The 144,179-nt window shown below is 45.2% G+C and overlaps 2 long non-coding RNA genes across 2 annotated transcripts; both read right to left on the reverse strand.

Annotated features, from left to right (window-relative positions):
- Positions 1–67,727: 67,727 nt before the first annotated feature.
- Positions 67,728–119,062, reverse strand: LOC142923795 (uncharacterized). Its single transcript, XR_012940838.1, has 3 exons — positions 118,701–119,062; positions 117,733–117,811; positions 67,728–67,829 (listed from the first exon to the last, which is right to left on the reverse strand). It is a non-coding gene; the product is annotated as an uncharacterized LOC142923795 (long non-coding RNA).
- LOC142923767 (uncharacterized) lies at positions 96,482–99,293 on the reverse strand. The gene is made up of 2 exons (XR_012940828.1): positions 99,212–99,293; positions 96,482–97,241 (listed from the first exon to the last, which is right to left on the reverse strand). It is a non-coding gene; the product is annotated as an uncharacterized LOC142923767 (long non-coding RNA).
- Positions 119,063–144,179: the final 25,117 nt, after the last annotated feature.

The raw sequence follows: 144,179 nt of genomic DNA on the forward strand, positions 1-144,179 counted from the left end.
CGGTTGAAATTGTCTCTGTGTTTGTATATGTGGATAGCCTCATGAACGAATCTCTCATGGAAGCCAGATGGCTTACAAAGAACCTCCGTCTTGGAAAAGTCAATGGCATGTGAGCCTAGCAATCATTGGAAAGATTTGATAAATCAAATCTTTCTGAAACCGGATTCCCACCACCATCCATCACAGAAGAATTCTCTCATCAAGACTCTGTATCATAGAGCCCAATGCATATCCGACCAGGAACACATAAGCAGTGAACTCAAGCACGTACACCAAGCTCTTAGGGCTAATGGTTACTCCGACTATACAATCCGCAAAGCTATCACTCAAACCATGAAGAAGAACCCTCTTGAGGAGCCTTTCAAAACCATCACTTTACCCTACATTGCTGGGATCACAAAAAAGATCTCCAAAATCTTGAATAAACACAAGATCCAGGTCCGTTTCAACACATTACATAAAATCCGTGATCTGGTTCCGTCTGTAAAAGATGTGATTCCGGACATACAATACCCTGGTGTCTACAAACTAAGTTGCCTCTGTGGTAGTAGTTACATTGGAGAAACCAAACGCCATATCTCGGACCGCATTCGTGAACATAAAGCAGACCTTAAACACGGTAGGACCAACACCTCGGCCGTAGCAGATCATTGTTCTAATTCAGTAGGCTCACATGCCATTGACTTTTCCAAGACGGAGGTTCTTTGTAAGCCATCTGGCTTCCATGAGAGATTCGTTCATGAGGCTATCCACATATACAAACACAGAGACAATTTCAACCGAGAAGATGGATTCTATCTTAGCAATCATTGGAAAGATTTGATAAATCATTTCAGTTCTTGATTGATTGTTCACGCTTACAGTGCCTTTCAGACAGCATACATAAAAACAAATTTCGTCTCCCCCCTCCTCTTTTCAAAAAATAGATGGACTAGTCCTGGCAAACTGCCATCGTTGCGCGTGACGCAAACGTTATTTTTATATAAATAAATAAATATGCCGTTTTCAAAATACATTTATGCAAACCGACACACCTGATGATGACCGTTTGAGTTATGGTCGAAACGTCGTGAGAATTTTTTATTGTTTTATATATATATTTTGTTATTTTGTTGTTTCTCTTCAACGTGACTTTACCGAAAAAACTAAGAATATAACAATAAGTCGTTAAACATTACAATGCCATATGGCGAAAAAAATGGGTGGCGGTTTTTTCCTTCTTTCCAACGTTAGCACCACGGAGAGCGACGAGCCTCGTTCAGACTGACGAGTCCATCCATGCTCGGAACGGAGGAGGGGGGAGAAACAGCCACGATGTGCTGCTCTGTCCTGTGTTGCATTACAACCATGCCATAAACTAGACTACTATACATTGTAACGTTATAGCTTCCAATCTAAACTACATTGTATAATATCGTATACACAGCCCAATGTAAGCTCTAACATTATGCATTATATTGATATGTCTCCAAATAAACTTTTTCCTACATTACACAACTATACACCGTAATATACACTACCACAGACAAACCCACCCTTGAATTATACAATGAGTTACTTTAGACTACCCTATACTTTAGACTGTAAAATATTAGACTTGTAATATTACACTATGTATTATTCTACCAACCCTACTGTATACCACACATATATTCACTATAAAATTACAATACTATATATTGCCTTATGAATTATGTTAAACATTACAATGTTATACTATTTATTATTATATAACATGCTATAAACCAGGGGTGTCCAAACGACGGCCCGCGGGCCAACTGCGGCCCGCCATCCATTTTTAATTGGCCCGTATCAAAGTTTAAAAATATAATGGACTATGGCCCACTGTATTGCATTTCTTAATTTAAACACTAGATGGCGCTATTGTCTTGAACAAGGCAGCGTCTCCACAAAGCAAGCAATCGAAGAAAACATTTGCTCAGGGTCACCAGAAATGCCGGAACCGAAGAGACGCAAGATTGCAAGCGAGTGCAGAAAATTTCAGACTCGGTGGAAAAATGATTTTTTTTTCATTGAAACCAAGGGGAAGTGTGTTTGTTTGATTTGTAATGAGAGTGTTGCCGTGATGAAAGAGTACAATGTACGACGGCATTATGAAAGGAAACATCAGACCTTCACGTCCTACACTGGCGCCGAGCGGAGAAAGAAGGTAAAGCAAATGGCAAGCTAGCCTGCTAACGCAGCAGCAGGGTTTTTTTCCGTGCTAACAAAGCTCAAGAAAATGCAACAATAGCCAGCAATGAAGTAGCTCAACTCATTGCCCTACACGGGAAACCTTTCTCAGACGGTGACTTCATCAAACAGTGCCTCACTAAAGTCGTGGGAATGTGCCTGGAGAAAATGCAGGATTTTAACGATGTTAGTATGTCCAGAAATAAGGTTGTGCGGCGAATTGAAGACTTCTCGGCTAGCTTAAAACAGCAAGTGTCAGATAAAGCTTGTGCTTTCGATTTTTACTCGATTGCATGTGATGAGAGCACAGATGCCACGGACACTGCACGGCTGTTAATTTTTTTGCGGGGAGTTGATGAGAATTTTTGCATTACGGAGGAAGTGCTTGATCTTCGGAGTCTAAAGGGGACAACAACTGGGAAGGACATGTTTGAAGCTGTGTCAGATTCAATTAACCAGGCTGGACTTAAATGGGACAAGCTGTGTGGAATTACAACGGATGGGGCTCCAGCAATGACAGGCGAGCGCAAAGGAATGGCTTCTATGGTGAGTGCCAAGGTGCAGGAAAGCGGAGGTGAGACTGTTAAAATGCACTGTATCATCTACCAAGAAGCCCTCTGTGCCAAGATAATCCAGCTTGGCGATGTGATGAACACAGTTGTGAAAAATGTCAAAAAAAAATTATGGCCCGAGGGCTTTACCACAGAGAATTGCAAGCGTTCCTCTCTGATGTCGATGCTGAATACGGGGACCTACTCTACCATTCTCAAGTGCGCTGGCTCAGTCGCGGCTCCGTGCTGCAGTGGTTTTATTCCCTGAGATCATATATCGACAAGTTTTTGAAAGAAAAGGGCAGACCTCTCCATGAGATCATTGACCCTTTATGGTTGGCAGGCCTGGCTTTTTTAGTTGATCTCACTGATCATCTCAACACCCCGAACAAGAGACTACAAGGCAAAGAGCAGCTGGTACCACAGCTGTATGTGCACATGAAAGCATTCCGTGCGAAGCTCCGTCTCTTCGAGTCACAACTGCGCAACTTCAATGTAGCGCACTTCCCCACGCTGACCGAAATCAATGCGCATTTCCAAATGCCAAGCTCTCTGCAAAAATGGGAGAATATGTGTCTGTGACCACATCTCTCATGACAGAATTCAGTCAGCGCTTCCAAGATTTTTCTGTCATTGAGAAGGAAATCACACTGTTTGCGGCTCCGTTTTCAATGGATGCAAAAGAAGTGGAGGAGAGTCTGCAATTAGAACTGATCGAAATTCAGTGTGATGATTCTCTGAAGAATCAGCATCAGCTTCTCTCCCTACCTGACTTCTACCGGAGGTTGGAAAAGGCCAAGTTTCCTCTGACGAGACGCCATGCAAAACGAATGATGAGTCTGTTCGGCTCAACATACATATGTGAGCATGAGTCTGTTCGGCTCAACATACATATGTGAGCAGACATTCTCTCTGTTAACGCTGAACAAAAGCAGGCTGAGAACCAGAACGACCGACAGCCATCTCCGTGACGTCCTTCGCATCTCAACCACCAAACTTACTCCTGACCTGCCAGCTATCCTTCAGACCAAAGCGCAGCATCACTGCTCCCACTGAGCGTAACATTATTCCCATTACAGGTGAGTTAAAAATATACACACCGTTTTCATTTGTTAATAAGCCCAATTACTTCATAAATTCAGTCAATTAAAGTTGATGACAATTTTTTTAACAAACGTTAGTTGATGTGTTAACAAGCCCAATAATGTATTTGTGTAATAAGCTTGAAATATCCACATCCCCTATTTGTCTTCTTGGCTCTCCCTTCATGTGGACAATGAAGGGGGATCAGCACCCTAAGAACGAATCTGAGGCTGTCACTGAGAGAATTACCTGCCAACCTTTTTGTAAAAAATAAAATTTAAATCTACTAATGAAGAGCTATGATGGAGGCTTTTTTTCTTCAAACATGTTCAATAATCAAACGTAATTTACCTGCATTTGATTGATTTTGACAATATTAGTGCATGAGAAGTGAGGCAGTATACCTCACGTCTAATGAGTGGCCCAATCCTTCGTATATTTTTCTGTATGTGGCCCTCGGGAAAAAAGTTTGGACACCCCTGCTATAAACCATACCATTGACTGTCGTGTGAAAGGTATTAAGAGGCAGTGGCAGCGAATGGACTGCGATCTGAAAGTCACCATAAAATACAATCAATTAAGTACCAAAATGGTTTATAACGTCTTTCCAATGGTTACTAAGCCAGAATCAATCTTCTCGGTTGAAATTGTTTCTGTGTTTGTATATGTGGATGGCCTCATGAACGAATCTCTCATGGTAGCCGGATGGCTTGCAGAGAATGTCCGTCTTGGAGAAGTCAATGTCATGTGAGCCCACTGAATTATAACAGTGATCTGCCACGGCTGAGGTGCTCGTCCTACCGTGTTTCAAGTCTGCTTCATGTTCACGGATGTGGTCCCAGATATGTCGTTTGGTTTCTCCAATGTAACTGCTACCACAGAGGCAACTTAGTTTGTAGACGCCTGGGTACTGTATGTCTGGAGCCACATCTTTTACAGACGGAACCAGATCACGGATTTTATGTACTGTGTTGAATCGGACTTGGATCTTGTGTTTATTCAGGATTTTGGAGATCTTTTTTGTGACCCCCGCAATGTAGGGTAAGGTGATGGTTTTGAATGGCTCCTCAAGAGGATCCTTCTTCATGGCTGGAGTGATGGCTTTGCGGATTGTGTAGTCGGAGTAACCATTAGCCTTGAGAGCTTGGTGTACGTGCTTAAGTTCACTGGCAATGTGTTCCTGGTCGGAAATGCATTGGGCTCTATGGTATAGAGTCTTGATGAGGGAGTTCTTCTGGCATGGATGGTGGTGGGAATCCGGTTTTAAGTAAGCATTCGTATGCGTAGCTTTCCTGTCGACAGAGTGGCTCATTGAACCATCAGGTCTCCTTTTAATTAGGACATCCAAAAAGGGTAGCTTGCCATCTTTTTCGACCTCCATGGTGAATCTGATGGCTGGGTGTATGGAATTGATGTGGTCGAGGAATTGGTTTGTGTTATGGTCGAAACGTCGTGAGAATTTTTATTGTTTTATATATATATTTTGTTATTTTGTTGTTTCCCTTCAACGTGACTTTACCGAAAGAACTAAGAATATGAATTACTGCAGTCACGAAAGCTTTAAAAGAAAATTTCATTGGAAAGACGTTATAAACAATTTCAGTTCTTAATTGATTGTATTTTATGGTGACATTCAGACTGCAGTCCATTCGCTGGCACTGCCTCTTCACACGACGGTCAATGGTATGGTTTATAGCATGTTATAATAATAAATAGTATAACATTGTAATGTTTAACATAATTCAAAAGGCAATATATTGTATCGTAATTGTATTGTGAATATACAGCAGTGTGGTATACAGTAGGGTTGGTAGAATAATACATAGTGTAATATTACAAGTCTAACATTTTACAGTCTAAAGTATAGGGTAGTGTAAAGTAACGCATTGTGTAATTCAAGGGTGGGTTTGTCTATGGTAGTGTATATTACGGTGTATAGTCGTGTAATGTATGAAAAAGTTTAGTTGAAGACATATAAATATACTGCATAATGTTCGATCTTACATTGGGCTGTGTATACGATATTATACAATGCAGTTTAGATTGGAAGGTATAACGTTACAATGTATAGTAGTCTAGTTTATGGCATGGTGGTAACGCAACACAGGACAGAGCAGCACATCGTGGCTGTTTCTCCCCCCTCCTCCGTTCCGAGCATGGATGGACTCGTCCGTCTGAACGAGGCTCGTCGCTCTCCGTGGTGCTAACGTTGGAAAGAAGGAAAAAACCGCCACCGATTTTTTCGCCATATGGCATTGTAATGTATAATGAGTTATTGTTAGTAGCTCAGCTGATTGGAGAGTATATAGAGTTTATTAATAACATTGATGTAGTTTATATTTTAGTTTTATTAATTCGTTTACTATATGGTATTCATTATATAGTGTAGTGTATACACAGTTACTTTATGTTTATAGCTCAACATATTGAAGAACATATTGAGTACATTTATTATATTGATGTAGTTTATACTTCGTTTTTTTCACATCGGTTAATTGTATAATAGTTGGGTAGTTGCAGTCCTTTAGCGTCCATATACTAAATGCCTCTGTTGAGATGGAAACTTTAACATAGCTATTTCCGTGACCAGTCGCATGCTAATCCCTCACATTAACATCATGCTAATCTCCCAGTTACATACTAATTTCTGACTTTAACACCCTGCTGATCCAACACTTTAACACAGCTATTTCAATGCTAAATTATCCTGTTTGATATGTAAACTCCTTTGTCAAGGCGCTTTACCTCTCCCACCTAGCCTAAAAGACGCTGCGAATCTTAGCAGCGTTCATTGAAGCGCTCTGCTGATTGGAGAGCATATAGAGTTTATTGATAACATTGATGTAGTTTATACTTAGTTTTTTTCACATCGGTTTATTGTATGATAGTTGGGTAGTTGCAGTCCTTTAGCGTCCATATACTAAACGCCTCTGTTGAGATGTAAACTTTGACTTTAACATAGCTATTTCCGTGACCAGTCACATGCTAATCCCTCACATTAACATCATGCTAATCTCCCAGTTACATGCTTATTTCTGACTTTAACACCCTGCTGATCCAACACTTTAACACAGCGATTTCAATGCTAAATTCTCCTGTTTGATATGTAAACTCCTTTGTCAAGGCACTTTACCTCTCCCACCTAGCTTAAAAGACGCTGCGAATCTTAGCAGCAGTTATTGAAGCGCTGTCGTCCCGGCAGTTCTGTTCCTTCACCTGAAGAAGGCTACTTGTGTTTTGGCAGAATTGTCGTGAGAATTTTATTTTTTATTATGTTTTATTATTTTATTTCCATTCTACGTGACTTTACCAAAATAACCAAGAAGTTGCATGAAGTTGTTGCATGCTTGGGCTCCAGATGCCGAAATTACCTTTTAAAAAACGGCCAGTCTCATCAGATCTCAGAAGCTAAGCTTGCAGCGCCCAGCCCTGATGGTAACCCGGGGATACAAATTAATGTGGAGAAACAAATGTTCCGATTTAAAGCTTTCGTGACTGCAATGATTCATCTTCTTTGGTTATTTCGGTAAAGTCACGTAGAATGGGAATAAAATAATAAATTGATAAAATAAAATAACACAATAATATTCTCACGACGTTTCAGCCACAACACAAGCGGCCTTCATCAGGTGAAGGGAGCGAGACTGTCTGGTAGGACAGCGCTGGAGTGAGAAAGCCACGTTCAGATCACAGCTTTTAAGCTGTGTGGGAGGAACAAAGAGCCTTGACGAAGGAATTAGCATAAAATTTAGCATTGAAAAGGCTGAATGATTAGCTTGTGACTGGTCACAGAAATAGCTATGTTAAAAGTTAAAGCATACACATCCGCAGAGGCACCCATTGTTAAAAGGAATTAGCATAGAATTTAGCATTGAAATAGCTAAATTAAGGCATTCGCTTGTAACTGCTACAGAAATAGTTACGTTGAAGTCAGAGCATACACATTCACCGAGGCACTTAGTACAAATCAAAACAGGAGAATTTAGCATTGAAATAACTAGGCGAATTTAGCATTGAAATAACTGGGTGATTTGCTGGTGACTGGTCACAGAATACTATATACTATATAGTGAACCAATAAAAACTAAAATATAAATTACCTTCATGTTATCTATAAATTCTATATTCTCCAATCAGCTAAGCTACCAACCATAAGTCGTTATATATCACAATGCTATATGGCGAAAAAATGGGTGGATTCTTACCCTCAAATTTCCGTACCACGGATAGCTACGGGCCCCGTTCAGACGGACGAGTTCGTCCATGGTCGGAACAGAGGAGGGGGAGAGAGACAGCTGCGAAGCCCTAGTATACTCCATGTTGTAAACCATACCATTAACCGTGGTGTGAGAGGTATTAAGAGGCAATGCTGGCGAAAGAGCTGCGGTCTGAAGGTCATCGTAAAATTACAATTAATTAAGAACAGAAATGATTTAACACATCTTTCCAGTGGTTACTAAGCCTGAATCCATCTTCTCGGTTGAAATTGTCTCTGTGCTTGTATATGTGAATGGCCTCATGAACGAATCTCTCATGGTAGCCAGTTGGTTTGCAAAGAACCTCCGTCTTGGAGAAGTCAATGTCATGTGAGCCCACTGAATTGTAACAGTGATCTGCCACGGCAGAGGAGTTCGTCTTACCGTGTTTCAAGTCTGCTTTATGTTCGCGGATGCGGTCCGAGATATGTCTTTTGGAAGAGCATCTTTTACAGATGGAACTAAATCACGGATTTTGTGTACTGTGTTGAATCGGACCTGGATCTTGTGTTTATTCAGGATTTTGGAGATCTTTTTTAGTGACCCCTGCAATGTAGGGTAAGGTGATGGTTTTGAGTGGCTCCACAAGAGGATCCTTCTTCATGACTGGAGTGATGGCTTTGCGGATTGTGTAGTCGGAGTAGCAATTAGCCCTGAGAGCCTGGTGTACGTGCTTGAGTTCACTGGTAATGTGTTCCTGGTCGGAAATGCATTGGGCTCTATGGTATAGAGTCTTGATGAGGCAGTTCTTCTGGGATGGATGGTGGTGGGAATCCGGTTTCAAGTAAGCATCTGTATGGGTAGCTTTCCTGTAGACAGAGTGGCTCATTGAACCATCATGTCTCCTTTTAATTAAGACATCCAGAAAGGGTAGTTTGCCATCTTTCTCCAAGACGGAGGTTCTTTGCAAACCAACTGGCTACCATGAGAGATTCGTTCATGAGGCCATTCACATATACAAGCACAGAGACAATTTCAACCGAGAAGATGGATTCAGGCTTAGTAACCACTGGAAAGATGTGTTAAATCATTTCTGTTCTTAATTAATTGTAATTTTACGATGACCTTCAGACCGCAGCTCTTTCGCCAGCATTGCCTCTTAATACCTCTCACACCACGGTTAATGGTATGGTTTACAACATGGAGTATACTAGGGCTTCGCAGCTGTCTCTCTCCCCCTCCTCTGTTCCGACCATGGACGAACTCGTCCGTCTGAACGGGGCCCGTAGCTATCCGTGGTACGGAAATTTGAGGGTAAGAATCCACCCATTTTTTCGCCATATAGCATTGTGATATATAACGACTTATGGTTGGTAGCTTAGCTGATTGGAGAATATAGAGTTTATTGATAACATGAAGGTAATTTATATTTTAGTTTTTATTGGTTCACTATATAGTATATAGTATTCTGTGACCAGTCACCAGCAAATCACCCAGTTATTTCAATGCTAAATTCGCCTAGTTATTTCAATGCTAAATTCTCCTGTTTTGATTTGTACTAAGTGCCTCGGTGAATGTGTATGCTCTGACTTCAACGTAACTATTTCTGTAGCAGTTACAAGCGAATGCCTTAATTTAGCTATTTCAATGCTAAATTCTATGCTAATTCCTTTTAACAATGGGTGCCTCTGCGGATGTGTATGCTTTAACTTTTAACATAGCTATTTCTGTGACCAGTCACAAGCTAATCATTCAGCCTTTTCAATGCTAAATTTTATGCTAATTCCTTCGTCAAGGCTCTTTGTTCCTCCCACACAGCTTAAAAGCCGTGATCTGAACGTGGCTCTCTCACTCCAGCGCTGTCCTACCAGTCTCGCTCCCTTCACCTGATGAAGGCCGCTTGTGTTGTGGCCGAAACGTCGTGAGAATATTATTGTGTTATTTTATTTTATCAATTTATTATTTTATTCCCATTCTACGTGACTTTACCGAAAGAACCAAAGAAGATGAAACAAATGTTCGCTTGTGACGACCAAGACTACGCCTGTCCTCCCAAGGACAGGCCTCACTGATTCCGAAGACTTTCATTTTCAGGAGGGTCCTGCCGAGTATTTTGGCAGTAGGGAGGCGATGTTGTGCTGTGCAGTGCCGGAGAGTAAGCTCATGCAGCCCGTCCACCCTGTCCCCTCTCCTCCCGTCGGGACGGGTCGGTCACAATAGCATTCAGAAACACCCTCCACGTCACAAAACAGTTCAATTTCTCAATCCGCAGGTCAGCTCAAATCTGTATTGTGGGCGTTCCCTTGTACTCTACTGTGTACGAGGGGCTCTGGATCCAATCCCCTGATCTCCATTGCATTCACTTAAATAATAATAAATTCTCCTGGCCACCCATAGAAAATTAGAGTGCACAATTATACGTGTGATTCATCACAGGCGCGCTCACACCGGCCACGCTTCCAGCTTAGGGCCTCGCATTAAGAGAGGGGGGGGATCTCTAAATACGAAACAAGAAATGGACATGAGGTTTCGAGTTTTAACATAATTGCTTAATAAATAAAGATCGGTGAGAAAAAAAGACACTCCAAAGCAGTTATTTTCATTCTGCTGACAAAAATATACAGGCATTCATAGAAGGGGCCTCTTAAGCTTGACAATGGCATAGGGCGCCAGCAATGCCATCATCCGGCTCTGCTGCCGAGTGTCATCCCAATGAAGTAATTTGCAGGTAACGTTAGCATTGGGATGCTTGGCCAATACCCAGTTACATTGTGATTGTGTGTTTTCTAGCTATGTGAGCAAACTGGATAATTAATTAACCAAGGCCCTTCTTGTTGCGAGGGTCAAAGATCACCGGTGCACCACCCTGCCATCTGAAACGATAATAGTTCGCTTATAATTTTTTGGTTATTTAGTGTGCACATTTACACGCGATAATCACATCTCATCTCAAGCATTTGAAAAGGGCACCCTCAGTGGCAACTGTTCTCTGTGTGACACACGGTTATTCAGCACCTAACCTGTAAGGAGGTCAAGTGCTGTTTGCTGCGAGCAATCCCAATTGAGTGATTCGCAGTGAAGTTTTTTTTTTACATGACAATTGTCGCCTGTGATGCTGACACACGATGGCCATACTTTATTTTAAATAATGTCTTGGGCTCGTTTTTATTTTTTTACGTTGAATTTTATTGAGTAAATCACGAGCCCGTTACAGTGCGCCACGGGACTGCACGTCATTCGAGTGGTGCATTCACAATGCAACCGGACCATTTATTAGGGGGGGCTGACGGGAAGGGGGGAGTGAGGCCTGCGCCCCCCCATAAACTGGGGGGGTGGGGGGAGAGGGGGGCATTGTGACAGGCGTATTGTAGTAGGTGTAATCTGCTCCACGTTTGTCTTGATAAAGGAGCCCTGTGCAACCTGCTCGGTGTGTGACGTGCGTGCTCATCGGTGTGTGACGTGCGTGCTGCTCGGTGTGTGATGTGCGTGCTCCTTGGTGTGATGTGCGTGCTCCTTGGTGTGACGTGTGTACCGCTCGGTGTGTGATGTGTGTGGGTGTAGGAGAGGCCCCTTACCCTGGCCCATGGCAGTCGATGACAAGTTCTACCGCTTGATCTGCGATGGCTACTGCATGCAGCCACCCCCCTGCTGTCCACCGCAAGTGTAAGCCGCCCCCCCATACCTCCCACACCAGGTTTTATCCACTGCTGGACTGATGCGTTTCTATTGTGGATGCAGGTGGCTGACGGAGGAAAGTGCGAAGTGTTTGTTCTGGGATATTCTTTGATTTTAATTGTAGTGATTCAATTAATTGATTGAACAATTGCTTAAGGGTGAATTACGTGATGTGTTATTGGCAGTGAGTTGTGCTGGCTGGTTCAGTCTCGTTGACACGGCCATTATGAACCCTCTTAGTCTGGAATGTCCTACTTCCAGCCGTACGTGCTGTTGCGACCCACCGTCTCCTCACATACAATGAGGGAAAAAAAGTATTCGATCCCCTGCTGATTTTGTACGTTTGCCCACTGACAAAGAAATGATCAGTCTATAATTTTAATGGTATGTTTATTTGAACAGTGAGAAACAGAATAACAACAAAAAAATCCAGAAAAATGCATGTCAAAAATGTTATGAATTGATTTGCATTATAATGAGGGAAATAAGTATTTGACCCCTCTGCACTTGGTGGCAAAACCCTTGTTGGCAATCACAGAGGTCAGATGTTTCTTGTAGTTGGCCACCAGGTTTGCACACATCTCAGGAGGGATTTTGTCCCACTCCTCTTTGCAGATCTTCTCCAGTCATTAAGGTTTCGAGGCTGACGTTTGGCAACTCGAACCTTCAGCTCCCTCCACAGATTTTTTATGGGATTAAGGTCTGGAGACTGGCTAGGCTACTCCAGGACCTTAATGTGCTTCTTCTTGAGCCACTCCTTTGTTGCCTTGGCCGTGTGTTTTTGGTTATTGTCATGCTGGAATACCCATCCACGACCCATTTTCAATGCCCTGGCTAAGGGAAGGAGGTTCTCACCCAAGATTTGACGGTACATGGCCCCGTCCATCGTCCCTTTGATGCGGTGAAGTTGTCCTGTCCCCTTAGCAGAAAAACACCCCCAAAGCATAATGTTTCCACCTCCATGCTTGACGGTGGGGATGGTGTTCTTGGGGTCATAGGCAGCATTCCTCCTCCTCCAAACACGGCGAGTTGAGTTGATGCCAAAGAGCTCCATTTTGGTCTCATCTGACCACAACACTTCACCCAGTTGTCCTCTGAACCATTCAGATGTTTATTGGCAAACTTCAGACCGGCATGTATATGTTCTTTCTTGAGCAGGGGAACCTTTCAGTCCTTCACGGCGTAGTGTATTCCAATTGTTTTCTTGGTGACTATGGTTCCAGCTGCCTTGAGATCATTAACAAGATCCTCCCGTGTAGTTCTGGGCTGATTCCTCACCGTTCTCATGATCATTGCAACTCTACGAGGTGAGATCTTGCATGGAGCCCCATGCCAAGGGAGATTAACAGTTCGTTTGTGTTTCTTCCATTCGCGAATAATCGCACTAACTGTTGTCACCTTCTCACCAAGCTGCTTGGCAATGGTCTTGTAGCCCATTCCAGCCTTGTGTAGGTCTACAATCTTGTCCCTGACATCCTTGGAGAGCTCTTTGGTCTTGGCCATGGTGGAGAGTTTGGAATCTGATTGATTGCTTCTGTGGACAGGTGTCTTTTATACAGGTAACAAGCTGAGATTAGGAGCACTCCCTTTAAGAGTGTGCTCCTAACCTCGGCTCGTTACCTGTATAAAAGACACCTGGGAGCCAGAAATCTTTCTGATTGAGAGGGGGTCAAATACTTATTTCCCTCATTAAAATGCAAATCAATTTATAACATTTTTGACATGCATTTTTCGGTATTTTTTTGTTGTTATTCTGTCTCTCACTGTTCAAATAAACCTACCATTAAAAATATAGACTGATCATTTCTTTGTCAGTGGGCAAACGTACAAAATCAGCAGGGGATCAAATACTTTTTTCCCTGCCAATGAACATCTGAATGATTCAGAGGACAACTGGGTGAAAGTGTTGTGGTCAGATGAGACCAAAATGGAGCTCTTTGGCATCAATTCAACTCGCCGTGTTTGGAGGAGGAGGAATGCTGCCTATGACCCCAAAAACACCATCCCCACCGTCAAGCATGGAGGTGGAAACATTAAGCTTTGGGGGTGTTTTTCTGCTAAGGGGACAGGACAACTTCACCGCATCAAAGGGACGATGGACGGGGCCATGTACCGTCAAATCTTGGGTGAGAACCTCCTTCCCTCAGCCAGGGCATTGCAAATGGGTCGTGGATGGGTATTCCAGCATGACAATAACCAAAAACACACGGCCAAGGCAACAAAGGAGTGGCTTAAGCAGAAGCACATTAAGGTCCTGGAGTGGCCTAGCCAGTCTCCAGACCTTAATCCCATAGAAAATCTGTGGAGGGAGCTGAAGGTTCGAGTTGCCAAACGTCAGCCTCGAAACCTTAATGACTTGGAGAAGATCTGCAAAGAGGAGTGGGACAAAATCCCTCCTGAGATGTGTGCAAACCTGGTGGCTAACTACAAGAAACGTCTGACCTCTGTGATTGCCAACAAGGGTTTTGCCACCAAGTGCAGAGGGGTCAAATACTTATTTCCCTCATTAAATGCAAATAAATTTACAACATTTTTGACATGCGTTTTTCTGAATTTTTTTGTTGTTATTCTGTCTCTCACTGTTCAAATAAACCTACCACTAAAATTATAGACTGATCATTTCTTTGTCAGTGGGCAAACGTCCAAAATCAGCAGGGGATCAAATACTTTTTTCCCTCACTGTAGAGACCCACATACTTCTTCTCTCTCTACAAGATAAACATGACCAGTGTTTCTGCACTACGTATGGAGATGCAGTGGCATTTAGACGCCGCTGTGTGAATCCATACTGTAGATATTTCATGCCTTCATGACCCTCTACCTACTCACACCCCCCCCTCACCCCCCTCGCCACCTGACCCCCTTCATCCCCCTCCGTGACGTCATTAACATCATCGGCACTCATTCAACCATTCTGAGAACGAACGCGCACTGGAAGAGGTGAAAGCGCAGTCCGAGCTTGTGCACGATTCGCCTTCCTCGCACCCTTACCGCACCTTCCCCTCACCCCACAGCCGCAAGGTGATGCACCACTGCTGGAGCCACGCGCCGTTAGAGCGCCCCACGTTTGAGGCGATCCTCGCAGAGCTGAGACCGGCCTCCAACGATGACAAGATCTACAAAGGCGAAGAGGTCGGCTGGGAGCCGTCGTCCGTTCCGTCCGAGTACAGCTCCCTCGCTTGCTAGGATCGCCCTCGTTACCCTGTCCACTCTAGGGGTGAATAGTTTATTTTATTATTTCAAAGATTACCGTGCTACACTTGTTTATTCAGGGAAGTCTCACTCTTTTGCAGGAGGGTCCTGTCCAGCTTTCACAGAAGGGGGCGATGTTGCCACGGTGTGTAATCCCTGTTTAAGTAATTTGCAAGTAAAATCTCACTGTTAGTATTGGTTGTTCTTTTTTGAAAGCTGAGAACCCTGAGAAAACGCGTGCACAACAGGGGAAGAACATGCAAAGTCCACAAACTCTCACTTACACGCCAAGACTAAGATCCCCCCATGTAACAGACTGTTGGGTAAGTGCCGTTATGAGCACTTATGCAGGCCAGCACAGCATATGGGGTTTGTCTCTGCCAGTGCTGATGTTTTCACAATGCACCAAGTACTCATTTGAGGCCAAGGGTAGGTCCAGGAATGGTTCAGATAATTGCCACTGGTGTTGGCCATGAGCAGGAATTATACCAGGATTAATGGATTCATAGTACAGCTCGCTAACCCGCTGCACTAACGCTCCCCATAAACATCAGTAACATAAACAAACAACAGCTCGTACAAATACAAGAACAAATACAAGAACCCCCCCCCCCCCATAAGGTACATCGTGTTGTTTTGATTTCACGACTCGGCGCGACTCGCGAATACTCAAAGCGAGATGCTCGTGGTTAGTAAACAGGTGTCCAGTAGTCAATCCGTGTTTACTAAAATCTCGTGGTTGGTAAATTAGCGGTTGGCAATGGATTCCTGTACATGTATGCCTCTACTTACGAAAGGGATGCGTTCTTCGAAAAACGCACGTAAAACAAAATATCGTAAATCGGAATGGCTTTTCCCATTAATTGAATACGAAAAACTTGCGATGTGTTTCAGACAGTCATTTCTACTATAAACCCAAAATAAACACCAACATTTCACAATGCAAAAAATAATAAAGAACAAATATTACAACGGTTGAATAATAATCAATTTAAAACAAAAATAATTAACATCTTCAAGGAACTCACCAAAAGATCTGCATGTTGGAATGACTGGAGAGGTGACGAGGCGTTACTTTTGCACTATGGGGATACCGTGACACTGTCGTGGATGGATGACAGCTTTTTGCTTGATGATCTCATGGTGCGTGCCATGTGATATATTGTTTCCGCTGAAATCCTATTTCGTAAGTCGAAAAGTATCCTTAATTTGTCAATTTCGTTTTCACTAAATTTCGTGAATGGAACATTCATGAATCAAAACACAAAGATTTCCTGTACAACCAATATAGACTGTTGGGCCAAGTGCTGTCGTCAAGCACCTAATACAGAAAATAAAAAACACGTGCATTCATGCACAACCACGTACAAATACACGTCACAATTATAAGCACATGCTTTCAACAGAAATTACAAATGTTATATATTGTGCTTTAATGATTACATTTTATATTAGTGTGTCTTAATATTACACAGTAAATATCTTCAAGGACGACTCTTACAGTCCCATCATCACCACCATCATCACCAAATGTATCATTATCATCATCCTAACCATCTGTATAATAAATCACCATCTGTATCATCACCACCAAAGCAAAGACTCCCTGTATAGCCCGAATAGACTGTTGGGGCAAGTGCTGTTAGCGAGTACCTGTGAAGGTCAGCATGGCACACGAGGGGTGGGTGGCCAACACCACGCCCGGCCGCCTTTGTCTCCCCAGTAGTGATGTTTACACCACACCAGGTACTCATTTGAGGCTGAGTCGACCTAGGGGAGGTCCATGACCGGTTCAGAGAGTCGTTACCAGCGTTGGGCATGAGTGAGAATTTAACTCGGGTCGCCGGGTTCGTAGTGCAGCGTGCTAAACGCTACACTACCGCTACCCACCACCTGTATCACCATCATCTTCCAGAGTTAATACATTTCATGTCAATAGCTGGAAATGCTTGTAGTTGTAATAAAAAAAATGCATAAGTAGTTGTCACTCACTCACCCACACTCAAACGGTCAGAAAGGACTGAAAGATGAAATATCTTCAGAACCCTACATCCTGAAACTAAACTAATTATTTCAATTTTACCAAGAAAGGCCCACTGAGCTATATCGCACACTCAGGAGTCCTGATTCCACTTCTGGGAGTCTCAAGTCCAACGCCATGGAATTGTATATGTTTAAACATGTGCGTGCATGTGTGATTGTGTGCACGTATGTGTGCATGCATGCCTTCATAAGCGCATGCGTGTATGCACGTGCGTGTGTATGCACGTGCGTGTGTAAAATAACTTTAGCCATGACATTTGGGATATGTTAGGTTTAGGGTTAAGAGCTTTGCGCACGTAAACAGGTGGGTGTGTTAACTCACCAGTGTGTAGCTCACCTCACCGGTGAGCTGGTGTGTACGCTATCTAATCTGTAAGCTTACGACTGTGTGTGTGCACACTAGTGTGTAAGCTCACTGATGTCTAAACCTGCTGGTGTGTGGCCTCACTAATGTGCAGCACATTTTGTGGAAGCTCACTAGTGTGCTTGCACACGAGTGTGCCGGTGAGTGTGATTGTGTGTGAGTGTGCGGTGAGTGTGTGTAAATTTGTGTGAGTGCGTGTGTGAGTGTGTGTGAGTGAATGAGTGCGGTGTGAGTGTGTGTGAGTGTGTGTGAATGCGGTGTGAGTGCGGTGTGTGTGAGTGTGCAGTCAGAGTGTTGGTAAGTGAGTGTGCGGTGAGTGTGTGTGAATGTGCAGTAAGTGTGCCGGTGAGTGCGTGGTGAGTGTGCAGTGAGGGTCCAGTGAGTGTGTGAATGTGCAGTCAGTGTGCCGGTAAGTGAGTGTGCGGTGAATGTGGTGTGTGTGAGTGTGCCGGTGAGTGTGTGGTGAGTGTGTGGCTTGACGTGTCTCCGTATCAGTCTTACTCAGCCACCCCCTTACTTGCCCACGCGTAGATCCGTCCTGCCCACCAGACAGCTACATGCGATTCAAATGTCCACGTACACATGACATCACGTTGCGATGCGCATGTGTGACATACATGTGCCACGTGTTGCACACACTACGCACGTCCCATGCACAAAGGGCATGCCTTACAAGTGATGACCACGCGATGCAGGTGCTTGCCTTGTAGATGTCACGTACCCGTGACGCACGTGGCCCGTGCGCGTGACGCGCGTGCTCCGCGCTGCCGTGTGCTTTGACCAGGGCCGTCCATAGGGGGTGCGTGGGCCCCCCCCCGATGCCTTCAAACTAAACCGGAAGCATTACATGTGACACTGATGTCTACACGTGGGGCCTCCCCCGAAGCGCGGGGCCCGGGATAGTCGGTCCAATTTGCCGGACACTCGGGGACGACTCTTGATTTGGCATACGCGACGCGCACGTTGTGTGCGCTGTGCGTGGGGTGACTGGCCCGATGTGCGTGCCAGGCAGGGCAAGGGGGACTGCCATTGATTGTGTCGAGACCTTTTGTATGGGTGACGAGATGAACGCCAAAATTCAACGCAGGCCGCCACACAAGGGCTGCACATTTCAATGTTGAGCAGGCCCCTGTGTGTCCGTGCGTGTGGGTCCCTGTGTGTTGTTTCTGTGTGCGTTATGTGAGGGTAGCAGTGACGCAGTGGATAGTACGCTACGCTCCGAACCCCGCAAACATGCGAGTTGGAGTCCCGCTCATGGCCAACACCAATAACGATTATTTATCTGAACTGGTCCTGGGTCGATTCAACCTCAAATGAATACCTGGAGCGGTGTGTGTAATACGTCACCACTTGGGAGACAAAGGTGGCCGGGTTTGGTGTTGGCCACCTACCCCCTGGTATACCATGCCGACCTTCATTGGTGCTTGCGAACAGCACTTGCCACAACAGTCTGTTAAGGCTATATGGGGGATCTTCGTCTCTGTAGTGGGAAACTCGTAGGTGTGTGCATGTGTGGAGGGAAACCTGTACTGCTGTCGTACGTTGTGACCGGGCGAGGCCAATTTCCGTCCTCATGGTCGGCCACGGCGTCCTGGTCTTCGTACTGCTGCTTGTTTTTGCCTGTAATGACACCCAACATGGACAACCCCATCACCTGCGTTCAAACAAGTGTTACACAGTATGAACAACATGCGCAATAAAGCAACCACAAAGCACATACACTTTTAAATATAAAAGCACTGGGGGTCTAGTACTGTAGTCACCAATCCGTGTGTATTATTTATTTATTTGTTGGTCATTCTGATGGCAGGACAAACAGAAGCTGCATCCATAACTTCTCAATCCGCACAGTCCCAGGCCAAGGTCCATTCGTGGAATTAATAAAAATATTTACTTATTAGAGGGTATTTTTGTTTGTTTGGGTTAGATCGCGTAAATCTTAGTCAAGTTTGTCACGTAAACAAAACATGCCAATTAGTGACTGTTTCAGCACATCGGTGTGTTGGAGAGTAAACCCACAACATTTACAATTCAAGTACCGTGACGTTTCGCCTGTAACTACAACAACAACCCGCCTCGTCAGGTGACAGCCAGAGTTGTGGTGAAATCCTTCCCCTGTTTCGGTCTTTAATAGACGTAGACGGGGGATAAATGTGACGTCGTCGCTTGTAAGCAGATCCGATACGAAGACCGGGGGAGGGGGGGGGTAATGTATTGATGTAAATTACAATGGATATCTGTTATTGATTGGGTTATTCGCAGTTAATCAACATACATAATTGTTACTCCTGCTATTATGGATTGACTCAAACAGCTAGCGAAGGATGCTAGGTTTAGTAATATATGTTATATATGTCGCTATTGTTAACTTTCAATCACATGTCTTATGATCACTGTTGCATTGTTTTTATAGCATTATTTTATTAACTTCTAGAAAGGTTTAGTTTAGCCTGATTTTTAGATAGTGGACACTGTGTGTGTGTGTGCTGCGAGCTGAGTGGTGGAGGTACCTGGCAACAGTTGAACCGAGCCCGCTCGGCCTCTTCATCCGTGGCGACCAGGGTACAATCGTTACTATATTCTTGGTTCTTTCAGGTAAAGTCACGTAGATAGAAAATAACAACAATAAAATAAAAATCAATTAAAATAAAAGCAAAAAACCCACGACGTTTCGATCGCAACACGTGATGAAGACCGCTTGTGTTGCCACCGAAACCTCGTGGGTTTTTTGCCTTAACTTAAAATGTTATTTTCTATCTACGTGACTTTACCGAAAGAACCAAAAATTATGAATTCCTGCAAGTTACGAAAGTTTAAAGTAAAAATTTGACAGTCGTGTAACTAATCAGGCCTGGAGGATACAGTGGACCACGTGGTTTCCGGGGTTCGTTACCTTAACAAGTGACGTCACTTCCCTAGCAACGGTCGATCATTACAGACGGAGGTGGACGCGCGCTCTGTGTGCTTAAAGATCGCATTCGGGAGCACACTTCGACAACGTCGTCAGTGAACATCGATAACGCGGTTAAATTACTTGGTAAACCTCATTGACAAACATCCGTGAGGTTGAACTCTTCATTAACACAGTTAACGAAATCTATTGACAAAACGTGACCATCCGTGACTTCTCGTTCTGCCTTCAAGGCGATGTCTTCCGTGAGTACATCCACACGCGCGCTGTATCAGGATAACATTAATCTGAGAGAACATCTATATGTGAATGTGTGTCTGTTCGAAATGTTTAATGATGAGGACGGTAATGATGATGGTGGTGGTGGTTGTAAGCTGTGATATGATTAGAGTCTCACGTGCGCTGCTGTGATTTTGTTGCAGGGTGGAGAGATGAGTAAGCCGACGGGAAGTGAGTACTGTAATTCCACACACAGACATACACACAGACACATGCACCTGTATACAAAGACAGATCCCCGTATAGCCTTAGCAGACTATTGAGTCAAGTGCTGTTAGCGAGTTAGCACCTATGATGGGGTGGGTGGTCAGCACCGCATCCGGATGCCTTTGTCTCCCCAGTGTTGATGTTTATACGTTGCACGAGGTACTATTTTAAGTTTGAGTAGATGTAGGGGAGGCACACAACCGGTTTTATTTATTAGTCACTGATGGTTGTGAATGGGAATCGAACTCAGGTCGATCCCCACAGACACAACTGCTCCCAACCACTCATACAGACACTGCACATAGACACAAACAAAGACAGAAATCTTGTGTATAGCCTTGAAACACTGTAGGAGCAAGTGCTGTTAGTGAGCACCTATGACGGCCGGCACCGCACACGAGGGGTGGGTTGCCAGCACCACACTTGTCCGTATTTGTCTCCCAAGTGGCGATGTTTACACACCGTATCAGATACTTATTTGAGGCTGAGTGGACCTAGGGGAGGCCCCTAACCGACTCAGATAACAACAACAGCCCTCATTCGCCACTAAGTGACGGAGACGTCACCATGGCGCTTGTGCCAGGCCTGGTGCACTCCGAGGCCACTTGAAGTGTCGAAGGCTTGCCGACAGGAGATCAGGGGACAGACCCCAGTGCGATGGGTTGACTGACTGAGATGACTGGCAGACGCACCACCTTTGCATCCTACTGTGCCAACTTGCTGCGTTTTAGTCATCCAGTGCACCGTCTGTTGTTGTGAGCGTCGCTCCTCTCACCCTCCATTTTTGCTTGACGGCAACTGCCACCAACTTCCCATAAGCATCCTTCACGAGCTTCCTCCATAGAGGCAGATCTTGACACCAGTGGTACCAGTCTTTGGCAAGTCCACTTAGTTCCGTATCCTCCTGTACTGCATCAGTCCATCTCTTCTCCAGGCCATGCCACGCCCATTTAGCCCCCTCTATCTGGAAAAACAGAGGCTGCTTGGGCATGCGGTGGCTGAGCAAGCAGGCTACATGACCCAGGCAATGCAGCCCTGCCCACCAGTGGAGCTCACTGTGAGCTCTTCACACATTCCAGCCTAGTTAAACCCAGGGTGGATCGTAGGCAGGCCAGTCTGAAAGTGTAAAGCTGGTTCAGATTTTTTATTTATTCTATCATTGGCCAAGAAGACCCAGCGTTTTGTGTCGAGTGACAGACCAGGTAGATACCCCAAAGTGTTACGAAGCTGATGAAAATATGCCACTTGACCGATTCGGAGTGAGACCTCTGCTGCCAAACCAGAATTTTTGCATAAGCACACTATCCAGGTACGTAAACTTCTCTCTACAATTACCCCATCACTCAAGAGTAGTTGAGGGGGCGGAGTATTAAATTACACAAAATACTCAGGCGGGTGCTTAGTTTTGGTGGGGCTGATGGTAAGGCACCACCTCTTTGTCACACGCTCCAGGCTTAGCAGCAGAACCTCCAACTATTTTTCAGTGTGAGCATCAACTTCCAAATGATCAGTGTACATAACATGGTTGACCAGTAGGGAGCCATCCCTTGACCTCACCCAGGCATCAATCAGCCTCCCATTGTATCTGTAGCAAATATTAAAAAATCCACCGGTACAGCCATAAAAAAAACTTCTCGAACTATGTGGTCGAAGATGATGCTAAATAATGTGTCAGCCAGAGTAGATCCCTGTCGCACCCCACTGTAAACAGGAAATTGCTCTGACTCCCGGGCACGCAACTTTATCCGGGCCTGCCCACCATCGTGAAGGTCCTTAATGATTGTGAGCAGAGGGTTAGGGACTCCGGAAATACGAGTAACAATCCAGAGCCCTGGCCTACTGATTGTATCATAGGCCTTGACCAGGTCGGCGCTGCAACACTACACATGTAACGCATGGATTTGTTACACCGTTCAACCACACACACAGACACATTTTAATTAAAACAAGTCCCTGATTTGTAAAAAAAAGAATCAGAGTACCAGTCATCAAATAGGCAATTGACACTTGGTCCAAAGAATATGTGATACTGTAATAGAAATACATGAATAGCTAAATTCAGAATTTAGGTTAATAAGGCATAACCCAGTGCACAATATGACATTCATGAAAAGACAAACAGTGCAACAAAGGAAATAAGCTTTCAGTCTGTATCAGACGGTCTCAGACGCTAGTGTTGAGAAGGTGACATGGCAGGCGTTTAGAAACCCGCAGTGCCGGCGGATGTAAAGTCGTTACACACAGTGTCTTTCGAACAATACAACAGTCAGGTGCTTGATGCAGCTGGTGACTCTCCAGATGTGGTGGGGTATTGACGATGTGTAGAACGATGCAATTGTACTTCTTTCTCGAATGTCAGGTGTTGTCGGGCTTTGACGATGTGTAGCACGATGGATTTCCTTCAGTATCCAACGTATAGAGGTGTCTTCACCATGATAATTATTCACAGGCTTGTTGGTTTACAGTCACGTTTTTTCTAAACTCATGTGATTCATGGCACGTGACCTTGCAGCACAGTTTTGAGCAATGCCTTTCCTTCTCCAAGAGACACACATGTATCCTCTCTTTCTGCAAAACTCACTTTAAGTCTTCTTAATTTCACTTGCCATATGTATCGGCTCAATATAAATTGACAAATGCAAATCTTAAACTTTGCTTTTAAAATCTCCACTGTTTTACCACTATGCCGTCTCCACTGCTTAACCACTATACCTCTGAGTGGTTACTCAGCGTTTCAGCCATTCTCGTGCAAGGAATGACTTCTGTTGAGAGCAACCTCACATGCACGGGAGCACATGCTATCCAGCCAACAGAAACATCAGGGTTGCCCCTGGCTCTCTGGCCCCTCTGGGCACTCTCTGGGCTCCGGGCACCCCGGCCCTCCTCTTCTCCTCTCCTCCCTTTATCTTCTCTAACGTAGCCCACTAATATACTAATTGTATGAATGGACCAGTGTATAAGAATTAATAGTGTATTTCTTATCCAATTCATGTTCTCTCTTGTGAAACAATGGACATCTTATAAATTTAGCCAGACCTCCACAGCTTGCCCATCAATCCATCTTACTTTTTCTGAGATAACGGAAGTTTATCTATGTTTGGCCTGGAGTTTCCAGACCTCGCAAACTTAATATGGCCTCCCCAACCAGCCCATAATCCTAATGAAGTTATTTGGAGGAGGAGGTGTCTCCGGCACATGAGTCAACCTCCAGACCTCCCTACAGTGTTATCATTGTTACATCGGTCTCAAGTCAAGTTAGATTCCTGTCAATGGTGCCAAGTTTCTTTACCAAAATAACATACATGAAATACGCCTTTTGGCGTCCTCTGGTCTAACACCGTTTGAGACGAGGCTCAAAAGAAAGCTGTCCCTGGTGTGGACCAATCAGTTTCAAGGACAATGCATATATTATCAGAGTATGTTTTTTGTTTGCATTCTGACCACAAGCATCATGGTTAATGCAGACATGATTCCTTGTAAAAGGTTTCAGTTTGGTGTTTTAACATCTTAACACCTGTTTTGTTGCCAGTAAAAACGGGAAAAACCTATTATCATACAGGAAATACTCAAATACCCATTAACGAATCAATTGTGGTGCTGCTCTCTCCTCCCCATGTGACTCCCCAGACCGTCGCTCGAAGGGGCAGCGAAAGAGGTTCCTCGTTGACACAAGACTAGAAGCTAAGCGCCAGATTCTGGAGCTTGAGATGATCCTGCTGGATCATTGTGCACAGCAGCAGGCCAAATATCAGCGGGAGCTGCTGCAATTCCAGAACAGCACCGAGCTGAAGAGCTTCATCATCCACCACCAGCAGCAGCAGCAGCAGCAAAAGGCAGAAGAGCAGCAGCAGGCAGGAGTCAGCACCAATAATGAGGATGTGAAGCAGACATGTCAGAATAGCAACAAGGTTGAGAACGAGATTGAAGAGATGGAGAAAGTGGGGGAGAGAAATGGTATGAAGAGAAAACGTGGGAATAGGAAGAAACATAAGAACAAGAAGAAAGTTCTGGAGGAGACAGTGAAAGAAGAGGTGGCTAAGAGAGAGGGGAGTGAGGGAAAGCCCATGCAGGAAGTGGTGGAGGTTGGGACGATTGAGGTAGAGATGATTGAGGCAGTGGCTTTGGAGGATGTGATGAATGAGGTAGAGTTGAATAAGGTAGAGGTGTTAGAAGGAGATGGCAAGCGGGAATTAGCGAATGAGGCAGAAGTAGCGGTGATTGAGGTAGAAGCAGTGGCCAAGCAGGAAGTGGTGAAAGATATAGTGGCCAATGTCATAGAGGGGATTGAGAGAGATGCAAAACAGGTATTAGCAGAAGAGGTAGAGCCAAATGAGGTCGATGGGAATGAGGGAATGGCCAAACAGGAAGTGGCTAAGAAAGTTGATAATGTTGTGGAGACAAAGAAAGAGGGAGAGGATGGTGTTCAGAGGAAACGTAGGAATAGGAAGAAACACAAGAACAAGAAGAAAGTTCTGGAGACAGTGAAAGAAGAGGTGGCTGAGAGAGAGGGGAGTGAGGGAGAGCCCATGCAGGAAGTGGTGGAGGTTGAGATGATTGAGGTAGAGATGATTGAGGCAGTGGCTTTGGAGGATGTGATGAATGAGGTAGAGTTGAATAAGGTAGAGGTATTAGAAGGAGATGGCAAGCGGGAATTAGCGAATGAGGCAGAGGTAGCGGGGATTGAGGTAGAAGCAGTGGCCAAGCAGGAAGTGGTAAAAGATATAGCAGACAATGTCATAGAGGGGATTGAGAGAGATGCAAAACAGGTATTAGCAGAAGAGGTAGAGCCAAATGAGGTCGATCGGAATGACGGAATGGCCAAACAGGAAGTGGCGGAGAAAGTTGAGAATATTGTGGAGACAAAGAAAGAGGGAGAGGATTGTGTTCAGAGGAAACGTAGGAATAGGAAGCTACGAAGGATTGAGATGAAAGTTCGGGAAGTAGAAGAGATGAAGGAAAACGAGATTGAGAGAGAGGGGAATGATGGAGAACCCAAGAAGGAAGTGGCGAGTGAGGTAGAGGCAAATGAGGTAGAGGTAGCGGTGATTGAGGTAGATGCAGTGGCCACACAGGAATTTGTGAAAGAGGTAGTGGCCAATGTCATAGAAGGGATTGAGAGAGATGCCAAGGAGGACTTAGGGAAAGAGGTAGAGGCAAGTGAGGTAGATGGGAATGAGGGAATAGCCAAACAGGAAGTGGCTAAGAAAGTTGATAATGTTGTGGAGACAAAGAAAGAGGGAGAGGATGGTGTTCAGAGGAAACGTAGGAATAGGAAGCTACGAAAGACTGAGATGAAAGTGCGGGAAGTAGAAGAGATGAAGGAAAACGAGATTGAGGGAGAGGGGAATGATGGAGAGCCCAAGAAGGAAGTGGCGAGTGAGGTAGAGGTAGCGGTGATTGAGGTAGATGCAGTGGCCACACGGGAATTTGTGAAAGAGGTAGTGTCCAATGTCGTAGAAGTGATTGAGAGAGATGCCAAGGAGAACTTAGGGAAAGAGGTAGAGGCAAGTGAGGTAAATGGGAATGAGGGAATAGCCAAACAGGAAGTGGCTAAGAAAGTTGATAATGTTGTGGAGACAAAGAAAGAGGGAGAGGATGGTGTTCAGAGGAAACGTAGGAATAGGAATAAACACAAGAACAAGAAGAAAGTTCTGGAGACAGTGAAAGAAGAGGTGGCTGAGAGAGAGGGGAGTGAGGGAGTGCCCATGCAGGAAGTGGTGGAGGTTGGGACGATTGAGGTAGAGATGATTGAGGCAGTGGCTTTGGAGGATGTGATGAATGAGGTAGAGTTGAATAAGGTAGAGGTATTAGAAGGAGATGACAAGCGGGAATTAGCGAATGAGGCAGAGGTAGTGATGATTGAGGTAGAAGCAGTGGCCAAGCAGGAAGTGGTGAAAGATATAGCAGCCAATGTCATAGAGGGGATTGAGAGAGATGCAAAACAGGTATTAGCAGAAGAGGGAGAGCCAAATGAGGTCGATCAGAATGAGGGAATGGCCAAACAGGAAGTGGCGGAGAAAGTTGAGAATATTGTGGAGACAAAGAAAGAGGGAGAGGATTGTGTTCAGAGGAAACGTAGGAATAGGAAGCTACGAAGGATTGAGATGAAAGTTCGGGAAGTAGAAGAGATGAAGGAAAACGAGATTGAGAGAGAGGGGAATGATGGAGAACCCAAGAAGGAAGTGGCGAGTGAGGTAGAGGCAAATGAGGTAGAGGTAGCGGTGATTGAGGTAGATGCAGTGGCCACACAGGAATTTGTGAAAGAGGTAGTGGCCAATGTCATAGAAGGGATTGAGAGAGATGCCAAGGAGGACTTAGGGAAAGAGGTAGAGGCAAGTGAGGTAGATGGGAATGAGGGAATAGCCAAACAGGAAGTGGCTAAGAAAGTTGATAATGTTGTGGAGACAAAGAAAGAGGGAGAGGATGGTGTTCAGAGGAAACGTAGGAATAGGAAGAAACACAAGAACAAGAAGAAAGTCCTGGAGACAGTGAAAGAAGAGGTGGCTGAGAGAGAGGGGAGTGACGGAGAGCCCATGCAGGAAGTGGTGGAGGTTGGGACGATTGAGGTAGAGATGATTGAGGCAGTGGCTTTGGAGGATGTGATGAATGAGGTAGAGTTGAATAAGGTAGAGGTATTAGAAGGAGATGACAAGCGGGAATTAGCGAATGAGGCAGAGGTAGCGGTGATTGAGGTAGAAGCAGTGGCCAAGCTGGAAGTGGTGAAAGATATAGCAGCCAATGTCATAGAGGGGATTGAGAGAGATGCAAAACAGGTATTAGCAGAAGAGGTAGAGCCAAATGAGGTCGATCAGAATGAGGGAATGGCCAAACAGGAAGTGGCGGAGAAAGTTGAGAATATTGTGGAGACAAAGAAGGAGGGAGAGGATTGTGTTCAGAGGAAACGTAGGAATAGGAAGCTACGAAGAATTGAGATGAAAGTTCGGGAAGTAGAAGAGATGAAGGAAAACGAGAGTGAGAGAGAGGGGAATGATGGAGAACCCAAGAAGGAAGTGGCGAGTGAGGTAGAGGCAAATGAGGTAGAGGTAGCGGTGATTGAGGTAGATGCAGTGGCCACACAGGAATTTGTGAAAGAGGTAGTGGCCATTGTCGTAGAAGGGATTGAGAGAGATGCCAAGGAGGACTTAGGGAAAGAGGTAGAGGCAAGTGAGGTAGATGGGAATGAGGGAATAGCCAAACAGGAAGTGGCTAAGAAAGTTGATAATGTTGTGGAGACAGAGAAAGAAGGAGAGGATGGTGTTCAGAGGAAACGTAGGAATAGGAAGCTACGAAGGACTGAGATGAAATTTCGGGAAGTAGAAGAGATGAAGGAAAACGAGATTGAGGGAGAGGGGAATGATGTAGAGCCCAAGAAGGAAGTGGCGAGTGAGGTAGAGGTAGCGGTGATTGAGGTAGATGCAGTGGCCAAGCAGGAAGTGGTGAAAGAGGTTGTTGCCAATGTCGTAGAAGGGATTGAGAGAGATACAAAGCGGGAATTGGTGAAACAGGTCGAGGCAATTCAGGTCGACACGATCGAAGAAAAGGCCATGCAGGTCTTGATCAATGAGGTAGACACGAATGAGCTAAAGGCCAAACAGGAAATGGCAAAAAAAGTTGAGAACGTGGTGGAGGAAATGAAGCAGGAAGGGGCAAATGAGGTCGAGGCATATGAAGTAGATGCCATCCTGGAAGTGGCAAAAGAGGTAGAGGAGATTGAGGGAGAGGCCAAGCAGGAGGTGGTTATGGAGGTAGAGCCGAATGAGTTAGAGGCGAATGACATAGAGGTGATTGAGGTAGAAGTGGAGGTAGGGGATTTTGAGGTGGAGGAGAGTGAGGCGATTTTGGTAGAGGCGAATGATGTAGAGGCAATAGAGGTAGACACAAAAGAAGTAGGAGCTATTGAGTTAGAGGCAAATGAGGTAGAGCTGAAGGAGGTCGACACGATTGAAGACGATACAAAGCAGGAAGTGGTGAATGAGGAAGGAAGATGTGAGCAATCTTGGAGGGCAGAGAGTGTTCAGGAAGAGAAGAAAGAGATTAAGCACATCCCATCTACTAAGGGAGAGAGAAAGAACAGTTTCTGGCGTTGGGCAATTTGGAGCTTCATGTGCTGCACACGGCAGCTGGAGAAAGATGAAGAGGAGAATGAACGAGGAGGAGACAGAGGGAAGGAGCACCAAGACGAGGAGCTGGGAAACAAGAAGAAAGAGAAGTGGTGGAGACTCCACAGAGGGAGAAACTAGCATGTTCTCCCAGACATAGACATTGAGACGTGGTTGTATGGACATGTATATTTATATATGTATATATACATTTCAGTTGAAATAAAAACGTACTTATGTTTCTTGAACTCGACTTCTGGTATAAAATATGTATTACCTAAGCTATCAACAGAAGGTTTGTACAGGATTAACTGCACTTGTGGCAAATGTTATGTTGGGCAAACAGGACGAATGATCAGCACGAGACTAAAAGAACATCAGAGAAATATTAAATACACACGTTTCAACAAGAACACTCAATCCACTGCTGGATGAAGCCCTCTCCATGCTGCGATTCCTCACATCCCTGTGATGTGGCAATCCATTCAACTCCTGTAAGCAACCTATTTTTATTTGACCAGGTAAGGCCCACTGAGATATATAGCTCTTTTCCAGAAGCAGCCTGGCCACATATGATTGCTCAACGAGGTGGCTTATGTGAAAATTCATAGTCATTATCTCAACGTGACCATGGGGAGAACATGCAAATTCCAAATACGGGAGACCCTTGAATATCACGAGTTCATAGTTCGTGGTTTAGACCTATCGCCGGCAAGCTCTATGTATATCAATTTACCTATCATGGGGATTAGATTTGGTCTTTATTGGGTATACTGTACAAGGAAGTACTATATCATTGTGTGATATCGTGGTGGGGAGCGGGCGAGGGGATTATTTGTTTACTAGCCTTTTGCCCGTCCAAGCATGGGTGTATTGCAGTAAATCTGAAACTTGCAAGCGCAAAGCAGACCGCAAAGTGATATTCATTGCATCCATTTGTGTGCAATTTGTAAGGCCGCGGTGACAGACCTATTTCCTTTAAAGGTTATAATCCCTTGTTCATCATGACGTTCTTTTTACTTAGATGTCTCAATAGCGTTATGGAGATCGCGTTACGTGAGGGTTCTGCCTTTGTAGTGAGTTGATAAGTTGACGCTTAGGAGGGGAGAGGAGGCACCTCGCCCCCCCCCCCCCCCCATGTGGAGTGATGTCACCCGCTAATTATTATCAATGGAGGGGGGTGTCCATTTGGAGGACGTCACCTGCTCATGATTAATAATGAGGGGGGGGGGGGTCCATGTAGAGGACGTAACCTGTTTATGATTATATTCTATGGGTCCTTTGGTAAAGCCACGTAGATAAAAAATAATAAAAATATCACGACGTTTCGATCGCAACACAAGCAATCGTCTTCAGGTCAGGTGAGAGAGAAAGTTGCTGAGACAAGGTCTTATATAGGCCTGAGATAGGTGCATCAAGGTAGGTGGGTGGAGCTAGAGATGGTCCAACCACAGAGGCTGGGACAGTGGCCTTTGTATTGTGAGTTTAGCAAACTCCTCCGCCATCTCAGTTGAGTACTCTCTATTAACTTATTAAATATTTAAACTTGTTATATACAATAGAACCCCTCTTAACGACCACCCCATGTTCACGGGTAATCCCTTAACGATAGGCCTCCATAGAGCCCAATGTATACTGTATAGTAGTGGTGTATAATAGTGGAGTGCCTCTGTAGAGACCAATGTGTTCCCTTACCGATCATTCCCATTGCTAACGACGGGCTGCTGGTTTATTCTCCTCGACACGAGATCAGCAAGGTATCATGGTTCATGTGTGGCAGTTTCACCACCTGTACGCGATCACGACAGTCGATGCGGCTGACCGGGCCCCACGTTTGTGGTGAGGCACCACGGGGGCCAACGTTTTCATGTAGAAATTTGAAACTGATGCCATCCAGACTGCCACTCTACGCCCAACGTTATGGAAGAGGTACGTGGATGACACTTTTATCATCTGGCCACATGGCCGGCCTGCTCTAGACCAATTCCTCGACCACATCAATTCCATACACCCAGCCATCAGATTTACCATGGAAGTCGAAAAAGATGGCAAGCTATCCTTTGTGTATGTCCTTATTAAAAGGAGACCTGATGGTTCAATGAGCCACTCTGTCTACAGGAAAGCTACCCATACGGATGCTTACTTAAAACCGGATTCCCACCACCATCCATCCCAGAAGAACTCCCTCATCAAGACTCTATACCATTGTGCCCAATGCATTTCCGACCAGGAACACATTGCCAGTGAACTCAAGCACGTACACCAAGCTCTCAAGGCTAATGGTTACTCCGACTACACAATCCGCAAAGCCATCACTCCAGCCATGAAGAAGAATCCTCTTGAGGAGCCATTCAAAACCATCACCTTACCCTACATTGCGGGGGTCACAAAAAAGATCTCCAAAATCCTGAATAAACACTAGATCCAGGTCCGATTCAACACAGTACATAAAATCCGTGATCTGGTTCCGTCTGTAAAAGATGTGGTTCCAGACATACAGTACCCGGGCGTCTACAAACTAAGTTGCCTCTGTGGTAGCAGTTACATTGGAGAAAACAAACGACATATCTCGGACCGCATCCGTGAACATAAAGCAGACTTGAAACATGGTAGGACGAACACCTCAGCCGTGGCAGATCACTGTTATAATTCAGTGGGCTCACATGACATTGACTTCTCTAAGACGGACGTTCTCTGCAAGCCATCCGGCTACCATGAGAGATTCGTTCATGAGGCCATCCACATATACAAACACAGAGACAATTTCAACCGAGAAGATGGATTCTGGCTTAGTAACCATTGGAAAGATGTTATAAACCATTTCGGTTCTTAATTGATTGTATTTTATGGTGACTTTCAGACCGCAGTCCATTCACTGGCACTGCCTCTTAATACCTTTCACACGACGGTCAATGGTATGGTTTATAGCATGTTATATAATAATAAATAGTATAACATTGTAATGTTTAACATAATTCATAAGGCAATATATAGTATCGTAATTGTATAGTGAATATACAGCAGTGTGGTATACAGTAGGGTTGGTAGAATAATACATAGTGTAATATTACAAGTCTAACATTTTACAGTCTAAAGTATAGGGTAGTGTAAAGTAACGCATTTTATAATTCAAGGGTGGGTTTGTCTATGGTAGTGTATATTATGGTGAATAGTCGTGTAATGTTGGAAAATTTTAGTTGGAGACATATCAATATACTGCATAATGTTAGAGCTTACATTGGGCTGTGTATACGATATAATACAATGTAGTTTAGATTGGAAGGTATAACATTACAATGTATAGTAGTCTAGTTTATGGCATGGTTGTAACGCAACACAGGACAGAGCAGCGCATCGTGGCTGTTTCTCCCCCCTCCTCCGTTCCGAGCATGGATGGACTCGTCCGTCTGAACGAGGCTCGTCGCTCTCCGTGGTGCTAACGTTGGAAAGAAGGAAAAAACCGCCACCCATTTTTTCGCCATAGGGCATTGTAATGTATAATGACTTATTGTTAGTAGCTCAGCTGATTGGAGAGTATATGGAGTTTATTGATAACATTGATGTAGTTTAAATTTTAGTTTTGTTAATTCGTTTACTATATGGTATTCATTATATAGTGTAGTGTATACCCAGTTACTTTATGTTTATAGCTCAACTTATTGAAGAATATATTGAGTACATTTATTATATTGATGTAGTTTATACTTAGTTTTTTTTCACATCGGTTTCATTGTATAATAGTTGGGTTGTTGCAGTCCTTTAGCGTCCATATACTAAATGCCTCTGTTGATATGTAAACTTTGACTTTAACATAGCTATTTCCGTGACCAGTCGCATGCTAATCCCTCACATTAACATCATGCTAATCTCCCAGTTACATGCTAATTTCTGACTTTAACACCCTGCTGATCCAACACTTTAACACAGCTATTTCAATGCTAAATTATCCTGTTTGATATGTAAACTCCTTTGTCAAGGCGCTTTACCTCTCCCACCTAACTTAAAAGACCCTGCGAATTTTAGCAGCAGTTATTGAAGCGCTGTCGTCCCGACAGTTCTGTTCCTTCACCTGAAGAAGGCTACTTGTGTTGTGGCCGAAACGTCGTGAGAATTTTATTTTTTATTATGTTTTATTTTTATTATTTTATTTCCATTCTACGTGACTTTACCGAAAGAACCAAGAAGTTGCATAAGGTTGTTGCATGCTTGGGCTCCAGATGCCGAAATTACCTTTTAAAAAACGGCTACCAGTCTCATCAGATCTCAGAAGCTAAGCTTGCAGCGCCCAGCCCTGATGGTAACCCGGGGATACAAATTAATGTGGAGAAACAAATGTTCGCTTGTGACGACCAAGACTACGCCTGTCCTCCGAAGGACAGGCCTCACTGATTCCGAAGACTTTTATTTTCAGGAAGGTCCTGCCGAGTTTTTTGCAGTAGGCAGGCGATGTTGTGCTGTGCAGTGCCAAAGAGTAAGCTCATGCAGCCGGTCCACCCTGTCCCCTCTCCTCCCTTCGGGACGGGTCGGTAACAATCGCGTTCAGAAACACCCTCCAAGTCATAACACAGTTCAATTTCTCAATCTGGAGGTCAGCTCAAATCTGTACTGTGGGCGTTCCCTTGTACTCTACTGTGTACGTGGGGCTCTGGGTCCAATCCCCTGATCACCATTGCATTCACTTGAATAATAATAAATTCTCCTGGCCACCCATAGAAAATACGAGTGCACAATTATACGTGTGATTCATCACAGGCGAGCTCACACCGGCTACACTTACAGCTTAGGGCCTTGCATTAAGAGAGGGGGGGGGGCTCTAAATACGAAACAAGAAATGGACTCAAGGTTTCGAGTTTTAACATAATTGTTTAAAAAAATTAAGATCGGTGAGAAAAAAAGACTCTCCAAAGCAGTGATTTTCATTCTGCTTACAAAAATATACAGGCATTCATAGAAGGGGCCTCTTAAGCTTGACAATGGCATAGGGCCCCAGCAAGCCATCATCCGGCTCTGCTGCCGAGTGTCATCCCAGTGAAGTAATTTGCAGGTAACTTTAGCATTGGGATGCTTGGCCAATACCCAGTTACATTGTGATTGTGTGTTTTCTAGCTACGTGAGCAAAGTGGATAACCCATACATCCGCAAAGTGCCAGTCGGATGATTAACCAAGGCCCTTCTTGTTGCGAGGGTCAAAGATCACCGCTGCAACACCCTGCCACCTGAAACGATAATAGTTCGCTTATAATTTTTTAAGTGTGCACAGTTACACCCGATAATCACATATCATCTCAAGCATTTGAAAAGGGCACCCTCAGTGGCAACTGTTCTCTGTGTGACACACGGTTATTCAGCACCTAACCTGCAAGCAGGTCAAGTGCTGTTTGCTGCGAGCAATCCCAATTGAGTGATTCCCATTGAAGTTTTTTTACATGCCAATTTTCGCCTGTGATGCTGACACACGATGGCCATCCTTTATTTTAAATAGTGTCTTGGGATCGTTTTTATTTTTTTACATTGAATTTTAGTGAGTAAATCACGAGCCCGTTACAGTGCGCCACGGGACTGCACGTCATTCGAGTGGTGCATTCACAATGCAACCGGACCATTTATTAGTAGGGGCTGACGCGAAGGGGGGAGTGAGGCCCGCGCCACCCCATAAACTGGGGAGGGGGGGAAAGGGGGGCATTGTGACAGGCGTAGAAGAGTTGTAGTTGTAATCTGCTCCACGTGAGTCTTGATAAAGGAGACCTGTGCAACCTGCGCGGTGTGTGACGTGCGTGCTCCTCGGTGTGACGTGCGTGCCGCTGGATGTGTGATGTGTGTGGGTGTAGGAGAGGCCCATTACCCTGGCGCATGGCAGTCGATGACAAGTACTACCGCTTGATCTGCGATGGCTACTGCATCCAGACACCCCCCTGCTGTCCACCGCAAGTGTAAGCCGCCCCCCCCCATACCTCCCACGCCAGGTTTTATCCACTGCTGGACTGATGCGTTTTTATTGTCGATGCAGGTGGCTGACGGAGGAGAGTGCGAAGTGTTTGTTCTGGGAGATTCTTTGGTTTTAATTGTAGTGATTAAATTAATTGATTGAACAATTGCTTAAGAGTGAATTATGTGATATGTGTTATTGGCAGTGAGTTGTGCTGGCTGGTTCAGTGTCGTTGACATTGCCATCATGAACCCTCTTAGTCTGGAATGTCCTACTTCCAGCCGTACGTGATGTTGCGACCCACAGACTCCTCACATACAGTGAGGGAAAAAAGTGTTTGATCCCCTGCTGATTTTGTACGTTTGCCCACTGACGAAGAAATGATCAGTCTATAATTTGAATGGTAGGTTTATTTGAACAGTGAGAGACAGAATAACAAAAAAATCCAGAAAAACGCATGTTAAAAATGTTATAAATTGAGTTGCATTTTAATCAGGGAAATAAGTATTTGACCCCTCTGCAAAACATGACTTAGTACTTGGTGGCAAAAGCCTTGTTGGCAATCACAGAGGTCAGACGTTTTTTGTAGTTGGACCACCAGGTTTGCACACATCTCAGGAGGGATTTTGTCCCACTCTTCTTTGCAGATCTTCTCCAAGTCATTAAGGTTTCGAGGCTGACGTTTGGCAACTCGAACCTTCAGCTCCCTCCACAGATTTTCTATGGGATTAAGGTCTGGAGACTGGCTAGGCCACTCCAGGACCTTAATGTGCTTCTTCTTGAGCCACTCCCTTGTTGCCTTGGCCGTGTGTTTTGGGTCATTGTCATGCTGGAATAACCATCCACGACCCATTTTCAATGCCCTGGCTGAGGGAAGGAGGTTCTCACCCAAGATTTGATGGTACATGGCCCCGTCCATCGTCCTTTTGATGCGGTGAAGTTGTCCTGTCCCCTTGGCAGAAAAACACCCCCAAAGCATAATGTTTCCACCTCCATGTTTGACGGTGGGGATGCTGTTCTTGGGGTCATAGGCAGCATTCCTCCTCCTCCAAACACGGTGAGTTGAGTTGATGTCAAAGAGCTCCATTTTGGTCTCATCTGACCACAACACTTTCACCCAGTTGTCCTCTGAATCATTCAGATGTTCATTGGCAAACTTCACGCGGGCATGTATATGACCTTTCTTGAGCAGGGGGACCTTGCAGGCGCTGCAGGATTTCAGTCCTTCACGGCGTAGTGTGTTGCCAATTGTTTTCTTGGAGACTATGGTCCCAGCTGCCTTGAGATCATTGACAAGATCCTCCCGTGTAGTTCTGGGCTGATTCCTCACCGTTCGCATGACAATACGAAGCCGTAATTTTCACAGCCCCGATGTGTTATATGTAATTTTTGTTGTGACTGAAATTATGTACATTATATAAGCGATATAGTTTGAAGAGTTGCGATGATTAGAAGGCTCGTGTAGGGGCTAATGTTGACCAAACTGTCGATGATTTCCCTGCACTCAAGTATACAAACGGGAGAATGTGGAGCGCCATCTGCAGTTGGAAATGATGCGTCGATAGCTCAAGGAGCTGGAGAAAGCCACGGCCACGGTCTCCACCAACACCACCACTGCCTCCAACGCCATCCTGGCAGCCACATGCAGTTCCGCCGCCACCACCAGTGATGCTGTTGGGAGATGCATCGCCACCCCCACCCCGACTGCTTCTGGCATATTATTCACCCCCACCGCCATGGCGCTTGATGTTGGCAGATTCAGCGCTGCCACCCCAGCTGCTGCTGGCATCTCCAACACCGCCACCACCACCCCGGCTGCTGCCGGGAGATCCAACGCTGTCATCCCAACCCAGCTCATGCTGGCAGATGCACCACTGCCTCCCCAGCTTTTGCTGGGAGATCCACCACCACCACCGCCTGTGCCAAAGGCACCAGGTTCGGCAAATTGCGTAAATTTATTCGAGAACTTCACTGGTCGGCTACTGCTGGAAGATCCACCGCCGCTACCCCTACATCTGCAGGCCGATCCACCACCGACACCCCTTCGTCTGCAGGCCGATCTACCGCCGCCACCCCAGCGTCTGCATGCCAATCCACCACCACCCCAACGTCTGCAGGCCAATCCACCACCACCCTAACGTCTGCAAGCCAATCCACCGCTGCCACCTGTGGGTCTGCAGGCTGATGCACCTTCACCACTCCTGGGACTTCATATTCAATACCCGTTGAGAAATACAATTGAGATTCTTGCATTATGTGTAGTCATTACACTTTCGGTGTTTTGCTTTCACTGGTGTTTGTCACGCCAAAACAAAGGTCACATGTTGCTTTCGGGAGGTTATAGCTGGGAGGGAGAGGACAAGTTTGGCAGAAAAGAACCAGAGCTTTGTATGAAGTGATAGGCCATGTAACTTTTATACGGCGCTAAAAAGCTGAGAAAAAGGATATGCCACTGAACTAATTCAGAGTAAGACCTCCGCTCTGAAATCGGAGCTGGTCATAAACAACTGCCCAGATATGGGAATACCTCCACTCTTTCCACAACTACCTATCATGCGGAGTTGAGGGGGTGGAGTCCTTGAAGACATACAAAATATCAAGACAGGTACTGCTTTGATTTATTTGGTAGGGCAAATGGTAAGGCCCTACCTCTTATTGGCACGATCCAGGTTCACCATCAGACTCTCCCACTCCTCGAAGTGAACAGCCATTACGAGATCATCACCAACATCATCAGCATACAGATCATCCGTTGTTCTCTCCTTCCAGATTAAGAAAAACCGTGGGGCATGTTACACGTTAACATTATTGATACATTACGATTTGTAGATCAAAGTAGATTTTAATACAATCAGTCCTCGCTTAGAATGCCCCCGTAGAACACTGATTCGTTACAGTGATAGGTGTGGGGCCAAATGTTCTGGACTGACTTCTACCACCAAGCCAGCTTCACAACATTTGCGCGTTTCTCCGGTTTCCTCCTACGTGCCGAACCCTGATGCTTGAAATTGTCCAAACATCTCAATGCAGCACGGAGCTAATAATGAGTCTCGAGACTCAATGTGGCTCTCCTGGGTACAGAAAGGATATTTCTAGATTTGATTATATTTATTCATATGATTCAGCGTAGCAGCTGCACTGCGATGTGCCAGCCTTGCCACTGTGTCATGGTGGTAGTGGTGGTAAAACCGATTCGGAATAATATGTTCAGTACGCGTCGTGATTTTTTATTTTAAAAGTGTTAATCAAACGAGTTGCAGTGACGTCATGGCCGAGTAAGCAGCAATGACCGCTCCAACCCCTACATTATTAGAACATTACCTTTTTCGACCCAACATAACCACTCGCTTTCCTATTTGATAGTTTTCCTATTTTTCTACCTGGACTCAGGCACTTTATAGGGGGCCTTGGAAAGCTGGTTTTCTACTTTGGAGCTTCCTAGGACGATCCACAGCCTCCTTAAGTGTAGGGTCCTCAGTAAGCAACTCGAGCCTGACCTCATGGCTAGGCCAACGGGACCTTCCGCCTCTATCTTTGTGCTCCATGGAAGACAGATCCCCTGGGAAAAAAGCCATAGCTTTGTCTCCCCTCCCCCCCCCCGTTCAAGTTGACACCACAGATCGCGGTGGGAGGAACGAGAGCTCTTACAAGCCCTTTTGTAAAAAACAAAACAAAGAGAATACTGCCCTTCTTCGGGTCCTCAACGAGATGTCGAGTAAGGTTTGCAGGACGGTGAAGATTCAGGAGGCAGCCACATATGACCCTTCAGACTATGCTAGACGAGCAGAGCGGTGCAATGAAGACCTACGAAGCCAGGCTGCTGGAACCTGAGGAGGCCTACATCAGACTGGACTCTAAGGGACGGGAGTGCCAAGTAAACCATACGGCCTCCCGGAGGGGGTCGAGGGCAACGCTCCTCAAGATGCTCTATCCTACATTCGGCTACATCTGCTCCAAGTTCCGGCATTCCTCTCTACAACTGGGCCATCACCACCTACACGAGTCGGCGCTGCGCTGTGACCACGGCGTGCCTCCACGCGTGCCTGTCGACAGTCGTCCTCAAGACTGCCCGCATCAAACGCGAGCTCATCTCATTCGTATGGCAATGCTTGCTTCCCGCAGAGCAGACTCTTGTCCACAAACTCTCTCGCATATATGTAGCGTCATAAATGCACATCCTATACCGTCGGTATACTTACCTGCATTTGCGGGCACAAGCCCATAGGGGGTGCCACCTTCAGCCAGGCCCCAGGTGAGGGGTTGGGGGGTTCTTCCAGAGCCCCCTGGAAGGTTCTAGAGAGGGGGCGGTACCGGGGGCGGAGAGCCCCCGAGAGGTGTATTAAAGGGGCACCTCTGGGACAGCTCGGGGCAGTGCTCCGAAGACGAAGAACAGAAGACCAGCCTAGCTAGGACACTGGGACCCGACATCCTTATAAGGGTCGGGGCCGAGCGGGGACCAGTGGTCAGGACCCGCACCTTGGCTGGGTCGGGTCAGAGTAGCCTCCCTAGCTAGGACCCTGGGACCTCGAGTCCGACGTCCTTGTAAGGGCTGGGCCGAGCTCGGACCAGTGGTCAGGACCCGTACCTTGGCTGGGTCGGGTCAGTTAGCCTCCCCTAGGGCATAGATAGCCAGAGGGCTGAGAGCCAGGTTTGATCAGTGCGAGGGCACGCTAGCCCGGAGGCTGTACCTCCCTAGATAGTGGGAGTTAAGGGGAGTTCTGTTCAAAGTTACAAATAAACCGTGTTGCCTCTAAAGACGTCTCCAGTGTCCGTGGAACCCACTACATATATATGCATTTTTATATTTTGACCACTGTGTAATAAACACGTTGCCTGCGTGCGGCGACACTGGATGCTTTTCCCTCTTCCTTTTCCTCATCCCTTCACCACAGAATGAACACGGTAACGCAGTCATGCACCTCGGGGGGGGGGGGGGGGGGTTCAGACATTTGTGACGAGGGGGAGGGGGGGGTTTGAGAAATGTGACGTCACATCAAAATGCGCAACTTTAAGTATAGAATTGTTATAACACTAATTGTTATAACACTCCTACAACATTAGTACAGCGCCACGCACTACAATGACAATAGTTGAAGCATGTTTTATTTTCAAAATGGAAATATGGTTTTGGGGGGGGGGGGCAGAGCTTTGTGACGTCATATTTGAGGGGGGGGGTCTGACTTTTTGTGACGCCGAGTGACGAGAGGTCAAAAATTGCGTGACGTCATTTATGGACGGCCCCTCAAGTGAATGGCAAAATTGGTTTCGATTTACGTTGTTTCACTTACCGTCGTGTTTTTCAATGTACTAAATCGAGAACTTCAGTGCTTGGGGGATTTTGGAGCTGGCTCACCGCCTGGGCTGCTGCTGCCTTCCCACTCGGCTGTGGTTGCTCGAACCTCCGAGTCGTTCATAGCTCGTGGCTTCTAATATCGGAAGGAAGCGGTGATCGTCTTTGTTCGAAGGCCAAGAGCTGCTGCTGCGAGGATGACCGGAGTTTGCGTGATGATCGTTTATGCTCCTGGACACGAGATCAGCAAGGTGTGATGTTTCATTTGTGGGAGTTGCACCGCCTGTACGCGATCAACCGTCGACGCGCCCACCCGGGCCCCACGTTTGCCGTGAGGCACCATGAGGGCCTCCCCGACGGCCAGGGCCTGCGCACGGTCGGAGTGGGCAGAGGCCGGCGTTCGACTGGTGGTTTGAAAAGAACACGGACAAACATTCGAGCTCACGCTTTTGCTTTGGCAACAATTTTCGTTAATTGGGCTCCGAGCGGCTCAACAAGCCTGGAAGCCGGCGCATTTAATCACCTCCGAGATCGAAATGTGGCAAATCGCATGCTAATCAGGAGCAAGTTGGCCCAGGGATTGAGAATCAAATTTGCATGTGAAACGGCGGTGCAGGACTCGATTCGAAGGCGAGTGAATACTGCGCGGTGGTGCATTGCAAGTGGACATTATTATCATCCAACAGTGACCAGCATGGTGAAGTATGGTCAAACTAAACCTGACATCCAACATCACGTGGCGAGATGTTCATCCAGCAGTGGAAAACGTAACTTAAAGTAACCAAAATAACAGAAGATGCATGGAAAAGAAATCGGTTTAATTTTGTATATAAACGCGTATAACTCATGTGTACATGCTTGTGAATATACGATTCAGCTAAAAAATGTAAAACACATTTACACAAAGTCGCAAAGACATCAACTCCCTTAAATCTTTACCACTACTCCAGGAGCTCAGAATTATTGCCCAAGTACTGTATATACGTGAGCAAAGTTATAACCATTTACGAAACAATTTGAAAACGTGTCAATATTTTGTCAGAAATTATCTTTGCACGTCTAAAGGACAAGAGAAGCTGTAACGAAATGCGCATTTGTAAACGATTAAACCTTAAAATTTTCTGACACCGACATTTTTTCCAAAAACATTCCTTGTGTGATTGCACAGAGTCCGATGAGGGGTGGGGTAGCTGTGTAAAAAATACCTGAGGTGAAATTCTTCATTAAACCGACGATTTAAACAGCAACAGCTCGGGGAATTTTATACTCTGTTCTATGCAGCTGACCGCTGCCCCTTCATACAGTAAATGGCATCCTCACAAGAATAAGTAACCTAACATCCCTTGCAGGGAATCCTCTCGCGATAAAAAAATATCTTCCATTTGCCATCCATCACGAGACCCCTGCGGGTGTCACCGTGCACAATCATACTTCGAAGCTCTTGCTCGGATTCCCCAGAGCTTTGCCCTCCGAGTGGCCACCCTAATGGCCCACTCCGACAGGCCAAACTTGGCACAATTGTAGGTTTTCAACTATAATACACGTTTTATGGGTTAGATCGTTTAAATATATAAATGTGTTGTTGAACCCACCACCACCCGACAGCCAATTAGTAACGTTTGTCACATAAACAGAACATGTCAATTCGTTACTAGTACAGTCCACCAGTGTGTTGGAGAGCAAAGCCACACCATTTACAATCTAAGTACAACATTTCCCCAGCACTAACTAGCTTCATCATGCGACAGCCATCACTTGTGAGCACTTCTTTCGCGAATTGGGAGGGGAATCAATGAATGCATATGACTACGGGTATCCATTGCCGATTGGGTTATTTATATGTTAATCAACACACATTATGCATGCGCATTAAGGAACGAGGATTCTCCACGAATCTGGCTGTCGCCTGATGAAGCTGGTTGTAATTACTGGTGAAACATTGTACTCAGATTGTAAATGTTGGGGCTTTGCTCTCCAAGACACTGGTGTGATGTTACTAGTAACGAATTGGCACGTTCTGTTAATGTGACAAACCTTTCGAATTGGCTGTGTCGGGTGGTGGTGGGTTTACCGACACATTTAAATATTTATTACGCGATCTAACCCAAAAAACCTGTGTTATGGATATTGGTCGCGAAAGCCTACGTGTTAAACTGGTTTTCAACTGTTAGATCAGTGGTAGCCGATATGTGAATCGCGATCCATGGGTGGATGATCGCAAAATATTTGATTGTGGATCTCTGGACAAATAGGAATTAACACCTCTAATATAAAGCAATTCTTGTTATAGCAGATGGCAAAACAAAATCCCCGACTAAGAATTAATGGATTAATAATATATATCTTAAACCAATAGATCGCACTAGCACTTGGCATGTCTACAGTGTTCTATTAGTCGGTTAAATCCATCCGGGTAACTGTTGGTCATATATTGCTGGTAGATCACGGAACATGTTGAGATATACCAGAATGGATCACAGTGCTTTGTGGGTTGGACACTGCTGCGTTAGTCAATAAACACCACCGATTCAGTAACCAATATTTTTGTGAAATCACCTTCATCACAAGGGGGTCAGTGTCTTGGCTGGCAAAGAAGTGGGGCATAAGATATCCTAAACCTTTCATACATCTTGACGCGTATACACCTTCATTGGCTGATTGTACTACCATTTGAACCGCTGCGACAGGAGAACGAAGAACCGGTGACCTCTGGATTGCAAGTTCAGAGTGCAAACCGTCTGTTACTTCAGGGTAACATTTCTCATAACCGCCACTGCTTTTTTTTCAATTGTTCACCTCTGCTTGCGAGCACAATGTACACTTAATTAACTCTGCAGATGTAAAACCCAGAGTGTGTGCCCACTCATGCACCTCCTCCGACATCTTGTTGACACCGCATCCACGATACACTAGTGCTGTCTGGGTTTCTTAGGCCGGGGAGAAGGCGAGCCCCATGGGGTGGACTCCGCAGGGTTGTAGCCTGGAATCTGTGACAGCGGACACACAAATGGCACAAACGTACAACGAAGATAGTCACCCAAATAAGCCTTTAACAGACTGTGCTGCTGTTAGGCGGCATGGCCCACGAGGGGGTAAGTGGCCAACACCTCTCCCCAGTGCTGATGTTTACACACTGCACCAGGTACTCATTTAAGAAAGAGTTGACCTTGGGTAGGCAAAACAGCAGTTCAGATAATCCTCACTGGTGTTGGCGGTGAGTGGGAATTGGGTTGCCGGGTTCATAGCGCAGCGTGCTAACCACTACACCAATGCTCTCACACACACACATGCGAGTATTTCCAACACAAGTGATACGTTATTATTACACTTATTAACACTGAAAAACTTCGTCAAGTCTGAAGACTTTTGAGGAACAGGGGGAGAGAAGATGACAACTCCACACAGTAACACTCTAGTTGGGAATCAAACCCAGTTTTCTTGCTGCAAGACGCAAGGGTTTACCAATGTGCCACCCTGCCGCCCATGGCGATACGTAAACTACCTTAATACCAGTTTCAACGCATGATTCTTTTTAGATATGGGAGGAAACCAGAGAACCCGGAGGAAACCCATGCAGAACAGACTCATGGAGTTTTGTTAAGACATCTGATATCTACCAAGGCTCCCACACCCTGACTTAGCTTGGTATTTTGAGAACTCGCATTCATCAACAACAGCCCCAAACGATCATTTAAATAGGTCACGTTTCAGATAATGGCCCTTCTTGTGCAATGAACTAGGGCCATAATAAAAATCTAATTTATACAGCACCTTGGATATCGAAATATCTCAAAAAAGCACTGGACATTAAAAAACTACTCAAGTATAGATACAAGCCAATAGAAATAAAGTAAAAGCCGATAATAACAATAATGACAGTGATACTGACACTTTACACAGCATGCAAAATGTAATAAAAGCTAATCATAATGATTCCCCTCACAGTAATAACCAATCAGAATCCAGGAAAAGCCAATTAATAACGACGTTTTCAAGCTGGATTTAAACACACGGACAGTCACAACTGATATAGGTAGGGATAGTATCCCATAGTCTTTGGATATACAGTCTGTTCTATAATACGGTAGTTGCGTACCTCAAGAACACCGCGTTTTGGAAAAATCGTGTTATAATAAATAATATATATTATATGGGGTAAAGCGCATTCCGCAATAACGCGTGAGATGTGTAACACAGGCTGAACAAAGACTAAGGAATGTGGGTAGCATCTAGAAGCATCCAGCAGCATCCCGCCTTGTGTGATGCTACGCCGAGGCAGCCGTTACACAACCGCTTATTCCTAATCGCGCGACGTAGTTCCATTCATTCAACCGAGTTAAATCCAGTTCAGATCCGCGTTATACAAAAAAATGCGTTCCCTCATACGTTCATCATCGCGTTATATCCAATTTGCCAGTTACAGGAGGTATAGGACAACAGACTGCAGCTCAAAATGCTAGCTATACATATATTTTTTCCATCAAAGACCGGAGTTTATATTTTATTCCTGTGTTATAAGGGTATTAAGTTCAGGGGCTAAATGCCAATGGATGGGTCTGATAGCCACGGGAGAGCCTCAGGAAAGAGTTTGTGTCATCTTGCCACCCCCTCCATTGAAGGAGCGCAGACTACAGTGGTGTAAAATGTGGTCCATAGTTTGGGTTGCATGGCCACAATCGTACAGGAGCTTGTTTTTAATGCACTGCTATGTATCTGTATGAGTCTCTATGAATCTCTAGGAATCATAATGGGTCTCTCTGTATCTCCTATGTATCTCTGTGTCTCTATGGGTTTACTATACGGTCCCACAGTTTGGGTTGCATGGCAACAAGCGCTATGCTGTGGCTTGTGTCATTAATTTTCGGCCCGCTGACGTTCCGATGCGGCGAGCGTTTGTTTTTTGTGCACTACTGCTGGCGCAGCAAGCAGCAACAGCAGCATGGTCACAATATAAATCGGTGGTATTCCGAGGTTGCGCGTCACGCCGCACGGTGAGTACCTCCGGGCGGACGAGGTGCATGCGGATCCGCTGGTGCTGCAGGTTGGACGAATCCAGCGACACGCGCACGCGGTCGAACATGTTCAGCGCGATGCCCTCCACGCACAGTGTGAGGCCCTACACAAAACACAAAGACATCTCTAATATAGCCTTAACAGACTGTTGGGGCAAGTGCTGTTAGCGAGGAGCACAGATGAAGGCCGGCACGGCACACAAGGGGGTGGTTTGCCAGCGCCATGCCCGGCCGCCTTTGTCTCCCCAGTGGCGATGTTTACACACCGCACCAGGCATTCAATTGAGTTCCGAGTCAACCTAGGGGAGGCCCAGGACCGGTTCAGATAATCATCACTGGTGTTGACCGTGCGAAGGAATCGAACCCAAGTCGCCAGGATTGTAGCACAGAACGCTAACCGCTACACTACCGCTGACTGCTCTCTGCCAAGTGCCCTGCATACAAGTACGGATTGACGTGAACCCAACGTTATTATTCATACAATTACAAGGGTCACTCAGAAAAGCCTCACTGATTCTCAAAACGTTTGCATTCAAGGTCACTGCTACGTTTTTGTAAAAGGAGGCGAACGATTAATATGTGCTCCCCAAATAAGTAATTTGCATGTAATTTGCCAACCTTGGACCATGATGCTGGCACACGAATAACGTTACAGGATCTTTTAACGTCCACTGTTAAAGCGGATAGCCTGTAAATATTTTACGCTTAATACACACCACAGTATTAACCGGAGTGGCCACCGAGTTTGAAACGCAAACCTCCACAACACACAGCGAATGCAATACCGCTTGGGCCACCTCACCGCGAGCTGAAAACCAGGCATGAGAAGCCGATGGCTGCAATGACCAAACCAACCGAGGGATCGTGATGTGCGGGCCAGCCAAGGAATTTTAAAGCCTTATTTGGCCATCATTAAGGAGTAGATGCAACCCCCCTTAGGTTATATGGAGTGTACAATTGCAGTTAAGAACATACCTAAAATATGGCTGCAAATGTTGACCCTTTTGAGCTTCTGGTCCAAATTAGGCTGTGTGCATTATCCACTTATCCACGCAGAGTGACAATGTAATGCGGCATGCAAGGCATGCTGGAAAGGACTGGATCCAATGGTCACAAATGTGCTTTTTGCCATCTAGAGATCACTTTTTGCATCAACTACTATTTCCCTCATTTGTTTTTATTCTACAAGTACTTTTCTGCCCTTTGAGTTTCTCATTGTTTACAATGAGAAACTCTTCCACCTTAAACCAAGTGTCTGTGTGTCTGATAGAAACCTAATCGTAGAGAGATGGTCAGGGGGCTTGGGTCCCAGTGCATTAAGCCAGTCCTGGGTTTAAATGCAGAATTCAGCCGTTCGGGAAATGCCAATGCCTCCCGGTTAAGTGAACACATGCCCTACCTCCTCGTCGAAGGTAACGTTGAGCTTGAGATCTTTGGAGTCAAAGAAAACCGTCCCCTCCAAGCCGTACTTGGGAATGAGCACCACCACGGCGTTCTTGCGCACAAACAGCACGAAGCCCTCTTCGCTCACCACTCCCTTGCTCTTGAAGAACAATTGAGACCACAACAACAACAGCCGTTAATCACCGCTACGTGGCCAAGAGCAGACACACGCGCATCACTTACCAAGCCCATAATTAGTTAACAAAATTTAAGGTAATTTTCCGCATCCCCCCGCTAATTTATTCCAGTTGTGCTATTGGCATCATGTCATGGGGATTATTTTGAGTTCAATCGTGAAGGTACAATGTCAATTGTATTGACTATAATCCTCCATCACCTGACAGAGCCAATCAAATAAAGTTGTCACATCATGGGCAAATGTGCCAAGTGACTAGGTTTTTCAGCAAACACAGAAGAATGCTGAAAAGCAATGTCAAGTGTAGCCAACCAGTACAGCCACGGCACCACCACACGTAAGCGTGTGAATAGAAAACAATTGATTCTTACTACATGCACAATACGATGCCTGCTTTCGTGGCCTTAAAAATGGTTTTCAAGAGACGAATGGACGCATTATCAGGTGCCTAAGCACACGCCGTGCAAGCTCCACGTGGCCCACACTTCCGCCTCCCACCTGCGTGTGGAAAGCTACAGACGAGCGTTGGGCGTACTGCGCCATCTTGTGGCGGTAGTTGAGGTTGTTGCAGAGCTGCTGCTGCTTCTGCTTGTCGGTGAGCGCCGGGTACGTGGGGTCGGCGCCCACGCACACGGCCAGCAGCCGGTGCACAATCACATCCGAGTATCTGTAACGGTACAGGGAGACAACAACAACAATATTCACATTTGTTGTAGCCTCTATTTAATATAAAGATTAAATTTACAGTAGATACAGGCTGCGGTATGGCCACGAGATGCCAACGGAGCAGCGGTATTAATCCACCAAGCACCGCGATTCATTCTGGTGGATCTCAGCGGGTTTCACGATCCACCAGAAAGCTACTCAAACAATGACTCAGATGGATTTAACGCTGTGATAGAATACTGTACTCTGGACATACCACGTTCTAGCACCATCTGCTTGTGGAAATTAGCTTTATTAATGTATGAATTTAATTCTTTGTTGAGGATTTTTTTTATTTGTCATCAGATGTAACGCAAATTGCTGCCTGCTCATATCTGTGTTCTTATTTAAGATTCACAACAAAATCGTTAGCGATCCATGGCAGAATTGCAATTCACTTTTGGCCGCCGCTGCAACACGGCAATGGATTCTTGATTCTGCACGTGGAACACTGTCACCCTCCTTGTAGGCGTTGGTGTTCTTTGGATCCTCTAGTTTTTCTCCAACACAAGCCAAACAACCATTTAAGGAATTGGCCAAACTTCCCGTTTATAGGACCTTTTAGAAAAATAAGTCAAAATCTGAATCTTTATCCTGGAGAAATCCGATTCGCGATAAAAGCTCTTTTTGACAGATGTCCAGTAGGTAGATTATAGGAGTGCTAAGAATAGGAAAGGTAAACAAATCACTAAAAGTAAATAATAGAAAAAAGATATACAAGTACGTAGCCAATCGTGCTAATCGGAGGTGTGCCATAATGACAAATTAACATTGCATAAGTACATCAATTAATGAATAAATTCCTAAACTTGGGAAAGGCAGCACAGTCCCAGACCACACCAAGACAACAACATAGTCCCCTCAATAATCGCGAAGGTCGATTTCACGCGTGTGCCTGACGCCAGAGCACGTCACCGTCGAATGGGCAACGTGAAGTGGGTGTAGATGGCGGTGGCGAGCCCGTAGTGGTGGGTGTCGGGATCCATGCTGGAGCAGAAGTAGATGGCCTGCATCATGCAGCGCGTGGCCAGGATGCGCAGCAGAGTGTTGAGGTATGGTGGCGCTCCCGGCACCGCCGCCCGGTCCAGGGACTCGGCCAACGCCTTAGCCGAGTCCACCTGGATCTCGATGTTCTGCGCAAAAAAATCGGTCACACCGGCGTTTGTGAGGTGACTATCCCGCACGTGGCTTGTAGTTCAGTGCTGGGGAAGCAGCAAGGGTTGTGGTGTATTGGAAAGAAAACGTTATTCAGCGCACTTCCTGTAGGCATTCAGGTTTCCATAACCTGGCTTGCCAGGAGAAGGCAGTACGGCAAGTGGATTAATCTACATCTGGCACAGTGCCTGGCTGCCTTCCAGCGTTGTCTGTGGTTCGTCACACCTTTTGAGTTGTTCTGCCTCTAAGGGCGAGTGGAAACTATACGGCTACATCTCAAGATAAAGGTAAAAGGTGCAGCCCTGCAATTGCTCGCTCAGGCCAATACTGACATCGTTTCAAGACACCTCTGCTTCACAGTAGGGGGTAGCACATTCCCACCCATTTTGAGCATAATGTTCATCACAATAAGTCGACCTGATATTTCAACATTTCAGTGCTGGAATTTATCTAAAATTAAATACAGTACTACATTTATCGTGATGGTTTTTTGTTGCTTATTTCTGTGGAGTAGCTGGGAAACGAGCCGAGTCCTTCAACTCCCTACACTTGATAACACAGTATGTTCAATGTGGCTGCTGGATTTTGAAGCCAGGGTCCCAGCTGTAATCTCTGGGTCATAGGGTGACCCAGGTGACCCTTGCAAATGAGACTATTATGTTCTCTTGAGTTCTCACCCGGTTAAACCAAAAGACCTCAAACAAAAATTTGAGCCACCCGACGACCTCTGAATTCCTTGCGAGGAGGATGATATTGAAGGAAGGTTAACAGCAATCTAGAAACAGTAGAACCCCTCCTAAAGACGGTAATTGGTTCCACGAACACGAGCATTAAAGGATTTGGTCATTAAGCGAGTATGGGAAATACGTGTTAAAAGCTTAATTCGTTCCGATAGCATCGAAAGTTTCCCTTGTTCACCCAAAAAACGTACTTTATAATATTTAAACAATGGATATTAATACATAAAGATACTAACATTATAAACACATCATATTAAAATAAACACTTAATAAATGCATGAATTCATTTTGATTTAAAACTTTCGTGACTGCAGGGATTCATATTCTTGGTTCTTTCGGTAAATTCACGTAGAAGGGAAACAATAAAATAATAAAAATATACAACAATAAAATTCTCACGACGTTTCGACTGCAACACAAGCAATCATCATCAGGTGTGAAAACCACAACAAGAAAATTTGAAAAAAGTGGCGGTTATTTTAACGTTAGCACCACAGAGAGAGATTTGATAAGCCATTTCGGGTCTTAATTGATTGATCACGCTTAAGGTGGCTGTCAGAACGCATCCATTATTTTTTGTCTCCCCCCTCCTCTTTTCCGAACATAGATGGACTCGTCCATCTGAACAAACTGTCAAATCTCTCTCCGTGGTGCTAACGTTAAAAATAACTGCCACTTTTTTCAAATTTTCTTGTTGTGGTTTTCACACCTGATGATGATTGCTTGTGTTGCAGTCGAAACGTCGTGATAATTTTATTGTTTTATATTTATTTTATTGTTTTCCTTCTACGTGGCATTAATTCATATTTACTGTACCTACAAGAGCCCGTCGTTAACAGGGAAATGGTCGGTTAAGCCTACACATTGAGCTCTATGGAGGCCCGTTGTTAAGCGATTAGTTAACAAGGGTGGTCGTTAAAAGGGGTTCTAACTCTACCTTTGATTTCGCCGCCTTCACCAAGATGTCGTAGTTGGAAGGCGGAGGCGCCGGGTGGCGTCGGAGCAGCGCACACTCGGGGAATTCGCCTACGATGCGCTCCGCCACGGAGATGTTGGCGAGCAACATGAACTCCTCCACCATCGAGTTGGTCTCCCTGTGTACACGCACCAGTTTCCGCCACCACAACACATCAACCACAAGGGTCAAGATTCTTTATCTTAGATTATTTTGCTGATAATAAATTTCCCACGTGATAAGCCACTTTGTTCAGCTATCATTTGTGGTCAGGGTTTTACTTGGTAAGATAAAAATAGTTTAGTTTTATTTGTATATTTGTTTAAGTTATTTGTTTACCTTTCCAATACTTTGCAATCCTAACGTGTGCTTGTATTGTTTGTTGTTGTAACGTTGTGACCTGCCCCAACTGGACATCTGTGAAAAAAGAGCTTTATAGCTCATCGGATTCTTCCAGTAGATATATATTTTGATTCTGATAGAGAGATCTGCACAACAGTCGGATCGCAGTCATGGGAGGTGTCTTGTTGACGAGACTCACTTGAGTTCCTTGGTCTGCAGGTCGATCGGGTCGTGGGTTTCGCTGTCCATGTGGAATCGGACCTCAGGGGATGCCAGAGTCAATGCCCTACGGGTGGAGAAGGGACATGAGCGATTATCATGTCCAGCCAAAACAACACAGAATCTTAATATAAGACACTTCACAAACTCAGATATTTGAGTTGAACATGCACAGCTCGTTAAGTCAATCCACTGCTGGATGAGGGCCGCCCCATGTCATACGGGTCGTGGGGTGGTTTTACCGTACTTAACCGTGGTGGTCAGTACGCGTTGGCAAAGGTGGGGGAGCACAGACATGGGAGCATTAAGAAGAGTAAAACAATTTATGTCACTGCATTGTCCTCTATTGCCCACAATGTAGCCCCGCAGCAGCCTGTAACACTCCAATCTAGAAGGATGTTATTAACCAGGTAAAACCTTAACTTCTTTATTGTTGCCTTCATTTCCGCATCTCCAGCTTCTTCAGCCTCCCACTCCCAGCCCCACTCACTTCCCCCCCCCCGGCATTTTGCCGTGCTCGCCCCTTTAATCCCTCTAGCAGCACCCCACTTCCCCTACCCCACACCCCCCATCTCTATCTCTCCCCCCTTGCTCCCCCCCACTCTCTTACCTATATAGCCTCTTGTTACAACAGCCCTTTTTTGCCCACTTCAGCAATTGTTTCTGGCTGTGGTTGTCCCACCTGAAGAAGGATGCTTGTGTTGCGCCCGAAACGTCGTGATTTAGTTTAGTTGTTATTTTATTTTATAGTTTTACCTACGTGACTTTACCGAAAAAAAACAGAGTATGAATCCTGTAACACTTGTTTGTGCATGATATTCACCCAAGCCTCATGCATCATGGGGTCAAAAAAGCAACAGGTGCAGCCTTGCAATTGCTTGCTCAAGCCACTGCTGGAAGAAGGGGGCTCCCATAAGAGGCGGCCCCTCTAGGGATACACCCTTTTACAGTCCCTCTCAATGTATTTTAGCCTACTCTTCCACGCTGGCCGGATGTCTTAGAAGACACGGGAGTAACTACACTTTACCGCGCCACAGGCGACCTGCCGATCGACTAAATGCGGTGCACACATTAATACGGCTCATCGCTCCAGTGGCGGTGGAGGGGATGAGGATCTTGACAATGAGTTACCCGTTTTGAATGCGCCTCTGCTTGAGGATCTTGGCCAGGGAGTTGAGGCCACGCAAGCTGCTGGTGACCGGATCCTTCCGCCCAGCGTCGTCCATCATTAGCTGAGCCTCTGCGTACGTCAGAGACGCCTGCGGGGATACGATGAACACACCACGGGTGAACCATGGGGTCCTCGCAATTACACAATGCCCACGCCTGATCCAAGCCCAAGCCAGAACTCAACAGATGTCTACGTGGCTCCCGATGACCACTGAGGGTTACGCTCACCCAAAGAAAGTAAAATTGATATATTTTTTTAATTCTCAAAGCTGGAATTTAACCAAATTTAGTGCAATGTAATTTGGTGGTCTTTCGTGCAGTGAGTTTAACACGTAGGCTTTCGTGACCAATATCATCCATAATACAGGTTGTTTGGGTTAGATTGTGTAAATACATAAATGTGTCGTTAAACCCGCGACCACCCGACACAGCCGACTAGTAAGGGTTGTCACATAAACAGAACGTGGCCAATTCGTCACTGGTACAACACACCGGTGTGCTGTACTCGTGACGAATTGGCATGTTCTGTTTACGTGACAACCCTTATTAGTTGGCTGTGTCGGGTGGGGGTGGGTTTAATGACACATTTACATATTTACACGATCTAATCTAAAAAAACAAACCTGTGTTTTGTGCAGTGATTGTTGACTGGACAGAGACCATCAACTCACTACTTTCATGTCCTACCTCGCACCTCCGATTAGCACAGTTGGCTACGTACGGTGCGAAAGAAGTTCAACATACATACTACCACTTGTGAACCCGTTTCATCTCGCTACACTTGTGAACTCAGAGGTGCAAGCTCAACGCTCTGACCTCTCAGCCATCCGGAAACCTCAACTGCACTAACATAGCAAGGCACCGATACAATACACGTGAAAGCAAACGAGAGTTTTACAAAAACTGAACGTCTGTGGGGGGGGGGGGGGGGGAATCACCTTGGAATTGATGATGCTCTTGGTAAAACGTGTGCTCACAATCTCAGCCTTTGGAGTCATCTCCCATATGCACGAGAACGCCAGCCTGCACGCGCACAGCACATGCACCGTCGCCATTCACCGTCGAGTGGCAGAGTCGTCGACATTGGAGTGGTGCAGGGTGTTCACTCAGGAAAGCCTCGCAAAGTCTCGAGACTCTTTTTCAGGAGGGTCTTGCCAAGTTTTTGGTAGTCGAGTCATTCTTTCAGCAGCGGGATGTTTGGCCAAATACCGGTTTGGGTTGTTACAAATTACTCAACTGGAATATATATGTAGCAACCATTGTTCGACTGCAAAAGCTTTGCAGTACCCTCCCGAAGTTATGGGATTCAGTGAGGCTTTCCATGGTTAAGGATCATAGTAGTAATAACACGTTTATGTTAGCGATGAGAGGAAACCTGATAACCTGGAGTCAACCCATGCTAAATAGGGGGAGAACATACAAAATCTACATGGAAAGGCAACCAAGTCGGGCATCAATCTTAGGCCATTCTTGCTGTGAGACATGTGTTACCATTGTGCCATCCTGGTTTGGCTGCTTATGTATGTACACATGCTTGTGTGGATCTGTACAATGACACTTAAACAGTGCCACGCATCATGGGATTACATGTGCACCTGGCAACAACGCACGTTAGCTGCTGAGTATGGGTTGCAATGTGCACACTCGCGAGTTCACAGTTGTTGGTGCATCTCACCGGTCGACGTTGGATCTCAAGGAACACAGGTTTGAGCTCAATAACTCTGGCACCATATCAATCCTCTGCAGGCGCACAAACACATAAACGCAACAACTTCTCTGTCAATAAACACAATCTGGCAAATACATATGCACCAACTCAACGAGTGTTTTGCAAGCAAACCCACACATGATTAAGTCACCTGCAGGTAACTGTTCAGCAAGGGGATGTTTTCGCGAATGCCAGTTAAGATTGTATGGGTTTTATTTAGAGGAAATCTGATGAATCCAGAGGAAACCCATTCACTAACAGGGGGGAGAACAAACAAAGCTGCAAGCAAAAAGGCACAAGAGTTGAGTAATCAAACCCAACGTCTCCTTGCTGCAAGGCACGAGTGTTACCACTGCGCCGATAGCCTGCCGCTCATGATGTCACGGTACATCATATTATAAGAAATCCACAAAAATCACCTCGTTTAAAACATCATGAGAGATATTTAGCATTGTTGTTGCACATTTTTTTAAATTCTAATTCATTTTTAAGTTATTGTTATTCATACGGGAAGTACTGAAAAGCACGCAAAAAAAATGTGGTGAAAATGTCAAATACAATTACAAAGTTGTGGGGAAACTGGTACCGCGATGATCGTTAGATCGTAATATTTTACATCATGTCGTAAAGTTAAGAATGAAAGGATGAAATCGGCGGGTCGTAAAACACTTGATATTGTGGCAAGAAGAAATCCACATCTCACCTTCTCACACAGGTAAACTGTGGTACCACGCAGAGATGCCTCCTCATCCAAGGCATTCCCCGGCCGGATAAAATAGCTCACATCGGCGATGTGTACCCTAACCTAGAACACACATTAACACACCGTCACCACCCTCACATGCATGGATGTGTAATGACAGGGTGATACCTGCCGGCCTGTAAGGGTAATTAAGGTTATAGCTGCATTACATAATGCCTTATTATGAAGGGGCGTATCTGGGGTAAAGGTCAACGGCGGAGTCAGTCGAGAAGCTCCGGGAACCATCCCGAAGGGCCTAGAAGGTTCTAGAAAGGGGGCGTGGCCAGAGGTGGAGCTTGGCCACTCCAGGCAGATATAAAGAGCACCGAATCAGAACTTCAGGGCTGTTAGCGTGGGGTCTGGGTCCTGGTTGCGTCGCTACGGTCGTCATCTCTTCGTCTCCGACCACGTGGCTGGTTCTTCTGCAAGAGCAGCTCTGTCTCCGCCGCTACGCTCGTCAACCAGCCAGCGTAGCTACGCAGGACGCAAATGGGCTGCGTGTTTGTACAGCCTAGGTGTAGCCGCGTTACGAAGTGTATCGCCCTGTGTGCTTTTAATAAATAAGACGCCTTCTACTAGACGTCTGGCGGAAGTCGTTCACTCCACATGCATGCATAACCTCCACCATAGCCACTCCAACCAAAGCACAATAATGTGAAATGAAATGCACACCCATTACTACCTGGTGCATTCATTGTGAACCAGGCATTCGGCCAGTGACGTGGACACTTAGGCCAGTGGGGTCTTAGCCATGGCTTGGCTCAGGCTTGGCTCTCGCGCAACATGCATTGAGATTATTTCTATTATTTTGGCTGCTATAAATGTCCAAATGATGGGCCACTTTGTTGAGCTATTCAGTTGTGGCCAGGTCACTAATCAAAAATAAATCAATACCTCAGTGGGCTTTTCCTGGTAAGATGGGGATGGTTTAGTTGTATTTGTTTGTGTTTGGGTTATTTGTTGATCTTTCTTGTACTTTGCACTACTATTATGTTTTTGTACTGTTTGCTGTTGTAACGTTCTTACCCGCCTCTACTGGACATGTGAAAAATAGCTTTATAGCTCATTGGATTCCTCCAGTATAAATATTCTGATTCTAATTCTCAATAAGCCACATCAAAGCAACGCTTAAAACCCAAGCTGCCTCTAAGCATGGTTCCAGCCCTGAGCCTCCGTGTCCCTTGTGCCTCCACGTATATCTCTGCATGCTCCCAGCCACGCTCAGAATTTCCGTGAGCTGAGCCTGAGCCAAGGCACAGCTGAGCCACTCATACTTCTTTGGAGGCAACGGAGCAGATCAAGCCAGAACCAAGCCATGTTGAAGTCAGTCCTGAGCCGAGCAGATACCAAGAATACGGGCACTAAGGCAACAATGTTTGGAAACTTAATAACAGGAATATTGTCCACCCCTTTGTCAATCCACTGCAGGATGAGGGCTTCTCCATGCCGTAATGGGTTGCGATTGTCATTTGACCTTGCTTTGTTACGATGGTCAATGCAGGTGGTGAAGGGGAGAACTTGGGCAGTTTTTTTTAGATATCACTCTGTACCGGTGTTAGCCATGACTGGAACTAAACCAGCTTGACAGGATGAATGTGCAGTGCACTTATCATTGTGCCACTTAAACTCCCCTTGTAACCTCCGCTAGCATTGACAAAACCATGAAAGGAATAGGCACGAATTACCGCGACCGTGACCACGATTACCACCACCAAATGAATACCTCGGTGTTCCCATTGTCGAGCGGTTTGCAGTGTAGGGCATCGTCGATGTCTGTGCAGCCTGGAGGATCCACACTGCAGATGGACAACGCACGAAGGTCCTCCCTGCCAGCCTGGTCCTTGTACGGGACACACACAGCACCAGGTTCAACAAAACGCTGCCTTACAACAAACAAAACACAGGGTGAGCCATACATGGGTAAACCAACTTCATTCTAATGGCGTTCTATCTTCTCAATAGGCGACTGAATATTCTGAAAGTACAGTCCGTTCTCCTATAACTCTGCGTGTTTTCATATCGTGAATTAGATATAATGCGATGAATGCATTAGGGAACACATTTTTTCATAACATGGATGCGAATTGGATAAAAGGCGATCGAGTGAACAGAACTGCGTTGTGCGAGGCAGAATAAGCGGTTGTACGGTTGCCTCGGTGTAGCATCACACAAGGCGGGATGTTTCTGGATGCTTCTAGATGCTACTCACGTACCCGAAGTCTTTGTTAAGCCTGCGTACGCATCTCACGTGTTATCGCGGACTGTGCTTTACCCTATATTATTTATTATGCGATTTTTCCACAATTCGGTGTTCTTCAGGAACGCAAGTACAGCGTTATAGGAAAAAAGTCTGTAGTCCCCTTGCTCCATTCATTTATGTACTGGACCATCTCCACGGCTACTGCAAAGTCCTCCATATCCTGGCTCACCACTTTGATCCGCATCTCTCGAGGCCTGCCTCTCGGGTCTCCGCCCTGGTGCTTCCATAAGTCCATCGCCTTCATTCCTCCGATGTGAATTTCCTCTCTTCTTACGATGATGTGTCCGAGCCATCGACTTTCTTTCAGGTCGACGGCTTTTCTATATACGGTCTGCGGTAAAGGTGTAGAGCCCCTTGGCTTCTCGTTCATGCCAGTGCAACGAAAGGACCTCGACTGGAGGGAGAGCTCCAGAGAGGTCCTCCAGAAGGTATTCTACGCAGGCCAAACATCTTGAAACTATTGCGGTTTGGCAGCACGATGATGATGATGGGGGGTGTTTTCGCATTTGTCTATTGTCGGGGGCCTATACGTCGGGGGCCACACGTCATGGGCCACACCAAAGGCCACCCAGGGGCCACCAGTGGCCCGTGGGCCTTGTAATAAAGAACATTGAAGTAAAGGGTTCTCACATGCACGACCGAACACACCAACACACCGCAGGCGTAAGAATTGAACTCAATCGATGAATTGACATATCGTCACACGTCTCATGCGTACCTCTGCTGTGATGCTGAACGTGGGAGGGGGCAGGCATGCAAGTACGGCCTGGCTGAAGGGCTGGTGTGGCACGTCGTGCTCCAGCAGCAGCACCTCCGTCTCCGTCTCCTTATCCCCACATTCGCCCAGAGAGCGCACAAAATGGCCCTGCACAAGCACACCGACGATTAGCACGGTTGTCTACGTATGGTACGGAAGAAGTTCAACATGCATATGCACATACGTGGCCAATCGTCACCGGTATCCCTTTTCCACTGGTACATTGGAACCCAGACAGTGCAGATCTCTCGAAGTGTCTGTGGTCACCCACTGGCTTTTGCCGTGTCGAACCAGAACCAAACCGTAGTATGCTGGCCCCACAAGGCATCCAAATATATCCGGGGGCCGAGCAGGGCCAGGGGCGGGGATAGCGACACGTTAATTGTGTGACGGCAGTCAGTACACCACGGGGACGTGGCACCACAGCGTCATCTGCATGTGCCTAGACTTGTTCAAAGCATTGACCGTCCATGGCATGGATCCGCTTTTGCAGTGGATAAACAACCTGCAGCCTACTAAACCGTGCCAGCCATGGTGTCGCTCGGTTGTGCAGTGGCAAATAGGTATGAAAAGCACAACCACAATGCCAACCTTGTACCTAACGTACATTATGTAGAATATTAACCGACATCTGTTTAAACAAAGATACAACCCAAAGAATACATCTTAACAATATATTTAACTTTTCACCAATTTTGTTTCTCATTGTGTTAATGGTATCGCACAAGACAAGCAATCTATACAAACCCTTCGTGGTCAAGGACGACCCACAGGAGCAGACATAACAGAGCTACTTCTAAGATCCATTGAAGTGAAATGCAGTCCAAATTGTAGGGGGGCAGTGCTTTTCCAACCACTCTGCCAATCAAAGTAATGTTCATCACATGGCAGTCAAACGCAGTAGTTTTCTCAGAGATGGAAATCAAACAATCGAAGTGCACGACCAAATTTAATATCGTTTTTGGTGCAGTTATTGGTGACTGGGCTGAGACTATCAACTTACAACACCTTAATAACCTAGGTTGAATCACAGGTGAGTTTGCCATGCTTTCAAACAAAAAAATATCACAGTGGTGCCACTTCATCCACCCTGACTTCCAATTCACCGTGTCACCGTTCGTGTTTTGGGTTCGACGGCTGTATTGCATACAGAGCCGCGTGGCCGCGCGTCAAGTGACAGAAGGATGAGCCCGACGATGCCGACCACGGGACAGACGGGTGAGGTGTCACGGCGTCCGGGGCGTCACGGTGCAGTCGTACGTTCGGGTAGCGGGAGTGTCGCAGCCAGCCACCGATGGCCACCACGATGCGGTGGGCCTGCAGGGACGCTGCTTGTATTGTCTCCACCCGCACTCGTGGCATGCGGCGGTCCGCGGGCGTGAACAGGTGGCGGGTGGCCTGCAACACGCCCAAAAAGCCCCCAGTAAGGCATTCAACAAACTGTTTGGGCAAGTGCCGTCAGCACACACCTATTCAAGCTGGTACGGCAAACGACGGGGTGGGTACGGCCAGCACCATGCCCGACCGCCTTTGTCTCCACAGCGCTGATGTTTACATGCCACATCAGAGACTCATTTATGGCCGAGTCGACCTAGGGAAGGGCCCAAGACAGGTTCAGACATTTGGCGCTGTTTATTGGTTATGAGCGATAAATATAATCCAACTCGGGTCCCAGGATTCGTAGCGCAGCGCGCTAACCGCTACATTACCGCTCCCCACACGTACACACACACATGCAGATCAGCCCACCTCCTTGATTGGGCTGGGCATGAGCATGCCGCACAGCGGCCTCGAGTTCCGCTTGATGATGCCGACCACTTTGCCAGTGGGCCGACGCATCTTCCCACTTTCGGCTTTCAGCTGGAGACCAAAACAAAGGACAAACATCGTGTTGCGTAATCTAAGCAAGAGCGACGACAGCAGCAGCAGCTGGGATAGCACCGGGAGATGACAACGCAAACTCAAATGAGCACTCACCACAGTAGCGTCTCTCTCACACACTGAAATAATGAAATAACTATTTTTTTTACCAACTCACTGCATAACACAATACAATTTGGCTTGAAGGGGAAGGAGCAATCCAAAACAATAGCGCTTAACCTGCGGATGTGGTTTCATGCTGTGTCTCATCAGTGTCAATAATGAGACTGACGCTTTGTTAAAATGACAAAAGATCACAGTGAGGAGTCCTCCGTAAATATTTATAAGTTAAAACAGTTCTGGCGATTGATAGAATCAACCGGAACACGCCCATCAGATACCACACGTTTAAAAAAAAACGCGTAAGCTTTTGCGACCAATATTATCTACAACAAAGGTTACCCTCCCATCTAATTCACAATTTGATGCTTAATCTCTCGATTCTTTATGATTTCACTGATTGACATTTTCTCTTACCTGCTTAGCACATCAGTCACCCTATATGTGTTTAATGTTTACGTAACGTTTTAATAAGTATAACTGTGCAATGATCAGCCTATAAATAATCTGCCCAAGCCAACTTGCACTACATGCGATTTAATATCTAACACTTGTTTATGTTTGTGCAATATTGTCGACTTTTCATAAACCACAGTTGTTTTCGTGCCAATTTCAATTAACTTCATTGCTGTACTTTATTATGTTTTGCATTTTGTCACTGTGGTATGTATGCATGTAGAACTTATTTCGCACCGTACACAGCCAACCATGCCAATCGGAGGTGCGCGGAAAGGACAACAATCTAAATACAAAAAGCAGTTCTAAAGAAATTAGTTTTCAATATAGAGGCCACCCTGTGACCCAGGTCACTCTCGCAAATGATACGTGTCCTGATCTCTTGAGTTCTAATTAAGTTAATTAAAATAAACATTAAAAAGGAGCTCAGACCGTGGAAGCGCCACCGTGTTGAGCCTGGATATGCATAACAGGTGGTATAGGCTCTGCGCCAAAATGGCAGGCAGCAGAGCGCAGTACAGCAAAATGAACTGTTGTCCTGTCCTTCTATGCTCCTGATCTATGCCCCCCCCCGTTCACCAACCCGCATCGAAGTATGGTCAAATAACCCCTACGTACATACAAAAATAGTATGAAATGATTAGCACTCCTGACTTGATTTTGAAGTAATGTAATGTAAAGTCATTTAATAAACGCAAAATCAAGCTAACAGCATCTCTAATGTGGATTGTTGTCTGGTCACACGGTGTTCATTATGTTTAAGATCTCTCTTGAAGTGGTTGAGTTTTTGTTGTTATTCTTTGTTTAAACTATATTAAAACTATAATCTTAGTTTTTTTTCGGTAAAGTCACGTTGAAGGGAAACAACAAAATAATAAAATATATATAAAACAATAAAAAATTCTCACGACGTTTCGAACATAACTCAAACGGTCGTCTTCAGGTGTGTTGGTTTGCATAAATTTATTTTTAAACGGTGCATTTATAGTTAGACGTTAACAAAGTCGTAATTAATCGCAGTAACAGTTCTATTTCCGATAGTCTGAAATCCGTTTTAGCTAAAGGTCTAAACTTTGCAGTCACACCTAAACACATACCAGTTAATGATATAATTGCCCAAGTAGACGTTGCTCTCAGGGGCCTGGGTCACATCGCTGCAGACGTAGCAAGATCTGAAATCGCTGCAACCCTCAAAAACGCTAAGATGCCAGCTAGCAACCTCAGCAAAGATGAGCGTTTTGAATTATATAAATTTAAAAAGAGGAATGATATTGTAGTCCTCTCAGCTGACAAAGGCAATGCTACTGTCATCATGGATAAAATAGAATACAACAACAAAATTAAAGAATTACTTGACGATGGTAGTTATACAAAAATAAAAAGAGATCCCACCAACAGCCTCGTCACACAAACCAACAAAATAATTTCTGATTCAACCGCATTAATTGATCAATCTAAACAGTTTTCGTTGAAACCTTCTGCTGCCAGGCCACCAAGATTATACGGCTTACCAAAAATACATAAAGTAGATACACCCCTTCGTCCCATAGTCTCTACTATCGGCTCCCCCACCTACAAACTAGCTCGTTTTTTGTCTGAAATCCTGCGTCCTTTCACTGGAAAGACCACCTCTGTGGTACAAAATTCGACTCACCTGGTATCGACAATCAAGGGTATTTCCCTGTCCCCAGACGACCTGCTTATCAGTTTTGATGTAGTTTCCTTATTCACCAAGGTTCCTGTACCTGACACCATTGCAATCATTGAAGACTTGGTTCATCAAGGACTAAACACTGAGGTACCCCCCCTGGTGAGACACTGTTTAACCAATACATACTTCACTTGGAATGGAACTTTCTACAAACAAACTGAGGGCACCCCAATGGGCTCCCCCCTTTCTCCAGTTATAGCTAACATTTTCATGGAGAAATTTGAGACTGACGCCATCCAGACTGCCACTCTGCGCCCAACCTTATGGAAGAGGTACGTGGATGACACTTTTGTCATCTGGCCACATGGCCGGCTTGCTCTAGACCAATTCTTCGACCACATCAATTCCATACACCCAGCCATCAGATTTACCATGGAAGTCGAAATAGATGGCAAGATACCTTTTTTGGATGTCCTAATTAAAAAGAGACCTGATGGTTCAATGAGCCACTCTGTCTACAGGAAAGCTACCCATACGGATGCTTATCTGAAACCGGATTCCCACCACCATCCATCACAGAAGAATTCTCTCATCAAGACTCTGTATCATAGAGCCCAATGCATATCCGACCAGGAACACATAAGCAGTGAACTCAAGCACGTACACCAAGCTCTTAGGGCTAATGGTTACTCCGACTATACAATCCGCAAAGCTATCACTCAAACCATGAAGAAGAACCCTCTTGAGGAGCCTTTCAAAACCATCACTTTACCCTACATTGCGGGGGTCACAAAAAAGATCTCCAAAATCCTGAATAAACACAAGATCCAGGTCCGTTTCAACACATTACATAAAATCCGTGATCTGGTTCCGTCTGTAAAAGATGTGATTCCGGACATACAATACCCTGGTGTCTACAAACTAAGTTGCCTCTGTGGTAGTAGTTACATTGGAGAAACCAAACGCCATATCTCGGACCGCATTCGTGAACACAAAGCAGACCTTAAACACGGTAGGACCAACACCTCGGCCGTGGCAGATCATTGTTCTAATTCAGTGGGCTCACATGCCATTGACTTTTCCAAGACAGAGGTTCTTTGTAAGCCATCTGGCTTCCATGAGAGATTCGTTCATGAGGCTATCCACATATACAAGCACAGAGACAATTTCAACCGAGAAGATGCATTCTATCTTAGCAATCATTGGAAAGATTTGATAAACCATTTCAGGTCTTAATTGATTGTTCACGCTTACAGTGGCTTTCAGACAGCATACATTATAAAAAATTTCGTCTCCCCCCTCCTCTTTTCAGAATATAGATGGGCTAGTCCTAAATAAACTGCCAAATCGTTGCGCGTGGCGCTAACGTTTTTATAAATAAATAAATGCGCCGTTTAAAAATAAATTGATGCAAACCAACACACCTGAAGACGACCGTTTGAGTTATGGTCGAAACGTCGTGAGAATTTTTTTATTGTTTTATATATTTCATTATTTTGTTGTTTCCCTTCAACGTGACTTTACCGAAAAAAAAACTAAGAATATGAATTACTGCAGTCACGAAAGCTTTAAATCAAAATTTATATTAAAACTATTTAAAAACTATAAACTAAATAACTTTACCAGGTAAGGACCCTGAGAGCTCTATAGCTCTTTTTAAGTGACCTGGCCACAAATGATCGTTCAGTGAAGTATCTTATCACATTTGAAATTGATAGCAGCCACATACTCTAAGTGCATGTCAGATTGTAACTGTGGAGGGAAAAGCCGGAGGACCTGGAGAAAAATCCATGCGACCACGGGGAGAGAGACACGCACACTGCAGGTGTCTGGGTTTGATTTTGGTTCGGCAGTGTTGACGCTCCACTCACCACATCCTCTTCATTCTCTTCTGCAACGTCCCCTGCGACGCCCTCATCGTGCAGGACCAGCGAGGAGGGGGCAACCCAGCGCTCCTCGGGGAACATCTCCACGCACACGATGTCGTCGTGCATCGCGCGGTTTAAATGCTGCAGCCCCTGGATCAACACCTGCACGCAGACAAAAAAGATCCCCCGTATAGTCTTAACAGACCGCTGGGCCAAGTGCTGTTAGAGAGCAGCATATACAGTAAAACCTTGGATTGCGAGTAACTTGGTCTGCGAGTGTTTTACAAGACAAGCAAAATTTTTAATAAATATTAATTTGATAAACGAGCGAGGGTCTTGCAATACGAGCAGCTTTGTACTGCCGAGCGTCACGTGATCACAACTGATACACGAGTGCTTTGGATTACAAGGACGTTTCCGGAACGAATTATGCTCGCAATCCAAGGTTTTACTGTACAAGAGTTTTAATACCACGAATAAACAATTTAAAATGTAGGACTATGAGCCCATGAATCTTCTGAAACCAATGTTTTTCAGTAACATATGTTCAAGTAGGGCAATTTCTAGACTGGGTTTTTTTTTCCAACAAAGGGCCAATGTACCTAATTGTTATTTAACGTTACATTTTGGAGGTGGAAATAGACCATTCATTTTGTTAACAAAGTAGTCAAAACCATCATTAGACCTCCTTTGCCAGTACCAAAATATAATAGGGTTTTTCCCCTTTTTTCTGGCAACAAAACTGAAACCTCTTACAAGGAATCAGGTGTGCATTAACCACAATACTTGTGGTCAAAATGCAAACAAAAACACACTGATAATATTTGCAATATATGCGTACGCCTTTTGGCGTCCTCTGGTCTCGCACCAATTGGGTCGAGGCTCAAAAGAAAGCCGTCCCTGGTGTGAACCAATCAGTCTCAAGGACAATATATATTATCATAGTGTGTTTTTTGTTTGCATTTTGACCACAAGTATTGTGGTTAATGCACACATGATTCCTTGTAAAAGGTTTCAGTTTTGTTGCCAGAAAAAAAGGGAAAAACCCTATTATTAAAGTAGTCACAATTAACGTATATACTGTAGTTGTGGTGGCGTAGCTATCGAGTGTGCAGGCAGTGCAACTGCACCAAGACTCACAGGCCGGGGGGGCAGGAGCCAGGCTATGACACCTACGTAGGGTGCAAAAGACGTTCAAAATACAAATATTTTAGCCCAGTAGCTCTTAACCTTTACTGCAGCCTTGCAGTAAAGGTTAAGAGCTACTGCTCATGCCAAGAAGGCTATGCCACTGCTTCATTATAAATTTGTTTTTAATACTCACACAGATACGATCGGACAGCATTGTTCCTTCCAGACACAGGCTTGTGAAACGTGTACCTCTTTATCACTGTCACCGTCCCCTCGCACCCTCAGAGTCCCCTCCAGGTAATTCTCACGACTCGCAAGGAAGGTTCCCTGGACAAACCGGCCGGAGCGCACACCTTGCTGCAGCTGGGACAGCGGGAGATGTTCGGGGAAGATTACCCGGGACTCCACCACATCCTGCACTTGTACACAGCACACGCACGGCACATGCACGCGTCAACAACAATTTTGCAACCGCCATCACGTAACGAGACGAAGGATCCAGTCTGATTTATCTTAGAGCAGTACGGCCATCCGTGTTAGAGAACGTTCCACAAAAGCGGATATCATAGAGCTACCTCTAGAGTTTCACCCTTCCGTCTCTGCTTTTTGGTAAATATGCCACGTTATAAATCTAGGATTTATTTGATTGATTGACCATTGATGGTGAGGATGAGACGTTCTAAACGGGAGCTGTTTAACACGTGTTCTTTTGCGACCAATATTATCCATAATAAAGGTTTTTTGGGTAAGAGCGCGTAAATGTGCGTAGTTAACCCGGCACAGACAATTAGTAAGGTTTGTTACGTAAAACAAAACGTGTCAATTAGTTACTACTGCAGCACGCCAGTGTATTGGAGAGTAAACCCACAACACTTACAAATCGAGTATATCGTTTCCCTGGCGATTACAACCAGCGAAACGTCGTACTCAGCGCAAGGCAAGTGTCCCTTTCTTCAGTGAGGCAGCTGGATGCAACGCGGAAGTGAGGGGTCGGACAAGGGTACAGGCCCGCACCATAAATATGAGGGGGGGGCAGAGCTGATGCACGCATACGGAGTCTCACCTGCTCCGAGGCCAGTGCCAGACGGTCAATCAACTCAGGGTTGTCCAGCAAGCTGCGCACGTATTCCTCCACTGGGGGTACACAGACACGCGCAGATAAACGCAGAAATTATAATTGGCGACACGATTTACCGGACGATTTAGAGTGCCACCCAAAATGTAAATGTGTTACTTTTCAAGTTATGCCTGCTGGATTTATTAATTTTCCTGTTTAACTGAAGCACTGTTTAACAAGAGGCACTACAGACTTGATTCAAAGCTTTCGTGACTGCAGGAATTACTCTTTGTTTTTTTTCGGTAAAGTCACGTATAAATAAGAAATAATAAAATAACATAATAGCGTACGACGTTTCGGTTGCAACACAAGCAGCCATCATCAGGTACAGAAGAGCTAAATTTACGAGAGAGAGGAAACACATAACCCCATATGTATATACAGACACACAAGTAGGGGGAAACTAACACAGATACAACAGGGGACACAGAGAGAGAAGCATACCAAACAAACAGTATTTAGCAAAATTTGGAAACCATATAAAGCAACACAGACGGTCGGTCAAAACACAATTAACGCATAGTCTGGTTGATTACGCTATTACAAAGATTGATGAACTGCAAGTTAAGTATGAAATTTTGTGGTGGGTCCACACACTAATCATAATAATAGGTAACAGTAGAAATGAGTAACACTGGTCAGGTATAGTGGCTGCTGTTATAGATGTGACCTTGGTAAATAAATAAAAAATACATTTTGATTTAAAGCTTTTGTGACTGCAGGCATTCATATTCTTGGTTCTTTCGGTAAAGTCACGTAGAAGGAATGATGATTGCTTGTGTTGCAGTCGAAACGTCGTGAGAATTGTATTGTTTTATATTTTTATTATTTATCTTCTACGAGACTTTACCGAAAGAACCAAGAAAATAAAAAATAGTTTAGTATTTTTTTATCATTGGTGTGGTCCCCTTATGCACCACGGGTCACACCTGATTGGGCTCTCACCTAGTTCAGGAGCAATGATTTTCCTACCTTACCAGTTGAGGTGAGGAAGGTGAAGTGAGAAGTAAAATTGCCTGACCTCACCTGGTAGAGGAGGACAAATCTGTCTCTCACCTGATTCAGGAACCCCTCATCCATATGATGAAGTGGTGCTGGACACCTGTGAAAAAGAGCTTTATAGCTCATCGGATTGATCCAGGAAAAATATTCAGATTATGATGCTGCCATAATGTGACGGTTATCACACTGGGCTTGGCAACCCAAATGCCGCCGGTTCATCCTCCAAGCGCGGCAGGTGATTGAACCGTTTCTTAAATCCCCCCTCACTGGCCCTGCCGTTGTCCACTCAGCACTGTCAATGGGTAGTCCATCGGCAGGTCGTGTGTGGTGGGGTAAAATGTGGGTTACTCCCACCTCTTCCAAACGTCTGGCTCAACAACATATCCTCCAGAAGGGAGCTTGCAGTGGCACGAGCCAATATATTTTCAGGGCTGCCTGCACCTTAACCTTCAATCTTTTAGAGTGAGATGGTGGTTTGAGTGAGATGGTGGTTTGAGTGAGTTGGTGGTTTGTGTGAGATGGTGGTGGTTTGAGTGAGATGGTGGTTTGAGTGAGATGGTGGTGGTTTGAGTGAGTTGGTGGTTTGAGTGAGATGGTGGTTTGAGTGAGTTGGTGGTTTGAGATGGTGGTTTGAGATAGTGGTTTGAGTGAGTTGGTGGTTTGAGTGAGTTGGTGGTTTGAGTGAGATGGTGGGTTGAGTGAGTTGATGGTTGAGTGAGTTGGTGGTTTGAGTGAGATGGTGGGTTGAGTGAGTTGATGGTTGAGTGAGTTGGTGGTTTGAGTGAGAGTGAGTTGGTGATTTGAGTGAGATTGAGTTGGTGGTTGAGTGCGTGAACGGGTGAGTTTGTGAGCATAAGATGTCCTAAACTATTCATATATAGTGACGCTTATACACCTCACCTGGCTGTTTGTACTGGTTGGCAAGGTAAAAATTGTAAATTTAAGAAAATTGCGCCACTGTTTCAAACGCTGCGATGGGAAAACGAACCAGTAACTTCAGGATTGCAAGTTCAGAGTGCAAACCGCCCGTTACTTCAGGGTAGCGTTTCTCATAACCGCCACTGATTTTTTTGTATTGTTCACCTCTGCTTGCGAGCACACTGTACACTTAACTAACTCTGCAGATGTAAAACCCAGAGTGTGTGCCCACTCATGCACCTCTTACCTCTTGCTGACACCGCATGCATGATGCACGAGTACTGTCTGGGTTTTTTGGGCCGGGGAGAAGGGGAGCCCCATGGGGTGGACTCCGGAGGGTTGTAGCCTGGAATCTGTGACAGCGGACACACAAGATGGCACAAGCGTACAACAAAGATGAAGATCACCCAAATAAGCCTTAACAGACTGTGCTGCTGTTAGGCGGCGTGGCCCACGAGGAGGTGGGTGGCCAGCACTACGCACATGCAGCCACCTCTGTCTCCCCAGTGCTCATGTCTACACACTGCACCAGGTACTCATTTAAGACAGAGTTTACCTAGGATAGGGACAACACCGGTTGAGATAAGGCAGACTGTCTGCCTCAGCAGCTGTCCCCCTCTCTTTTTTTCTTCCTGATGACAAAAGCTTGTGTTGTGATCGAAACGTCGTAGTTTTTTGTTATTTTTGGTTATTTCATTTGAACCTATTTACGTGATGTTACCGAAAGACCCAAAGAATGTCTTCCTGCAGTTACAAAAGCTTTAAGTCAAGATTTATTATTACATTTGTTTACTGTGCAAAAACTCAAGACTTCTTCATGAGGGTCCTGCGAAGTTTTTGCTGTCAATGTGTAGTCCCAATTGAGTAATTTGCAGGTGATTTTTCAGTATTGGGATGTTTTGCCCAATGCCAGACTCGTTGTATTGGGTATTTTTTTTACTATGGGAGGAAACTCGAGAACACGGAGGAGACCCAGAAGAGGGGGAGAACATACAATCTTCACACACTCACACATTCACGCTAACTCACTCGCTCACACACTCACTCAAACACTTCATTGCACTTACACACTCTGACGAACAGGGGGAGAGAAGATGACAACTCCACGCCGAAACGCGCCCGAGTCGGGAATCAAACCCAACTTTCTTGCTGCAAGGCGCAAGGGTTACTTACCAATGTGCCACCATGCCGCCCATGGCGATTCGTAAACTACATCAGTACCAGTTTCCATGGACTGGGGGCAGCTGCCCCTGTGCAGCCACAGCCTTGCAAGCGGGCTTTACCCTGCCAAGTGGGTTTGTGATGTTATTAGGCAGCTTCCCCGATGGAATAATTTGCGAGTAAATTTCTCAAATTTGGGTAATTACACCACACAACACTTGGCCGACTCTCTTTTTCTAATCATGTACGTGTTCGCTCTGTGTCTACTGCGAAGTAGACCGCGGTATTAACCAGAGCGGCCACCGACTTCATTTCAGTGTTAAATATTACGGACGGTACATTATACACTAAATACAACTTTAAAAAATGACAATACTGCACGTATATACATAACTCCATTCAGAGTCTTCGAGATTGGATTGGTAAGTACGGTACAGTAAATAGGTTACATTTTACAGTAGGATATTTATTTCTGTGTGTTTGTATGTTTATTCACACCAATTTCATATAGTAAACTAATTTAAAAGACAACAAAACAATCACAACATTTAAAAACAATGCTATGCAAGAATGTGCAAAAAATTAGCTTTTTAAAATTATTATGTAGTGAATATCTGGCGTTGTTAAAAAATTTGGCGTCCCCTTCCCCCCCGTAGCCGCCGAATAATCGATGATCTACTATAGATACTCTATAGTTAGGGCATTTCTGAATCGTCCGGGCTTCCTTGTGCACCGCAGGCTGGGACGCGTCGTCGTCGGAGAGAGAAGCGATCGTGAGCGACTCTACTCCATCCGGGGTGGACAACCTCCCGAGCTTCTCGGAGCAGGTCGCGAGCGGTATGGCCTTCCTCGCTCACAAGAACGTGAGTCGCGAGAGGAGTGAATCAGCAGTGAGCCTCTCTCCTCGGTTAAAAGAGTGGTGGAACATAATGATGAAAATACGTGATGATTTTAACCTGTCTCTGTGTCTCTCTGTATGTATCTCCGTGCCTGTCTGTCTCTATCCCTACAGGGCCATGACCATCTTTAAGAACCTCCGGAAATTCACCTCTGTGTTTCAATTTGACCATGTGTGACTGCGCGTGTTTAACTGTCTTGATTTGAAGCCCTCGTCGAGGAGGCCGCTCTACGATCTTACATTTACATGCTAATTTCTCACATTAACATCACTAGCCCCGCCCACTTCTTTATGACCCTTAGGCTACACCTATTTCAAACCTTTTAAAACAGTCTGCCTCAGCAGCAGATCATGCTTTCCCACCTGATGAGGGACACTTGTGTTGCGCCCGAAACGTCGTGATTTGTTTTATTTTATACCTATGTTACTTTACCGAAAGAACCAAAGAGTATGTTTAACTGTATCTCTGTGACTGTGCGTGTTTAACTGTGTCTTTGTATGTGACTGTGTCTGTGGTGCACGTCTTTGTTGCCCTTAATATGTCTGTCTGGGTGGCGAGTGGTCGCTCAGTGGTTAGTTCACTGCACTACGAACCCAATGGCCAGAGTTCGATTCCCGCTCACGGCCAACACCAGTGACAATTATCTGAACCGGTCATGGGCCTCCTCAGATGGACTCAGTCTCAAATGAGTACCTGGTGCGGTGTATAAACATCTACACTGGGGAGACAAAGGCGGCCGGGCGTGGTGCTGGGCACCCACCCGGTCGTGTACCGTGGCCGACCTTCACAGAAGTTGCCCCAAGTTTGTTGAAGGCCACACAGGGAATTTTTTTCTTTTTTTTAGTGCATCCACCGCGACCTGGCTGCGAGGAATTTGCTGGTAACGCATGGACACATCGCCAAGATTTGCGACTTTGGGCTGGCACGGAACGTCCAGACTGACCCCAACTACGTGGTGGAGGGCAAAGTGAGTCCTTCACCTTACTTAGCATCATCAGCATCATTATCAGTATCGCCAATGTCATCACCATCATCGGAATGGAAGGCCCATCACTTTCATTGTACTCAATGTTTTTATTTTATTTTGCACAGCCCCTAAGAAAAAAAGAGCGGGGGTGCTGCCACACACGGTGGTGCAATGGCTCTCCCACCCTGGACTTGCAATCCAGAGGTCGGCAATTGGATTTAATCTCCCTGCTCTGCCGACAGTTCAAAATATGGGGCAATTTCACAAATCCCCTTCCTCCTCCCCACCCCATGTGGTACACGGGGTAACTGGCCCAGAATAAGAACCTGTGGTGGTGACCACCAGGCTAACTACACTAATTACAACATGACTAGCTACGACAGAACGGGACCACAGCTCGGGTCCCAGTCCATGTGTTGGAGACTCGGTAGAACGTAGACGTAGACAAAGGTTCTTCAGAATGAACAACAACGCCGGTCCCTCTGGGGGACCCAGCTTATATTCTCTGTGGCGTGGCTGGCTCCGCCCTTGGCCACGACCACCTTCAAGAATCATCGAGCAGCAGGATCTGGACCCCGACCACGTGACCACCCCTAGACCCCACTTGGGGCCCCTTTGTAGACTTAACCGGTCACGTGTCCTCTCGGGTCAACCAGAGTGCCATAGCATTTAGTAACCCGTTTCCTACGGCCGGCACTCCCACACCCTATCCTGTTGGGTTGGCACTGCACGCCAAGCGTGATGCCATCCAGCGGGATCAATCAGCGCTGACCGAGCCCCTCTAGGGCCGGTACTACACCCACACCAGAGTGGTATCCGCGATGTCAATACACCGCACGCCGTGCCTCTCTAGGGCCGGCACTACACAGTGACATCCCGTGATGTCACTACACATTTAACCCTTCAGGGTAGTGGAGGGCTAGATGACGCTAATTTGGCCAGATGAATATGTGGCCTGACGCAAAAAACGTATGACGAATCGCGATGCATCGGCCTGAACTGAATTTACTGAACGTATTGTTGTTGTGCTTGTGGCCATGCGGTCATGTCCATTAGGTGCCTCTGCCTGTAAAGTGGATGTCTTCAGAAAGCATGTTCCATGGGCTCTACAAGGTGCAGAGCGACGTGTGGTCATACGGTATGCTACTGTGAGAAATCTTATATTTTGCTGAGACAAACTTTCACTTGCCACAAACATTCGGGGCCCTGAGTACAGAAGATCCTCACAGCAGACAACGATTGTAGTCTTATCTTACACTATGATTATTAATTGCGTAAAGTTCAGATTTAAAGCTTTCGTGACTGCAGGGATTCATCTTCTTGGTTCTTTCGGTAAAGTAACGTAGAATGGATATAAAATAATAATAAAAAAACGTAATAAAAAATAAAATTTTCACGACGTTTCGGCCACAACACAAGTAGCCTTCTTCAGGTGAAGGAACAGAACTGTCGGGACGACAGCACTTCAATGACTGCTGCTAAGATTCGCAGTGTCGTTTAAACTAGGTGGGAGAGATAAAGCGCCTTGACAAAGGAGTTTACATATCAAACAGGATAATTTAGCATTGAAATAGCTGCGTTAAATAGCTATGTTAAAGTCAAAGTTTCCATCTCAACAGAGGCATTTAGTATATGGACGCTAAAGGACTGCAACAACCCAACTATCATACAATAAACCGATGTGAAAAAAAACTAAGTAGAAACTTCATCAATATAATAAATGTACTTAATATATTCTTCAATAAATTGAGCTATAAACATAAAGTAACTGGGTATACACTACACTATCTAATGAATACCATATAGTAAACTAATAAAAAAAACTAAAATACAAACTACATCAATGTCATCAATAAACTCTATATACTCTCCATCAGCTGAGCTACTAACAATAAGTCGTTATACATTACAATGCCATATGGCGAAAAAAATGGGTGGCGGTTTTTTCCTTCTTTCCAACGTTAGCACCACGGAGAGCGACGAGCCTTGTACAGACGGACGAGTCCATCCATGCTCAGGACGGAGCAGTGGGGAGAAACTGCCACGATGCGCTGCTCTGTCCTGTGTTGCGTTACAACCATGCCATAAACTAGACTACTATACATTGTAATGTTATACCTTCCAATCTAAACTACATTGTATAATATCGTATACACAGCCCAATGTAAGCTCGAACATTATGCAGTATATTGATATGTCTCCAACTAAACTTTTTCCTACATTACACAACTATACACCGTAATATACACTACCATAGACAAACCCACCCTTGAATTATACAATGCGTTACTTTAGACTACCCTATACTTTAGACTGTAAAATATTAGACTTGTAATATTACACTATGTATTATTCTACCAACCCTACTGTATACCACACAGCTGTATATTCACTATAAAATTACAATACTATATATTGCCTTATGAATTATGTTAAACATTACAATGTTATACTATTTATTATTATATAACATGCTATAAACCAGGGGTGTCCAAACTACGGCCCGCGGGCCAACTGCGGCCCGCCATCCATTTTTAATTGGCCCGTATCAAAGTTTAAAAATATAATGGACTATGGCCCACTGTATTGCATTTCTTAATTTAAGCACTAGATGGCGCTATTGTCTTGAACAAGGCAGCGTCTCCACAAAGCAAGCAATCGAAGAAAACATTTGCTCAGGGTCACCGGAAATGCCGGAAACGAAGAGACGCAAGATTGCAAGCGAGTGCAGAAAATTTCAGACTCGGTGGAAAAATGATTTTTTTTTCATAGAAACCAAGGGGAAGTGTGTTTGTTTGATTTGTAATGAGAGTGTTGCCGTGATGAAAGAGTACAATGTACGACGGCATTATGAAACGAAACATCAGACCTTCACGTCCTACACTGGCGCCGAGCGGAGAGAGAAGGTAAAGCAAATGGCAAGCTAGCCTGCTAACGCAGCAGCAGGGTTTTTTTTTCCGTGCTAACAAAGCTCAAGAAAATGCAACAATAGCCAGCAATGAAGTAACTCAACTCATTGCCCTACACGGGAAACCTTTCTCAGACGGTGACTTCATCAAACAGTGCCCCACTAAAGTCGTGGGAATGTGCCTGGAGAAATTGCAGGATTTTAACGATGTTAGTGTTGTCCAGAAATAAGGTTGTGCGGCGAATTGAAGACTTGTCGGCTAACTTAAAAGCAAGTGTCAGATAAAGCTTGTGCTTTCGATTTTTACTCGATTGCATGTGATGAGAGCACAGATGCCACGGACACTGCACGGCTGTTAATTTTTTTGCGGGGAGTTGATGAGAATTTTTGCATTATGGAGGAACTGCTTGATCTTCAGAGTCTAAAGGGGACAACAACTGGGAAGGACATGTTTGAAGCTGTGTCAGATTCAATTAACCAGGCTGGACTTAAATGGGACAAGCTGTGTGGAATTACAACGGATGGGGCTCCAGCAATGACAGGCGAGCGCAAAGGAATGGCTTCTATGGTGAGTGCCAAGGTGCAGGAGAGCGGAGGTGAGACTGTTAAAATGCACTGTATCATCTACCAAGAAGCCCTCTGTGCCAAGATAATCCAGCTTGGCGATGTGATGAACACAGTTGTGAAAAATGTCAAAAAAAATATGGCCCGAGGGCTTTACCACAGAGAATTGCAAGCGTTCCTCTCTGATGTCGATGCTGAATACGGGGACCTACTCTACCATTCTCAAGTGCGCTGGCTCAGTCGCGGCTCCGTGCTGCAGTGGTTTTATTCCCTGAGATCAAATATCGACAAGTTTTTAAAAGAAAAGGGCAGACCTCTCCATGAGATCAGTGACCCTTTATGGTTGGCAGGCCTGGCTTTTTTAGTTGATCTCACTGATCATCTCAACACCCTGAACAAGAGACTACAAGGCAAAGAGCAGCTGGTACCACAGCTGTATGTGCACATGAAAGCATTCCGTGCGAAGCTCCGTCTCTTCGAGTCACAACTGCGCAACTTCAATGTAGCGCACTTCCCCACGCTGACCGAAATCAATGCGCATTTCCAAATGCCAAGCTCTCTGCAAAAATGGGAGAATATGTGTCTGTGATCACATCTCTCATGACAGAATTCAGTCAGCGCTTCCAAGATTTTTCTGTCATTGAGAAGGAAATCACACTGTTTGCGGCTCCGTTTTCAATGGATGCAAAAGAAGTGGAGGAGAGTCTGCAATTAGAACTGATCGAAATTCAGTGTGATGATTCTCTGAAGAATCAGCATCAGCTTCTCTCCCTACCTGACTTCTACCGGAGTTTGGAAAAGGCCAAGTTTCCTCTGACGAGACGCCATGCAAAACGAATGATGAGTCTGTTCGGCTCAACATACATATGTGAGCAGACATTCTCTCTGTTAACGCTGAACAAAAGCAGGCTGAGAACCAGAACGACCGACAGCCATCTCCGTGACGTCCTTCGCATCTCAACCACCAAACTTACTCCTGACCTGCCAGCTATCCTTCAGACCAAAGCGCAGCATCACTGCTCCCACTGAGCGTAACATTATTCCCATTACAGGTGAGTTAAAAATATACACACCGTTTTCATTTGTTAATAAGCCCAATTACTTCATAAATTCAGTCAATTAAAGTTGATGACAATTTTTTTAACAAACGTTAGTTGATGTGTTAACAAGCCCAATAATTTATTTGTGTAATAAGCTTGAAATATCCACATCCCCTATTTGTCTTCTTGTCTCTCCCTTCATATGGACAATGAAGGGGGATCAGCACCCTAAGAACCAATCTGAGGCTGTCACTGAGAGAATTACCTGCCAACCTTTTTGTAAAAAATAAAATTAAAATCTACTAATGAAGAGCTATGATGGAGGATTTTTTTCTTCAAACATGTTCAATAATCAAACGTAATTTACCTGCATTTGATTGATTTTGACAATATTAGTGCATGAGAAGTGAGGCAGTATACCTCACGTCTAGTGAGTGGCCCAATCCTTCGTGTATTTTTCTGTATGTGGCCCTCGGGAAAAAAAGTTTGGACACCCCTGCTATAAACCATACCATTGACCGTCGTGTGAAAGGTATTAAGAGGCAGTGGCAGCGAATGGACTGTGATCTGAAAGTCACCATAAAATACAATCAATTAAGTACCAAAATGGTTTATAACGTCTTTCCAATGGTTACTAAGCCAGAATCCATCTTCTCGGTTGAAACTGTTTCTGTGTTTGTATATGTGGATGGCCTCATGAACGAATCTCTCATGGTAGCCGGATGGCTTGCAGAGAACGTCCGTCTTGGAGAAGTCAATGTCATGTGAGCCCACTGAATTATAACAGTGATCTGCCACGGCTGAGGTGCTCGTCCTACCGTGTTTCAAGTCTGCTTTATGTTCACGGATGCGGTCCCAGATATGTCGTTTGGTTTCTCCAATGTAACTGCTACCACAGAGGCAACTTAGTTTGTAGACGCCCGGGTACTGTATGTCTGGAACCACATCTTTTACAGACGGAACCAGATCACGGATTTTCTGTACTGTGTTGAATCGGACCGGGATCTTGTGTTTATTCAGGATTTTGGAGATCTTTTTTGTGACCCCCGCAATGTATGGTAAGGTGATGGTTTTGAATGGCTCCTCAAGAGGATCCTTCTTCATGGCTGGAGTGATGGCTTTGCGGATTGTGTAGTCGGAGTAACCATTAGCCTTGAGAGCTTGGTGTACGTGCTTAAGTTCACTGGCAATGTGTTCCTGGTCGGAAATGCATTGGGCTCTATGGTATAGAGTCTTGATGAGGGAGTTCTTCTGGCATGGATGGTGGTGGGAATCCGGTTTTAAGTAAGCATTCGTATGCGTAGCTTTCCTGTCGACAGAGTGGTTCATTGAACCATCAGGTCTCCTTTTAATTAGGACATCCAAAAAGGGTAGCTTGCCATCTTTTTCGACCTCCATGGTGAATCTGATGGCTGGGTGTATGGAATTGATGTGGTCGAGGAATTGGTTTGTGTTATGGTCGAAACGTCGTGAGAATTTTTATTGTTTTATATATATTTTATTATTTTGTTGTTTCCCTTCAACGTGACTTTACCGAAAGAACTAAGAATATGAATTACTGCAGTCACGAAAGCTTTAATCAAAATTTCATTGGAAAGACGTTATAAGCAATTTCAGTTCTTAATTGATTGTATTTTATGGTGACATTCAGACTGCAGTCCATTCGCTGGCACTGCCTCTTCACACGACGGTCAATGGTATGGTTTATAGCATGTTATATAATAATTGTATAACATTGTAATGTTTAACATAATTCATAAGGCAATATATAGTATCGTAATTGTATTGTGAATATACAGCAGTGTGGTATACAGTAGGGTTTGTAGAATAATACATAGTGTAATATTACAAGTCTAACATTTTACAGTCTAAAGTATAGGGTAGTGTAAAGTAACGCATTGTGTAATTCAAGGGTGGGTTTGTCTATGGTAGTGTATATTACGGTGTATAGTCGTGTAATGTAGGAAAAAGTTTAGTTGAAGACATATAAATATACTGCATAATGTTCGAGCTTACATTGGGCTGTGTATACGATATTATACAATGTAGTTTAGATTGGAAGGTATAACGTTACAATGTATAGTGGTCTAGTTTATGGCATGGTTGTAATGCAACACAGGACAGAGCAGCACATTGTGGCTGTTTCTCCCCCCTCCTCCGTTCCGAGCATGGATGGACTCGTCCGTCTGAACGAGGCTCGTCGCTCTCCGTGGTGCTAACGTTGGAAAGAAGGATAAAACCGCCACCCATTTTTTTGCCATATGGCTTTGTAATGTATAATGACTTATTGTTAGTAGCTCAGCTGATTGGAGAGTATATAGAGTTTATTGATAACATTGATGTAAATTTTGATTTAAAGCTTTCGTGACTGCAGTAATTCATATTCTTAGTTTTTTCGGTAAAGTCACGTTGAAGAGAAACAACAAAATAATAAAATATATATAAAACAAAAAAATTCTCACGACGTTTCGACCATAACTCAAACGGTCATCTTCAGGTGTGTTGGTTTGCATAAATTATTTTTTAAACGGCTCATTTATTTATTTATCCACATATACAAGCACAGAGACAATTTCAACCGAGAAGATGGATTCTATCTTAGCAATCATTGGAAAGATTTGATAAACCATTTCAGTTCTTAATTGATTGTTCACGCTTACAGTGGCTTTCAGACAGCATACATTATAAAAATATTCGTCTCCCCCCTCCTCTTTTCAGAATATAGATGAACTAGTCCTGGGTAAACTGCCAAATCGCTGCGCGTGGCGCTAACGTTTTTTATAAATAAATAAATGTGCCGTTTAAAAAATAATTTATGCAAACCAACACACCTGAAGATGACCGTTTGAGTAATGGTCGAAACGTCGTGAGAATTTTTTTTGTTTTGTTTTATATATATTTTATTATTTTGTTGTTTCTCTTCAACGTGACTTTACCGAAAAAACTAAGACTATAACATTGATGTAGTTTATATTTTAGTTTCATTAATTCGTTTACTATATGGTATTCATTATATAGTGTAGTGTATACCCAGTTACTGTATGTTTATAGCTCAACGTATTGAAGAACATATTGAGTACATTTATTATATTGATGTAGTTTATACTTCGTTTTTTTCACATCGGTTAATTGTATAATAGTTGGGTAGTTGCAGTCCTTTAGCGTCCATATACTAAATGCCTCTGTTGAGATGGAAACTTTGACTTTAACATAGCTATTTCCGTGACCAGTCACATGCTAATCCCTCACATTAACATCATGCTAATCTCCCAGTTACATGCTAATTTCTGACTTTAACACCCTGCTGATCCAACACTTTAACACAGCTATTTCAATGCTAAATTATCCTGTTTGATATGTAAACTCCTTTGTCAAGGCGCTTTACCTCTCACACCTAGCCTAAAAGGCGCTGCGAATCTTAGCAGCGTTCAATGAAGTGCTCTGCTGATTGGAGAGCATATAGAGTTTATTGATGACATTGATGTAGTTTATACTTAGTTTTTTTTCCACATCGGTTTATTGTATGATAGTTGGGTAGTTGCAGTCCTTTAGCGTCCATATACAAAATGCCTCTGTTGAGATGTAAACTTTGACTTTAACATAGCTATTTCCGTGACCAGTCACATGCTAATCCCTCACATTAACATCATGCTAATCTCCCAGTTACATGCTAATTTCTGAATTTAACACCCTGCTGATCCAATACTTTAACACAGCTATTTCAATGCTAAATTCTCCTGTTTGATATGTAAACTCCTTTGTCAAGGCGCTTTACCTCTCACACCTAGCCTAAAAGACGCTGCGAATCTTAGCAGCAGTTATTGAAGCGCTGTCGTCCCGACAGTTCTGTTCCTTCACCTGAAGAAGGCTACTTGTGTTGTGGCCGAAACGTCGTGAGAATTTTTTTATGTTTTATTTTTATTATTTTATTTCCATTCTACGTGACTTTACCGAAAGAACCAAGAAGTTGCATAAAGTTGCTGCATGTTTGGGCTCCAGATGCCGAAATTACCTTTTAAAAAACGGCTACCAGTCTCATCAGATATCAGAAGCTAAGCTTGCAACGCCCAGCCCCGATGGTAACCCGGGGATACAAATTAATATGGAGAAACAAATGTTCGCTTGTGACGACCAAGACTACGCCTGTCCTCCCAAGGACAGGCCTCACTGATTCCGAAGACTTTTATTTTCAGGAGGGTCCTGCCGAGTTTTTTGCAGTAGGGAGGCGATGTTGTGCTGTGCAGTGCCGGAGAGTAAGCTCATGCAGCCGGTCCACCCTGTCCTCTCTCCTCCCGTCGGGACGGGTCGGTCACAATAGCGTTCAGAAACACCCTCCAAGTCACAACACAGTTCAATTTCTCAATCCGGAGGTCAGCTCAAATCTGTACTGTGGGCGTTCCCTTGTACTCTACTGTGTACGTGGGGCTCTGGTTCCAATCCCCTGATCACCATTGCATTCACTTAAATAATAATACATTCTCCTGGCCACCCATAGAAAATAAGAGTGCACAATTATACGTGTGATTCATCACAGGCGAGCTCACACCGGCTACACTTACAGCTTAGGGCCTCGCATTAAGAGAGGGGGGGGGGGTCTCTAAATACGAAACAAGAAATGGACACGAGGTTTCGAGTTTTAACATAATTGTTTAAAAAATAAAGATCGGTGAGAAATAAAGACTCTCCAAAGCAGTTATTTTCATTCTGCTGACAAAAATATACAGGCATTCATAGAAGGGGCCTCTTAAACTTGACAATGGCATAGGGCCCCAGCAATGCCATCATCCGGCTCTGCTGCCGAGTGTCATCCCAGTGAAGTAATTTGCAGGTAACTTTAGCATTGGGATGCTTAGCCAATACCCAGTTACATTGTGATAGTGTGTTTTCTAGCTACGTGAGCAAACTGGATAACCCATACATCCGCAAAGTGCCAGTCGGATGATTAACCAAGGCCCTTCTTGTTGCGAGGGTCAAAGATCACCGCTGCAACACCCTGCCACCTGAAACGATAATAATTCGCTTATAATTATGATTTTTTTATTTTAGTGTGCACATTTACACGCGATAATCACATCTCATCTCAAGCATTTGAAAAGGGCACCCTCAGTGGCAACTGTTCTCTGTGTGACACACGGTTATTCAGCACCTAACCTGCAAGCAGGTCAAGTGCTGTTTGCTGCGAGCAATCCCAAATGAGTAATTCCCAGTGAAGTTTTTTTTACATGCCAATTTTCGCCTGTGATGCTGACACACGATGGCCATACTTTATTTTAAATAATGTCTTGGGATCGTTTTTATTTTTTTACATTAAATTTTAGTGGGTAAATCACGAGCCCGTTACAGTGCGCCACGGGACTGCACGTCATTCGTGTGGTGCATTCACAATGCAACCGGACCATTTATTAGGGGGGGCTGACGCGAAGGGGGGAGTGAGGCCCGCGGCCCCCCATAAACTGGGGGGGGGAGAGGGGGGCATTGTGACAGGCGTAGAGTTGTAGTTGTAATCTGCTCCACGTTTGTCTTGATAAAGGAGACCTGTGCAACCTGTGTGTGTGACATGCGTGCCGCTGGATGTGTGATGTGCGTGCTCCTTGGTTTGACGTGCGTGCTTCTCGGTGTGACGTGTGTGCCGCTCAGTGTGATGTGTGTGGGTGTAGGAGAGGCCCATTACCCTGGCGCATGACAGTCGATGACAAGTTCTACCGCTTTGTCTGCGATGGCTACTGCATCCAGCCACCCCCCTGCTGTCCACCGCAAGTGTAAGCCGCCCCCCCCATACCTCCCACGCCAGGTTTTATCCACTGCAAGACTGATGCGTTTCTATTGTCGATGCAGGTGGCTGACGGAGGAGAGTGCGAAGTGTTTGTTCTGGGAGATTCTTTGGTTTTAATTGTAGTGATTCAATTCATTGATTGAACAATTAGTTAAGGGTGAATTATGTGATATGTGTTATTGGCAGTGAGTTGTGCTGGCTGGTTCAGTGTCGTTGACATTGCCATCATGAACCCTCTTAGTCTGTTTTCTTGGTGACTATGGTCCCAGCTGCCTTGAGATCATTGACAAGGTCCTCCCGTGTAGTTCTGGGCTGATTCCTCACCGTTCTCATGATCATTGCAACTCCACGAGGTGAGATCTTGCATGGAGCCCCAGGCCGAGGGAGATTAACAGTTCTTTTGTGTTTCTTCCATTTGCGAATAATCACACCAACTGTCGTCACCTTCGCACCAAGCTGCTTGGCAATGGTCTTGTAGCCCATTCCAGCCTTGTGTAGGTCTACAATCTTGTCCCTGACATCCTTGGAGAGCTCTTTGGTCTTGGCCATGGTGGAGAGTTTGGAATCTGATTGATTGATTGCTTCTGTGGACAGGTGTTTTTTTATACAGGTAACAAGCTGAGATTAAGAGCACTCCCTTTAAGAGTGTGCTCAAAATCTCAGCTCATTACCTGTATAAAATACATCTGGGAGCCAGAAATCTTTCTTATTGAGAGGGGGTCGAATACTTACTTCCCTCATTAAAATGCAATTCAATTTATAACATTTTTGACATGTGTTTTTCTGGATTTTGTTGTTATTCTGTCCCTCACTGTTCAAATAAACGTACCATTAAAATTATAGACTGATGATTTATTTGTCAGTGGGCAAACGTACAAATCAGCAGGGGGTCAAATACTTTTTTCCCTCACTGTAGATCCCTGTCACACCCCACTGTAAACGGGAAATTGCTCTGACTCCCGGGCACGCAACTTTACCCGGGCCTGCCCACCATCGTGAAGGTCCTTAATCATTGTGAGCAGAGGGTAAGGAACTCTGAAAACACGAATAACAATCCAGAGCCCTGGCCTACTGATTGTATCATAGGCCTTGCCCAGGTCGGCGCTGCAACACTACACATGTAACGCATGGATTTGTTACACTGTTCAACTACACACACAGACACGTTTTAAATAAAACAAGTCCCTTATTTGCAAAAAATAATCAGAGTACCAGTCATCAAATAGGCAATTGACACTTGGTCCAAAGAATATGTGATACTGTAATAGAAATACATGAATAGCTAAATTCAGAATTTATGTTAATAAGGCATAACACAGTGCACAATATGACATTCATGAAAAGACAAAGTGCAGCATCCAACGTATAGAGGTGTCTTCACCATGAATATTATTCACAAGCTTGTGGTTTACAGTCACGTTTTTTTAAACTCATGTGATTCATGGTACGTGACCTTGCAGCACAGTTTTGAGCAATGCCTTTCCTTCTCCAAGAGGCACACATGTATCCTCTCTTTCCTCCAAGATTGTTTTAGCAACACACTTCAAGTCTTCTTTCTTTCACTTGCCATATGGATCGGCTCAATATAATTTGACAACTGCAAATCTTAAACTTTGCTTCAGAAATCTCCACTGTTTTTCCACTATACCGTCTCCACTGCTTAACCACTATACCTCTGAGTGGTTACTCAGCGTTTCAGCCAATCTCGTGCAAGGAACGACTTCTGTTGAGAGCAACCTCACATGCATGGGAGCACATGCTATCCAGCCAACATAAACATCAGGGTTGCCCCTGGCTCTCTGGCTCCTCTGGGCACTCTCTGGGCTCCGGGCACCCCGGCCCTCCTCTTCTCCTCTCCGCCCTTTATCTTCTCTAATGTAGCCCACTAATATACTAATTGTATGAATGGACCAGTGTATAAGAATTAATAGTGTATTTCTTATCCGATTCATGCTATCTCTTGTGAAACAATGGACATCTTATAAATTTATGCAGACCTCCACAGCTTGGTCATCAATCCATCTTACTTTTTCGGAGATAACGGAAGTTTATTTATGTTTGGCCTGGAGTTTCAGACCTCGCAAACTTAATATGGCCTCCCCAACCAGCCAATAAATTTAATGAAGTTCCGAAATGGTTTAAAACATCTTTCCAATGGTTCTTAATTTATTGTATTTTACGGTTACCGTCAGACCGCAGCTTTTTCGCTGATATTGCCTCTTAATACCTCTCACACCACGGTTAATGGTATGGTTTATAACATGGAGTATAACAACGCATTATGGCTGTCTCTCTCCCTCTTCCGTTCCAGAGCATGGATTGAGTCGTCCGTCTGAACGAAGCTCGTTCGTTGTCCGTGGTGCTGGTCGTTGATGGGAAGAAAAACCGCCATTTTTCGCAATATGGCATTGTGATATATAACGACTTATTGTTGGTGGCTCAGCTGATTGGAGAGTATATAGAGTTTATTGATAACATTGAGGTAGTTTATATTTGGGTTTTCATTGGTTTTACTATATGGTATTAATACTGGAAGGAACGAAGTTGTAAACTGAGTGTACCAGCCTGCAATAGACAAAATTCCAATGTTCCTACCAGCCCACCCTGCAGGGACCTGTTTATATAGTGTAGTGTATACCCAGTTGCTTTGTGATTAATAGCTCAGCTTATTGAAGCACATATCAAGTACAATTATTATACTGAGGTAATATAGACTTAGTTTTTTCTCACATTGGTTTACTGTATGATAGTTGGGTAGTTGGAGGCCCTTTAGCGTCCATATACTAAATGCCTCTGTTGATATGTAAACTTTGACTTTAACACAGCTATTTTTGTCACAAGCTAATCCCTAGCTATTTCAATGCTAAATTCTCCTGCTTTCTAGGTCATTCACACCTATCACCGAGCTTAAAAGACGCCACGAATCTCAGCAGCACTCATTGAAGCACTGTCGTCCCGACAGTTCTGTTCTTTCACCTGAAGAAGGCCGCTTGTGTTGTGGCCGAAACGTCGTGAGAATTTAATTGTCTTATTTTTATTTTATTATTTTATTCTCATTCTACGTGACTTTACCGAAATAACCAAATAAGATAAACAGACACTTTAAACACCTTCATTTGGAAGTGCACGCTGAAGTTTACTATTTGCAAAACATAAACCAGGATCAATCCACTGCTGGATGAAGCCCTCTCCATGCTGCGATTCCTTGCGTCCCTGTGATGTGGCAATCCATTCAGCTCCTGTAAGCGACCTATTTTTATTTGACCAGGTAAGGCCCACTGAGATATATAGCTCTTTTCCAGAAGCAGCCTGGCCACATATGGTTGCTCAACGTAGTGGCTTTTGTGAATATTTATAGCAGTAATTATCTTAACGCATGTTTTTAGATGTGGAGAAAAAAACCGGAGGACCTGGAGAAAAGGATACGTGACCATGGGGAGAACATGCACACTCCAAATACGGGAGACCCTTGAATATCACGAGTTCATAGTTCGTGGTTTAGACCTATCGCCGGCAAGCTCTATGTATATCAATTTACCTATCATGGGGATTAGTTTTGGTCTTTAGCGGGTATACTGTACAAGGAAGTACTATATCATTGTGTGATATTGTGGTGGGGAGCGGGCGAGGGGATTATTTGTTTACTAGCCTTTTGCCCGTCCAAGGATGGGTGTATTGCAGTAAATCTATTGCAGTAAATCAGACCGCGAAGTGATATTCATTGCATCCATTTGTGTGCAATTTGTAAGGCCGCGGTGACAGACCTATTTCATTTAAAGCAGTGGTTCTTAACCTGGGTTCGATCGAACCCCAGGGGTTCGGTGAGTCGATCTCAGGGGTTCGGCAGAGCCCCCGCCACGGAGGTCCGGACACACTTGAATTATTGTGTAAATTTATGATGACACACACGGCCCGCTTGGCCATCACTGGCTGCAGATGATCATGCTAGACTGCTTGGCCAATCAGCGCTGCGGGGAATTTAGTGCGTACTCAGTAGTCAACGTGTGACTGTTGTTGTCGTACGTCGTGTGATTTCTTTAATATTTTATCCATACTAACTATGTCGGGCAAAAGAAGAAAGTGGTCGGACGAATATGTACAACATGGATTCTCATGTATCACGGAACGTGATGGGAGTGAGCGTCCTATCTGCATGATTTGCAACGCCAAGTTGAGCAACTCTAGTCTTGCACCGGCAAAACTAAAGGAACACTTCTTGAAGCTGCATGGAGACGGGGAATACAAGAACACAACACTTGCTGAATTCAGGGTGAAGAGAGCCAGATTCGATGAAAGGGCCACTCTGCCTGCTCTTGGATTTGTACCTGTTAACAAACCGATCCTGACAGCATCGTACGAAGTTGCTTACCTGATCGCAAAGCAGGGCAAGCCACACACCATTGGTGAAACACTTGTGAAACCAGCTGCATTAAAGATGGCGAATCTGATACTCGGAACAGCGGCCGAAGGTAAATTATCCCAAATTCCCCTTTCAAATGACACCGTCAGTGACAGAATAGAAGACATGAGTAAAGACATCTTGGCTCAAGTAGTCGCGGATCTGATTTCAAGCCCGGCAAAATTCAGCCTTCAACTCGACGAAACCACAGACGTTTCTGATCTAAGCCAGCTTGCTGTTTTTGTACGCTATGTGAAAGACGACATGATAAAAGAAGAGTTTTTATTTTGTAAGCCTCTTACAACAACGAAGGCAGCCGATGTGAAGAAGCTTGTGGATGACTTCTTCAGCGACAACAATCTTTCATGGGATATGGTTTCTGCAGTTTGTACGGACGGAGCTCCAGTCATGCTGGGAAGAAAGTCTGGTTTTGGTGCGCTAGTAAAGGCCGATGCACCACACATCATTGTGACGCATTGTATTCTGCACAGGCATGCGTTGGCAACAAAAACCTTACCTCCAAAAATGGCAGAAGTATTAAAAACTGTGGTGGAATGTGTGAACTATGTGCGAAAAAGTGCTCTGAGGCACCGCATCTTCAGTGAGCTGTGTAAAGAAATGGGCTCTGAATTTGAGGTACTTCTGCTCCATTCTAATATTCGGTGGTTATCCCGGGGACAGGTGCTGAATCGTGTTTTTGCCATGCGTGTGGAATTAGCCCTGTTTTTGCAAGAGCACCAACACTGCCATGCAGATTGCTTCAAAAATCCTGAGTTCATTCTCATTTTAGCGTACATGGCTGATATATTCGCAGCTCTCAATCATCTCAATCAGCAGATGCAGGGTGGTGGAGTCAATATCATGGAAGCGGAAGAACACCTGAAGGCTTTTCAAAAAAAGCTACCGTTATGGAAACGACGAACAGAGAACAATAACTTCGCAAACTTCCCGCTTCTGGACGACTGTGCAAGTAAGATCGAAGATGTGTCTGGAATCGGAGATATTTCTGTATCCACGGAACTGAAGAAAACAATTGCCACGCACTTAGATGAGCTTGCAAAGTCTCTCGACGGATATTTCCCTACAAGAGAGTCATATCCAGCATGGGTGAGACAGCCGTTCACGTTTGCTGTTGAAACAGCAGATGTCAATGATGAATTCCTCGACGAAATCATTGAAATTCAGCAGAGCCAGGTTCAACAGCAACTCTTCAGAACAACAACGCTCTCAACGTTTTGGTGTCGACAAATGAACAAGTATCCAGTTATTGCTAAGAAAGCCCTGGATTTTTTTATACCATTTGTTACAACATATCTTTGTGAGCAATCCTTTTCGAGGATGCTGGACATAAAAACGAAGAAAAGGAACAGACTTTGCTGTGAAAATGACATGAGAGTGGCACTTGCCAAGGTGGAGCCACGCATATCTGAACTGATCTCTCAAAGGCAACAGCAGAAGTCACATTGATTTCCAGGTATGTAATTTGTTGTGAGTTTATGCATTGTGTTGGTTTTATTCTTTGAACAAGGTAATGTTCATGCACGGCTCATTTTGTGTACCAGTAAAAAACATATCTATGTCTTGAATTTGAAAAAAATCACATTTTATTTTTCACTAAAGAGGGGTTCGGTGAATGCGCATATGAAACTGGTGGGGTTCGGTACCTCCAACAAGGTTAAGAACCACTGATTTAAAGGTTATAATCCCTTGTTCATCATGACGTCCTTTCTACTTCGATGTCTCAATAGCGTTAGGGAGATCGTGTGACGTGAGGGTTCTGCCTTTGTAGTGAGTTTCTAAGTTGACGCTGAGGAGGGGGTAGGAGGCACCTCGCCCCCCCATGTGGAGTGACGTCACCCGAAAGTTGCTGAGACAAGGTCTTATATAGGCCTGAGATGAGTGCATCAAGGTAGGTGGGTGGAGCTAGAGATGGTCCAACCACAGAGGCTGGGGCAGTGGCCTTTGTATTGTGAGATTAGCATGTCAATGGCTGTGGCAGTGGCCTTTGTATTATGAGAGATTAGTCTATTCATGAGTATTAATGAGGGGGCCTGCTCGACGTGGAGTGACGTCACGCGTGGGACACAGACATTCTTGGCTCATTGTAGTAGTAAATTTGGTAATCTGTACAGCACATTTCTATTGTGATGTGTCTATTTTTGGTTGCCGTGTATGTAAGCTCATTATTTAGGTCAAGCTTAAGTATTGAATATCACGCTTTTGGCTTTTGCTGCACTTTCCAAAAATGTAACCACCTCGATATCCAAGGTACTCCTTATAAAGGCATCAGGGTCGGGATCAAACCCTCGGCCTCCTCCATACCAGGTGAGGTAGTTAACATCTCCTAGCCACCGAGCTGATTCTGTCTCTGTGGCAATGATTGTCCATGCTTTGCACAAGCAAATACTGTAGAAGCATAACTCGCTTTTTGTGTCTCCACATAAATCAGAATACGATGTTTAAATACATCAGCCTAATGGCTTTTCCCACCAACATTCCCCAGCAGCATTTGTTTTAAGCAATATAATTATACCAGCTTCCATTTGGGTTTTATCAGTTAGGCTTGTTAAACTAATGGTGGTTGTTATTCAAAAAAGAGCTGGCCATTTGCGTCAGTGCCACAGTCCAAATTTACCAGACTTTCAATGATTGCTGAGTTTGTACCCATCCTTTCGGTTGAAATTGTGACTGTGTCTATATATGTGGATGGCTTCATGAACGAATTTTTTTGATAGCCAGTGGGCTTACAAAGTACCTTCGTCTTAGAGAAATCAATTGGCGTGTGAGCCAACCGCATTAAAACAATGATCAGCCAAGGCTACCGTGTTGGTCCTACCGTGTTTCAAATCTTCCTTATGCTCATGAACACAGTCAGAGACATGTCGGTTAGTTTCCCCAATGTAACTACTGCCACAGACACGGCTTAGTTTGTAGACGCCAGGGTATTGTATATCAGGGACCCTGCGCGTCCACAGGTGGTGGAGAGTGGAACGACCTTCTGTGAACGTTAGCTGCAAAATAAGTAGCGGCAACCCTGGCGGATAAGCAGTTGTGGACCAAGCAGTGACAGCACCACCAGGGTGTGGTTAGGACTGAAAATGCCAATGGTTTTCCTCTTGAAAAGCGACATATACCCTTTAACGATGCTGCCGCATGGCGAGTATAGGCCGCCATTATAATAAGCATGTCTGCCACCAGCCATGGGTTAACAAGTCCTCAACGGCAGAGCAGGAGGAGGAAGATGTTAACATCTCAACAGCTGTGAAGGCGGACCAAGACTGCAGCAGAACGATATCGCCAATCGTACTGGTCTCCTTGCCATTGGATTCATGGTCCCATTCTCTCAAGAACTGTGGAAGCTACTGTACAACAGCTTTTTGGCGTCATCTGGTCCAACACCATGTGAGACTAGGCTCTAAGGAAAGCTGTCTCGGGTGTGGACCAATCAATTTCAAGGATAGTGCATACATTATCAGAGTTATGTTTTTTGTTTGCATTCCGACCGCAGGTATTGTGGTCAATGCAAACATGACTCCTTGTAAAAAAAAGGTGTCAGTTTTGTTGCCAGATAACAGGGTAAAAAAAACAATTATTAGCTTCTCCACAATAAAATAAATCATGCACAGGCGTGTTTCATTAAAGGAACAACATCTTCTGGCCCATTCAATACAATGTTTTTGGTGACCAGCTAGTGACGACGGGAGCATGATTGTGAAGTCTGGAAGCTTCTAGTGGCAGCTACAAGAAGGTCGTCTAACACTCAGCAGAAGCAAGAGTGTGTTTCTGCAGCTGTACCTGCGACTAAGAAGTCCTTTCAAATGATCCACTCTGCTCACCCCACGTGGGGAAGGAGCTAGGAAAGTGGCCCTAAACATAGTCTGTCTCACTCCTTCCCGACTGGATAACCACGTTCAGAAGGATCCCCATTACTGTGGTGGAAACAAAACTAAAAGTCAGATAATTACCTTTGGGAACTGGAATGTCAGGACCCTTATGGACAACACTAAAAGTGAACGGCCAGAATGCTGCACCTTAATTGTGGTCCAGAAACTCAGACGACACAACACTGACGTAGCTGCCCTCAATGATGCTCGACGAGAAGAGGAGGGGCAGCTCAAGGAACAAGGAGCTGGCTGTACCCTCTTCTGTAAAGGCAGACAGGAAGAACAGCGGCGGCTGCACAGCGTTGGTTTCTCCATCAAGAATGAACTTGATGAGTGAGCGCCTCATGACTCTATGTCTCACACTGGTGGGGAGCCAATATTCTACTGTCATCAGCGTATATGCCCTGATTCTTCACTCCGATTATGAATGTTACATCAACCTTGATCAGGTCCTTTCTACTGTTCCTGTGGGAGACAAACTTATTCTGCTCGGTGATATGCATGACAGAGTTGGAAGAAACATAAACCTCTGTAATGGAACCATCGGGAAAGATGGAGTGGGTAAAGTCAATTCCAACGGCATCCTTCCCTTGACTAAATGCACGGAAAATGGAGTAATCATCAACACCCTGTTACGCCAGAAAAACAAATACAAAACATCATAGCATCATCTGTGATATAAGCACCGCCACTTGATCGATTACGTCATTGTCCATGCCCAGGATCCCAAAGATGTCTGCATCATCCAGGCTATTCTAGTAGCTGCTGGTGGCTGGACTGATCATCGACTCATCTGCTCAACCATGCTCATAAAAGTGGCTCCCAAGTGACGGCTTCATCGGAAGAGATGTCTACAGAAGATTAACATTGAAGCTTTATAGGACTCCATTAAGCAAGACCTCTTCCGCCAATGCCTCAATGAAAAACTGTCAAACTTGATTAACCAAAAGTGGGAGAATGTAGTTCGTCAGAGAAAGTGCTTCAAGGATGTCCTCAAGTCCAACATGAAGAAGTGCTCCATCGACACTAACTCAAGGGAGTATCTTTCCCAGGATCACCTCAGATGGAGGCAGAGTCTATTTCAAGAAGCCAAACGATTTAAAACTTAACAGCAGAAAGAGAAAAAGTGGGAATGGCAGAAACAACAGCCTGCAGCCCGACTTACTAATGCAGTTCCACCCACCACTATTTCTGGACACATGTGCCAGAGTTGCGGCAGAATCTGTCGATCCCAGATTGGTCTCTTCAGCCATCTTTGGACCCACAGAAAATCCAAATTTTCTCTGGAAGGCAATCCTCGATTGCGAGGGAAAGCCTATGATGACACTTGGGTCCCTGGTTCCATTGAAAAGGACGCAGTTGGGTTCATATTTTCACTAACACCACACCGTTCCGGGCCCTATCCACTGCTATTTGTGACTCAGTCTATGTGCCTCTGAGTCTATGAGTGTGTATGTACAATGTTAGTTCATGGGCTTCTCTGGACAGGCAAGATATTGGTAATACGAAGCCGTAATTTTCACAGCCCCGATGTGTTATATGTAATTTTTGCTGTGACTGAAATGATGTACATTATATAAGCGATATAGTTTGAAGAGTTGCGATGATTAGAAGGCTCGTGTAGGGGCTAATGTTGATCAAACTGTCGAATGTTTCCCTGCACTCAAGTATACAAATGGGAGAATGTGTAGCGCCATCTGCAGTTGGAAATGATGCGTCGATAGCTCAAGGAGCTGGAGAAAGCCACGGCCACGGTCTCCACCAACACCACTACTGCCTCCAACGCCATCCTGGCAGCCACATGCAGTTCCGCCACCACCACCAGGGATGCTGTTGGGAGATGCATCGACACCCCCACCCCGACTGCTTCTAGCATATTATTCATCCCCACCGCTATGGCGCTTGATGTTGGCAGATTCAGCGCTGCCACCCCGGCTGCTGCTGGCATCTCCAACACCGCCACCACCACCCCGGCTGCTGCCGGGAGATCCAACGCTGTCATCCCAACCCAGCTCATGCTGGCAGATGCACCACTGCCTCCCCAGCTTTTGCTGGGAGATCCACCACCACCACCGCCTGTGCCAAAGCCACCAGGTTCGGCAAATTGCGTAAATGTATTCGAGAACTTCACTGGTCGGCTACTGCTGGAAGATCCACCGCCGCTACCCCTACATCTGCAGGCCGATCCACCACCGACACCCCTGCGTCTGCAGGCCGATCTACCGCCACCACCCCAGCGTCTGCATGCCAATCCACCACCACCCCAACGTCTGCAGGCCAATCCACCGCTGCCACCTGTGCGTCTGCAGGCTGATGCACCTTCACCACTCCTGGGACTTCATATTCAATACCCGTTGAGAAATACAACTGAGATTCTTGCATTACGTGTAGTCATTACACTTTCGGTGTTTTGCTTTCACTGGTGTTTGTCACGCCAAAACAAAGGTCACATGTTGCTTTCGGGAGGTTATAGCTGGGAGGGAGAGGACAAGTTTGGCAGAAAAGAACCAGAGCTTTTTATGAAGTGATAGGCCATGTAACTTTTATACAGCGCTATGCAGCTGAAAAAAGGATATGCCATTGAACTAATTCAGAGTAAGACCTTCGCTCTGAAATTGGAGCTGGTCATGAACAACTGCCCAGATATGGGAATACCTCCACTCTTTCCACAACTACCTATCATGCGGAGTTGAGGGGGTGGAGTACTTGAAGACATACAAAATATCAAGGTAGGTACTGCTTTGATTTATTTGGTAGGGCAAATGGTAAGGCCCTACCTCTTATTGGCACGATCCAGGTTCACCATCAGACTCTCCCACTCCTCGAAGTGAACAGCCATTACGAGATCATCACCAACATCATCAGCACACAGATCATCCGTTGTTCTCTCCTTCTAGATTAAGAAAAACCGTGGGGCATGTTACACGTTAACATTATTGATACATTACGATTAGTAGATCAAAGTAGATTTTAATACAATCAGTCCTCGCTTAGAATGCCCCCGTAGAACACTGATTCGTTACAGTGATAGGTGTGGGGCCAAATGTTCTGGACTGACTTCTACCACCAAGCCAGCTTCACAACATCTGCGCGTTTCTCCGGTTTCCTCCTACGTGCCGAACCCTGATGCTTGAAATTGTCCAAACATCTTAATGCAGCACGGAGCTAATAATGAGTCTCGAGACTCAATGTGGCTCACCTGGGAACATAAAGGATATTTCTAGATTTGATTATATTTATTCATATGATTCAGCCGAGCAGCTGCACTGCGATGTGCCAGCCTTGCCACTGTGTCATGGTAGTAGTGGTGGTAAAACCGATTCGGAATAATATGTTCAGTACGCGTCGTCATTTTTTATTTTAAAAGTGTTAATCAAACGAGTTGCAGTGACGTCATGGCCTCAGGCACTTTATAGGGGGCCTTGGAAAGCTGGTTTTCTACTTTGGAGCTTCCTAGGGCGATCCACAGCCTCCTTAGGTGCTAGAGTCCTCAGTAAGCAACTTGAGCCTGACCTCATGGCTAGGCCAAGGGGACCTTCCGCCTGTATCTTTGTGCTCCATGGAAGACAGATCCCCTGGGAAAAAAGCCATAGCTTTGTCTCCCCCCCCCCCCCCCCCACGTTCAAGTTGACACCAGAGATCCCGGTGGGAGGAACGAGAGCTCTTACAAGCCCTTTTGTAAAAAAAAAAACAAAGAGAATACTGCCCTTCTTCGGGTCCTCAACGAGATGTCGAGTAAGGTTTGCAGGAGGGTGAAGATTCAGGAGGCAGCCACATATGACCCTTCAGACTATGCTAGACGAGCAGAGCGGTGCAATGAAGACCTACGAAGCCAGGCTGCTGGAACCTGAGGAGGCTTACATCAGACTGGACTCTAAGGGACGGGAGTGCCAAGTAAACCATACGGCCTCCCGGAGGGGGTCGAGGGCAACGCTCCTCAAGATGCTCTCTCCTACATTCGGCTACATCTGCTCGAAGCTCCGGCATTCCTCTCTACAACTGGGCCATCACCACCTACACGAGTCGGCGCTGCGCTGTGACCACGGCGTGCCTCCACGCGTGCCTGTCGACGGTCGTCCTCAAGACTGCCCGCATCGAACGCGAGCTCATCTCATTCGTATGGCAATGCTTGCTTCCCGCAGAGCAGACTCCTGTCCACAACCTCTCTCACATAGATGTAGCGTAATAAATGCACATCCTATACCGTCGGTATACTTACCACAAGTTGCAGGCACAAGCCCGCAACTGTGCCACCCAGAGCTGGGGAAGGACAGAGAGAGCCAGGCCCCAGGTGAGGAGTTGGGGGGTTCTTCCAGAGCCTCCTGGAAGGTTCTAGAGAGGGGGCGGTACCGGGGGCGGAGAGCCCCCGAGAGGTGTATTAAAGGGGCACCTCCGGGACAGCTCGGGGCAGTGCTCCGAAGACGAAGAACAGAAGACCAGCCTAGCTAGGACCCTGGGACCCGACATCCTTATAAGGGTCGGGGCCGAGCGCGGACCAGTGGTCAGGACCCGCACCTTGGCTGGGTCGGGTCAGTTAGCCTCCCCTAGGGCACAGATAGCCAGAGGGCTGAGAGCCAGGTTTGATCAGTGCGAGGGCACGCTAGCCTGGAGTCTGTACCTCTCTAGATAGTGGGAGTTAAGGGGAGTTCTGTTCATAGTTACAAATAAACCGTGTAGCCTCTAAAGACGTCTTCAGTCTATGTGGAACCCACTACATATATATGTATTTTTATATTTTGACCACTGTGTGATAAACACGTTGCCTGCGTGCGGCGACACTGGATGCTCATCCCTTCACCACAGAATGAACACGGTAACGCGGTCATGCACCTCGGGGGGGGGGGGGGGGGTCAGACATTTGTGACGATGTGTAACGAGGGGGAGGGGGGGGTTTGAGAAATGTGACGTCACATCAAAATGCGCAACTTTAAGTATAGAATTGTTATAACACTAATTGTTATAACACTCCTACATCAGTGCAGCGCCACGCACTACAATGACAATAGTTGAAGCATGTCTTATTTTCAAGATGGAAATATGGTTTTGGGGGGGGGGGCAGAGCTTTGTGACGTCATGTTTGAGGGGGGGGTCTGACTTTTTGTGACGCCGAGTGACGAGAGGTCAAAAATTGCGTGACGTCATTTATGGACGGCCCGTCAAGTGAATGGCAAAATTGGTTTCGATTTACGTTGTTTCACTTACCGTCGTGTTTTTCAATGTACTAAATCGAGAACTTCAGTGCTTGGGGGATTTTGGAGCTGGCTCACCGCCTGGGCTGCTGCTGCCTTCCCACTCGGCTGTGGTTGCTCGAACCTCCGAGTCGTTCATAGCTCGTGGCTTCTAATATCGGAAGGAAGCGGTGATCGTCTTTGTTCGATGGCCAAGAGCTGCTGCTGCGAGGATGACCGGAGTTTGCGTGATGATCGTTTATGCTCCTGGACACGAGATCAGCAAGGTGTGATGTTTCATTTGTGGGAGTTGCACCGCCTGTACGCGATCAACCGTCGACGCGCCCACCCGGGCCCCACGTTTGCCGCGAGGCACCATGAGGGCCTCCCCGACGGCCAGGGCCTCCGCATGGTCGGAGTGGGCAGAGGCCGGCGTTCGACTGGTGGTTTGAAAAGAACACGGACAAACATTCGAGCTCACGCTTTTGCTTTGGCAACAATTTTCGTTAATTGGGCTCCGAGCGGCTCAACAAGCCTGGAAGCCGGCGCATTTAATCACCTCCGAGATCGAAATGTGGCAAATCGCATGCTAATCAGGAGCAAGTTGGCCCAGGGATTGAGAATCAAATTTGCATGTGAAACGGCGGTGCAGGACTCGATTCGAAGGCGAGTGAATACTGCGCGGTGGTGCATTGCAAGTGGACATTATTATCATCCAACAGTGACCAGCATGGTCAAGTATGGTCAAACTAAACCTGACATCCAACATCACGTGGCGAGATGTTCATCCAGCAGTGGAAAACGTAACTTAAAGTAACCAAAATAACAGATGCATGGAAAATAAATCGATCTAATTTTGTATATAAACGCATATAACTCATGTGTACATGCTTGTAAATATACGATTCAGCTAAAAAATGTTAAACACATTTACACAAAGTCGCAAAGACATCAACTCGCTTAAATCTTTACCACTACTCCAGGAGCTTAGAATTATTGCCCAAGTACTGTATATACGTGAGCAAAGTTATAACCATTTACAAAACAATTTGAAAACGTGTCAATATTTTGTCAGAAATTATCTTTGCACGTCTAAAGGACAAGAGAAGCTGTAACGAAATGCACATTTGTAAACGATTAAACCTTAAAATTTTCTGACACCGACATTTTTTCCAAAAACATTCCTTGTGTGATTGCACAGAGTCCGATGAGGGGTGGGGCAGCTGTGTAAAAAAAGACCTGAGGTGAAATTCTCCGTTAAACCGACGATTTAAACAGCAACAGCTTGGGTAATTTTATACTCTGTTCTATGCAGCTGACCGCTGCCCCTTCATACAGTAAATGGCATCCTCACAAGAATAAGTAACCTAACATCCCTTGCAGGGAATCCTCTCGCGATAAAAAAATCTTCCATTTGCCATCCATCACGAGACCCCTGCGGGTGTCACCGTGCACAATCATACTTCGAAGCTCTTGCTCGGATTCCCCAGAGCTTTGCCCTCTGAGTGGCCACCCTAATGGCCCACTCCGACAGGCCAAACCTGGCACAATTGTAGGTTTTCAACTATAATACACGTTTTATGGGTTAGATCGTTTAAATATATAAATGTGTTGTTAAACCCACCACCACCCGACAGTCAATTAGTAAGGTTTGTCGCGTAAACAGAACATGTCAATTCGTTACTAGTACAGTCCACCAGTGTGTTGGAGAGCAAAGCCACACCATTTACAATCTAAGTACAACATTTCGCCAGCACTAACTAGCTTCATCAGGCGACAGCCATCACTTGTGAGCACTTCTTTCGCGAATTGGGAGGGGAATCAATGAATGCATATGACTATGGGTATCCATTTCCGATTGGGTTATTTATATGTTAATCAACAAACATTATGCATGCGCATTAAGGGACGAGGATTCTCCACGAATCTGGCTGTCGCCTGATGAAGCTGGTTGTAATTACTGGTGAAACATTGTACTCAGATTGTAAATGTTGTGGCTTTGCTCTCCAAGACACCGGTGTGATGTTACTAGTAACGAATTGGCACGTTCTGTTAATGTGACAAACCTTTCGAATTGGCTGTGTCGGGTGGTGGCGGGTTTACCGACACATTTAAATATTTATTACGCGATCTAACCCAAAAAACCCGTGTTATGGATATTGGTCGCGAAAGCCTACGTGTTAAACTGGTTTTCAACTGTTAGATCAGTGGTAGCCGATATGTGAATCGCGATCCATGGGTGGATGATCGCAAAAGATTTTTTATTGTGGATCTCGGGACAAATAGGATTAAACACCTCTAATATAAAGCAATTCTTGTTATAGCAGATGGCAAAACAAAATCCTCGACTAAGAATTAATGGATTAATAATATATATTTTAAACCAATAGATCGCACTAGCACTTGGCATGTCTACAGTGTTCTATTAGTCGGTTAATTCCACCCGGGTAACTGTTGGTCATATATTGCTGGTAGATCACGGAACATGTTGAGATATACCAGAATGGATCACAGTGCTTTGTGGGTTGGACACTGCTGCGTTAGTCAATAAACACCACCGATTCAGTAACCAATATTTTTGTGAAATCACCTTCATCACAAGGGGGTCAGTGTCTTGGCTGGCAAAGAAGTGGGGCATAAGATATCCTAAACCTTTCATACATCTTGACGCGTATACACCTTAATTGGCTGATTGTACTGGTTGGCAAGGTAAACAATCTAAAAAAAAAAATTGCGCTACCATTTGAACTGCTGTTACTTCAGGGTAACATTTCTCATAACCGCCACTGCTTTTTTTTTTCAATTGTTCACCTCTGCTTGCGAGCACAATGTACACTTAATTAACTCTGCAGATGTAAAGCCCAGAGTGTGTGCCCACTCATGCACCTCCTCCGACATCTTGTTGACACCGCATCCACGATACACTAGTGCTGTCTGGGTTTCTTAGGCCGGGGAGAAGGCGAGCCCCATGGGATGGACTCCGCAGGGTTGTAGCCTGGAATCTGTGACAGCGGACACACAAATGGCACAAACGTACAACAAAGATAGTCACCCAAATAAGCCTTTAACAGACTGTGCTGCTGTTAGGCGGCATGGCCCACGAGGGGGTAAGTGGCCAACACCTCTCCCCAGTGCTGATATTTACACACTGCACCAGGTACTCATTTAAGAAAGAGTTGACCTTGGGTAGGCAAAACAGCAGTTCAGATAATCCTCATTGGTGTTGGCGGTGAGTGGGAATTGGGTTGCCGGGTTCATAGCGCAGCGTGCTAACCACTACACCAATGCTCTCACACACACACATGTGAGTATTTCCAACACAAGTGATACGTTATTATTACACTTAATAACACTGAAAAACTTCGCCAAGTCTGAAGACTTTTGAGGAACAGGGGGAGAGAAGATGACAACTCCACACAGTAACACTCTAGTTGGGAATCAAACCCAGTTTTCTTGCTGCAAGATGCAAGGGTTTACCAATGTGCCACCCTGCCGCCCATGGCGATACGTAAACTACCTTAATACCAGTTTCAACGCATGCTTATTTTTAGATATGGGAGGAAACCAGAGAACCCGGAGGAAAGTGATGCAGAACAGACTCATGGAGTTTTGTTAAGAAATCTGATATCTACCAAGGCTCCCACACCCTGACTTAGCTTGGTATCTTGAGAACTCGCATTCATCAACAACTGCCCCTAACGATCATTTAAATAGGTCACGTTTCAGATAATGGCCCTTCTTGTGCAATGAACTAGGGCCATAATAAAAATCTATTTTATACAACACCTTGCATATCGAAATATCTCAAAAAAGCACTGGACATTAAAAAACTACTCAAGTATAGATACAAGCCAATAGAAATAAAGTAAAAGCCGATAATAACAATGATGACAGTGATACTGACACTTTACACAGCATGCAAAATGCAATAAAAGCTAATCATAATGATTCCCCTCACAGTAATAACCAATCAGAATCCAGGAAAAGCCAATTAATAACGACGTTTTCAAGCTGGATTTAAACACACGGATAGTCACAACTGATATAGGTAGGGATAGTGTCCCATAGTCTTTGGATATACAGTCTGTTCTATAATACGGTAGTTGCGTACTAAATAATATATTATATGGGGTAAAGCGCAGTCCGCAATAACGCGTGAGATGCGTAACACAGGCTGAACAAAGACTAAGGAACGTGGGTAGCATCTAGAAGCATCCAGCAGCATCCCGCCTTGTGTGATGCTACGCCGAGGCAGCCGTTACAACCGCTTATTCCTACTCGCGCGACGTAGTTCCATTCATTCAACCGAGTTAAATCCAGTTCGGATCCGCGTTATACAAAAAATGCATTCCTTCATACATTCATCATCGCGTTATATCCAATTTGCCAGTTACAGGAGGTATAGGACAACAGACTGCAGCTGAAAATGCTAGCTATACATATATTTTTTCCATCCAAGACCGGAGTTTATATTTTATTCCTATGTTATAAGGGTATTACGTTCAGGGGCTAAATGCCAATGGATGGGTCTGATAGCCACGGGAGAGCCTCAGGAGAGAGTTTGTGTCATCTTGCCGCCCCCTCCATTGAAGGAGCGCAGACTACAGTGGTGTAAAATGTGGTCCATAGTTTGGGTTGCATGGCCACAATCGTACAGTAGCTTGTTTTTAATGCACTGCTATGTATCTGTATGAGTCTCTATGAATCTCTAGGAATCATAATGGGTCTCTCTGTATCTCCTATGTATCTCTGTGTCTCTATGGGTTTACTATACGGTCCCACAGTTTGGGTTGCATGGCAACAAGCGCTATGCTGTGGCTTGTGTCATTAATTTTCGGCCCGCTGACGTTCCGATGCGGCGAGCGTTTGTTTTTTGTGCACTACTGCTGGCGCAGCAAGCAGCAACAGCAGCATGGTCACAATACAAATCGGTGGTATTCCGAGGTTGCGCGTCGCGCCGCACGGTGAGTACCTCCGGGCGGACGAATCCAGCGACACGCGCACGCACACGCGGTCGAACATGTTCAGTGCGATGCCCTCCACGCACAGCGTGGGGCCCTACACAAAACACAAAGACATATCTCCAATGTAGCCTTAACAGACTGTTGGGGCAAGTGCTGTTGGCGAGGAGGACAGATGAAGGCCGGCACGGCACACAAGGGGGTGGGTCACCAGCGCCATGCCCGGCCGCCTTTGTCTTCCCAGTGGCGATGTTTACACACCGCACCAGGCATTCAATTGAGTTCCGAGTCAACCTAGGGGAGGCCCAGGACCGGTTCAGATAATCATCACTGGTGTTGACCGTGCGAAGGAATTGAACCCAAGTCGCCGGGATCGTAGCGCAGAGCGCTAACCGCTACACTACCACTGACTGCTCACTGCCAAGTGCCCTGCACACAAGCACGGATTGACGTAAACCCAACGTTATTATTCATACTATTACATGGGTCACTCAGAAAAGCCTCACTGATTCTCAAAACGTTTGCATTCAAGGTCACTGCTACGTCTTTGTAAAAGGAGGCGAACGATTGATATGTGCTCCCCAAATAAGTAATTTGCATGTAATTTGCCAACCTTGGACCATGATGCTGGCACACGAATAACGTTACAGGATCTTTTAACGTCCACTGTTAAAGCGGATAGCCTGTAAATATTTTACGCTTAATACACACCACAGTTTCGATTTAAAGATTTCGTGACTGCAAGGATTCATCTTCTTTGGTTATTTCGGTAAAGTCACGTAGAATGAGAATAAAATAATAAATTGATAAAATAAAATAACACAATAATATTCTCACGACGTTTCGGCCACAACACAGTCTCGTCCCTTCACCTGATGAAGGCCGCTTGTGTTGTGGCCGAAACGTCGTGAGAATATTATTGTGCTATTTTATTTTATCAATTTATTATTTTATTCTCATTCTACGTGACTTTACCGAAAGAACCAAAGAAGACACACCACAGTATTAACCGGAGTGGCCACCGAGTTTGAAACACAAATCTCCACAACACACAGCGAATGCAATACCGCTTGGGCCACCTCACCGCGAGCTGAAAATCAGGCATGAGAAGCCGATGGCTGCAATGACCAAACCAACCGAGGGATCGTGATGTGCGGGCCAGCCAAGGAATTTTAAAGCCTTATTTGGCCATCATTAAGGAGTAGATGCAACCCCCCTTAGGTTATATGGAGTGCACAATTGCAGTTAAGAACATACCTAAAATATGGCTGCAAATGTTGACCCTTTTGAGCTTCTGGTCCAAATTAGGCTGTGTGCATTATCCACGCAGAGTGACAATGTAATGCGGCATGCAAGGCATGCTGGAAAGGACCGGATCCACTGATGACAAATGTGCTTTTTGCCATCTAGAGATCACTTTTTGCATCAACTACTATTTCCCTCATTTGTTTTTATTCTACAAGTACTTTTCTGCCCTTCGAGTTTCTCATTGTTTACAGAAAGCATTAGATTTTCTCTATAATTCTTCCGGATCTGAAGGATTTTACTGTATTTTTAATGTGATGTCCTCTCCGTGACAATACGGGCTCCGTCATGGCAGTTATTTCCAAAGCAAATTTAATTGTGACAGTTTTATATTTGAAACGCATTTACATAATTTAATTCAGTTTCAGTTTATTTTGGTATAGCCCTGTGAGCCATCCGGCTCTAATGTATCCACCGGTGTAACTTCCTCTGTAATAGTCCACACTGCCAAATGGCAAAAAAAACGGAGCTTCGTATCTCACTGCGTTCTTCCACCTTAAACCAAGTGTCTGTGTGTCTGATAGAAACCTAATCGTAGAGAGATGGTCAGGGGGCTTGGGTCCCAGTGCATTAAGCCAGTCCTGGGTTTAAATGGAGAATTCAGCCGTTCAGGAAATGCCAATGTCTCCCGGTTAAGTGAACACATGCCCTACCTCCTCGTCGAAGGTAACGTTGAGCTTGAGACCTTTGGAGTCAAAGAAAACCGTCCCCTCCAAGCCGTACTTGGGAATGAGCACCACCACGGCGTTTTTGCGCGCAAACATCACGAAGCCCTCTTCGCTCACCACTCTCTTAGTCTTGAAGAACAACTGAGACCACAACAACAACAGCCGTTAATCACCGCTACGTGGCAAAGAGCAGACACACGCGCATCACTTACCAAGCCCATAATTATTTAACAAAATTTAAGGTAATTTTCCTGCATCCCCCCGCTAATTTATTCCAGTTGTGCTATTGGCATCATGTCATGGGGATTATTTTGAGTTCAATCGTGAAGGTACAATGTCAATTGTATTGACTATAATCCTCCATCACCTGACAGAGCCAATCAAATAAAGTTGTCACATCATGGGCAAATGTGCCAAGTGACTAGGTTTTTCAGCAAACACAGAAGAATGCTGAAAAGCAATGTCAAGTGTAGCCAACCAGTACAGCCACGGAACCACCACACGTAAGCGTGCGAATAGAAAACAATTGATTCTTATTACACGCACAATATGATGCCTGCTTTCGTGACCTTAAAAATGGTTTTCAAGAGACGAATGGATGCATTATCAGGTGCCTAAGCACACGCCGTGCAAGCTCCACGTGGCCCACACTTCCGCCTCCCACCTGCGTGTGGAAAGCTACAGACGAGCGTTGGGCGTACTGCGCCATCTTGTGGCGGTAGTTGAGGTTGTTGCAGAGCTGCTGCTGATTCTGCTTGTCGGTGAGCGCCGGGTACGTGGGGTCGGCGCCCACGCACACGGCCAGCAGCCGGTGCACAATCACATCCGAGTATCTGTAACGATACAGGGAGACAACAACAACAATATTCACATTTGTTGTAGCCTCTATTTAATATGAAGATTACATTTACAGTAGATACAGGCTGCGGTATGGCCACGAGATGCCAACGGAGCAGCGGTATTAATCCACCAAGCACCGCGATTCATTCTGGTGGATCTCAGCGGGTTTCACGATCCACCAGAAAGCTACGCAAACAATGACTCAGATAGATTTAACGCTGTGATAGAATACTGTACTCTGGACATACCACGTTCTAGCACCATCTGCTGGTGGAAATTATCTTTGTTAATCGTCTTTGGTTCTTTCGGTAAAGTCACGTAGAATAAGAATAAAATAATAAATTGATAAAATAAAATAACAATAATATTCTCACGACGTTTCGGCCACAACACAAGTGGCCTTCATCAGGTGAAGGAACAGAACTGTCGGGACGACAGCACTTCAATGACTGCTGCTAAGATTCGCAGTGTCGTTTAAACTAGGTGGGAGAGGTAAAGCGCCTTGACAAAGAAGTTTACATATCAAACAGGAGAATTTAGCATTGAAATAGCTGCGTTAAAGTGTTGGATCAGCAGGGTGTTAAAGTCAGAAATTAGCATGTAACTGGGAGATTAGCATGATGTTAATGTGAGGGATTAGCATGTGACTGGTCACGGAAATAGCTATGTTAAAGTCAAATTTTCCATCTCAACAAAGGCATTTAGTATATGGACGCTAAAGGACTGCAACTACCCAACTATCATACAATAAACCGATGTGAAAAAAAACTAAGTAGAAACTTCATCAATATAATAAATGTACTCAATATATTCTTCAATAAATTGAGCTATAAACATAAAGTAACTGGGTATACACTACACTATCTAATGAATACCATATAGTAAACTAATAAAAAAACTAAAATACAAACTACATCAATGTTATCAATACACTCTATATACTCTCCATCAGCTGAGCTACTAACAATAAGTCATTATACATTACAATGCCATGTGAATAAAAAAATGGGTGGCGGTTTTTTCCTTCTTTCCAACGTTAGCACCACGGAGAGCGACGAGCCTCGTTCAGACGGACGAGTCCATCCATGCTCGGAACGGAGGAGGGGGGAGAAACAGCCACGATGTGCTGCTCTGTCCTGTTGCGTTACAACCATGCCATAAACTAGACTACTATACATTGTAATGTTATACCTTCCAATCTAAACTACATTGTATAATATCGTATACACAGCCCAATGTAAGCTCTAACATTATGCATTATATTGATATGTCTCCAAATAAACTTTTTCCTACATTACACAACTATACACCGTAATATACACTACCATAGACAAACCCACCCTTGAATTATACAATGCGTTACTTTAGACTACCCTATACTTTAGACTGTAAAATATTAGACTTGTTATATTACACTATGTATTATTCTACCAACCCTACTGTATACCACACAGCTGTATATTCACTATAAAATTACAATACTATATATTGCCTTATGAATTATGTTAAACATTACAATGTTATACTATTTATTATTATATAACATGCTATAAACCAGGGGTGTCCAAACTACGGCCCGCGGGCCAACTGCGGCCCGCCATCCATTTTTAATTGGCCCGTATCAAAGTTTAAAAATATAATGGACTATGGCCCACTGTATTGCATTTCTTAATTTAAACACTAGATAGCGCTATTGTCTTGAACAAGGCAGCGTCTCCACAAAGCAAGCAATCGTAGAAAACATTTGCTCAGGGTCACCAGAAATGCCGGAACCGAAGAGACGCAAGATTGCAAGCGAGTGCAGAAAATTTCAGACTCGGTGGAAAAATGATTTTTTTTTCATAGAAACCAAGGGGAAGTGTGTTTGTTTGATTTGTAATGAGAGTGTTGCCGTGATGAAAGAGTACAATGTACGACGGCATTATGAAACGAAACATCAGACCTTTACGTCCTACACTGGCGCCGAGCGGAGAGAGAAGGTAAAGCAAATGGCAAGCTAGCCTGCTAACGCAGCAGCAGGGTTTTTTTTTCCGTGCTAACAAAGCTCAAGAAAATGCAACAATAGCCAGCAATGAAGTAACTCAACTCATTGCCCTACACGGGAAACCTTTCTCAGACGGTGACTTCATCAAACAGTGCCTCACTAAAGTCGTGGGAATGTGCCTGGAGAAATTGCAGGATTTTAACGATGTTAGTGTTGTCCAGAAATAAGGTTGTGCGGCGAATTGAAGACTTGTCGGCTAACTTAAAACAGCAAGTGTCAGATAAAGCTTGTGCTTTTGATTTTTACTCGATTGCATGTGATGAGAGCACAGATGCCACGGACACTGCACGGCTGTTAATTTTTTTGCGTGGAGTTGATGAGAATTTTTGCATTATGGAGGATCTGCTTGATCTTCAGAGTCTAAAGGGAACAACAACTGGGAAGGACATGTTTGAAGCTGTGTCAGATTCAATTAACCAGGCTGGACTTAAATGGGACAAGCTGTGTGGAATTACAACGGATGGGGCTCCAGCAATGACAGGCGAGCGCAAAGGAATGGCTTCTATGGTGAGTGCCAAGGTGCAGGAGGGCGGAGGTGAGACTGTTAAAATGCACTGTATCATCTACCAAGAAGCCCTCTGTGCCAAGATAATCCAGCTTGGCGATGTGATGAACACAGTTGTGAAAAATGTCAAAAAAATATATGGCCCGAGAGCTTTACCACAGAGAATTGCAAGCGTTCCTCTCTGATGTCGATGCTGAATACGGGGACCTACTCTACCATTCTCAAGTGCGCTGGCTCAGTCGCGGCTCCGTGCTGCAGTGGTTTTATTCCCTGAGATCAAATATCGACAAGTTTTTGAAAGAAAAGGGCAGACCTCTCCATGAGATCAGTGACCCTTTATGGTTGGCAGGCCTGGCTTTTTTAGTTGATCTCACTGATCATCTCAACACCCCGAACAAGAGACTACAAGGCAAAGAGCAGCTGGTACCACAGCTGTATGTGCACATGAAAGCATTCCGTGCGAAGCTCCGTCTCTTCGAGTCACAACTGCGCAACTTCAATGTAGCGCACTTCCCCACGCTGACCGAAATCAATGCGCATTTCCAAATGCCAAGCTCTCTGCAAAAATGGGAGAATATGTGTCTGTGATCACATCTCTCATGACAGAATTCAGTCAGCGCTTCCAAGATTTTTCTGTCATTGAGAAGGAAATCACACTGTTTGCGGCTCCGTTTTCAATGGATGCAAAAGAAGTGGAGGAGAGTCTGCAATTAGAACTGATCGAAATTCAGTGTGATGATTCTCTGAAGAATCAGCATCAGCTTCTCTCCCTACCTGACTTCTACCGGAGTTTGGAAAAGGCCAAGTTTCCTCTGACGAGACGCCATGCAAAACGAATGATGAGTCTGTTCGGCTCAACATACATATGTGAGCAGACATTCTCTCTGTTAACGCTGAACAAAAGCAGGCTGAGAACCAGAACGACCGACAGCCATCTCCGTGACGTCCTTCGCATCTCAACCACCAAACTTACTCCTGACCTGCCAGCTATCCTTCAGACCAAAGCGCAGCATCACTGCTCCCACTGAGCATAACATTATTCCCATTACAGGTGAGTTAAAAATATACACACCGTTTTCATTTGTTAATAAGCCCAATTACTTCATAAATTCAGTCAATTAAAGTTGATGACAATTTTTTTAACAAACGTTAGTTGATGTGTTAACAAGCCCAATAATTTATTTGTGTAATAAGCTTGAAATATCCACATCCCCTATTTGTCTTCTTATCTCTCCCTTCATATGGACAATGAAGGGGGATCAGCACCCTAAGAACCAATCTGAGGCTGTCACTGAGAGAATTACCTGCCAACCTTTTTGTAAAAAATAAAATTAAAATCTACTAATGAAGAGCTATGATGGAGGCTTTTTTTCTTCAAACATGTTCAATAATCAAACGTAATTTACCTGCATTTGATTGATTTTGACAATATTAGTGCATGAGAAGTGAGGCAGTATACCTCACGTCTAGTGAGTGGCCCAATCCTTCGTATATTTTTCTGTATGTGGCCCTCGGGAAACAAAAGTTTGGACACCCCTGCTATAAACCATACCATTGACCGTCGTGTGAAAGGTATTAAGAGGCAGTGGCAGCGAATGGACTGCGATCTGAAAGTCACCATAAAATACAATCAATTAAGTACCAAAATGGTTTATAACATCTTTCCAATGGTTACTAAGCCAGAATCCATCTTCTCGGTTGAAATTGTTTCTGTGTTTGTATATGTGGATGGCCTCATGAACGAATCTCTCATGGTAGCCGGATGGCTTGCAGAGAACGTCCGTCTTGGAGAAGTCAATGTCATGTGAGCCCACTGAATTATAACAGTGATCTGCCACGGCTGAGGTGCTCGTCCTACCGTGTTTCAAGTCTGCTTTATATTCACGGATGCGGTCCCAGATATGTCGTTTGGTTTCTCCAATGTAACTGCTACCACAGAGGCAACTTAGTTTGTAGACGCCCGGGTACTGTATGTCTGGAACCACATCTTTTACAGACGGAACCAGATCACGGATTTTATGTACTGTGTTGAATCGGACCTGGATCTTGTGTTTATTCAGGATTTTGGAGATCTTTTTTGTGACCCCCGCATTGGGCTCTATGCTATAGAGTCTTGATGAGGGAGTTCTTCTGACATGGATGGTGGTGGGAATCCAGTTTTAAGTAAGCATTCGTATGCGTAGCTTTCCTGTGGACAGAGTGGCTCATTGAACCATCAGGTCTCCTTTTAATTAGGACATCCAAAAAGGGTAGCTTGCCATCTTTTTCGACCTCCATGGTGAATCTGATGGCTGGGTGTATGGAATTGATGTGGTTGAGGAATTGGTTTGTGTTATGGTCGAAACGTCGTGAGAATTTTTATTGTTTTATATATATTTTATTATTTTGTTGTTTCCCTTCAACGTGACTTTACCGAAAGAACTAAGCATATTAATTACTGCAGTCACGAAAGCTTTAAATCAAAATTTCATTGGAAAGACGTTATAAACAATTTCAGTTCTTAATTGATTGTATTTTATGGTGACATTCAGACTGCAGTCCATTCGCTGGCACTGCCTCTTCACACGACGGTCAATGGTATGGTTTATAGCATGTTACATAATAATAAATAGTATAACATTGTAATGTTTAACATAATTCATAAGGCAATATATAGTATCGTAATTGTATTGTGAATATACAGCAGTGTGGTATACAGTAGGGTTGGTAGAATAATACATAGTGTAATATTACAAGTCTAACATTTTACAGTCTAAAGTATAGGGTAGTGTAAAGTAACGCATTTTATAATTCAAGGGTGGGTTTGTCTATGGTAGTGTATATTACGGTGTATAGTTGTGTAATGTAGGAAAAAGTTTAGTTGAAGACATATAAATATACTGCATAATGTTCGAGCTTACATTGGGCTGTGTATACGATATTATACAATGTAGTTTAGATTGGAAGGTATAACGTTACAATGTATAGTAGTCTAGTTTATGGCATGGTTGTAACGCAACACAGGACAGAGCAGCACATCGTGGCTGTTTCTCCCCCCTCCTCCGTTCCGAGCATGGATGGACTCGTCCGTCTGAACGAGGCTCGTCGCTCTCCGTGGTGCTAACGTTGGAAAGAAGGAAAAAACCGCCACCCATTTTTTCGCCATATGGCATTGTAATGTATAATGACTTATTGTTAGTAGCTCAGCTGATTGGAGAGTATATAGAGTTTATTAATAACATTGATGTAGTTTATATTTTAGTTTTATTAATTCATTTACTATATGGTATTCATTATATAGTGTAGTGTATACTCAGTTACTTTATGTTTATAGCTCAACGTATTGAAGAACATATTGAGTACATTTATTATATTGATGTTGTTTATACTTATTTTTTCACATCGGTTTATTGTATGATAGTTGGGTAGTTGCAGTCCTTTAGCGTCCATATACTAAACGCCTCTGTTGAGATGTAAACTTTGACTTTAACATAGCTATTTCCGTGACCAGTCACATGCTAATCCCTCACATTAACATCATGCTAATCTCCCAGTTACATGTTTATTTCTGACTTTAACACCCTGATGATCCAACACTTTAACACAGCTATTTCAATGCTAAATTCTCCTGTTTGATATGTAAACTCCTTTGTCAAGGCGCTTTACCTCTCCCACCTAGCTTAAAAGACGCTGGGAATCTTAGCAGCAGTTATTGAAGCGCTGTTGTCCCGACAGTTCTGTTCCTTCACCTGAAGAAGGCTACTTGTGTTTTGGCAGAAACGTCGTGAGAATTTTATTTTTTATTATGTTTTATTTTTATTATTTTATTTCCATTCTACGTGACTTTATCAAAATAACCAAGAAGTTGCATAAAGTTGTTGCATGCTTGGGCTCCAGATGCCGAAATTACCTTTTAAAAAACGGCCAGTCTCATCAGATCTCAGAAGCTAAGCTTGCAGCGCCCAGCCCTGATGGTAACCCGGGGATACAAATTCATGTGGAGAAACAAATGTTCGCTTGTGACGACCAAGACTACGCCTGTCCTCCCAAGGACAGGCCTCACTGATTCCGAAGACTTTCATTTTCAGGAGGGTCCTGCCGAGTATTTTTGCAGTAGGGAGGCGATGTTGTGCTGTGCAGTGCCGGAGAGTAAGCTCATGCAGCCGGTCCACCCTGTCCTCTCTCCTCCCGTCGGGACGGGTCGGTCATAATAGCGGTCAGAAACACCCTCCACGTCACAAAACAGTTCAATTTCTCAATCCGCAGGTCAGCTCAAATCTGTATTGTGGGCGTTCCCTTGTACTCTACTGTGTACGTGGGGCTCTGGATCCAATCCCCTGATCACCATTGCATTCACTTAAATAATAATAAATTCTCCTGGCCACCCATAGAAAATTAGAGTGCACAATTATACGTGTGATTCATCACAGGCGAGCTCAGACCGGCCACACTTGCAGCTTAGGGCCTCGCATTAAGAGAGGGGGGGGATCTCTAAATACGAAACAAGAAATGGACACGAGGTTTCGAGTTTTAACATAATTGCTTAATAAATAAAGATCGGTGAGAAAAAAAGACTCTCCAAAGCAGTTATTTTCATTCTGCTGACAAAAATATACAGGCATTCATAGAAGGGGCCTCTTAAACTTGACAATGGCATAGGGCCCCAGCAATGCCATCATCCGGCTCTGCTACCGAGTGTCATCCCAATGAAGTAATTTGCAGGTAACTTTAGCATTGGGATGCTTGGCCAATACCCAGTTACATTGTGATTGTGTGTTTTCTAGCTATGTCAGCAAACTGGATAACCCATACAGAACAAAGGTGAGAACGTAGAAAACTCCGCAAAGTGCCAGTCGGATCATTAACCAAGGCCCTTCTTGTTGCGAGGGTCAAAGATCACCGCTGCACCACCCTGCCACCTGAAACGATAATAGTTCGCTTATAATTGTTTCGTTATTTTAGTGTGTACATTTACACGCGATAATCACATCTCATCTCAAGCATTTGAAAAGGGCAGCCTCAGTGGCAACTGTTCTCTGTGTGACACACGGTTATTCAGCACCTAACCTGTAAGCAGGTCAAGTGCTGTTTGCTGCGAGCAATCCCAATTGAGTGAGTCGCAGTGAAGTTTTTTTTTACATGCCAATTTTCGCCTGTGATGCTGACACACGATGGCCATACATTATTTTAAATAATGTCTTGGGATCGTTTTTATTTTTTTACGTTGAATTTTATTGAGTAAATCACGAGCCCGTTACAGTGCGCCACGGGACTGCACGTCATTCGAGTGGTGCATTCACAATGCAACCGGACCATTTATTAGGGGGGGCTGACGCGAAGGGGGGAGTGAGGCCCGCCCCCCCCCCCATAAACTGGGGGGGGGGGGGAGAGGGGGGCATTGTGACAGGCGTAGAAGAGTTGTAGTTGTAATCTGCTCCACGTTTGTCTTGATAAAGGAGACCTGTGCAACCTGCTCGGTGTGTGACGTGCGTGCTCCTCGGTGTGACGTGTGTACCGCTCGGTGTGTGATATTTGTGGGTGTAGGAGAGGCCCCTTACCCTGGTGCATGGCAGTCGATGACAAGTTCTACCGCTTGATCTGCGATGGCTACTGCATGCAGCCACCCCCCTGCTGTCCACCACAAGTGTAAGCCGCCCCCCCATACCTCCCACACCAGGTTTTATCCACTGCTGGACTGATGCGTTTCTATTGTCGATGCAGGTGGCTGACGGAGGAGAGTGCGAAGTGTTTGTTCTGGGATATTCTTTGATTTTAATTGTAGTGATTTAATTAATTGATTGAACAATTGCTTAAGGGTGAATTATGTGATGTGTTATTAGCAGTGAGTTGTGCTGGCTGGTTCAGTCTCGTTGACACGGCCATTATGAACCCTCTTAGTCTGGAATGTCCTACTTCCAGACGTACGTGCTGTTGCGACCCACAGACTCCTCACATACAATGAGGGAAAAAAGTATTCGATCCCCTGCTGATTTTGTACGTTTGCCCACTGACAAAGAAATTATCAGTCTATAATTTTAATGGTAGGTTTATTTGAACAGTGAGAGACAGAAAAACAACAAAAAAAATCCGGAAAAACGCATGTCAAAAATGTTATAAATTGATTTGCATTTTAATGAGGGAAATAAGTATTTGACCCCCTCTCAATCAGAAAGCGGCTCCCAGGTGTCTTTTATACAGGTAACGAGCTGAGATTAGGAGCACACTCTTAAAGGGAGTGCTCCTAATCTCAGCTTGCTACCTGTATAAAAGACACCTGTCCACAGACGCAATCAATCAATCAGATTCCAAACTCTCCACCATGGCCAAGACCAAAGAGCTCTCCAAGGATGTCAGGGACAAGATTATAGACCTACACAAGGCTGGAATGGGCTACAAGACCATTGCCAAGCAGCTTGGTGAGAAGGTGACAACAGTTGGTGCGCATCATGGAAGAAACACAAAAGAACTGTCAATCTCCCTCGGCCTGGGGCTCCATGCAAGATCTCACCTCGTGGAATTGCAATGATCATGAAAACGGTGAGGAATCAGCCCAGAACTACACGGGAGGATCTTGTCAATGATCTCAAGGCAGCTGGGACCATAGTCACCAAGAAAACAATTGGTAACACACTACGCCGTTAAGGACTGAAATCCTGCAGCGCACGCAAGGTCCCCCTGCTCAAGAAAGCACATATACATTGAGGGAAAAAAGTATTTGATCCCCTGCTGATTTTGTACGTTTGCCCACTGACAAAGAAATGATCAGTCTATATTTTTAATGGTAGGTTTATTTGAACAGTGAGAGACAGAATAACAACAAAATCCAGAAAAATGCATTTCAAAAATGTTATGAATTGATTTGCATTATAATGAGGGAAATAAGTATTTGACCCCTCTGCACTTGGTGGCAAAACCCTTGTTGGCAATCACAGAGGTCAGACGTTTCTTGTAGTTGGCCACCAGGTTTGCACACATCTCAGGAGGGATTTTGTCCCACTCCTCTTTGCAGATCTTCTCCAAGTCATTAAGGTTTTGAGGCTGACGTTTGGCAACTCGAACCTTCCGCTCCCTCCACAGATTTTCCATGGGATTAAGGTCTGGAGACTGGCTAGGCTACTCCAGGACCTTAATGTGCTTCTTCTTGAGCCCCTCCTTTGTTGCCTTGGCCGTGTGTTTTGGGTCATTGTCATGCTGGAATACCCATCCACGACCTCACCGTTCTCATGATCATTGCAACTCCACGAGGTGAGATCTTGCATGGAGCCCCAGACCAAGGGAGATTGACCGTTCTTTTGTGTTTCTTCCATTTGCGAATAATCGCTTTAACTCTTCTCACCTCTCACCAAGCTGCTTGGCAATGGTCTTGTAGCCCATTCCAGCCTTGTGTAGGTCTACAATCTTGTCCGACATCCTTGAAGAGCTCTTTGGTCTTGGCCATGGTGGAGAGTTTGGAATCTGATTGATTGATTGCTTCTGTGGACAGGTGTCTTTTATACAGGTAACAAGCTGAGATTAGGAGCACTCCCTTTAAGAGTGTGCTCCTAACCTCGGCTCGTTACCTGTATAAAAGACACCTGGGAGCCAGAAATCTTTCTGATTGAGAGGGGGTCAAATACTTATTTCCCTCATTAAAATGCAAATTAATTTATAACATTTTTGACATGCATTTTTCTGGATTTTTTTGTTGTTATTCTGTCTCTCACTGTTCAAATAAACCTACCATTAAAAATATAGACTCATCATTTCTTTGTCAGTGGGCAAACGTACAAAATCAGCAGGGGATCAAATACTTTTTTCCCTGCCAATGAACATCTGAATGATTCAGAGGATAACTGGGTGAAAGTGTTGTGGTCAGATGAGACCAAAATGGAGCTCTTTGACATCAACTCAACTCGCCGTGTTTGGAGGAGGAGGAATGCTACCTATGACCCCAAGAACACAATCCCCACCGTCAAGCATGGAGGTGGAAACATTATGCTTTGGGGGGTGTTTTTCTGCTAAGGGGACAGGACAACTTCACCGCATCAAAGGGACGATGGACGGGGCCATGTACCATCAAATCTTGGGTGAGAACCTCCTTCCCTCAGCCAGGGCATTGAAAATGGGTCGTGGATGGGTATTCCAGCATGACAATAACCAAAAACACACGGCCAAGGCAACAAAGGAGTGGCTCAAGAAGAAACACATTAAGGTCCTGGAGTGGCCTAGCCAGTCTCCAGACCTTAATCCCATAGAAAATCTGTGGAGGGAGCTGAAGGTTCGCGTTGCCAAACGTCAGCCTAGAAACCTTAATGACTTGGAGAAGATCTGCAAAGAGGAGTGGGACAAAATCCCTCCTGAGATGTGTGCAAACCTGGTGGCCAACTACAAGAAACGTCTGACCTCTGTGATTTCCAACAAGGGTTTAGCCACCAAGTACTAAGTCATGTTTTGCAGAGGGGTCAAATACTTATTTCCCTCATTAAAATGCAAATAAATTCATAACATTTTTGACATGCGTTTTTCTGGATTTTTTTGTTGTTATTCTGTCTCTCACTGTTCAAATAAACCTACAATTAAAATGATAGACTGATCATTTCTTTGTCAGTGGGCAAACGTACAAAATCAGCAGGGGATGAAATACTTTGTTCCCTCACTGTAGAGACCCACAGACTGCTTCTCTCTCTACAAGATAAACATGATCAGTGTTTCTGCACTACGTATGGAGATGCAGTGGCATTTAGACGCCGCTGTGTGAATCCATTCTGTAGATATTTTATGCCTTCATGACCCTCTACCTACTCACCCCCCCCTCACCCCCCTCGCCACCTGACCCCCTTCATCCCCCTCTGTGACGTCATTAACATCATCGGCACTCATTCAACCATTCTGAGAACGAACGCACACTGGAAGAGGTGAAAGCGCAGTCCGAGCTTGTGCGCGATTCGCCTTCCTCGCACCCTCACTGCACCCTCCCCTCGCCCCACAGCCGCAAGGTGATGCACCGCTGCTGGAGCCACGCGCCGTTAGAGCGCCCCAAGTTTGAGGCGATCCTCGCAGAGCTGAGACCGGCCTCCAACGATGACAAGATCGACAAAGGCGAAGAGGTCGGCTGGGAGCCGTCGTCCGTTCCGTCTGAGTACAGCTCCCTCGCTTGCTAGGATCGCCCTCGCTACCTTGTCCACTCTAGGGGTGAATAGTTTTTTTTTATTATCTCAAAGATTGCCGTGCTACATTTGTTTATTCAGAGAAGTCTCACTCTTTTGCAGGAGGGTCCTGTCCAGCTTTCACAGAAGGGGGCGATGTTGCCACGGTGTGTAATCCTTGTTTAAGTAATTTGCAGGTAATATCTTACAGTTAGAATTGGTTGTTCTTTTTTGAAAGCTGAGAACCCTGAGAAAACGCGTGCACAACAGGGGAAGAACATGCAAAGTCCATAAACTCTCACTTACACGCCAAGACTAAGATCCCCCCATGTAACAGACTGTTGGGTAAGTGCCGTTATGAGCACTTATGCAGGCCAGCACAGCATATGGGGTTTGTCTCTGCCAGTGCTGATGTTTTCACAATGCACCAAGTACTCATTTGAGGCCGAGGGTAGGTCCAGGAATGGTTCAGATAATTGCCACTGGTGTTGGCCATGAGCAGAAATTATACCAGGATTTATGGCTCCATAGTACAGCTCGCTAACCCGCTGCACTAACGCTCCCCGTAAACATCGGTAACATAAACAACAGCTCGTACAAATACAAGAACAAATACAAGAACCCCCCCCCCCCCCCATAAGGTACATCGTGTTGTTTTGATTTCACTACTCGGCGCGACTCGCGAATACTCAAAGCGAGATGCTCGTGGTTAGTAAACAGGTGTCCAGTAGTCAATCCGTGTTTACTAAAATTTCGTGGTTAATAAATTAGCGGTTGGCAATGGATTCCTGTACATGTATGCCTCTACTTACGAAAGGGATGCGTTCTTCTAAAAACGCCCGTAAAACAAAATATCGCAAATCGGAATGGCTTTTCCCATTAATTGAATACGAAAAACTTGCGATGTGTTTCAGACAGTCATTTCTACTATAAACCCAAAATAATCACCAATATTTCACAATACAAAAAATAATAGAGAACAAATATTACAACGGTTGAATAATAATCAATTTAAAACAAAAATAATTAACATCTTCAAGGAACTCACCAAAAGATCTGCATGTTGGAATGACTGGAGAGGTGACGAGGCGTTACTTTTGCACTATGGGGATACCGTGACACTGTCGTGAATGGATGACAGCTTCTTGCTTGATGATCTCATGGCGCGTGCCATGTGATATATTGTTTCCGCTGAAATTCTATTTTGTAAGTCGAAAAGTATCCTTAATTTGTCAATTTCGTTTTCACTACATTTCGTGAATGGAACATTCGTAAATCAAAACACAAAGATTTCCTGTACAACCAATATAGACTGTTGGGCCAAGGGCTGTCGTCAAGCACCTAATACAGAAAATAAAAACACGTGCATTCATGCACAACCACGTACAAATACACGTGACCATTAAAAGCACATGCTTTCAACAGAAATTACAAGTGTTATATATTGTGCTTTAATGATTACATTTATATTAGTGTGTCTTAATATTACACAGTAAATATCTTCAAGGACCACTCTTACAGTCCCATCATCACCACCATCATCACCAAATGTATCATTATCATCATCCTAACCATCTGTATAATCAATCACCATCTGTATTATCACCACCAAAGCAAAGACTCCCCGTATAGCCCGAATAGACTATTGGGGCAAGTGCTGTAAGCAAGTACCTGTGAAGGCCAGCATGGCCCACGAGGGGTGGGTGGCCAACACCACGCCCGGCCGCCTTTGTCTCCCCAGTAGTGATGTTTACACCACACCAAGTACTCATTTGAGGCTGAGTCGACCTAGGGGAGGCCCATGACCGGTTCAGAGAGTCGTTACCTGCGTTGCGCATGAGCGAGAATTTAACTCGGGTCGCCGGGTTCGTAGCGCAGCGTGCTAAACGCTACACTACCGCTACCCACCACCTGTATCACCATCATCTTCCAGAGTTAATACATTTCATGTCAATAGCTGGAAATGCTTGTATTTGTAATAACAAAAAATGCATAAGTAGTTGTCACTCACTCACCCACACTCAAACGGTCAGAAAGGACTGAAAGATGAAATATCTTCAGAACCCTACATCCTGAAACTAAATTAATTATTTAAATTTTACCAAGTAAGGCCCACTGAGCTATATCGCACACTCAGGAGTCCTGATTCCACTTCTGGGAGTCTCAAGTCCAACGCCATGGAATTGTATATGTTTAAACATGTGCGTGCATGTGTGTTTGTGTGCACGTATGTGTGCATGCGTGCCTTCATATGCGCATGCGTGTATGGACGTGCGTGTGTAAAATAACTTTAGCCATGGCATTTGGGATATGTTAGGTTTAGGGTTAAGAGCTTTGCGCACGTGAACAGGTGGGTGTGTTAACTCACCAGTGTGTAGCTCACCTCACCGGTGAGCTGGTGTGTACGCTATCTAATCTGTAAGCTTACGACTGTGTGTGTGCACACTAGTGTGTAAGCTCACTGATGTGTAAACCTGCTGGTGTGTGGCCTCACTAATGTGCAGCACATCTTGTGGAAGCTCACTAGTGTGCTTGCACACGAGTGTGCCGGTGAGTGTGAGTGTGTGTGAGTGTGTGGTGAGTGTGTGTAAATTTGTGTGAGTGTGTGTGAGTGAGTGTGTGTGAGTGAATGAGTGCGGTGTGAGTGTGTGTGAGTGTATGTGAATGCGGTGTGAGTGCGGTGTGTGTGAATGTGCAGTCAGAGTGTTGGTAAGTGAGTGTGCGGTGAGTGTGTGTGAATGTGCAGTCAGTGTGCCGGTAAGTGAGTGCGTGGTGAGAGCGCTGAGTGTGTGTGAATGTGCAGTCAGTGTGCCGGTGAGTGCGTGGTGAGTGTGCGGTGTGTGAGTGTGAATGTGCAGTCAGTGTGCCGGTAAGTGAGTGCGTGGTGAGTGTGCGGTGTGTGAGTGTGCAGTGAGTGCCAGTGTGCGAGTGTGCCGGTAAGTGAGTGTGCGGTGAATGTGGTGTGTTTGAGTGTACCGGTGAGTGTGTGGTGAGTGTGTGGCTTGACGTGTCTCCGTATCAGTCTTACTCAGCCACCCCCTTACTTGCCCACGCGTAGATCCGTCCTGCCCACCAGACAGCTACATGCGATTCAAATGTCCACGTACACATGACATCACATTGCGATGCGCATGTGTGACATACATGTGCCACGTGTTGCACACACTACGCACGTCCCATGCACAAAGGGCATGCCTTACAAGTGATGACCACGCGATGCAGGTGCTTGCCTTGTAGATGTCACGTACCCGTGACGCACGTGGCCCGTGCGCATGACGCGCGTGCTCCGCGCTGCCGTGTGCTTTGACCAGGGCCGTCCATAGGGGGTGCGTGGGGCCCCCCCCCGATGCCTTCAAACTAAACCGGAAGCATTACATGTGACACTGATGTCTACACGTGGGGCCTCCCCCGAAGCGCGGGGCCCGGGATAGTCGGTCCAATTTGCCGGACACTCGGGGACGACTCTTGATTTGGCATACGCGACGCGCACGTTGTGTGTGCTGTGCGTGGGGTGACTGGCCCGATGTGCGTGCCAGGCAGGGCAAGGGGGACTGCCATTGATTGTCGAGACCTTTTGTATGGGTGACGAGATGAACGCCCAAATTCAACGCAGGCCGCCACACAAGGGCTGCACATTTCAATGTTGAGCAGGTCCCTGTGTGTCCGTGCGTGTGGGTCCCTGTGTGTTGTTTCTGTGTGCGTTATGTGAAGGTAGCAGTGGCGCAGTGGATAGTATGCTACGCTCCAAACCCCGCAAACATGCGAGTTGGAGTCCCGCTCATGGCCAACGCCAGTGACGATTATTTATCTGAACCGGTTCTGGGTCGACTCAACCTCAAATAAATACCTGGAGTGGTGTGTGTATACGTCACCACTTGGGAGACAAAGGCGGCCGGGTGTGGTGTTGGCCACCTACCCCCTGATATACCATGCCGACCTTCATTGGTGCTTGCGAACAGCACTTGCCACAACAGTCTGTTAAGGCTATATGGGGGACCTTCGTCTCTGTAGTGGGAAACTCATAGGTGTGTGCATGTGTGGAGGGAAACCTGTACTGCTGTCGTACGTTGTGACCGGGCGAGGCCAATTTCCGTCCTCATGGTCGGCCACGGCGTCCTGGTCTTCGTACTGCTGCTTGTTTTTGGCTGTAATGACACCCAACATGGACAACCCCATCACCTGCGTTCAAACAAGTGTTACACAGTACGTACACACGCGCAATAAAGCAACCACAAAGCACATACACTTTTAAATATAAAAGCACTGGGGGTCTAGTACTGTAGTCACCAATCCGTGTGTATTATTTATTTATTTGTTGGTCATTCTGATGGCAGCACAAACAGAAGCTGCATCCATAACTTCTCAATCCCCACAGTCCCAGGCCAAGGTCCATTCATGGAATTAATACAAATATTTACTTATTAGAGGGTGTTTTTGTTTGTTTGGGTTAGCTCGCGTAAATCTTAGTCAAGTTTGTCACGTAAACAAAACATGCCAATTAGTGCCTAATTCAGCACATCGGTGTGTTGGAGAGTAAACCCACAACATTTACAATTCAAGTACCGTGACGTTTCGCCTGTAACTACAACAACAACCCGCCTCGTCAGGTGACAGCAGCCAGAGTTGTGGTGAAATCCTTCCCCTGTTTCGGTCTTTAATAGACGTAGACGGGGGATAAATGTGACGTCGTCGCTTGTAAGCAGATCCGATACGAAGACGGGGGGGGGGGGGTAATGTATTGATGTAAATTACAATGGATATCTGTTATTGATTGGGTTATTCGCAGTTAATCAACATACATAATTGTTACTCCTGCTATTATGGATTGACTCAAGCAGCTAGCGAAGGATGCTAGGTTTAGTAATATATGTTATATATGTCGCTATTGTTAACTTTCAATCACATGTCTTATGATCACTGTTGCATTGTTTTTATAGCATTATTTTAGTAACTTCTAGAAAGGTTTAGTTTAGCCTGATTTTTACATAGTGGACACTGTGTGTGTGTGTGCTGCGAGCTGAGTGGTGGAGGTACCTGGCAACAGTTGAACCGAGCCCGCTCGGCCTCTTCATCCGTGGCGACCAGGGTACAATCGTTACTATATTCTTGGTTCTTTCAGGTAAAGTCACGTAGATAGAAAATAATAACAATAAAAATAAATTAAAATAAAAGCAAAAAACCCACGACGTTTCGATCGCAACACGTGATGAAGACCGCTTGTGTTGCCACCGAAACCTCGTGGGTTTTTTGCCTTCACTTAAAATGTTATTTTCTATCTACGTGACTTTACCGAAAGAACCAAAAATTATGAATTCCTGTAAGTTACGAAAGTTTAAAGTAAAAATTTGACAGTCGTGTAACTAATCAGGCCTGGAGGATACAGTGGACCACGTGGTTTCCGGGGTTTGCTACCTTAACAAGTGACGTCACTTCCTTAGCAACGGTCGATCGTTACAGACGGAGGTGGACGCGCGCTCTGTGTGCTTAAAGATCGCATTCGGGAGCACACTTCGACAACGTCGTCAGTGAACATCGATAACGCGGTTAAATTACTTGGTAAACCTCATTGACAAACATCCGTGAGGTTGAACACTTCATTAACACAGTTAACGAAATCTATTGACAAAACGTGACCATCCGTGACTTCTCGTTCTGCCTTCAAGGCGATATCTTCCGTGAGTACATCCACACGCGGGCTGTATCAGGATAACATTAATCTGAGAGAACATCTATATGTGAATGTGTGTCTGTTCGAAATGTTTAATGATGAGGACGGTAATGATGATGGTGGTTGTAAGCTGTGATATGATTAGAGTCTCACGTGTGCTGCTGTGATTTTGTTGCAGGGTGGAGAGATGAGCAAGCCGACGGGAAGTGAGTACTGTAATTCCACACACAGACATACACACAGACACATGCACCTGTATACAAAGACAGATCCCCGTATAGCCTTAACAGACTATTGAGTCAAGTGCTGTTAGCGAGTTAGCACCTATGATGGGGTGGGTGGTCAGCACCGCATCCGGATGCCTTTGTCTCCCCACATTTGATGTTTATACGTTGCACGAGGTACTATTTTAAGTTTGAGTAGATGTAGGGGACGCACACGACCGGTTTTATTTATTAGTCACTGATGGTTGTGAATGGGAATCGAACTCAGGTCGATCCCCACAGACACAACTGCTCCCAACCACTCATACAGACACTGCACATAGACACAAACAAAGACAGAAATCTTGTGTATAGCCTTGAAACACTGTAGGAGCAAGTGCTGTTAGTGAGCACCTATGACGGCCGGCACCGCACACGAGGGGTGAGTTGCCAGCACCACACTTGTCCGTCTTTGTCTCCCAAGTGGCGATGTTTACACACCGTATCAGATACTTATTTGAGGCTGAGTGGACCTAGGGGAGGCCCCTAACCGACTCAGATAACAACAACAGCCCTCATTCGCCACTAAGTGACGGAGACGTCACCATGGCGCTTGTGCCAGGCCTGGTGCACTCCGAGGCCACTTGAAGTGTCGAAGGCTTGCCGACAGGAGATCAGGGGACAGACCCCAGTGCGATGGGTTGACTGACTGAGATGACTGGCAGACGCACCACCTTTGCATCCTACTGTGCCAACTTGCTGCGTTTTAGTCATCCAGTGCACCGTCTGTTGTTGTGAGCGTCGCTCCTCTCACCCTCCTTTTTTGCTTGAGGGCAACTGCCACCAACTTCCCATAAGCATCCTTCACGAGCTTCCTCCATAGAGGCAGATCTTGACACCAGTGGTACCAGTCTTTGGCAAGTCCACTTAGTTCCGTATCCTCCTGTACTGCATCAGTCCATCTCTTCTCCAGGCCGTGCCACGCCCATTTAGCCCCCTCTATCTGGAAAAACAGAGGCTGCTTGGGGATGCGGTGGCTGAGCAAGCAGGCTACATGACCCAGGCAATGCAGCCCTGCCCACCAGTGGAGCTCACTGTGAGCTGTTCACACATTCCAGCCTAGTTAAACCCAGGGTGGATCGTAGGCAGGCCAGTCTGAAAGTGTAAAGCTGGTTCAGATTTTTCATTTATTCTATCATTGGCCAAGAAGACCCAGCGTTTTGTGTCGAGTGACAGACCAGGTAGATACCCCAAAGTCTTACGAAGCTGATGAAAATATGCCACTTGACCGATTCGGAGTGAGACCTCTGCTGCCAAACCAGAATTTTTGCATAAGCACACTATCCAGGTACGTAAACTTCTCTCTACAATTACCCCATCACTCAAGAGTAGTGGAGGGGGCGGAGTATTAAATTACACAAAATACTCAGGCGGGTGCTTAGTTTTGGTGGGGCTGATGGTAAGGCACCACCTCTTTGTCACACGCTCCAGGCTTAGCAGCAGAACCTCCAACTATTTTTCAGTGTGAGCATCAACTTCCAAATGATCAGTGTACATAACATGGTTGACCAGTAGGGAGCCATCCCTTGACCTCACCCAGGCATCAATCAGCCTCCCATTGTATCTGTAGCAAATATTAAAAAATCCACCGGTACAGCCATAAAAAAAAAACTTCTCGAACTATGTGGTCGAAGATGATGCTAAATAATGTGTCAGCCAGAGTAGATCCCTGTCGCACCCCACTGTAAACAGGAAATTGCTCTGACTCCCGGGCACGCAACTTTATCCGGGCCTGCCCACCATCGTGAAGGTACTTAATGATTGTGAGCAGAGGGTTAGGGACTCCGGAAATACGAGTAACAATCCAGAGCCCTGGCCTACTGATTGTATCATAGGCCTTGACCAGGTCGGCGCTGCAACACTACACATGTAACGCATGGATTTGTTACACCGTTCAACCACACACACAGACACATTTTAATTAAAACAAGTCCCTGATTTGTAAAAAAAGAATCAGAGTACCAGTTATCAAATAGGCAATTGACACTTGGTCCAAAGAATATGTGATACTGTAATAGAAATACATGAATAGCTAAATTCAGAATTTAGGTTAATAAGGCATAACCCAGTGCACAATATGACATTCATGAAAAGACAAACAGTGCAACAAAGGAAATAAGCTTTCAGTCTGTATCAGACGGTCTCAGACGCTAGTGTTGAGAAGGTGACATGGCAGGCGTTTAGAAACCCGCAGTGCCGGCGGATGTAAAGTCGTTACACACAGTGTCTTTCGAACAATACAACAGTCAGGTGCTTGATGCAGCTGGTGACTCTCCAGATGTGGTGGGGTATTGACGATGTGTAGAACGATGCAATTGTACTTTCTCGAATGTCAGGTGTTGTCGGGCTTTGACGATGTGTAGCACGATGGATTTCCTTCAGTATCCAACATATAGAGGTGTCTTCACCATGATAATTATTCACAGGCTTGTTGGTTTACAGTCACGTTTTTTCTAAACTCATGTGATTCATGGCACGTGACCTTGCAGCACAGTTTTGAGCAATGCCTTTCCTTCTCCAAGAGACACACATGTATCCTCTCTTTCTGTAAAACTCACTTTAAGTCTTCTTAATTTCACTTGCCATATGTATCGGCTCAATATAAAGTGACAAATGCAAATCTTAAACTTTGCTTTTAAAATCTCCACTGTTTTACCACTATACCGTCTCCACTGCTTAACCACTATACCTCTGAGTGGTTACTCAGCGTTTCAGCCATTCTCGTGCAAGGAACGACTTCTGTTGAGAGCAACCTCACATGCACGGGAGCACATGCTATCCAGCCAACATAAACATGAGGGTTGCCCCTGGCTCTCTGGCCCCTCTGGGCACTCTCTGGGCTCCGGGCACCCCGGCACTCCTCTTCTCCTCTACTCCCTTGATCTTCTCCTTCTCTAACGTAGTCCACTAATATACTAATTGTATTAATGGACCAGTGTATAAGAATTAATAGTGTATTTCTTATCCAATTCATGTTCTCTCTTGTGAAACAATGGACATCTTTTAAATTTAGCCAGACCTCCACAGCTTGCCCATAAATCCATCTTACTTTTTCTGAGATAACGGAAGTTTTTCTATGTTTGGCCTGGAGTTTCCAGACCTCACAAACTTAATATGGCCTCCCCAACCAGCCCATAATCCTAATGAAGTTATTTGGAGGAGGAGGTGTCTCCGGCACATGAGTCAACCTCCAGACCTCCCTACAGTGTTATCATTGTTACATCGGTCTCAAGTTAAGTTAGATTCCTGTCAATGGTGCCAAGTTTCTTTACCAAAATAACATACAGGAAATACGCCTTTTGGCGTCCTCTGGTCTAACACCGTTTGAGACGAGGCTCAAAAGAAAGCTGTCCCTGGTGTGGACCAATCAGTTTCAAGGACAATGCATATATTATCAGAGTATGTTTTTTGTTTGCATTCTGACCACAAGCATCATGGTTAATGCAGACATGATTCCTTGTAAAAGGTTTCAGTTTGGTGTTTTAACATCTTAACACCTGTTTTGTTGCCAGTAAAAACGGGAAAAACCTATTATCATACAGGAAATACTCAAATACCCATTAACGAATCAATTGTGGTGCTGCTCTCTCCTCCCCATGTGACTCCCCAGACCGTCGCTCGAAGGGGCAGCGAAAGAGGTTCCTCGTTGACACAAGACTAGAAGCTAAGCGCCAGATTCTGGAGCTTGAGATGATCCTGCTGGATCATTGTGCACAGCAGCAGGCCAAATATCAGCGGGAGCTGCTGCAATTCCAGAACAGCACCGAGCTGAAGAGCTTCATCATCCACCACCAGCAGCAGCAGCAAAAGGCAGAAGAGCAGCAGCAGGCAGGAGTCAGCACCAATAATGAGGATGTGAAGCAGACATGTCAGAATAGCAACAAGGTTGAGAACGAGATTGAAGAGATGGAGAAAGTGGGGGAGAGAAATGGTATGAAGAGAAAACGTGGGAATAGGAAGAAACATAAGAACAAGAAGAAAGTTCTGGAGGAGACAGTGAAAGAAGAGGTGGCTAAGAGAGAGGGGAGTGAGGGAAAGCCCATGCAGGAAGTGGTGGAGGTTGGGACGATTGAGGTAGAGATGATTGAGGCAGTGGCTTTGGAGGATGTGATGAATGAGGTAGAGTTGAATAAGGTAGAGGTGTTAGAAGGAGATGGCAAGCGGGAATTAGCGAATGAGGCAGAAGTAGCGGTGATTGAGGTAGAAGCAGTGGCCAAGCAGGAAGTGGTGAAAGATATAGTGGCCAATGTCATAGAGGGGATTGAGAGAGATGCAAAACAGGTATTAGCAGAAGAGGTAGAGCCAAATGAGGTCGATGGGAATGAGGGAATGGTCAAACAGGAAGTGGCGGAGAAAGTTGAGAATGTTGTGGAGACAAAGAAAGAGGGACAGGATTGTGTTAAGAGGAAACATAGGAATGGGAAGCTACGAAGGACTGAGATGAAAGTTCGGGACGTAGAAGAGATGAAGGTAAACGAGATTGAGGGAGAGGGGAATGATGGAGAGCCCAAGAAGGAAGTGGCGAGTGAGGTAGAGGTAGCGGTGATTGAGGTAGATACAGTGGCCACACAGGAATTTGTGAAAGAGGTAGTGGCCAATGTCGTAGAAGGGATTGAGAGAGATGCCAAGGAGAACTTAGGGAAAGAGGTAGAGGCAAGTGAGGTAAATGGGAATGAGGGAATAGCCAAACAGGAAGTGGCTAAGAAAGTTGATAATGTTGTGGAGACAAAGAAAGAGAGAGAGGATGGTGTTCAGAGGAAACGTAGGAATAGGAAGAAACACAAGAACAAGATGAAAGTTCTGGAGACAGTGAAAGAAGAGGTGGCTGAGAGAGAGGAGAGTGAGGGAGAGCCCATGCAGGAAGTGGTGGAGGTTGAGACGATTGAGGTAGAGATGATTGAGGCAGTGGCTTTGGAGGATGTGATGAATGAGGTAGAGTTGAATAAGGTAGAGGTATTAGAAGGAGATGGCAAGCGGGAATTAGCGAATGAGGCAGAGGTAGCGGGGATTGAGGTAGAAGCAGTGGCCAAGCAGGAAGTGGTAAAAGATATAGCAGACAATGTCATAGAGGGGATTGAGAGAGATGCAAAACAGGTATTAGCAGAAGAGGTAGAGCCAAATGAGGTCGATCGGAATGAGGGAATGGCCAAACAGGAAGTGGCGGAGAAAGTTGAGAATATTGTGGAGACAAAGAAAGAGGGAGAGGATTGTGTTCAGAGGAAACGTAGGAATAGGAAGCTACGAAGGATTGAGATGAAAGTTCGGGAAGTAGAAGAGATGAAGGAAAACGAGATTGAGAGAGAGGGGAATGATGGAGAACCCAAGAAGGAAGTGGCGAGTGAGGTAGAGGCAAATGAGGTAGAGGTAGCGGTGATTGAGGTAGATGCAGTGGCCACACAGGAATTTGTGAAAGAGGTAGTGGCCAATGTCATAGAAGGGATTGAGAGAGATGCCAAGGAGGACTTAGGGAAAGAGGTAGAGGCAAGTGAGGTAGATGGGAATGAGGGAATAGCCAAACAGGAAGTGGCTAAGAAAGTTGATAATGTTGTGGAGACAAAGAAAGAGGGAGAGGATGGTGTTCAGAGGAAACGTAGAAATAGGAAGCTACGAAGGACTGAGATGAAAGTGCGGGAAGTAGAAGAGATGAAGGAGAACGAGATTGAGGGAGAGGGGAATGATGGAGAGCCCAAGAAGGAAGTGGCGAGTGAGGTAGAGGTAGCGGTGATTGAGGTAGATGCAGTGGCCACACAGGAATTTGTGAAAGAGGTAGTGTCCAATGTCGTAGAAGTGATTGAGAGAGATGCCAAGGAGAACTTAGGGAAAGAGGTAGAGGCAAGTGAGGTAAATGGGAATGAGGGAATAGCCAAACAGGAAGTGGCTAAGAAAGTTGATAATGTTGTGGAGACAAAGAAAGAGGGAGAGGATGGTGTTCAGAGGAAACGTAGGAATAGGAATAAACACAAGAACAAGAAGAAAGTTCTGGAGACAGTGAAAGAAGAGGTGGCTGAGAGAGAGGGGAGTGAGGGAGAGCCCATGCAGGAAGTGGTGGAGGTTGGGACGATTGAGGTAGAGATGATTGAGGTAGTGGCTTTGGAGGATGTGATGAATGAGGTAGAGTTGAATAAGGTAGAGGTATTAGAAGGAGATGACAAGCGGGAATTAGCGAATGAGGCAGAGGTAGTGATGATTGAGGTAGAAGCAGTGGCCAAGCAGGAAGTGGTGAAAGATATAGCAGCCAATGTCATAGAGGGGATTGAGAGAGATGCAAAACAGGTATTAGCAGAAGAGGGAGAGCCAAATGAGGTCGATCAGAATGAGGGAATGGCCAAACAGGAAGTGGCGGAGAAAGTTGAGAATATTGTGGAGACAAAGAAAGAGGGAGAGGATTGTGTTCAGAGGAAACGTAGGAATAGGAAGCTACGAAGGATTGAGATGAAAGTTCGGGAAGTAGAAGAGATGAAGGAAAACGAGATTGAGGGAGAGGGGAATGATGGAGAACCCAAGAAGGAAGTGGCGAGTGAGGTAGAGGCAAATGAGGTAGAGGTAGCGGTGATTGAGGTAGATGCAGTGGCCACACAGGAATTTGTGAAAGAGGTAGTGGCCAATGTCATAGAAGGGATTGAGAGAGATGCCAAGGAGGACTTAGGGAAAGAGGTAGAGGCAAGTGAGGTAGATGGGAATGAGGGAATAGCCAAACAGGAAGTGGCTAAGAAAGTTGATAATGTTGTGGAGACAAAGAAAGAGGGAGAGGATGGTGTTCAGAGGAAACGTAGGAATAGGAATAAACACAAGAACAAGAAGAAAGTCCTGGAGACAGTGAAAGAAGAGGTGGCTGAGAGAGAGGGGAGTGAGGGAGAGCCCATGCAGGAAGTGGTGGAGGTTGGGACGATTGAGGTAGAGATGATTGAGGCAGTGGCTTTGGAGGATGTGATGAATGAGGTAGAGTTGAATAAGGTAGAGGTATTAGAAGGAGATGACAAGCGGGAATTAGCGAATGAGGCAGAGGTAGTGATGATTGAGGTAGAAGCAGTGGCCAAGCAGGAAGTGGTGAAAGATATAGCAGCCAATGTCATAGAGGGGATTGAGAGAGATGCAAAACAGGTATTAGCAGAAGAGGGAGAGCCAAATGAGGTCGATCAGAATGAGGGAATGGCCAAACAGAAAGTGGCGGAGAAAGTTGAGAATATTGTGGAGACAAAGAAAGAGGGAGAGGATTGTGTTCAGAGGAAACGTAGGAATAGGAAGCTACGAAGGATTGAGATGAAAGTTCGGGAAGTAGAAGAGATGAAGGAAAACGAGATTGAGGGAGAGGGGAATGATGGAGAACCCAAGAAGGAAGTGGCGAGTGAGGTAGAGGCAAATGAGGTAGAGGTAGCGGTGATTGAGGTAGATGCAGTGGCCACACAGGAATTTATGAAAGAGGTAGTGGCCAATGTCATAGAAGGGATTGAGAGAGATGCCAAGGAGGACTTAGGGAAAGAGGTAGAGGCAAGTGAGGTAGATGGGAATGAGGGAATAGCCAAACAGGAAGTGGCTAAGAAAGTTGATAATGTTGTGGAGACAAAGAAAGAGGGAGAGGATGGTGTTCAGAGGAAACGTAGGAATAGGAATAAACACAAGAACAAGAAGAAAGTCCTGGAGACAGTGAAAGAAGAGGTGGCTGAGAGAGAGGGGAGTGAGGGAGAGCCCATGCAGGAAGTGGTGGAGGTTGGGACGATTGAGGTAGAGATGATTGAGGCAGTGGCTTTGGAGGATGTGATGAATGAGGTAGAGTTGAATAAGGTAGAGGTATTAGAAGGAGATGACAAGCGGGAATTAGCGAATGAGGCAGAGGTAGCGGTGATTGAGGTAGAAGCAGTGGCCAAGCTGGAAGTGGTGAAAGATATAGCAGCCAATGTCATAGAGGGGATTGAGAGAGATGCAAAACAGGTATTAGCAGAAGAGGTAGAGCCAAATGAGGTCGATCGGAATGAGGGAATGGCCAAACAGGAAGTGGCGGAGAAAGTTGAGAATATTGTGGAGACAAAGAAAGAGGGAGAGGATTGTGTTCAGAGGAAACGTAGGAATAGGAAGCTACGAAGGATTGAGATGAAAGTTCGGGAAGTAGAAGAGATGAAGGAAAACGAGATTGAGAGAGAGGGGAATGATGGAGAACCCAAGAAGGAAGTGGCGAGTGAGGTAGAGGCAAATGAGGTAGAGGTAGCGGTGATTGAGGTAGATGCAGTGGCCACACAGGAATTTGTGAAAGAGGTAGTGGCCATTGTCGTAGAAGGGATTGAGAGAGATGCCAAGGAGGACTTAGGGAAAGAGGTAGAGGCAAGTGAGGTAGATGGGAATGAGGGAATAGCCAAACAGGAAGTGGCTAAGAAAGTTGATAATGTTGTGGAGACAAAGAAAGAAGGAGAGGATGGTGTTCAGAGGAAACGTAGGAATAGGAAGCTACGAAGGACTGAGATGAAATTTCGGGAAGTAGAAGAGATGAAGGAAAACGAGATTGAGGGAGAGGGGAATGATGTAGAGCCCAAGAAGGAAGTGGCGAGTGAGGTAGAGGTAGCGGTGATTGAGGTAGATGCAGTGGCCAAGCAGGAAGTGGTGAAAGAGGTTGTTGCCAATGTCGTAGAAGGGATTGAGAGAGATACAAAGCGGGAGTTGGTGAAACAGGTCGAGGCAATTCAGGTCGACACGATCGAAGAAAAGGCCATGCAGGTCTTGATCAATGAGGTAGACACGAATGAGCTAAAGGCCAAACAGGAAATGGCAACAAAAGTTGAGAACGTGGTGGAGGAAATAAAGCAGGAAGGGGCAAATGAGGTCGAGGCATATGAAGTAGATGCCATCCTGGAAGTGGCAAAAGAGGTAGAGGAGATTGAGGGAGAGGCCAAGCAGGAGGTGGTTATGGAGGTAGAGCCGAATGAGTTAGAGGCGAATGACATAGAGGTGATTGAGGTAGAAGTGGAGGTAGGGGATTTTGAGGTGGAGGAGAGTGAGGTGATTTTGGTAGAGGCGAATGATGTAGAGGCAATAGAGGTAGACGCAAAAGAAGTAGGAGCTATTGAGTTAGAGGCAAATGAGGTAGAGCTGAAGGAGGTCGACACGATTGAAGACGATACAAAGCAGGAAGTGGTGAATGAGGAAGGAAGATGTGAGCAATCTTGGAGGGCAGAGAGTGTTCAGGAAGAGAAGAAAGAGATTAAGCACATCCCATCTACTAAGGGAGAGAGAAAGAACAGTTTCTGGCGTTGGGCGATTTGGAGCTTCATGTGCTGCACACGGCAGCTGGAGAAAGATGAAGAGGAGAATGAACGAGGAGGAGACAGAGGGAAGGAGCACTAAGACGAGGAGCTGGGAAACAAGAAGAAAGAGAAGTGGTGGAGACTCCACAGAGGGAGAAACTAGCATGTTCTCCCAGACATAGACATTGAGACGTGGTTGTATGGACATGAATATTTATATATGTATATATACATTTCAGTTGAAATAAAAACGTACTTATGTTTCTTGAACTCGACTTCTGGTATAAAATATGTATTACCTAAGCTATCAACAGAAGGTTTGTACAGGATTAACTGCACTTGTGGCAAATGTTATGTTGGGCAAACAGGACGAATGATCAGCACGAGACTAAAAGAACATCAGAGAAATATTAAATACACACGTTTCAACAAGAACACTCAATCCACTGCTGGATGAAGCCCTCTCCATGCTGCGATTCCTCACATCCCTGTGATGTGGCAATCCATTCAACTCCTGTAAGCAACCTATTTTTATTTGACCAGGTAAGGCCCACTGAGATATATAGCTCTTTTCCAGAAGCAGCCTGGCCACATATGATTGCTCAACGAGGTGGCTTATGTGAAAATTCATAGTCATTATCTCAACGTGACCATGGGGAGAACATGCAAATTCCAAATACGGGAGACCCTTGAATATCACGAGTTCATAGTTCGTGGTTTAGACCTATCGCCGGCAAGCTCTGTATATCAATTTACCTATCATGGGGATTAGATTTGGTCTTTATTGGGTATACTGTACAAGGAAGTACTATATCATTGTGTGATATCGTGGTGGGGAGCGGGCGAGGGGATTATTTGTTTACTAGCCTTTTGCCCGTCCAAGCATGGGTGTATTGCAGTAAATCTGAAACTTGCAAGCGCAAAGCAGACCGCAAAGTGATATTCATTGCATCCATTTGTGTGCAATTTGTAAGGCCGCGGTGACAGACCTATTTCCTTTAAAGGTTATAATCCCTTGTTCATCATGACGTTCTTTTTACTTAGATGTCTCAATAGCGTTATGGAGATCACGTTACGTGAGGGTTCTGCCTTTGTAGTGAGTTGATAAGTTGACGCTTAGGAGGGGAGAGGAGGCACCTCGCCCCCCCCCCCCCCCCCCCCCCATGTGGAGTGATGTCACCCGCTAATTATTATCAATGGAGGGGGGTGTCCATTTGGAGGACGTCACCTGCTCATGATTAATAATGAGGGGGGGGGTCCATGTAGAGGACGTAACCTGTTTATGATTATATTCTATGGGTCCTTTGGTAAAGCCACGTAGATAAAAAAACTCCTCTGCCATCTCAGTTGAGTACTCTCTATTAACTTATTAAATATTTAAACTTGTTATATACAATAGAACCCCTCTTAACGACCACCCCATGTTCACGGGTAATCCCTTAACGATAGGCCTCCATAGAGCCCAATGTTTACTGTATAGTAGTGGTGTATAATAGTGGAGTGCCTCTGTAGAGACCAATGTGTTCCCTTACCGATCATTCCCATTGCTAACGACGGGCTGCTGGTTTATTTTCCTTGACACGAGATCAGCAAGGTATCATGGTTCATGTGTGGCAGTTTCACCACCTGTACGCGATCACGACAGTCGACGCGGCTGACCGGGCCCCACGTTTGTGGTGAGGCACCACGGGGGCCAACGTTTTCATGGAGAAATTTGAAACTGATGCCATCCAGACTGCCACTCTACGCCCGACGTTATGGAAGAGGTACGCGGCCTGCTCTAGACCAATTCCTCGACCACATCAATTCCATACACCCAGCCATCAGATTTACCATGGAAGTCGAAAAAGATGGCAAGCTACCCTTTGTGTATGTCCTTATTAAAAGGAGACCTGATGGTTCAATGAGCCACTCTGTCTACAGGAAAGCTACCCATACGGATGCTTACTTAAAACCGGATTCCCACCACCATCCATCCCAGAAGAACTCCCTCATCAAGACTCTATACCATTGTGCCCAATGCATTTCCGACCAGGAACACATTGCCAGTGAACTCAAGCACGTACACCAAGCTCTCAAGGCTAATGGTTACTCCGACTACACAATCCGCAAAGCCATCACTCCAGCCATGAAGAAGAATCCTCTTGAGGAGCCATTCAAAACCATCACCTTACCCTACATTGCGGGGGTCACAAAAAAGATCTCCAAAATCCTGAATAAACACTAGATCCAGGTGCGATTCAACACAGTACATAAAATCCGTGATCTGGTTCCGTCTGTAAAAGATGTGGTTCCAGACATACAGTACCCGGGCGTCTACAAACTAAGTTGCCTCTGTGGTAGCAGTTACATTGGAGAAAACAAACGACATATCTCGGACCGCATCCGTGAACATAAAGCAGACTTGAAACATGGTAGGACGAACACCTCAGCCGTGGCAGATCACTGTTATAATTCAGTGGGCTCACATGACATTAACTTCTCTAAGACGGACGTTCTCTGCAAGCCATCCGGCTACCATGAGAGATTCGTTCATGAGGCCATCCACATATACAAACACAGAGACAATTTCAACCGAGAAGATGGATTCTGGCTTAGTAACCATTGGAAAGATGTTATAAACCATTTCGGTTCTTAATTGATTGTATTTTATGGTGACTTTCAGACCGCAGTCCATTCACTGGCACTGCCTCTTAATACCTTTCACACGACGGTCAATGGTATGGTTTATAGCATGTTATATAATAATAAATAGTATAACATTGTAATGTTTGACATAATTCATAAGGCAATATATAGTATCGTAATTGTATAGTGAATATACAGCAGTGTGGTATACAGTAGGGTTGGTAGAATAATATATAGTGTAATATTACAAGTCTAACATTTTACAGTCTAAAGTATAGGGTAGTGTAAAGTAACGCATTTTATAATTCAAGGGTGGGTTTGTCTATGGTAGTGTATATTATGGTGAATAGTCGTGTAATGTTGGAAAATTTTAGTTGGAGACATATCAATATACTGCATAATGTTAGAGCTTACATTGGGCTGTGTATACGATATAATACAATGTAGTTTAGATTGGAAGGTATAACATTACAATGTATAGTAGTCTAGTTTATGGCATGGTTGTAACGCAACACAGGACAGATCAGCGCATCGTGGCTGTTTCTCCCCCCTCCTCCGTTCCGAGCATGGATGGACTCGTCCGTCTGAACGAGGCTCGTCACTCTCCGTGGTGCTAACGTTGGAAAGAAGGAAAAAACCGCCACCCATTTTTTCGCCATAGGGCATTGTAATGTATAATGACTTATTGTTAGTAGCTCAGCTGATTGGAGAGTATATGGAGTTTATTGATAACATTGATGTAGTTTATATTTTAGTTTTGTTAATTCGTTTACTATATGGTATTCATTATATAGTGTAGTGTATACCCAGTTACTTTATGTTTATAGCTCAACTTATTGAAGAATATATTGAGTACATTTATTATATTGATGTAGTTTATACTTAGTTTTTTTTCACATCGGTTTAATTGTATAATAGTTAGGTTGTTGCAGTCCTTTAGCGTCCATATACTAAATGCCTCTGTTGATATGTAAACTTTGACTTTAACATAGCTATTTCCGTGACCAGTCGCATGCTAATCCCTCACATTAACATCATGCTAATCTCCCAGTTACATGCTAATTTCTGACTTTAACACCCTGATGATCCAACACTTTAACACAGCGATTTCAATGCTAAATTATCCTGTTTGATATGTAAACTCCTTTGTCAAGGCGCTTTACCTCTCCCACCTAACTTAAAAGACCCTGCGAATTTTAGCAGCAGTTATTGAAGCGCTGTCGTCCCGACAGTTCTGTTCCTTCACCTGAAGAAGGCTACTTGTGTTGTGGCCGAAACGTCGTGAGAATTTTATTTTTTATTATGTTTTATTTTTATTATTTTATTTCCATTCTACGTGACTTTACCGAAAGAACCAAGAAGTTGCATAAAGTTGTTGCATGCTTGGACTCCAGATGCCGAAATTACCTTTTAAAAAACGGCTACCAGTCTCATCAGATCTCAGAAGCTAAGCTTGCAGCGCCCAGCCCTGATGGTAACCCGGGGATACAAATTAATGTGGAGAAACAAATGTTCGCTTGTGACGACCAAGACTACGCCTGTCCTCCGAAGGACAGGCCTCACTGATTCCGAAGACTTTTATTTTCAGGAAGGTCCTGCCGAGTTTTTTGCAGTAGGCAGGCGATGTTGTTCTGTGCAGTGCCAAAGAGTAAGCTCATGCAGCCGGTCCACCCTGTCCCCTCTCCTCCCTTCGGGACGGGTCGGTAACAATCGCGTTCAGAAACACCCTCCAAGTCATAACACAGTTCAATTTCTCAATCTGGAGGTCAGCTCAAATCTGTACTGTGGGCGTTCCCTTGTACTCTACTGTGTACATGGGGCTCTGGGTCCAATCCCCTGATCACCATTGCATTCACTTGAATAATAATAAATTCTCCTGGCCACCCATAGAAAATAAGAGTGCACAATTATACGTGTGATTCATCACAGGCGAGCTCACACCGGCTACACTTACAGCTTAGGGCCTCGCATTAAGAGAGGGGGGGGCTCTAAATACGAAACAAGAAATGGACTCAAGGTTTCGAGTTTTAACATAATTGTTTAAAAAAATTAAGATCGGTGAGAAAAAAAGACTCTCCAAAGCAGTGATTTTCATTCTGCTTACAAAAATATACAGGCATTCATAGAAGGGGCCTCTTAAGCTTGACAATGGCATAGGGCCCCAGCAAGCCATCATCCGGATCTGCTGCCGAGTGTCATCCCAGTGAAGTAATTTGCAGGTAACTTTAGCATTGGGATGCTTGGCCAATACCCAGTTACATTGTGATAGTGTGTTTTCTAGCTACGTGAGCAAACTGGATAACCCATACAGAACAAAGGTGAGAACGTAGAAAACTCCGCAAAGTGCCAGTCGGATAATTAACCAAGGCCCTTCTTGTTGCGAGGGTCAAAGATCACCGCTGCACCACCCTGCCACCTGAAACGATAATAGTTCGCTTATAATTTTTTAAGTGTGCACAGTTACACCCGATAATCACATATCATCTCAAACATTTGAAAAGGGCACCCTCAGTGGCAACTGTTCTCTGTGTGACACACGGTTATTCAGCACCTAACCTGCAAGCAGGTCAAGTGCTGTTTGCTGCGAGCAATCCCAATTGAGTGATTCCCATTGAAGTTTTTTTACATGCCAATTTTCGCCTGTGATGCTGACAAACGATGGCCATCCTTTATTTTACATAATGTCTTGGGATCGTTTTTATTTTTTTACATTGAATTTTAGTGAGTAAATCACGAGCCCGTTACAGTGCGCCACGGGACTGCACATCATTCGAGTGGTGCATTCACAATGCAACCAGACCATTTATTAGTAGGGGCTGACGCGAAGGGGGGAGTGAGGCCCGCGCCACCCCATAAACTGGGGAGGGGGGGAAAGGGGGGCATTGTGACAGGCGTAGAAGAGTTGTAGTTGTAATCTGCTCCACGTTTGTCTTGATAAAGGAGACCTGTGCAACCTGCTCGGTGTGTGACGTGCGTGTTCCTCGGTGTGACGTGCGTGCCGCTGGATGTGTGATGTGTGTGGGTGTAGGAGAGGCCCATTACCCTGGCGCATGGCAGTCGATGACAAGTACTACCGCTTGATCTGCGATGGCTACTGCATCCAGACACCCCCCTGCTGTCCACCGCAAGTGTAAGCCGCCCCCCCATACCTCCCACGCCAGGTTTTATCCACTGCTGGACTGATGCGTTTTTATTGTCGATGCAGGTGGCTGACGGAGGAGAGTGCGAAGTGTTTGTTCTGGGAGATTCTTTGGTTTTAATTGTAGTGATTAAATTAATTGATTGAACAATTGCTTCAGAGTGAATTATGTGATATGTGTTATTGGCAGTGAGTTGTGCTGGCTGGTTCAGTGTCGTTGACATTGCCATCATGAACCCTCTTAGTCTGGAATGTCCTACTTCCAGCCGTACGTGATGTTGCGACCCACAGACTCCTCACATACAGTGAGGGAAAAAAGTATTTGATCCCCTGCTGATTTTGTACGTTTGCCCACTGACGAAGAAATGATCAGTCTATAATTTGAATGGTAGGTTTATTTGAACAGTGAGAGACAGAATAACAAAAAAATCCAGATAAACGCATGTTAAAAATGTTATAAATTGAGTTGCATTTTAATCAGGGAAATAAGTATTTGACCCCTCTGCAAAACATGACTTAGTACTTGGTGGCAAAAGCCTTGTTGGCAATCACAGAGGTCAGACGTTTTTTGTAGTTGGACCACCAGGTTTGCACACATCTCAGGAGGGATTTTGTCCCACTCTTCTTTGCAGATCTTCTCCAAGTCATTAAGGTTTCGAGGCTGACGTTTGGCAACTCGAACCTTCAGCTCCCTCCACAGATTTTCTATGGGATTAAGGTCTGGAGACTGGCTAGGCCACTCCAGGACCTTAATGTGCTTCTTCTTGAGCCACTCCCTTGTTGCCTTGGCCGTGTGTTTTGGGTCATTGTCATGCTGGAATAACCATCCACGACCCATTTTCAATGCCCTGGCTGAGGGAAGGAGGTTCTCACCCAAGATTTGATGGTACATGGCCCCGTCCATCGTCCTTTTGATGCGGTGAAGTTGTCCTGTCCCCTTGGCAGAAAAACACCCCCAAAGCATAATGTTTCCACCTCCATGTTTGACGGTGGGGATGCTGTTCTTGGGGTCATAGGCAGCATTCCTCCTCCTCCAAACACGGTGAGTTGAGTTGATGTCAAAGAGCTCCATTTTGGTCTCATCTGACCACAACACTTTCACCCAGTTGTCCTCTGAATCATTCAGATGTTCATTGGCAAACTTCACGCGGGCATGTATATGACCTTTCTTGAGCAGGGGGACCTTGCAGGCGCTGCAGGATTTCAGTCCTTCACGGCGTAGTGTGTTGCCAATTGTTTTCTTGGAGACTATGGTCCCAGCTGCCTTGAGATCATTGACAAGATCCTCCCGTGTAGTTCTGGGCTGATTCCTCACCGTTCGCATGACAATACGAAGCCGTAATTTTCACAGCCCCGATGTGTTATATGTAATTTTTGTTGTGACTGAAATTATGTACATTATATAAGCGATATAGTTTGAAGAGTTGCGATGATTAGAAGGCTCGTGTAGGGGCTAATGTTGACCAAACTGTCGATGATTTCCCTGCACTCAAGTATACAAACGGGAGAATGTGGAGCGCCATCTGCAGTTGGAAATGATGCGTCGATAGCTCAAGGAGCTGGAGAAAGCCACGGCCACGGTCTCCACCAACACCACCACTGCCTCCAACGCCATCCTGGCAGCCACATGCAGTTCCGCCGCCACCACCAGTGATGCTGTTGGGAGATGCATCGCCACCCCCACCCCGACTGCTTCTGGCATATTATTCACCCCCACCGCCATGGCGCTTGATGTTGGCAGATTCAGCGCTGCCACCCCAGCTGCTGCTGGCATCTCCAACACCGCCACCACCACCCCGGCTGCTGCCGGGAGATCCAACGCTGTCATCCCAACCCAGCTCATGCTGGCAGATGCACCACTGCCTCCCCAGCTTTTGCTGGGAGATCCACCACCACCACCGCCTGTGCCAAAGGCACCAGGTTCGGCAAATTGCGTAAATTTATTCGAGAACTTCACTGGTCGGCTACTGCTGGAAGATCCACCGCCGCTACCCCTACATCTGCAGGCCGATCCACCACCGACACCCCTGCGTCTGCAGGCCGATCTACCGCCGCCACCCCAGCGTCTGCATGCCAATCCACCACCACCCCAACGTCTGTAGGCCAATCCACCACCACCCCAACGTCTGCAAGCCAATCCACCGCTGCCACCTGTGGGTCTGCAGGCTGATGCACCTTCACCACTCCTGGGACTTCATATTCAATACCCGTTGAGAAATACAATTGAGATTCTTGCATTATGTGTAGTCATTACACTTTCGGTGTTTTGCTTTCACTGGTGTTTGTCACGCCAAAACAAAGGTCACATGTTGCTTTCGGGAGGTTATAGCTGGGAGGGAGAGGACAAGTTTGGCAGAAAAGAACCAGAGCTTTGTATGAAGTGATAGGCCATGTAACTTTTATACGGCGCTAAACAGCTGAAAAAAAGGATATGCCACTGAACTAATTCAGAGTAAGACCTCCGCTCTGAAATCGGAGCTGGTCATAAACAACTGCCCAGATATGGGAATACCTCCACTCTTTCCACAACTACCTATCATGCGGAGTTGAGGGGGTGGAGTCCTTGAAGACATACAAAATATCAAGGCAGGTACTGCTTTGATTTATTTGGTAGGGCAAATGGTAAGGCCCTACCTCTTATTGGCACGATCCAGGTTCACCATCAGACTCTCCCACTCCTCGAAGTGAACAGCCATTACGAGATCATCACCAACATCATCAGCATACAGATCATCCGTTGTTCTCTCCTTCCAGATAAAGAAAAACCGTGGGACATGTTACACGTTAACATTATTGATACATTACGATTCGTAGATCAAAGTAGATTTTAATACAATCGGTCCTCGCTTAGAATGCCCCCGTAGAACACTGATTCGCTACAGTGATAGGTGTGGGGCCAAATGTTCTGGACTGACTTCTACCACCAAGCCAGCTTCACAACATTTGCGCGTTTCTCCGGTTTCCTCCTACGTGCCGAACCCTGATGCTTGAAATTGTCCAAACATCTCAATGCAGCACGGAGCTAATAATGAGTCTCGAGACTCAATGTGGCTCTCCTGGGTACAGAAAGGATATTTCTAGATTTGATTATATTTATTCATATGATTCAGCATAGCAGCTGCACTGCGATGTGCCAGCCTTGCCACTGTGTCATGGTGGTAGTGGTGGTAAAACCGATTCGGAATAATATGTTCAGTACGCGTCGTGATTTTTTATTTTAAAAGTGTTAATCAAACGAGTTGCAGTGACGTCATGGCCGAGTAAGCAGCAATGACCGCTCCAACCCCTACATTATTAGAACATTACCTTTTTCGACCCAACATAACCACTCGCTTTCCTGTTTGATAGTTTTCCTATTTTTCTACCTGGACTCAGGCACTTTATAGGGGGCCTTGGAAAGCTGGTTTTCTACTTTGGAGCTTCCTAGGACGATCCACAGCCTCCTTAAGTGTAGGGTCCTCAGTAAGCAACTCGAGCCTGACCTCATGGCTAGGCCAACGGGACCTTCCGCCTGTATCTTTGTGCTCCATGGAAGACAGATCCCCTGGGAAAAAAGCCATAGCTTTGTCTCCCCTCCCCCCCCCCGTTCAAGTTGACACCACAGATCGCGGTGGGAGGAACGAGAGCTCTTACAAGCCCTTTTGTAAAAAACAAAACAAAGAGAATACTGCCCTTCTTCGGGTCCTCAACGAGATGTCGAGTAAGGTTTGCAGGACGGTGAAGTTTCAGGAGGCAGCCACATATGACCCTTCAGACTATGCTAGACGAGCAGAGCGGTGCAATGAAGACCTACGAAGCCAGGCTGCTGGAACCTGAGGAGGCCTACATCAGACTGGACTCTAAGGGACGGGAGTGCCAAGTAAACCATACGGCCTCCCGGAGGGGGTCGAGGGCAACGCTCCTCAAGATGCTCTATCCTACATTCGGCTACATCTGCTCCAAGTTCCGGCATTCCTCTCTACAACTGGGCCATCACCACCTACACGAGTCGGCGCTGCGCTGTGACCACGGCGTGCCTCCACGCGTGCCTGTCGACAGTCGTCCTCAAGACTGCCCGCATCAAACGCGAGCTCATCTCATTCGTATGGCAATGCTTGCTTCCCGCAGAGCAGACTCTTGTCCACAAACTCTCTCGCATATATGTAGCGTCATAAATGCACATCCTATACCGTCGGTATACTTACCTGCATTTGCGGGCACAAGCCCATAGGGGGTGCCACCCTCAGCCAGGCCCCAGGTGAGGGGTTGGGGGGTTCTTCCAGAGCCCCCTGGAAGGTTCTAGAGAGGGGGCGGTACCGGGGGCGGAGAGCCCCCGAGAGGTGTATTAAAGGGGCACCTCTGGGACAGCTCGGGGCAGTGCTCCGAAGACGAAGAACAGAAGACCAGCCTAGCTAGGACACTGGGACCCGACATCCTTATAAGGGTCGGGGCCGAGCGGGGACCAGTGGTCAGGACCCGCACCTTGGCTGGGTCGGGTCAGAGTAGCCTCCCTAGCTAGGACCCTGGGACCTCGAGTCCGACGTCCTTGTAAGGGCTGGGCCGAGCTCGGACCAGTGGTCAGGACCCGTACCTTGGCTGGGTCGGGTCAGTTAGCCTCCCCTAGGGCATAGATAGCCAGAGGGCTGAGAGCCAGGTTTGATCAGTGCGAGGGCACGCTAGCCCGGAGGCTGTACCTCCCTAGATAGTGGGAGTTAAGGGGAGTTCTGTTCAAAGTTACAAATAAACCGTGTTGCCTCTAAAGACGTCTCCAGTCTCCGTGGAACCCACTACATATGTGTATTTTTATATTTTGACCACTGTGTAATAAACACGTTGCCTGCGTGCGGCGACACTGGATGCTTTTCCCTCTTCCTTTTCCTCATCCCTTCACCACAGAATGAACACGGTAACGCGGCCATGCACCTCGGGGGGGGGGGGGGGGGGGGTTCAGACATTTGTGACGAGGGGGAGGGGGGGGTTTGAGAAATGTGACGTCACATCAAAATGCGCAACTTTAAGTATAGAATTGTTATAACACTAATTGTTATAACACTTCTACAACATTAGTACAGCGCCACGCACTACAATGACAATAGTTGAAGCATGTTTTATTTTCAAAATGGAAATATGGTTTTGGGGGGGGGGCAGAGCTTTGTGACGTCATATTTGAGGGGGGGGGGTCTGACTTTTTGTGACGCCGAGTGACGAGAGGTCAAAAATTGCGTGACGTCATTTATGGACGGCCCCTCAAGTGAATGGCAAAATTGGTTTCGATTTACGTTGTTTCACTTACCGTCGTGTTTTTCAATGTACTAAATCGAGAACTTCAGTGCTTGGGGGATTTTGGAGCTGGCTCACCGCCTGGGCTGCTGCTGCCTTCCCACTCGGCTGTGGTTGCTCGAACCTCTGAGTCGTTCATAGCTCGTGGCTTCTAATATCGGAAGGAAGCAGTGATCGTCTTTGTTCGATGGCCAAGAGCTGCTGCTGCGAGGATGACCGGAGTTTGCGTGATGATCGTTTATGCTCCTGGACACGAGATCAGCAAGGTGTGATGTTTCATTTGTGGGAGTTGCACCGCCTGTACGCGATCAACCGTCGACGCGCCCACCCGGGCCCCACGTTTGCCGTGAGGCACCATGAGGGCCTCCCTGACGGCCAGGGCCTGCGCACGGTCGGAGTGGGCAGAGGCCGGCGTTCGACTGGTGGTTTGAAAAGAACACGGACAAACATTCGAGCTCACGCTTTTGCTTTGGCAACAATTTTCGTTAATTGGGCTCCGAGCGGCTCAACAAGCCTGGAAGCCGGCGCATTTAATCACCTCCGAGATCGAAATGTGGCAAATCGCATGCTAATCAGGAGCAAGTTGGCCCAGGGATTGAGAATCAAATTTGCATGTGAAACGGCGGTGCAGGACTCGATTCGAAGGCGAGTGAATACTGCGCGGTGGTGCATTGCAAGTGGACATTATTATCATCCAACAGTGACCAGCATGGTGAAGTATGGTCAAACTAAACCTGACATCCAACATCACGTGGCGAGATGTTCATCCAGCAGTGGAAAACGTAACTTAAAGTAACCAAAATAACAGAAGATGCATGGAAAAGAAATCGGTTTAATTTTGTATATAAACGCGTATAACTCATGTGTACATGCTTGTGAATATACGATTCAGCTAAAAAATGTAAAACACATTTACACAAAGTCGCAAAGACATCAACTCCCTTAAATCTTTACCACTACTCCAGGAGCTCAGAATTATTGCCCAAGTACTGTATATACGTGAGCAAAGTTATAACCATTTACGAAACAATTTGAAAACGTGTCAATATTTTGTCAGAAATTATCTTTGCACGTCTAAAGGACAAGAGAAGCTGTAACGAAATGCGCATTTGTAAACGATTAAACCTTAAAATTTTCTGACACCGACATTTTTTCCAAAAACATTCCTTGTGTGATTGCACAGAGTCCGATGAGGGGTGGGGTAGCTGTGTAAAAAATACCTGAGGTGAAATTCTTCATTAAACCGACGATTTAAACAGCAACAGCTCGGGGAATTTTATACTCTGTTCTATGCAGCTGACCGCTGCCCCTTCATACAGTAAATGGCATCCTCACAAGAATAAGTAACCTAACATCCCTTGCAGGGAATCCTCTCGCGATAAAAAAATATCTTCCATTTGCCATCCATCACGAGACCCCTGCGGGTGTCACCGTGCACAATCATACTTCGAAGCTCTTGCTCGGATTCCCCAGAGCTTTGCCCTCCGAGTGGCCACCCTAATGGCCCACTCCGACAGGCCAAACTTGGCACAATTGTAGGTTTTCAACTATAATACACGTTTTATGGGTTAGATCGTTTAAATATATAAATGTGTTGTTGAACCCACCACCACCCGACAGCCAATTAGTAAGGTTTGTCACATAAACAGAACATGTCAATTCGTTACTAGTACAGTCCACCAGTGTGTTGGAGAGCAAAGCCACACCATTTACAATCTAAGTACAACATTTCCCCAGCACTAACTAGCTTCATCAAGCGACAGCCATCACTTGTGAGCACTTCTTTCGCGAATTGGGAGGGGAATCAATGAATGCATATGACTACGGGTATCCATTGCCGATTGGGTTATTTATATGTTAATCAACACACATTATGCATGCGCATTAAGGAACGAGGATTCTCCACGAATCTGGCTGTCGCCTGATGAAGCTGGTTGTAATTACTGGTGAAACATTGTACTCAGATTGTAAATGTTGGGGCTTTGCTCTCCAAGACACTGGTGTGATGTTACTAGTAACGAATTGGCACGTTCTGTTAATGTGACAAACCTTTCGAATTGGCTGTGTCGGGTGGTGGTGGGTTTACCGACACATTTAAATATTTATTACGCGATCTAACCCAAAAAACCTGTGTTATGGATATTGGTCGCGAAAGCCTACGTGTTAAACTGGTTTTCAACTGTTAGATCAGTGGTAGCCGATATGTGAATCGCGATCCATGGGTGGATGATCGCAAAATATTTGATTGTGGATCTCTGGACAAATAGGATTAAACACCTCTAATATAAAGCAATTCTTGTTATAGCAGATGGCAAAACAAAATCCCCGACTAAGAATTAATGGATTAATAATATATATCTTAAACCAATAGATCGCACTAGCACTTGGCATGTCTACAGTGTTCTATTAGTCGGTTAAATCCATCCGGGTAACTGTTGGTCATATATTGCTGGTAGATCACGGAACATGTTGAGATATACCAGAATGGATCACAGTGCTTTGTGGGTTGGACACTGCTGCGTTAGTCAATAAACACCACCGATTCAGTAACCAATATTTTTGTGAAATCACCTTCATCACAAGGGGGTCAGTGTCTTGGCTGGCAAAGAAGTGGGGCATAAGATATCCTAAACCTTTCATACATCTTGACGCGTATACACCTTCATTGGCTGATTGTACTACCATTTGAACCGCTGCGACAGGAGAACGAAGAACCGGTGACCTCTGGATTGCAAGTTCAGAGTGCAAACCGTCTGTTACTTCAGGGTAACATTTCTCATAACCGCCACTGCTTTTTTTTCAATTGTTCACCTCTGCTTCCGAGCACAATGTACACTTAATTAACTCTGCAGATGTAAAACCCAGAGTGTGTGCCCACTCATGCACCTCCTCCGACATCTTGTTGACACCGCATCCACGATACACTAGTGCTGTCTGGGTTTCTTAGGCCGGGGAGAAGGCGAGCCCCATGGGGTGGACTCCGCAGGGTTGTAGCCTGGAATCTGTGACAGCGGACACACAAATGGCACAAACGTACAACGGAGATAGTCACCCAAATAAGCCTTTAACAGACTGTGCTGCTGTTAGGCGGCATGGCCCACGAGGGGGTAAGTGGCCAACACCTCTCCCCAGTGCTGATGTTTACACACTGCACCAGGTACTCATTTAAGAAAGAGTTGACCTTGGGTAGGCAAAACAGCAGTTCAGATAATCCTCACTGGTGTTGGCGGTGAGTGGGAATTGGGTTGCCGGGTTCATAGCGCAGCGTGCTAACCACTACACCAATGCTCTCACACACACACATGCGAGTATTTCCAACACAAGTGATACGTTATTATTACACTTATTAACACTGAAAAACTTCGTCAAGTCTGAAGACTTTTGAGGAACAGGGGGAGAGAAGATGACAACTCCACACAGTAACACTCTAGTTGGGAATCAAACCCAGTTTTCTTGCTGCAAGACGCAAGGGTTTACCAATGTGCCACCCTGCCGCCCATGGCGATACGTAAACTACCTTAATACCAGTTTCAACGCATGATTCTTTTTAGATATGGGAGGAAACCAGAGAACCCGGAGGAAACCCATGCAGAACAGACTCATGGAGTTTTGTTAAGACATCTGATATCTACCAAGGCTCCCACACCCTGACTTAGCTTGGTATTTTGAGAACTCGCATTCATCAACAACAGCCCCAAACGATCATTTAAATAGGTCACGTTTCAGATAATGGCCCTTCTTGTGCAATGAACTAGGGCCATAATAAAAATCTAATTTATACAACACCTTGGATATCGAAATATCTCAAAAAAGCACTGGACATTAAAAAACTACTCAAGTATAGATACAAGCCAATAGAAATAAAGTAAAAGCCGATAATAACAATAATGACAGTGATACTGACACTTTACACAGCATGCAAAATGTAATAAAAGCTAATCATAATGATTCCCCTCACAGTAATAACCAATCAGAATCCAGGAAAAGCCAATTAATAACGACGTTTTCAAGCTGGATTTAAACACATGGACAGTCACAACTGATATAGGTAGGGATAGTATCCCATAGGCTTTGGATATACAGTCTGTTCTATAATACGGTAGTTGCGTACCTCAAGAACACCGCGTTTTGGAAAAATCGTGTTATAATAAATAATATATATTATATGGGGTAAAGCGCAGTCCGCAATAACGCGTGAGATGCGTAACACAGGCTGAACAAAGACTAAGGAACGTGGGTAGCATCTAGAAGCATCCAGCAGCATCCCGCCTTGTGTGATGCTACGCCGAGGCAGCCGTTACACAACCGCTTATTCCTAATCGC

The sequence above is a fragment of the Petromyzon marinus genome, unplaced genomic scaffold, assembly GCF_048934315.1.
Source record: "Petromyzon marinus isolate PM22_M1 ecotype Great Lakes invasive population unplaced genomic scaffold, UKy_Petmar_22M1.pri1.0 PM_Scaffold_7, whole genome shotgun sequence".
In the NCBI taxonomy this organism is placed as follows: domain Eukaryota; kingdom Metazoa; phylum Chordata; class Hyperoartia; order Petromyzontiformes; family Petromyzontidae; genus Petromyzon; species Petromyzon marinus.